General features: G+C 42.3%; 5 protein-coding genes across 20 annotated transcripts; 4 read left to right on the top strand and 1 right to left on the bottom strand.

Moving 5' to 3' along the window:
• Positions 1-2863: 2863 nt before the first annotated feature.
• Positions 2864-35134, top strand: myo15b (myosin XVB). The gene is made up of 66 exons (XM_029246988.1): positions 2864-4996; positions 5419-5483; positions 6039-6102; positions 6306-6415; positions 7251-7325; positions 7495-7588; positions 7693-7796; positions 8025-8088; positions 8184-8297; positions 8914-9075; positions 9356-9469; positions 9560-9618; positions 9747-9870; positions 10163-10258; positions 11079-11210; positions 11568-11693; positions 12039-12116; positions 12950-13098; positions 13462-13507; positions 14020-14144; positions 14601-14718; positions 15351-15526; positions 15742-15832; positions 19286-19345; positions 19935-20006; positions 20124-20181; positions 20451-20575; positions 20718-20813; positions 21527-21762; positions 21879-22048; positions 22150-22222; positions 22521-22694; positions 22815-22927; positions 23207-23277; positions 23445-23499; positions 23632-23670; positions 24100-24201; positions 24405-24493; positions 24585-24845; positions 24943-25012; positions 25122-25268; positions 25556-25703; positions 26089-26179; positions 26672-26910; positions 28011-28113; positions 28266-28325; positions 28614-28689; positions 29033-29151; positions 29241-29359; positions 29591-29732; positions 29841-29952; positions 30366-30681; positions 30804-30867; positions 30962-31034; positions 31220-31296; positions 31399-31475; positions 31558-31688; positions 32085-32179; positions 32503-32580; positions 32728-32824; positions 33153-33301; positions 33410-33531; positions 33771-33904; positions 34011-34144; positions 34279-34416; positions 34842-35134. The coding sequence occupies exons 1-66, from the start codon at positions 2864-2866 to the stop codon at positions 34965-34967; spliced, it is 9450 nt and encodes a 3149-aa protein (XP_029102821.1). The 3' UTR covers positions 34968-35134.
• A 2683-nt stretch (positions 35135-37817) lies between these two features.
• On the top strand, positions 37818-61752 carry tmem94 (transmembrane protein 94). 7 transcript variants are annotated; one of them, XM_029246744.1, is made up of 34 exons: positions 37818-38064; positions 38966-39217; positions 43181-43303; positions 43474-43601; positions 43721-43857; positions 43984-44192; positions 44746-44897; positions 45665-45767; positions 45920-46012; positions 46262-46378; positions 46638-46694; positions 49724-49828; positions 50278-50451; positions 50913-51131; positions 52289-52601; positions 52770-52943; positions 53071-53173; positions 53426-53634; positions 54017-54198; positions 54310-54445; positions 55117-55232; positions 55322-55421; positions 55573-55681; positions 55879-56068; positions 56197-56274; positions 56590-56675; positions 56841-56922; positions 57087-57229; positions 57329-57423; positions 57749-57842; positions 58165-58335; positions 58602-58863; positions 59170-59246; positions 61528-61752. In XM_029246744.1, the coding sequence occupies exons 2-32, from the start codon at positions 39194-39196 to the stop codon at positions 58672-58674; spliced, it is 4095 nt and encodes a 1364-aa protein (XP_029102577.1). In that variant the 5' UTR covers positions 37818-38064; positions 38966-39193; the 3' UTR covers positions 58675-58863; positions 59170-59246; positions 61528-61752. The 7 variants fall into 7 exon arrangements, with proteins under 7 accessions (XP_029102577.1, XP_029102579.1, XP_029102578.1 ...); XM_029246746.1 differs by lacking the exon at positions 61528-61752 and having other exon boundaries at positions 38999-39217; positions 59170-59372; XM_029246745.1 differs by lacking the exon at positions 61528-61752 and having other exon boundaries at positions 38973-39217; positions 59170-59372.
• Positions 61753-62378: 626 nt separating this feature from the next.
• Positions 62379-71617, top strand: tdrkh (tudor and KH domain containing). 4 transcript variants are annotated; one of them, XR_001966549.2, is made up of 15 exons: positions 62379-62598; positions 64137-64294; positions 64540-64631; positions 64971-65163; positions 65300-65439; positions 65616-65922; positions 66086-66252; positions 66387-66562; positions 67373-67437; positions 67585-67736; positions 68044-68163; positions 68248-68302; positions 70472-70539; positions 70883-70980; positions 71256-71617. XR_001966549.2 is itself a non-coding variant. In XM_018761987.2 (14 exons), the coding sequence occupies exons 2-13, from the start codon at positions 64168-64170 to the stop codon at positions 70525-70527; spliced, it is 1650 nt and encodes a 549-aa protein (XP_018617503.1). In that variant the 5' UTR covers positions 62379-62598; positions 64137-64167; the 3' UTR covers positions 70528-70539; positions 71256-71617. The 4 variants fall into 4 exon arrangements, 2 of the variants coding, with proteins under 2 accessions (XP_018617503.1, XP_018617502.1); XR_003797168.1 differs by having other exon boundaries at positions 70883-71071; XM_018761987.2 differs by lacking the exon at positions 70883-70980.
• Positions 71618-75193: 3576 nt separating this feature from the next.
• mbtd1 (mbt domain containing 1) lies at positions 75194-87274 on the top strand. 4 transcript variants are annotated; one of them, XM_018761563.2, is made up of 18 exons: positions 75194-75334; positions 76924-76977; positions 78063-78264; positions 78523-78656; positions 78857-78971; positions 79126-79208; positions 79597-79714; positions 79886-80020; positions 80297-80385; positions 80530-80764; positions 80885-80940; positions 81075-81179; positions 81351-81498; positions 81607-81689; positions 82447-82681; positions 83046-83117; positions 83788-83976; positions 87004-87274. In XM_018761563.2, the coding sequence occupies exons 2-18, from the start codon at positions 76954-76956 to the stop codon at positions 87120-87122; spliced, it is 2142 nt and encodes a 713-aa protein (XP_018617079.1). In that variant the 5' UTR covers positions 75194-75334; positions 76924-76953; the 3' UTR covers positions 87123-87274. The 4 variants fall into 4 exon arrangements, with proteins under 4 accessions (XP_018617079.1, XP_018617078.1, XP_018617080.1 ...); XM_018761562.2 differs by having other exon boundaries at positions 76872-76977; XM_018761564.2 differs by lacking the exon at positions 76924-76977.
• Positions 87275-91978: 4704 nt separating this feature from the next.
• On the bottom strand, positions 91979-95146 carry nme2a (NME/NM23 nucleoside diphosphate kinase 2a). 4 transcript variants are annotated; one of them, XM_018761560.2, is made up of 5 exons: positions 95053-95146; positions 93447-93579; positions 92659-92760; positions 92426-92538; positions 91979-92212 (listed from the first exon to the last, which is right to left on the bottom strand). In XM_018761560.2, the coding sequence occupies exons 2-5, from the start codon at positions 93573-93575 to the stop codon at positions 92095-92097; spliced, it is 462 nt and encodes a 153-aa protein (XP_018617076.1). In that variant the 5' UTR covers positions 93576-93579; positions 95053-95146; the 3' UTR covers positions 91979-92094. The 4 variants fall into 4 exon arrangements, with proteins under 4 accessions (XP_018617076.1, XP_018617075.1, XP_018617077.1 ...); XM_018761559.1 differs by lacking the exon at positions 95053-95146 and adding an exon at positions 94734-94790; XM_018761561.1 differs by lacking the exon at positions 95053-95146 and adding an exon at positions 93910-94393.
• Between the last annotated feature and the right edge of the window lie 26750 nt (positions 95147-121896).

Genomic DNA, 121896 nt, shown 5'->3' with positions numbered 1-121896 from the left:
ATATGCCAGCTATGAAAGGTCCAACAAGGTATTGTTTCAAGAGCAACATGACAAACTACTAGAATATGAAAGTGGCCAGAATTTTCAGTGTACTGTCAATATAGACATGCTCTGTAACATAAAATAAACTTATGATTTACACACCTGATTCTACTTACCTTCTTAGTTTGAAACTAGTAGTGTCTAGATTTCTCTTCAGTTCTGTTTTATGACCTTTGTAAATTCATTTTCTGTGTTGTCTTTCAAGTGTTATGTGTGGTTGATCACTAATAATATGTTAAACCATCAAGTAGGAGACACTGGATGTGTCTTCCTTATATAGCAGCAAAGGCATTTCTAGGAAATGAGGAGGAGGAGGAGCCTATTGTAGAAATTTCTCACAGGAAATGAGGAGGAGCCTATTGTAGAAATTTCTCATGCTTTCATTATCCAAGATGAAAACACTTCAATGTTCAGAGGTACATAGCTTCAGAAATAGTTTCATGGACACCTGGATGAAATGAAATATGCCCTGCACAGCCTTCAGATCATCATATGTAAATATTATTGTGGCTCTGCTCCTTGTGAATTATTGCCACATGAATAGTCGCAGTAATAGACTCCTATGTACTGCTACCGAAGGAGTACCCATCATCTCAAAGAGGAAAAATATTTTCTCAACAGAAGTCACTGAATCAACGAACACAGGAAATAAATGTTTTGGCCGTTTTGAAGCGTCTTGTAGTGTTTAGGGCCTAGATGGAGTGAGAATAGCACTCCATTTGGTCTTCTTTCCACGTTCCTTCTTCTTCTAATGTCCTCCTGCCTTTTCTTGGTTCTCTCTCTGAGTCCCAGTCTATCAAATGTCATCACCTATTGTCAATCAATCAGTAAAGGTTCTCACCTTTCGGGGACCTGTTCGCCAGCTGCTAATATGAAAGGCTCCAGAATTTACGGCCCGTCAAGCAATGCTGAATTATTCACAAACAAGGGACGGAGCATGCCTGGGATTCTTAGAGTTCTTAATGCATGCCCATGTAGGTGTTTACGTCCCTCTTGGATCTCAGGTCCCAGTGTTTCAGACACCCCATGGTTCAGAAAAAGGCAGAAACACAGCACTATGCAAGGCTCTCAACATGCTACTGTTTCATCTGAGAACACAGGTAAGCAGGGTTGGAAGGACACACTCTTTAACCATGTATGTGTTTCTTCCATACAGGTCTGCAAGTGCTTCTGTGGAGATCTTTTGAAATGATGCTTCACTGAATTATATTCAAGGCACATTTTTGTATTTCTCCTTTTCATTGTGTTTTGTGTTTTAAGTAAAGTTTCACATGTTCATCTAATTACAATGGCATAAAGTACAACGAAACAAGATTTCATGAGAGGTGCATTTAGCTAATGTCATATTGGTTTGAATATAAACTTTATTGGAATGGTTGTGTACTTGGAAGCCCAAGAATATGATGAAATATCTGAATTATTGCATGTTAGTCCAACATAAAAACAGGTACTTTAGCATAGCTATAGGGACCTTTAGCTTTGGATCACTTTGTTTTGCTGGAAGCTGCAGTAATTGCAAGGGCAGGCATATGAGATTTTGGTCACATGCATAAATTCTAGGATGATATGCAACATATATTGTAAATAAAATTATGCATCTGTAAATGTAATTTCTTTTCATATAGAACTCAGGTAAATAGCTGCAAATGCAAAAAAACTGATTCCTGTAAATGACTATTTCTCTTATATGAGTTTACAGCAATGCATAAACTAACTAGACGGATGTTCCACTGAGTGGAGGCTGACTCATAGAAGGCAAGCAATGAAAAGAAATGGTTTTCCAGTGTCTTCCATGAATGTGTGGGGTGTACAATCATAGGAAGAAACACACAAATCCGACACCTAATGAGCAGCGCAGGAGTCGTGAAGCACTTGCTTAACCATTGTACCACCATGTCCCTGCAAGCTAACTATAGAATAGATTAATTATTCTAGAAGTCTGGAATTAAGCCCAATGATATTAAGTACCCACCCATTTAACAGTTTTAATTAGTTTAAAATTTTGTACCAATTGCAGTTATAATTACCCCCTTACTGTGTTAAAGTTCCTTGACACCAAGAGATAATGGAGAGAGGAGAGCATGAGTTTAACACTTAATTTTAACCATGCCTAGATGGTAGAGTACTTTCCAATTCTATTTTCAGCAAGCCCTTTTTGCTTCTTCAAAGTCATGTTCCCTCTTTTAGAGCACTGCTTACTAGAAAGGCTTTTATCAGCTTAAATTTATTATATTTAGCTGACTTGTCTTTGTTTTTAGTGATTGCTGGTAGTGTACAGTGTTTATACATTTTTCAGATTTCAGTGATTAAAAATCAATCCACTCTACAGGTAAATGTGGCTCCTATTTTTACCATGATGGATGCTAGAAAAAAATAAAAAGAGGGTGCAAATCAATCTAAGGGCATGGCTCCTAAATCTCAAAAGAACATTGGTGGGAAACATAAAGTGGAGAGAGGCAAGAAGGAAAAGTTAGAGGAAAAGCAACAAAATAGTAAAGGTGCAAATGTCAACCAAGATTCTAGTGACACTAAGGATGGAAAGAATAAGAAAAAGAGTGAGCCCAGCAAGCAAGAAAAGAATGCATCATCTGCCAAATCCAAACTGTTCAACTTAAACAAGGGCAAGAAAGATGAGGTAGATACGGAAGAGGATGAAAACAGAAAAGGAAAAACAGCGAAGAAAGCAAAGGCAATACAGAAGAAGGAGCAAAAAGTTCTTCCTTCAAAAGAAGTACGTAAAGGCACGGGAAATAACGAGGGGATAAATAAGGCTGTCAAATCCAAGCCTGTTTCAAAGAATGTTCAAGCTATTACAGATAAAATGTCCATAACTGTCACGACAGATGCAAAACAGAGAAAAAGCAAGATATTGGAGACAGATGAGGAATCTGACAAATCTGATAGTGAGGAGGAGAACTCAGAGCATGATAGTGAGAACACTGAGGGGAGTGAGGATGCAAAAAAGGAGGCAGAATGTACTGAGGAATCCGGACACTCTGAGTCTGGTGAGTCCAGCAACGAAGTTGAGACGTGTGACACAGAAAATGAAGTTGAGGGCATGGGTCAAGAAAACAGACCCTCAGATGTTTTAAGAAGGAAAGGTGAGCCTGAAGAAGAACATGTGACTAGTGAGGAAGACACTCAGTCAAATGAAGTAAACAGTGACTCAGTAGAGGATGATCAAGTTCCAACCAATACGATTACTGCACCAAAGAAGACTGGACCACTCAAACTGTCATCGCAGCTACTCGGTAAAGGTGGAAAGATGAAGTCTAAGGTTCTCCAGCAAAAGGAACCTTTTCAGGAAGAGAAAACAAAACAAGGACCTTTGGCAACCAAAGTGTTTCCTATGAAGGGATTTATTTTCAACAAAAATGCCCAAAGCAAAGGCATGTCCCAAATACAGCAGTTAGCTAACACGACACAAACAAAAGAAAAAGAGCCATGTAGCATGAATGAAGAAGCGAAAGGCTCATCCTCAAAACCTCAAAAAAGTCTGCTATCTGGTAAGTCTTATTTGATGCTAAACATCAAGGCAAAGAAGAAAGAGGGTAAAGACAATCAGAATAGAAAAGATAAACAGAAACAAGGAACAGAACAGGAACAATCTGACAAGGTAATCAAAGAACAGGAAGGTACAGGTCATCCACAAAATATTGGGCTGGTCCTTGGAAGGGTGAAAATGGCTTCTGTCAGGTATCAGACCAGGAGGAAGCAAAGGAAGTCAGAAGAAGTGGCAGAAGAATCTACAGAAGCAGCTCCTCAAGTCACACACTCCTTAGTAGCGCAAAGGAAAAGCATCAATACTCTGCGCCGAGTTTCTGGATGGATACAGAAGAAGATTCCCAGGAGTGTCAGCTTGCAGGCTAGGTTATCCAATGTTTCTAGAGCTATCAGCATCTCCAGGTGGCTCTCTGCTCAAGCTAAAAAGCAGCAGAGATGCACCAAAAGCTCTAAGCAGAGCATTTTTCAAGGTAAGTTGCCTAAGGGCATTGCTAGCACTGCAACATTAGCTAGGAGAAAGGTTCAGGCATCAGCAAAAGGCCCTGAGGAGCATAGAGTTGAGGTGGAGGAAGAACAGGTAGATTTCACTTATGATCGCAGCTCATCACCTAAGACTTCTGAGAGTCAAAGTGAACCGGAAGAGAAGGTGAATCCTGTTGATCCTAAATATGCCATTGTCTTCCCAAGGATGAATAAACTTGGCAAAAGTAAAGGAACTTCACCAGCTTCTACCAGTGTTAGTAGTGCCAGTGCCACTGCAGAACCCAAGCGCATTCCCCCAAAACCTGGTGCTCGCCTTGTTCTACCTGTACAGCCTGACCTTACGCTGCTTAAGTCTGTAAAGAAGAACTTTCCTAAGGGAGGTTTGAGTAATGATGGTGAAAGAGACAAGAGTTCTGAGAAGAATGCATTAAAGGAAAACGTGGAAAATAAACAAACGCTGTTTTCTGGGAAAGATGGACTCAGCGCAATTGAAGCAGCCAAGGCAAATCTGGGGACATCAGGGCTGAACTTATCTAAGATAACTTTATCAAAGCCTTTGTCTACAACAGGATTTAAGTCCAGAGAAGGATTATATGGAAATGATAACAAAAAATCGTTAAGTCTTGGGGGGACACCAATGGAGAAAGAAGATCACAGGAAAGATGTAATATCCTCCTTCTATGAGGAGGAAGCAGACCGAGAAGTAGCACGATTAATGGGTGGGGATGCTTTCCCCTCTGCAATGGAGGTGCACTGGGCCCAGGATCACCCATTGAGGAGCGACCCCAAGGACTGGCTGCGAGCAGAGACATTGCTCCCTCATCAAACTGTGGAGAAGCTCAGTAAATGGTCTACAAACCAGGAGATCGAACGGCCACAGATCATCCCAACCAATAATGGAAGAGGCCCTTGGGAGGCAGAAGACTCTGTTCAGAATATGCTAGAGAGCCGTCTCACCAGCACACAGGTATTACAAATAATGTTCTTTACATAACTGTGGGTAACAGTATTTGCAAAATACAACCTATTTTTTGCAGTTGAAATAAAATTGTTTTTTTTTTCTCCCCATTTAATATCTGTTAATTTAATCACTCTGGTTTGAATCTGAAGAATCAAATATTTTATATTAAATATACATTATGTAGACTTATACATTTCACTGTATTTTTTTTGCAAATCTTCCTGGAATCACCTTTCATTTAATCAATGCATATTCATCTATCAGAAAAGGAGCTGAAAATTTGTAGCGCAGTACTGATTTCCTACAGTAGGTGTATATACAGTGAAAAGGAAAGGAAGTGGTCAGAGTGGAGAGATTCAGGACTACACTGTGTCTGAGGGCCTTGGGTCTCGCCTTGATTCCTACCTGCGGTTTGTTCCTTTCCCCAGGTACATGTGAAAGGAAGCGCACGGCTCTTGGAAGTAGATGAAGTGGAGGACTTGTCCCAATTGGAGTGAGTGATGGGGTGAAAAGGGCTCTGAGCTGCCTGTGAATCATGCCTATAGAATGAAAATTTCATTATTCATGCCATATATACATTTTAAATATATTGGTGAAGTAGATTAAAGAAATGACATGATAAATGAACACAAGCATCCACACCTAGCAATTAAAAATAAAACATAGAGAATGTATGTAGAAGAGGAGTGTGATGGTGCTGTGGGTTTGGCTGGGTCCCGCTGTGTGGCGGGTCTGGGGTTCGAGTCCTGCTTGGGATGCCTTGCAACGGACTGGCGTCCAGGGTGTGTCCCCTCCCCCTCCGGCCCTTTGCCCTGTGTTGCCGGGTTGGGCTCCGGTTCTCCGCAACCCTGCTCGGGACAAGTGGTTTCAGACTGTGTGTGTGAATATATGTAGACCAACTAAAGTTCTATTATTAACACAGCTTGGAAATCATGGTAAGAGTCCGATGGGTTTTGCATTTGCACCTGCAGCATTTTTTCTGTACATGTTGGTATTGTGAAAGATTCCTGCTGCAACAGTAGCTTGTTGGACTTATTTGTGCTTACAGAGAGGTGTGTGAGAGTTCAGTGCTGCTCAGTCTGAAGAAGAGATTTCATCGTGACTCAATTTACGTACGTGACTGAAACTTTTGTACTTGCCCAATTGCTTTTTTCTTTCGACTGAGTAGAATGATTCGATTAATTTGTAATCCTCCAACATTCATAAGTAAGCTTTATGTGTGTGGAAGTCATATTGGCAATGTTTTTTTTTTTACTCTGAAAAGGTGTTCTTCTCTTGTTAACAATCAGTTTCGTTCCCTTCTCGTTTTGCCCAGACGTACATTGGAAACATGCTTCTATCAGTGAACCCATTTAAGCCTCTCAGTATATATTCAGAAGAGCTGGGTCAAAAGTATCAGGGCAAATCACAGCAGCGCAACCCACCGTGAGTAAACCTCTAAAGTATACATTTTAAAAGCCTAATGTGTCCCTGCAGTATTTGTATAGAACTTTGTTGGTTACGATCACTAATATTTGTTGGTTACCTGATCCATAACTTCTTAAATCACTGCACTGTAGAAATCCAAGAACTGTGTAATTTTGGTAGTCTACCACTTGAGTGTGTGAGCAGAACCAAATACTGATACATTGGTTTATTGTGTTACAAACATTTGTGTTCCAATTTTTTTGAGATTCAAATGTTTTCAGGTTATTTATTTTTAGATACATTTTTTCATAATTCTGATATCTAAAATATCTCTCTGCTACAGCGCAAAAACAACCTGCACACAGTCAATACCAGTAAAAAAACAATTTATATCCCTCCTTTTATTCACAAAACAGGTTCTTTGAAAAAAATCAGATAGAACTATGATAAATAAAAAAAAATAATACCCTGCACCATTCTGTTGGACAGGAGGTTACTGATGATGCATGGAGGGATGTATCTGTATTATGTAGCTTTCATTGATTACTATATTGATTATGCCTTGGTGGTGAAAGTGACTTTGGTGTTACAAACAAATCAAGGTATGAACAGACTTCTGATCCCAACTGTATTCATAAGTGGAGGAGGCAGCGCAAATGTCAAGAAACACCTAAATGGCTTTCGAGCTTGAGTTCAGACAGTCAATGACAATGAACCCATAGCTCCTTAGTTACTTTTGTTATATGTGAGGTTATACATGATGATTCCTCACATAATCAGTAGTAAGCAGGGTATTTAATTCTTTCATGAGCTACCACAGCCATGAATGATAGTTTGGCCCTTTTACCTTCAGTCATGTTTACGCCATCGCAGAGGCAGCCTACTTCCAGTCCCAGAACTCAACTCAAGAACAGTGCATTGTCATCAGGTTGGTCTCTTGTCAGCATTTTCCTTCACTACCACCATCACCTTTATGTTTGTCAGTCTTTCTGTCTTCCTCTTGTCCATCTTCCCATAATACTGGACTCTCATGCAGTCTTCCTTGTGCACAGTGAAATAACAGGATTGACCTATTCCTTCCTTTCCATCCTACACAGTGGACAGAGTGGCTCTGGGAAAACGGAGGCAGCCAAACGTATCATGCAGTACCTGAGTGGCATGTACCAGGGCAGGGCTGAGGGTCTGCGGCAGGTTGGAGGCATCCTCCTACACATGCCTGTGTTTGTTAATTTTTGTAGCTATGAATAGTAGAAGCACATTTAAGAAACCTAAAATTATCTTCACACATGCTGCAGCCCATGGATGTCTTGCCCATTTTGGAGAGCTTTGGCAACGCCAAGACGATCCTCAACGACAATTCAAGTCGCTTTGGCAAGTACCTGCACATCCATATCAGGCAGTGAGTCTTTGTTTTTATTGTTCTGATCATTTCTGTTGTTGAGTAGTTGTTGCAATGTTTACACTTTTCATTTGTTACCAGATAAATTTCATATTTTTATAGAGAATATGATTTAAAAAAAAAAAAAAAAAAAACATCATCTTGGAGGGGATCAAATGACACCATTGTATCTTGAAACCTCGCTGAGGTCTATGGGCTGCTGAATCTGTATCTGTTATTGCTTTGTAGTGGTGTTGTGGTGGGGACCTCGTTGTCACAGTACCTCCTTGAAAAATCTCGAATTGTCTTTCAGGTAAGACTAAATGTCATCATTTGTTCAACGCTCTTTCTATCAGCAAATAGCCATCCTCCTCCGTGTCTGTGGTGTTCCACCTTATTTTCCTTTAGGCACACGGAGAGAGAAACTACCATGTTTTCTATGAGATGCTGGCTGGGCTCAATGACTGGGACAAGCAAGAGCTCTACTTACAGGGAGCAGAAACATATTTCTATCTCAATCAGGTAAGGTTTCAGTGGTCTACAATGTGTTAAGGTATCTGGCCATCAGCAGTTGCAAGCCATAAAAATATAATAATGACGCTGTAGGTAGAGTAGTACTGTAGATGGGGTCACCACCAGGTTCAAGTTCAGGTCCCACCTTCTGCTATTGTACTCCTGAGGTACTTATGCTAAATTACTGCAGTAAAAGTTACCAGCTGTACAAATGAGCAAATCATTACATGTAGACTGCTGGACGAACCTTACATTCTACATCATTTTGGAGAAATAAAAAAATAATTAGAATACAGAAGACACAAAATTGACTATTGAATTACTGACTGATTTATTTAAATACAGCTTAACAACTTTACAATTTTGTTTCTGTTTCATTTTGTTAATGACCATAAGCTAAAGGTGTGCAAATATCATATATCAAAAATTTAATTATTATATAACTCATGTAAAATATTTGATTTTAACGGGTTAAATATACACATTAAACAAAGAATAAAGGATCGCCTTGCCGTATTTTTTCTTATTTGTCAGGGCACCTTTCACCTTGCTAACACTTGTTTCGTTATTGCTCATATAAGTGAGCCATTCACATTTCGCTGCCGTTTCACCTCTGCACGGACAGGGCGGCACCTGTGAGCTAGAGGGGAAGTGGGACAAGCAGGACTTTCTGATATTAGTCCGGTGCATGGAGACTATTAATCTGCATGCAGATCAACTGTCAACCATTTGGGCTATGCTGTCTTCCATACTGCAGCTGGGGAACATCTGTTTCAGCTCCTATGAGGTACTTGTATTTCTGGGCTGATTCATCTGTATTCGCTCAAGTGTAGACGTTGTACCGTGTGTGTCGTAACAGTAAATTACATGCAGTCTTGTGGCAGAGTAGCATATGTTTTGCTTTTGTGTAGACATCCCACGGTAGAAGTTTTCATTCTGGGTTCTGCAAAAGTCCTCTGAAGGCTGTTTCTCATGACGGCTGGTTCAATCACTGCCGCGTAACTGGACTAGTTAGACACAGCTCTAGACCCTTTCTACCTGTTCTTGTACGATGCATCCACACGCAGAGTGAGTCACACGAGGTCGCTCGAATCTTCAGCGAGGCCGAGGCAAGGCGCGTGGGCAGCTTGCTACACGTGTCAGCGGAGGCGCTGCAGACGATCATCACGCACCGTGTCACGGTGAGCACCTCTCTGCTCTCTTCCTTGTGCTTTCTTTGGTTCATAGCGTGCAGTTATAACCCCCGTGAGTGTCTTGTCTACCCTGTGCAGGAAACAACCTACGACAGGATCTACTCTCCCCTGTCAGTGGAAAGTGCCATTGAGTCCAGGTACACCTGCACTACAACCTCATTTACCACATGGAATGGTGCTTGTGCCCTGATTTCGGCATTCAGGGCTATGAAGCCACCCTTTTGTGTCTGATTTGTACTCTTCCTACTTCCATCACCTCTCTCAGAGATGCTATCGCCAAGGCTCTGTACTCGGTGTTGTTTGACTGGCTGTTGGAGCGCATCAACGAATGGCTGATTCCCACAGAGATGGACAGCACCGTTGGCATTGTGGACATATATGGGTTCGAGGTGCTGCTTGTATTACAGTACTTTGGGTGTTGAATTTTATCCCACTGTGTTCAATTTTGTTACAGTTTTTTTTTTTCCGCCCCCCAAAAAGGCATTAGTTGGAAGACCTAAAATCAATACTTCACAAATAATTGTATATTTATTTATAATATGTTAAATCTTTAAAATAAGATGATATGTGTCTGATATTTTATATTATAGCCGTTTCATTACGGAGGCCGGTGCTTGAAGTTTTTGACTTTGATAACAATTGTTAGAATTAAAACCTATTAATAGTGTTTTTTTTTGGCAGGACTTGGGGGTGAACAGCTTTGAGCAACTGTGTATTAATTTTGCCAATGAACAGCTGCAACAGTTTGTCAACAAGGCAGTGGTATCCCAGGAGCAGGCAAGTGTGTTACGGAAGAAGTTCAACTTCAGAGGGTCAGAAAGTACTGATACCGAACTAAATCCATCCATCCATTGTAAATAATCGTTTTTCCAGGGTACGTCTGTGGTGTTCAAGACCCTCCCCGAGGAAGCATAGGCCATGAGGCAGGGTGCATCCTGGATGGGCTGTCACACACCCTCATTCATTTCATTCACACATACACACACTAAAGCCAGTTTAAATTTCCCAGTTTGCTTGAGAAAAACCTCCTTGGACTGTGGAAGAAGAACACGGAAACTCGGCACAAGCTGAACCACATTGAAACCCAGGTTCAAACCCACAGCCCCCAGACCTGGGAGGCGCCACCACTGCACAAAGCAGTACTGTGTCACCTCTCTTGTATGTTACCTCATAGCTAAATTAGTGAATCTTGCTTTTCCCAGACTGATGTAACTTATAAATACCCTGAATACCTTATAAGGCCATAAACAAAATACAGACATTTATTACAGCTCAGTCCAAAATCAGTTTTGCTAAATGAGCTATATGTGAATTAAGCAAAAGCAGTTTATTTAAGTTTCAGCAGGAAAAAAAATGTCACATTTTTATTTTATTTACTTAAAAAATTCTTTTATATGAATCATTTTTACTCATAGCTGAACTTCCAGTGCGTACGGATGAAAACAAGTGACGATTTCCTATATACTGTCTTATATTTTATATGAGCGGCTGGGAGTTACGGGTGAGCGTTAGTTATAAAAAATGTTAGAGCTCCCATTTCCTTGTCAACCACGCTGTTATACCGGCTTCCTGCTGAGCCCCATCTCACCTCCTGCAGGAAGAGTACAGCGCAGAGCAAATCCAGTGGTACCCTGTAACCCTCCAGGATTTCCACTCCTGCTTGGAGCTCATCTCCGCCCGTCCCCATGGCATCCTTCGCATCCTGGATGACCAGACCTGCCTCCCCCAGGTATCAACATGCACCAGCCTCACAGTCTCGGCACTTGTTTACCTGTACTGAGAGTTTATTTTGAACCTGTAGCCTAACAGAAAAAGACAGGACCCTCTCCCAGTTTCTAATAGATGTCTCCCGGCTTCTCGCTTTGAACCGTCTCGGGCACGATATAAATTTTTAACGCTTTAGTTTATATTTAGCTCTACCATCGTTACTATAAATTGTTTTGAGGTGTGGAAAAACCATAAATTGTTTATGTTTTCCTCAGGAGATCAGGTTGAGATATCGGGTTTCCCGAGTGTTTGGTTGACTCGATTTTCCCTGCTCTTTGTTCCACCCACTTCCGTCTGTCTTACCTTTCTCTTTCCCCAGGCTACGGACCACACCTTCCTGCAGAAGTGCCACTATCACCACGGAGGCAACCCCTACTACACCAAGCCCAAGATTCCCTTACCTGTGTTCACAATATACCACTATGCCGGACCCGTCACTTACCAGGCATGCGAGTAAAACCGTTTACTCACAGATGGGCAGGGTTATGGAGCGGATGGGTGGGTGTGTTACACCTGTAGCACACGCAGTACAATTTCGGACAGTGTTTCTGCATTACCAGAAGCGTGTTGTGACATGCTCTCAGCGATCATTCACGTTTTTGCATACAACGCCGAGCCTTCCACTTTGAGCTCACAGGTACATTACATTGCAGTGAAATGAATTTTGAAAGCGGTCGCAACAGTTGCTACTTAGTCATAGTGTCGCCCGTCATTCACACATACCCAGTGTAACTCCCACAGCTGTGCCAAGGGTTCAGTTGTAACTGAATTTAGGTCTCTTTCTTGCAAGGTCCACAATTTCCTCAACAAGAATCGTGACCAGTTTCGTCCGGAGGTGCTTGAGCTGTTTGCACGGAGTCGACTGAAGGTACTGAAACACAAAATGACAGTTTTAAAATACTGTATTAAAAAGCAAGATATAACAACACACACACACACACACACACACACACACTGTCTGAAACCGCTTCTCCCAAGAGGGGTCGTGGCGAGCCAGAGCCCAACTCGGCAACACAGGGCATAAGGCTGGAGAGGGAGGGGACACACCCAGGACGGGGCGCCAGTCTGTCACAAGGCACCCCAAGTGGGACTCAAACCCCAGACCCGCCAGAGAGCAGGCCCCGGCCAAACCTGCTGCGCCAAAACAAATGCATTTTAATATATTCAAAAAAGTCATATATTAAGCACAGCAGTGTGTCATGAAATCTGCAGAAGTTGTGCATCAGGGATGGGCAGGAAGGTGAGTACAGTGGTCTTTCTTATATGGTTCAAATGGAAGCAGGTGCAGCTAAACACTGAAAAGGCAAAAGAGAGGGTGATTGGATTTAGGGACTCCAAGGTTCCGCTGTGTTTGCTGGCCAGTGACGGAGTGGAAATGGAGTTGTGGACGTACAAGTACTTGGTGGGGAGTCTAACAACACTGAGGTTCTGTACAATAAAGGATACCTTTCCTTGCTGTGGAGCCTCAGAAAGGAATCATCTATCTATCTATCTATCTATCTATCTATCTATCTATATTTGATGATTCCAGCATGCTTTACGTTATGTATAATATATAATGACTTATTGTAATAAATATGATCTATTTATGGAGTTACATTGATGCCGAAGAGCCTCGCACAACAGTCCAACGTGTTTTGTCCTGCCACGTGAGTTGAAACAACACAAGGTGTGTAAGTGTTATTAATTCTTCATGACCAGATGGTGTCTGACCTGTTCCGTAAAGTTCAGGAGGGCTACCTGCAGCAGAAGGAGCTCGGCCTCAGGGCCCGTGGTCCCCGACAGCAGGCTGCTACTGTGGCATCTCACTTTCAGCAGTCACTCTCCGAGCTTGTAGCACGACTTGAGAGGTCAGCCCTGCTCCGACAATTTGCTGCACTTTACAACATATTGAACAGCAGTATTTTCAGATTTTCCCTTAAGTACAATTTTAAGGGCTGTCATGTGGATGTACTGCACATGCTTTTAGAGCATTATCTAACATCTGACACATGCACCTTCACTCATAAACATTCCCAAAGATCAGTTCTGTCCACAGTCTGAGCATTCGTATAATGCATGAAACACATGTAATATAGTTTATTAATAGCAGTTAATATCCAAATTTAAACATCACTTTTTAGAGACTGAAGCAGATCATTCTAATCATCTCTAAAGCAGACAATTCTAACCATCTAGTCTACGCTAACCTTAAATGTCTATCCTCACCCTAGGTGTAAAACGACCTTTGTTCGCTGCTTTAAACCCAACTATATGAAGGTAAGTCATCACCTGTGGTCCTGTTAGCCTATTTGATCAATGCCAATTTATGCATTAAAACACATGGAATGAGCAATATATATAGGGAACTGTTTTGTCTTATTTCTGGTAGTGATTTTTCCCAGTTTAAAAAAGCAAAGCAGTCAGGGAAGATAGCTACTTTATTTTTAGCTAGGTTTAATATAGTATTACTTATCCTAATCTCAGATTGAATATTTAAAAAGGGTAGTATTCACCAGAAGTCATATATACAATCTCAAATTCAGTCCCAAGGGCAGACTTTGTATTATGAGCAAAAGTAACTTTTACTGTGGCCTGAATTCAAAACTAATTTAAAACTCAGTGTTCAAAGGAGTTTCCAGTTCTGAACTACATTAATTCTGCTGTATCAAGAGTGTTTTTTTTTGAATAAGTGGAAAAAGACATAACCAAAGTGGGCCAGTTATATTTTTATGCCTTAACGGTATGCTAATTATAATAAGATTTTTACGTCCTTTCTTTACGCATTCCAGCTACCTGGAGTATTTGATGTGGATTATATGACGCTGCAGCTGCGGCATGCTGGGATACTGGAGGCTATCCACATCAGGAAAGAAGGGTTCCCAGTTCGCATTCCTTTCTGTTTGTTCATGGAAAGGTATTTACTGTGCATCTAGTTACAATTTCAAAGAAATATAGCCTTGAAAGTTTCCATATGAGTGATGTTCTTTGGAAATAATTGTTAGTTAATATTCATGTGAAACATGAACTGTATTTACAAAGAAGATGAGGGAATACCTTCACTAAGGTACTCTTAAGTTTTAGGATTTACAGTTAAATACCTCCCTCTTGGGGCACGGTGGCGCAGTGGGTTGGACCGGATCTTGCTCTCCAGTGGGTCTGGGGTTCAAGTCCTGCTTGGGGTGCCTTGTGACTGACTGGCGTCCCGTCCTGGGTGTGTCCCCTCCCCCTCCAGCCTTACGCCCTGAGTTACTGGGTTAGGCTCCGGTTCCCCGCGACCCTGTATGGGACAAGCGGTTCGGATAGTGTGTGTGTGTACTTCCCTCCTCTTTAACTTGCTTGTATATTTCATTGTTGTGTGTTTTTGCTTGAGATATGGGGTCCTCCTGCCTCAGCATCAGCTGGAGCTGTCAGAGAAGGATCAGGTTGTTGCACTGCTGGACACTATTCCAGACGTGGAGGCTGGGGAATATCAGTTAGGGCTCACAAAGGTAGGCAGGCTGAGTCCCACCTGGTTGGCCCAGACTCCACTTTCTCATGTTGGTCCACAATATTCCTCATTCTCTCAACTTGTATTTACTTCTGGGTGGCACAGTCTTGCAGCACGTATTGCTGGTGCATCGTAGCTGAGAGTTTGGACATGGGTTTGATCACTGTTTGGTGTGTGCAGAATTTGCATGTTCTCCTCATGTTTATACGGGCCTCTTCTCAGCAGTCTGGTTTCCTCCCACAGTCCAAAGACACGATTCAGGTGAAATGGTGACTCTTAAATGCCCGTAGTGTGTGTATCTGTGAGTGAATGACTGGGTGTGAGTGATCTCCCTGCGATGGACTAGCGTCCCCTCCAGGGTGTGCTGGGCCTTATATCCTGTGTCTCAAGGATAGGCTCTGGTCTGCTACAGCTCTGCATTGGACAAGCGGTTACTCATAATAAATGGGTGGATTTATTTTTAAACATACACATGAGGATTGTAGTTACAGTTAACAGCAGTCAGTGTCATCTGTTATAGAATATCTATGTAAACTTCATAGTGGAATATATAGCAGAAATCAAACAATCAAAGCTTGGCCAGTTCTACTTCTAGCCTGTTCACTAGGACTTAAGCTTCTCTGTACCCCCCAGGTATTCCTGAAGGAGATGCTCTACAGGAAGGTGGAAGACCGTTGGAAAAGTACACAGACTTGGGCTGCCGTCACAATACAGCGCAACATCCGTGGCTTCATCTGCCGTCGCAACTTCCGCTTCTTCAAGCAGAAGGCCATCGTCCTTCAGGCACATATCCGTGGCCACCAAACCAGGTGGGACGGCAGAGGAGACTGTCCTCATCGTGGGAGAAATTTGTTGCTTGGCACAGTTAGATGGTGAAACAAAGGGGAATTCAAAACAGAGCAGCAAGGTTAGGGTTCTTCTGAGGTCTCATGGGGATGAAGGCAATGAGAACATTCACTTCTCCATTATGTGTACAGTAGGAGCATGTCTGTTAATGACTAGCATCGCATTCTGTGTGAGACAGGAAGTACTACAAGAGGCTGAAGCAATCCTTAACCCAATTTTGGGCGACCATGATGATCACCAGAAACACTATCAAAAGACAACAATGGCGGGTAAGTGTGTGGGGGAAATGCGTCAAAGGACTGCGCACATACACACCAAAAAAAACAGGCCTAACTGCTCAAGTCAAGGGCAAAAATACTAAAACTTAAAAAAAAACACTGAAACACACCAAAACTTTTTCCACCACTGTCAGGGGTAACTTGTGACAGACTCACTTAACAGAATTCCAAAGTGATTACTTCTAGAAGATATCTTTCAGTGTTAGTTATCCATAGCCTGTTGCCATGACAACAATGAGTTTATAGCGATATAGAAATGGTGTTATAAATTCCTTCCCTGTTCCACCTAGTCTTAATACACGTGTCAACTGATTCGAGTGGGCGTGTGTTGTCCTCCCTAATTCTTTATGGATACGTGTGTTAAAGGTCAAAGTGCTTATGTTTGTGCAATAAATTCGCAGCCTACCTTTAGTACTAGATGCGGTCACAAACGGAAGCATTATGTCCTCAAAAGTTTCGGGGACTGGTACATAAATTAAGGGTCTTTATATCTTTAACATATAATGAGGATAGTTAGCGTATATATTCCCTTGAATGAACCAGAGGCATTCATGAAAAATCACTTATTTGAAACGAGTTGCAGTGTAAACATCAACCAAATGTAAAGAAACAGAAACTGAACTTCTCAGCTATTAAATACATTAATACATTTAGTTGTCACCCAGGACACTACAAAAATTACCAAGCGGTGTATTTTGCGCTGGTCAACTTGCAGGTGAATATTACTGGGAAAATAAGTAGGTTTCATACTTGTACGCCGGCAATCAATAAACGATTTTGGTTCACAGTACATATGGTGAGCTTTTTATGAGTCAGTGATGTCATGTATTTAATACTGTTTGCCTTTTATTCCGCAATGGTGAGCAAGTGAGAAAACAAACTGAAAATTACGCATGGACATTTTCCAGCTACCTTCTGATTTATTGGTTATGATCCTGTGGTTGTCTCTACCCTTGTATAAATAGCTGTATGTATGAGGATGGCAAAACTTTGCCCAATAAAGACTGCAAGCTGGAGAATCTATTGTCTATACACATCTTTCAGCGCACATTCTGAAAGGACCCCGTGTATACCTCTCCATCTGCGTAATGGGGTTTTCATGCATTCACTTTTATTTTCACGTTTTACTGCAACTGCTACGCTGGAATATTGCTAGCATCTACAGATCTGCAACAAAATAAGGAAGTTTTTTACTCTAGAAGTATCTGGTGGTAAATGAGTTTTACCACTTAATATTATGCTCTTTTTTTTAACTTGCCCTGGCTCAGATTTGTCATTTGCCTGCGGCTTACTGAGAATGTGTGGTGTGCTTTGTAAATATTTCCTCAAGGAAAATAATTTTGCTGAAGCAATTTCCCCACCCGACTTCTTCCGTCTTGGACTTCAACCTCTTGTTCTGAGGGAACATACCTCAGCGCACGTCTACTCAGAAGAACACTCAATTCCTTTCTGTTTTGCACTTTGACAGGTAGGCCCACTTTTTCATTTTTCAGTACTTGGGGTATAACTGAAAAAAGAGAAGACAATCAGAAAAAAGAGAAAGGAGTACTGAATGATAAAAACATAAGAGAGGAAAGCAGATGTTGAGTAGCTCAAATATGCGGAACATGCGTCTAGATTTCAGACGAATCCCAAGGCAGGGCCTGCTCTCTTTCTTAAAGTATATACCGGTTTTTTTTTCTTTTAAATTTAATTTTAGTATAGATTTCACTGAAAAATCTTTCCCTGCTTTTTCACTGTTGCTTATGATTTGTATGCCTGTAATTTATTGTATTTTATAAGTTTTTATTTTGCAAGTTATTTTTATAGTCTGAGAATGTAAATGCGAGCGTAACCACTGCTTCATGTGTAAGAGACGTAAAGGCAAATGATTTGTTCTCGGGAAACTAAGAATCGGTTCTTCGAACAAATCTACACAATAAAATTAACTGCTGAATGGAGAGCATTTATGACGATAAAAGCCAAGGCTAGGTAATTTAATTTACCTGAGTCGCAAATAGCACAAAATTAAAATTGTAAGCACTAGGGCTTATCTGTGATTATCTTTAATAAAATTATTCAACTGTTACAGAAGAAGGTGTGTGTGTGTGTGTGTCAATGACTTCTTTGAAAAGGCTGGAAAAGTGTATCTTGCCTCAGCAAAAACGGACCATACGTCTCCGGTCAAGTACGACAGCAGATAAATCCTAGTAATTTCTGTTGCATAACTGAATCGAAATAGCATAGTGAGAAATATTTATTAACATTTATGTGTTTTCGAATTAAATTCAACTCATGGTGCCGACTTGTGCGGTTTCATGAAAAGGGAGGGTACAGAGGTGGTTTACCATTGCCTCCTTACATAAGTCTTTGGGTTGGAAACCCAGGGAACACATTTAAACTCCATCCACCCTGAGCCAGGGTTGAACCTATATCTGGACACACATTTCAGGCATTCTACCATCATACCTGCTTCATGTTAAATGTGCATTTTTATGGCTTGACTGTCATTAGATTACAAAATACACACACACTAACAGAAATGTGTCTTCGGTGAGGGGAATTGAATTTTTATTGCAAGTTTTTCGGCAGCGTTGATGTACTCGATGTGGAACAGCAGTTCTTTGGGGATTTTATTTCAAATTTGAATACGGTTGACAGCTTCATAGGCATGAGGAGATCAAAATGTGTAGAAACACATTTGCGACGCAGCGAGCGTCTCTGCAAATGTCACAATATGCCGCCAGGGCTTGAAGCCTTCAAAGTGAGTGTGACGTTGTGACAGCGGTAAACCCAGTAGTTTCTGTTCTCTACCGTTTTGTACGGTGTTTACGGAGTGTGTATGTGTTCAGAGTGGGGGATTGCACGTTGAGTCTTAAAACAGCTTTAGTCCTTTGGTGGAGCGATGGAGAAAATTTCTGAAAAGACCACTGCTCTCTGTTTGCTTTTCTGACATTTGAGTTCTTTTGTGCAGTTTCTTTTGTCTGTACACATTTCCTTCATTATCAGCATGTAATAAAATATTGACTTAATACACCTGATTGAGAGCGCTGATTATGGAGAATATGAGCACCTGTAAAAGTAATGATCTTCAGACCTAATCTTGTAGCGCAGTGACTATGGCTCCTTATGATGGTGACACCTGTGTGTGTGTGTGTGTGTGTGTGTCTCATGTTAGCAGTTCTTTAGCAGTGGTAAACAGTGATGTAACACCTTGATCTCTGCCCTGGGATTGGTAGTGCCCTCTCTCTTTGGGGTGGAGCAAAAGAAACTTTTATTGTTCCTGGTGTATAAAAGCTGGTGCTACCCAGAATAGTACAATAAAAGGCTCCTTCGGGTTTGCTTGTTTCTTTTTCAAACTTGGAGGGATCCATACCACCGAACCAGGAATGGTGGCGCAAACAGACTGAAGTCAGATCCAAAGAGAATGGCAAAAAGATTTTAAAAAAAAAAAAAAACAGAATAAAGGAGAAAACACAAAAAGAAGCCATACCTGGAGCAGGGAGAGAAGATAAAGTGGTGAAAGTATGTTACTGGACTCTAAAGCTATTGTATGTTGTCGTTGCTATTGCTACTGCTATATACACAGGCTAACATCAGCTGCATTACCATATTTATCTCTTATTATTCTTCATTTAGCTCATGCCTTTATCCAAAGTGGCTTATGGAAATGTGTTTATTACCTTCATATAATCACTTGCTTTTTACTGTTGGGCAGTGTAATATATAACTGGCTGTTGGTACTATTATATGTCTACTTTTTATCTGATTAAAAACTTAATGTTGGAAAAGGATTAATTGTTAAAGCTGTTTATCCAACAGAAAATAAACATCTGGCTGAGTCGAAAACAGCACTTCTCCTTGCTCCTGCACCCCGAAGTTGAACCTTCATTATCTTTCGCTGCTGTTGTTTCTGCGGCCGAGAGCCACCCTTTTATCTGTTGCGTGTCAACATGCCTCGGTTCAGCAGCACTTCCCATTTTCAACCTTTATATAGCCATTACCATTAGCAAAGAAAGGCAGACAACATCCATTATCCTTTTATTTCCTAAAAAGTTCTTTTCTAGTTAGTGTAACTGTCTAACGCGGTGTATTTTTTTTTTTTTTTGGCTAGGAACACAGAGTGAAGAAGAGAGCGAGCATAAATCCAGTGAAGAGCACAGCCCATTCAGACACCCCTGGAATGGTGAGTTAACGCCAGTGTTCCCTACTGGATGGGCCTGCTGTTCTTCAGCATTTGGCCCCGAGATGCTTCCTTCTCGTATGCAGGCCTTTTGGTCAGTCTGTGTCTTTGTGTTTGAAGGACGTGGGAATGCTGGAGATCCCGGCAGAGCTCTCTGCCAGGCTGCGTGGGCTCAACGGTGCGTATGTCTTGCCAGGGAGGGCAGGGGCTCGGATGGCCATAAATGCCAAACCGGTTTCAACTAAATGTAGGTGTGCATTCATTCCCAGCTTCACGCGGTTGCCCTTGTGCCAGTTTATTGACATCCTGGGCTGAGGCAAACCTAACAGTCTGATCAGTCGACTGATCTTTGTTTAGCGTAGGTGTACATTTCTGCGGAACTGGTTGTGCTGTCCAGTCACCAGTGTTGGTTGAATGCCAGTGATTGTGCCTCTCATCAACCTCTAGGGCAGCAGCACAGCTCCAGCGTCAGAGAAGTGGCCCCTCCACAGGTCAAGGCAGAACATGACTTGTCTCTACCGTTGGATATCAACAACTTTCCCTTCTCCCGATACGTCAGCACTTTCTTGAAGGTAGAGCAACCCAACATACTACGAGCCATGCGGCCATGACAAACATCTGTGCCTTGTGATGTAAAGATTGTGGGAAACTTGTGTAAATAGAAAAAGCGGAGACATTTTTGGTTACACTGCCCTTCTTAATTCCCTGTGCCAGAATGGATGGTGCCAGGCCCACGGATATCCTCTGCAGCGACCTCTTACGTCCTTGGAACCCGAGGATGCCCGGACGGCACTGGAAATCAATAAACTGGTCAGTGTGCTGACTGTGGAACTTCACATAGGACACATTATTTTCTGTTTCATCTGAATTCATTAGGTTCCTAGTGGGACACATCTAACATAATCCATAATAACTATTTTTACTCACCAAAGGCATGTACGTGTAAAGAAAAGCAGCTCACAAATAAATAAATACAAATGTGTCACTTTCCATCCATTATAATACGAAATAATGCAAAAGAACATCTGTAACAGCACTCATTTCTATTTGTTCTTTAAACCAAGAATTTTGCTTTGCAAGTTTGCCAATTTAGGCTTTTAATAGCGGTATCATCTTCGGGCTCAGCTGTTAAAATGTAACAGCAACAAATTTATATCTTCAGTTTGTGATAGAGTGTAGAAATAAAGAGATACAAATCTCAGTTATCAGCATAAATATGATAACCAATTCCCTGACTTGATTAAAATTCCCAAGAGGAAGTATATGCAGAGCAAAGAGCAATGGGCCCAGAAAAGAGCCTTGTGGACCTGGACAGGCAATGTAATTTTTTCATAATTCCTGTTCTCCCAGGGTCCTGTAAGACTTTAATTATTTAGATGTAACTTGAAATTATTTAGATATTACTGAAACCAATCCAGCCTTGTCGTGGTTCATCCAAAGCAGCAATCACTTGAAGTAAGATAAGAACAAAGGTGTTGCTTGACTCGGTTTTTCGGTTTCATGCGGATTCTTCCCTCCTGTAGATTCTGCGCTTCTCTGGGGACTCTGACCTTGTCAGCTGGCAGGAGCAGATGCTGGGAAACTACATTATAGAAAAGGGACAGGCGCGGCCCTCACTAAGGGATGAGATCCTGGCTCAGTTAGCCTTTCACACCTGGGGCCAGGAGGACAGGGAGGTGGCCCTACGGGGCTGGCTGCTTACGGCCTGCTGTCTGAGCTCCTTCACTCCCTCCCCAACCATGGACAAGCCACTGCTCAAGTAGGCGCTATGTTCTCTTGACACCCAACCAGCGCTTTCCTTGAATACGCTCCTCCGATTGCAGCAGCGGTCCCAAAGCTCTGCTCACACATGACTCTCTTGGTTGCATCGATCAGATATGTGTCGGACCGGGGCCCTGGAGAATATCGAGCACTGTGCCAGCACAAGCTGCTCACCGCTTTACAGCAGCCAGCACCAGCCTGTAGGGTACAACCCACCACCCAGTTGGAGTGGACTGCCAACCAGAGAAGAGGGAAGATGGTGCTGGATGTCCATACCTTCATTGGTAAAAAGTACCAATGGACAGTTTGATGTAGCATCACAGCTCCTCATCAACACTTTGGCATCTCTTTAACCAACTGCCGTCCTTATTTCTCTTGACAACAGAAGAGAAGTTGACAGCAGAGGTGGAGTCCTGGACTACAGGAGAACAGCTGGCTTCATGGCTGCTCAAATTCAGGTGAAACATAAGCGGAATACCTCTTGTTTCACGACTGCTTTTCCAAAGCGCACAGTCTGAAGAGCATCTCCAAGGTCACAGTGTAAAATTACTCTTTGTGTTTTGACGATCGCATTAACAGTAGCACAGCAACATTTTGTCTTTGTTATCTACATAGTTACGTCTGTCTAGTTTTAAACTTTATACATTATGCAAATAACTTTGGATAGAAAGAAGAAGAAGTAACTATATATGGTGTGACCAGAGGTTTTAAACAGCTGCAATGTGTTCGCTCACACGGTGCTGTGCTGTGTTACAGGGGCTTGCCAGACGCTCCGCGGGGCTGGTCTGTGTCCCTTCTTGCCGGGGAAGGTTGGACAGACCTGGCCGGCTGTGACTATGTCATGGACTTGCTGGCTGGTGCTGAGGCCGACGTCCCACATAGCCAGCCTCCCACATCCACTAAGTACCTGTTTAGCAGCCAAGGGGATGGGTGGGTACCAAGTAACATCACATCACGTAGCATAAGAACAGTCCTCAGATACGGAATGTGAAGGTCTTGACCAAACATCTTGAAATCAGTGTGTTGTTATGATGTTTTCCACTCTGCTAGGATGTTGAGTCCAGATGTTGATGACATCATCCCCCCTGCTCCCTCAGTGCAAGCCCCAACGCTGCCTTCCACCGAGCCATCCAGGAACACCAACAGCTACTCCTCCACGGAAGGTGAGGGCCAGGACTGGATAGGTAGTGTAGTGGGTAAATAACTGGACTTCTCACTGAGCTGTTGTGAGTTCCAGTCCCAGTAGACACTCTGCTGATATTTCACCTTCTTCAGCAAATATTTCTTCTGTAAACATTCAGCTGTACTAATGGGGGACGTGTACGATATATGAAATGTCTGCTAAACAAATGAATTCAATTAGTAAATTGCACATCTTTCACATCAATTCCAGTATATTTAACATGACTTCTGTTTTCATAATTCTTCTTGTGCCTTTTCAGGCTCCAGGAGTCGACAGATTGACACCTTCGTGGACGACCTCTTCGAGCCTGTGCTGGACCAAGATGTTCCGGTCAGTTCTAGGGAGCAGTTACGCATCTTTTCCATGCTCTTTTGGCTTTTCCTGTGATTTTTGTAGCGATTTACCACAGCTCTTTCCTCGTTCATATTTATTCTTTGCGTGATTCATTATGGTTTGTTATTTTGACTTTTTATGAAGAGTGCTGTCTGTATTTTCAGGATGCCGAACGAATGGCCATGCTGAACCGCCGTATGAGAGGAGGAGGTGGAATAGGCCCAATGCATCCTGGGATGTTTCCTACTACAGGTATTCAGGCACAAGCTCTTCTGTCTTTATTTAATATCACTGACACATTTTGGGCACATCCAGATGGTACATGCTGAACATTAAAATATGATTTTCCAGGTGTACCAATGTCAATGCCAACAGCAGGCTATCCTATGGGTAAGTTACATCCTGGTGATCCTTTGGACACAATGTGTTCTGTGTTATTTAAAGTCAACCCCAGTGTTTATATGGTGCATGAAATTAGACCAGGTAAATTGGAGGCTCTTTATTCAACTGGATATTGTGTACTAAGCAATTCTTCTAATTGCATGTGTGAAGGGAGCAAAATTGCATGCATCCAAGGTCTAACTGGGTTCTTTCTGTTTCTGTGGTTGTTGAATCATCTCAAATGCAGCAATAAAACTTTGTTATTAAAGGGCTGTATTCATTACAATAAACCTCAGTCTGATCCTGCAGGAAAATTTCTCAATCTCGAGTTTATTCTTTCAGTCAGCAATATGCCCACTGCTGGGATCCGAAAACATCTGAGGTTAAATGTCTTTTTAATGCTGGTGAACATTTAATATTGTTCTGCCTCTCTGCCAGGAATGCCTGCAAATCCTGTGATGTCCAGCTACCAGACTATGCCTATGATGTCTGGAATGATGCCACAGGCATCCTCAATGCCAGTGATGCCATCCATGCCTTGTAAGGCTCATCCCCTACTAACAGAGCATCTGTTTAGAGGACCACCCTTCTTTATGCTCCTAGAGTTCTCACGATTATTCCTTTTTAAATCTGTCATGTCTAATGGATTTTACCTGAGGTATTATTGCATATTATATTTTTTGTTTATCTTCCTTATGTCAGGATGCATCTCTTTGCTTGTTGTACAGCATCCCTGATGCCAGCTGCCATGCCCCAGCCTCTACCAGCAGCTGATCCCCAGCAGGTGGCAGCACAGCAACAAGCCTTTATCAACCAGCAAGCTTTGCTCATGGCAAGTACATCGCTGTAATAGAATATGGGCAGCTTGGATAAGTGCTAAACCATCAGTTGTACTTTATTTGTTTTTTTTTTTCTTCTTACAGGCCCAGCAGATGACTCTCCAGGCTATGACGCTTTCCCAGCAACAACATCAGGAGCAGATGCAGAAGCGTCAACGTCAAGAGCAGGCGTCAAAGCGAGAACGTCAGCGTCAGGAAACTTCTCCTGCACCCGCCCCTGAGGCATCAAGAGCACCTGAAAGGACTATGCCCAAAACTACCCCCAAAACAGCTCCCAAACTAGCCCCCAAAATTACCCCATCTGAAATGACCTCAAGTTCTCCCCCAGCATGTAGTGTCCTTGAGGTAGGAGCCCTGCTGAAAAGCTAAGTTACAACAAGCAAATGGTTTTGCAGTTTGTGACCATATCTCATCAATGTCTTCACTATGTCTCCCTTAACAGCCGGAGGCGGATGAGGACATTTCCTGCCCGGAATCCTTTAAAGAGAAAAGAGACTTCTTCCAGAAAATTGGTGAGTGCAATCCAAAAGTCAAGCAGAGCTAAGGATGCCCTGGTCATATGTGCGCACTCCTCTCCTATTGTTGTGGTATAATCCTTCTGTCTGCCCATTACCTTCCCAGGATCAGGAAATGCAACCAAAGCTCCAAATCCAAAGTCAACTCCAGCAAAGAAAGAGGAAAGAAAAAAGTCACAAGAACGGTCCAAATCCCCAGAACGTCCCAAACCCTCAGAACATCGCAAGTCTCCATCCCCAGAAAGGCCAAAAGGTCAGCCCCTTTCTCACAGTTAGACCTCTGAGAAATAAAGGTTGGTAAATTGCAGTGGAGAAACCGCTGTTGCTCCTCTGAAACAGGAAACTAAACCTGGAATTACTATGTATCAAGCTGTGCAAACCAGTAAACCTGTAAAGGTAAGCTGTAAAAGTCACTTTGACAGCTTCTCTAATAAAACCATTTCTCTGAACCCTTCAAAACAGTAATGCACATAGGAAGTGTTTAACCAATGTGGGTTGCCTTCAGTGTCTAGCCTTCATGGTGCTTTCCTTCTATTTCAGCCCCACCACCTCCTGAGAAAGCCAGGGTTAATAGGGCCCTAGTGAAAACCCAAGCCCCCAAACCAGAACCCAGCAGCCACATCCGAGAAATCATCAAGCAGTACAATAAAAGGCCCCTGCCAAATCCTGAACCGTTGGAGCCAGTCAGGTCTGTACACTTTCAGGCATTTTGAACCAACTTTCCTTGGTTCCTTGTGTTTTTCTCATGAGGAGAAAAAAATAACGTAAGAATGATATAGGAGTAGGGGGTGTGGTGGCGCAGCGGGTTGGACCACAGTCCTGCTCTCCGGTGGGTCTGGGGTTCGAGTCCTGCTTGGGGTGCCTTGCGACGGACTGGCGTCCCGTTCTGGGTGTGTCCCCTCCCCCTCCGGCCTTACGCCCTGAGTTGCCGGGTAGGCTCCGGTTCCCCGCGACCCCGTATGGGACAAGCGGTTCTGAAAATGTGTGTGTGTGTGTGTATAGGAGTAGATTTTGGGGCTGCAGGTGTAATGTTTGGAATCAAGCACAGTTATTTTTTTTTTTTTTTACTCAAGGATTCCTATCAGATCTTTCGTGAAAAAAACTGACCCCAAAGAGGAGGCCCTGGCAATTCTGAGAGCGAATGGACCCCCCGTGCCTGTTAATGTGAGATCAAGTACATTTTGCTCAAATGATTAAGTTTAAAGAACATGGTATATATAGCATTGCTTCAACATATGTGAACCCTAAAGGGATGGTCATTATCCTTGCATTAAAATAATACAAAAACCTATTAAATCTAAATCTTAAAATAAACTTATAAGAAGAATAAATGAAAATGACTTACACATCTGATTCTACTCACCTACTGGGTTTAACTAATGCAACTTAGGGTTCACTTATTTTTGCACCTGCACTACTTAGATTTTTAAACTACACGGATGATTTCTTCTAAACTAACATCTGAAATTGATAGTTACACACCTATTAAGTCAGATGAGAAACACTAGTTCTGATTAATTAATGATTCTGTGATAAAAGTACGGGACACAAAGGGTTCACATTCTCTGAAGCAGCACTGTATACCATTTGACATAAGCAGAACTAATTGTTTGACTTCTGGCTGCTGTGTGTAAACAGTTGCTCTTCTTAAATTAGAAAGAAAAGGTTCCTCCTCCTGTTCAACCAAAGCAGAAGTCAATCCCACCTCCAGTGAAATCCCAGGGTCCACGTTTCATCTCAAATAACATGAGGCAGAAGCAACAATCGCTGGCTGATCTCTTTGGCTCGACCCGTTCCCATAATGCACCTGTCCCTGAAACCCCGCCCCCTCTTCCAGAATCCTTCCCTCCCTTCATCCCAGACCCACCGCCAATGGCAGCCCCAGGACTCAGTGAGTGCCCTTTCTGCTCTAATCCTGCCATTGCTGTTAGCACATTTGAATGAACTAGACATTTAAAAGGCACTGAGAAGGATGTCGATGTCTTCAGACATCTCATGCCCATTGGACTCGGTGGGTTAAAATGTTTTCACCGAAGGGTGCATTGTATGTAGCCCAAGAACCATTTTGTCGCAGTGCATCCTTCCCATACCTTAGTTCCACTTTTCCACAAGGATCAGCTGCCTCGTTCATTCAGCCAGGTACCATTCATGTTGCAAGTGAGCACATTTACACCACTCAGCCTTGTGTGACATCACCTTAACCTTGCTTTAGCATCGCTTGAACAATGCAGCCGCCTAAAAGTCACTGATCATGATGCACCAGAATCATTCTCACTTGAGTCAGATGAGGAAGAGGATGAAACTTCTGATCCTGAACCACCAATGTCACATGACCCAGATTTTGTCCCATCCTCCTCCTCTGAACCACACCTCATAACACAAGGTGCACTGAACGACCTTGTCAGGCATTTGGAGCTACCCAAGAGTAAGGCAGAGCTGTTGAGCTCTACACTACAGCAGTGGCATCTGCACTTGACAAACCTTCCCCGACTGGGAAAAGACAAGAGGCATACAGGCTTTCTTAACAATAGTAGTTATACTGTGCTTTTGTGATGCACTTCATCCATATCATGTATAATGCAATACCAAATTTAGATCATAGATCCTGTGAAAGATGTCCATGTATTTTAGTTGAGATCCAAGTCCCTTTTTAACTCACTTACCATATGCTATTTCCATACGTGTACACACGTACATGTAGATACTGACACAGTACCATATCTTGAATACTAGATCCAATCAACAATTTTAAGCCTCATTTCCATTCTCAGTGACCCAGAATTAGTGAAGTCTGACTTCATTTGTTTCAAAAGCATTTTGGCTGTAAACCAGTGAAAGCTGCTATTTACACCACATACGTAGTACATAAAGTGTAATTGTCATATTTGTATTCAGCACATGAAAGTCTATAATAAATACCACATTTTATCTCTGAAGCAGACAACTTTAAAAAAAAATTGTTGACCAGTGTCATCTTTGTAGATCAGTCAAAAAGTCTCCCTGAAGAGGAACATGTCCAGTCAGCACTTCACAAATTCTCAGCCAGCGTATACTTCTCCTACACCAACATGCCTGGGAAAGTCTTCCTGCGCAAAGAGGTATGCACACACTTTTCAAACTGCGAGCAACTTGGACTTTATTTTCTTTCAATTATTACAAACAAACAGAAAGCAAAACAAGCCAAAGCAAGACTGTCATTTTTACAGAACTTGTGTTCATTCTGCCCTCTCTAATGTGTCTTGTGTTTCAGGTGTTCTACCCAAGAGAAAAGTTTAACCATCCATATGTCCTCAATCTCCTATGTGAGCAGGTGAGTAAAAGTTTATTATGAGGGCTATTTGGAACTCAACCCTGATGGCTGTGAATCATTTCATGCCCAGTATTCTAATTGACCCTATCGTGAAATCCCAATCTTTGACACTGTCTTAAAACAAAAAAGAAGAACCGCCATTATATGTGATGTCATTTTAAAAGCAGATAACAAATTAATGATTAAGTTTCCTAAAAAATCAAAGTGAATTGCTAGTTATCATAAGGTTTGCAACATTTTAATTAAAATTGAGTTTGATTTGGATTCTGTTCTGTTCTCTCATGTCAGATCATGAGGGACACCTACTCTGACTCCTGTGTACGCATCTCCAAAGAGGAACGCCGGAAGATGAAGGATCTGTTAGGTAAACATTTCCACTGCAGTAGGAAAACCATACAAAAATAATGTTCATCGACATGAAGATGGACATGGTCTTAAATTTTTACGTATACTTACAGTACTAGTCAAAAGGTTGAGTCCACCTAGTGGAAATTACATCTTTTCAGCTTGTGCATGCAGGATATCAGCCAACATGTATTGATCAGGTTGTATTCAAACTTTTGACTTGTACTTTATGTTCATGTATTTTTCTTATAATTAAATGATTGACCCATATATAGTACTGAGTACTTTGCAGTAGACCACAGAGTGAGAAACCTTTCACTCCTCATTGTCTGATTCATCTGCTTGATCCCCTTCTCCTCCAGCTGGGTTCCATGTGGGCATCAGCATCAGTTCAGTGCATGATGACACAACAAAGAAGAGGATTGTAATGGCAGCTCGTGACAACTGGACCAACTACTTCTCACGCCTTTTCCCTGCAACGGTGGGCTGCTCACGAAGCACACACACACGCACATAAACACATTGTGTAGACTAATTAATTCCACCCCTTCTGATCTGTGCTTCTGTTAGGGAGGGGACTGGGGAGACACTGAGGTACTTGGCATCTCTCACCGTGCGATTCGGCTGCTCAAAGTTATCAGGGCATCAGGAATCAACCCAAAACATCTCAAGGTGCTGCGCAGCTACAGGTGAGACATCCCTCCTCCTCATTCTGATGTCAGTCTGCAATCTGTTTCTCCTCTTGACAGCCTCATGCTTCTCCCTTCAGTCCAACTAAAGCTGCTCAGTGAAATTCAGAGCTGCTAGTCCTAATAGGTTTGTACAAAACTCAGTGCATGCTCCTCATCAGTCAGTGATAAGATGGCAGCAGTGGTCCTGCAACACATGCGAATTTGTATGTAATTTCTTCCATTGTGCAGCTATGCGGAGGTGTTGTCTGTGGAGCAGAAAGGCCCAGGGTTGGTGGAGTTCTCACTAACGAATGAGCAGTTAGAGCTGCGATCCCCCCAGGCACCCCAGATTGTTGCTATGGTGCTTTTCTTCATCAGTGAATTGCTCAAGGTAAATCATGCTGATGCAATGCATCACCGCAGACATAGTGGCAACCATGCCAGCAAAAGAAAAAAATAAGGATCTGGAACTGAGTGCTCATTTTTCGTGGTTCTCAAGGACTCAGGTCATGTGATCGCCTTGAAGAGCTATATGACAGATGACAAAAGCCTCCTGAGCTTCCAGAAGGGAGACATCATTAAACTCTTGCCCATGGAGAAGGCCCAGGAAGGTAAGGTGCTGAGCTACAAATTCTTCCTGTGCAAAAAAAAAAAAAAAACGACCTCCATTAAGTTGTTTGGCCAGAACGACCCCAAAGCTACTTTTGCACCTGAGTCCAGAATGCTTCACTCTGCCTTTTCCATTTATTTGAGCTTATTTGTTTCTGCAAAGTGCCTTACTATATTAAACTATTCAGAATGATTTATCCATTTATACAGCTGAGTTGTTTTTATAGAAATAGTTTTTATGGAAAGTATCTTGCTCAAGGGTAGTACAAGATGTGGGATTGAAACCTACAAGTTTCGCATCCAAAGGCTCCAGATCTAACTACTACACCAGCCTCTGCCCCCTTTTCTTTTAAGCACGGCTGGCTAGGTTTAGGACCCTATGAGGTTTCTCTTACTGTGTCTCATTTGTGATCAGGTTGGAAGTTTGGATCAATAGGAGGACGCTGTGGCCTGTTCCCCTCCGAGCTGACGCAGCCCACGGCGCCCCCGGACTATCATTGCTTCCAAATAGACCGACGTGAAGAGCTCCGGAAAAGCTTCAGAGGGGCTGCATCTCCTGCCCTGTCCCAGAGTCCATCGGGGAAACACCACCAAGAGAGCATCAACCCAACATACCCAGTAGGCAAGTTTGAGGGGTCAGCACCAAGCTCAGTGCGAGGACCCAATATTGATGGCCAGGAGTTCGCTATGGTGGAATTTGCCATGAAATACTTCAGAGAGTCAGCCACTAGGTATGAATGATCCTCACCTCTCTCTGGTGGATTTGCAGACATGAGTAGATGAATGTGAGACTGCGTAAAGATGTATGAAACTTTAATATACTCTTTGTGTTCCTCTCTTTCTCCTTTGGAAGGTTGGGCTGGAAGGGAGTAACAGCTGAGGGAAAAAGCTGCTCTGAGTTGGTTCAGCACACAAAGGTAGGAAAGAATCCTTCTGATCAAACACAACAGAGAATAAAACCCTCAGTATTCAAAGAAAAGGCATTACATTAACGATGCTTTTGTCCATTAGGTTCCCATACAGGAATCCTTGATCTACTATGCTGACAATGAGCTGAATGAGCTGTCTGCCCAGTGCTTCATGAGTGAGTGTTCACATGCATTGTCAGAAAGCCACACAGAAATACCTGACCACTTAACCATGTCATCTATATTTACATATCTGGGCTTTTGGCTTATGACAACATTCCCAAACCACTTCTGCCTCGCACTCCTGTGGTTTAGCCTACAATCTCAGCTAATTTGTTCTTTCTCCACTCTTGCGCCTCAGATGTGATGTGGTTCATGGGAGACCAGCCACTGACAAAGCATCTCACAGAGGGTGACTGTCTTAACAGCATCCTGCAGGTCTGTTTCCTCATACAAATGTTGCATAAAAGCGCGGGCTGCTGGTGATAGCAAGGGTCTCTGCAACTTTCAGCCATTGAGAAAGACAATCTGTGTCTTTAGCTGGGGAAAGAGAAGGAGTTCCTGAGGGACGAGATCTACTGCCAGGTCATTAAGCAGACGACCATGAACTCGCGCAGGTTAGTTGCATTGGCCTGCAGGCCTAAATGTTCATGACGCTTTGCCATCCGCTGCATTGAAACACAGTATGCCTCTGTGCAGAGAAAGCTGCATCCTTGGGTGGCGTCTGCTGAGTCTCGTGATGGGTTTCTTCCCCTGCTCAAACACCTTGAAGCCCTATGTCATGCAACATCTACAGTACTGCACACAGGACTCCACAAACCCCTACCAAGGTAGGTAGCAGTGGATTGTATTCATCAGCCAGCTCCATAATCATCCGTGTAATATTATTACAGTTTTTCAATTAGCTCACCCTTTTGTCCAAAGCAACTTATAGTGTTGGGTTTATGTACAAAACCACTGAGGGTGGCTTAAGAATCTATATAGCTGGGTAATGTGTACTACATGAATTAAGGGTTGGTTCTATGATTAAAGGTAGAACAGCAGAAGAGGGACTCAAACCTAGAACCTCCCCACTACTACACTACCTGCCTACCCATATACATTAGGACTATATTTGATGTGTTTACACAACACCCCTGTCTGTCTGTATTTAAAATCTTTGTTTTAAATTGTTGGAGATCTTAGGCCCGCTGTCCTTACTGTGTGTGTATGTGTGCCTCTTTCAGAGTTGTCTCGCATCTGCCAGGAGAACTTGATGCGCTCCCTCATATACGGTGGCCGCAGATATGTTCCTTCCCATGTAGAAATAAGAGCCATACTGGTAAGTGAAATCAGTACTTGGAGAAATTCAGAAATGCCATACACGCACACATAAAAAACTCAGTGTAACAGTATAATAGTTCAGTGTAAGAACGCAGGAAAAACCCTGCGTAATAGTTCATAAACAGCACAGTTACAGTTACCTGAACAGGCTATAAATGTCTGACACAGCACTCCTGAAACATACTGTGAAAGTTATGCATCTTCGAAGTAGCCCTGTAGCAGTATGTTGTTGTATCACTGAGTAAACATCTGTAACACCATGATTTTATACACCTTTGGAGCAGGACTGTAGGAGTTACTGGGTTTTTACCCTTTCTACAGGCTAGCAGAAACTCTCGCCGTGTCCCCGTCATTCTGCCGGGAGGTGTGGAGTTTCCTTGCAAGATCCGTAGTTTCAGTGTGAGTTCGGCTGCTTTTTCCACGAGAGCATTTCGCTTTGGTGTCATGACCCAACATCCAGTGGATCAGGGTGGAGACAGAAGTGGGCCCTGTTTTGCATGTTGGTGTGTGTCTTTGTGTGGTTTCATGTGCTGCGTGTTTGTCCAGGTGGCGCTGGATGTGATGACTGACTTATGTGCAGAGATGGGAGTGTTGAACCCAAGGGAGATTAAAGAGTTCTCTGTTCAGGCCAACCAGGACCAAGGTGAGAGAGCACATGGAAAACAAAAATCTTATTAGTGTGCCTTTGATAAAGCTTCTGAACTTATTGCCTCCATCAAAAAATAAACATGGAAACTGATTATTCCTTTTGTGAGTCTTTGAAAAGTTTCATATTTGTAACTATGTAATTAATATGTTATTGCCCAGTTTCTTCCATTATTAATTTAGCTGCTGGTGGAAATTTGTTGCGATTTTTTTTTTTTTTTTGTCCAGTGGGGACAATGTTATGCATTAATCTCCATGAGAAGTAGTGTGATGACACTAAGTATACTGTCTGTTGCACCCGCCTTTCCCCCACCAATCTGTACCAGGTGAGACGGTGCGCCCCATTCACCCGGATGAGTACCTCTTTGACTTTCTGCTGGATGACAGCTCCATCATTCTCTCCTTCCGCCGCATCATTTGGACGACACCGCTGCACTTTGAGAATGACCTCTTTTTGGAGTTCCACTACCAGCAGGTACTTCCCCTGAGCCTGTGGAAGACTCGTGATGAGTTAACCGTGCTCCTGCATGTGTGCACACATACAGTCTGACACGACACCCTTTACCTCCCTTCTGCCCCCAAGGTTCTAGCTGACTACTTAGATGGGAAGCTTCTTCCACGCAACGGCTCCTCTGGACAGCAGCAGATATTAGAGCTGGCTGTTATACAACACCAGATGCTGGGATTTAACAGCGAGCCAACACAGTGAGCCAATCGTTTCCGCTCAAAAAGATTCCAGCCAGAGATGAATAAATTGATATTAGAAAACTATGTATAAATGATTGTCGACAGAACAATTACAAGCAGTTGTTTTTCACTGTAAACTGACTATACGCTGCAGTAACCTTCCTAGAAAATTTTTAAAACTCTTTATAAACAAGAAGTGAAATAATCTGGATATTTTGGCCTAAGAAAAATCTACATTCCCATATTCTCCTACACAGACGTGAGTTAAGGGGGTACCTCCCACAACCAGAGAGAAGCAGTACTGACCTTCAGCAACTGCATGCTGCAATGGTCAGACAGCTGGCCAGCATACCTCTGCTCAGCCCCCGTGATGCCAAAATACGCTTCCTCGGTAAGTCTGCCGCATACAGTGAGGTTAGGTAACACATACCGACAAAATTACATTTTCCCTGAATTTCTGACAGTTGTGTTGATCTTCTCATCCTTCTCTTTCTCAGAGATCCTCAGCACACTGCCACTCTTTGCCAGTAACATGTACCTGGCCCAGAAAGTCAGCCACCACAACTGCCCCTCCCCTTGTCTGGTTGCTGTCAATGACAATGCTATTTCATTTTTACATCCTAAAACACAGGTATGATGCCACAAAATTTCTCAGTATACATACTAAGTGAGAAGAGCAGTGCACATCAACTACTTGTGAATAAAAGGGGTTAGGTGAGTCCACATGCCATCCTGAATACGTTTTTTAATGCGGTATCATTGCAGGAGGTTGCTATGAAGATCCCCCTGTCTGAAGTGCAGACACTCCATTCACTCAGCCTCAAAAAAGAAAAGTCACCCAAAATAGAAATCAAATACGGAAATGCCACCAATCCAAAAACAGTTGTCACCCACCTCAAACAGGTATGACTGACTTATTTACAGAACCATGTGATGGAAAGTGTGGAAAGTTCTTCTTGTTAAATGTAGCAGCAGTGGAGTAGTGGTTACAGCAATTGCCTTACATTTATTTATTTAGCTGACTTTTTTTTTCCCCCAAAGTGACTTACAATGTTAAAGTAATTACAATTATCTACCCATTTATACACCTGGGTAGTTTTACTGGAGCAATTCAAGGTATGTACCTTGCTCAGGGGTACCGCAACTGGAGGTCGGAATTGAAACCATGACCTTTGGGTCCCAAGGCAGTAGCTTTAATCACTATGCTACCAGTCCCTTATAAACAGCAACTAACACCCGTAGTTACACCCTTCAGAAATTACCCAGGAAAAGCTAAATGAATAAAAAAATCATGATTACATCATCTTCACACATTGTGTGCACTGCAGGCTAAGGAGCTGTGCCACACCATCGCAATCATCATGGAAGAGCTGGTGCGCCCAGCTGCCAGCAGCACCCGGTCAAGGCCCCCTACTCGCACACCGTCCCCCCGGCAGCAAATGGCTATGCAATAACAGGGAAAGAGCACAACCCCAAGCCTCTCTGTGGGCCTGGAGGGTGAAAACATCATGTTTAATTTACAAAAGACAAAAGGCATGGATAATGCAAATCACATGTACCAAAATTCCACCCAGTTCTCATACTGTGGTCAACTAAGCCTATGCTGCTCAAAAACTTTTGCCACTATTTTGATATTAGTAAAATGTTTGTATTCAATCCCCTCATTAATGAGATACATTTTGTTGATTCATATGTATATGGTCTATTTATAATGGTAAATATTAGTTTGATATTTATCTCAGTTTATACATTAAATCAGCAATAACCTTTGAATTTTCAATTAACACTCTATACTTTGAATATTTCTTTGTATGTCAGAAATAGTTTTACATTAATCAACATAAAAACACTTTTTCTCCTCAATACTGTTGTAATCTGTATATTTCTTTTGACTTTACTGTAAAATAAAGGAGGAGCTCCTAAAGTTCTGTATCTTTTTAAATGAAAGGCATGAAAAGTGAATTGCAAGGGCAATCTGGACTGTCCAAAATACAGTTCCAGTCCAGGACCATAGTTCCACACACTTACCTTTCCATGATTTGGACCTTAGAGTGTGTGAGTGTGTAATTCTGCTACAGTTGCTACAGTCGTATGCTAGCTGAGCTGTCATTTCTCTGATCTGTACATTCACATTTATTCATTTAGCAGACACTTTTCTCTAAACCGACGTACACCTCAGGGAAAAAGTACAATGAGTGCATTACATCAACAAATGGAGAGATTTAGATTTGGATACAGATGTGATTCTAGAGTAGAGTCAATTTCTCACATTCCGCCACATCTACTGTACATTACAAGAGTAACTGCATGTAGGTAGGTTTATCTATTATTCAACAAAAAAATTATTAAACATACACTCTTACATGTTTATCATGTACTTACGAGATCAGGGGAGAAGTGAGTCCAAAAGAGATGAGTTTTGAGACCCTTCTTATATGTAGATAGATTCTGCAGTTCTGGGTGAGGTCATTCCACCACATCGAAGCCAGAACTGAAAATCTTTGTGCTTTTGATTTTGGACCTTTGTGCATGGGACCACCAAAAGGGCAGAGGTGGAGGAGCATAGCAGTCTGGTTGAGATGTTGCAAGTGATCAGGTCTTGTTTATATTTAGGGAGCAGATCCACTGATGGTTTTGTAGGCTGTAACCTGAGTCTTGAATTTGATCCAGTCAGCTATAGGAAGCCAATGCAGAGAGACAAGGAGAGGGATACATTAGAATGCTTCAGCAGGTCAAACATGAATCGTGCAGCAGCATTCTGTATCAACTGTAGAGGTTTGATGGCAGTAGTCAGAAGGCCAGACAGGTGAGATTTGCAGTAGTCCAGGTGGGATATCACCATCACCTGAACCAGGGGTTGCGCAGAGTTTGTTGTGAGATAAGGGCAGATCCTGCAGATGTTATGCAAGATGCATCTGCAAGACTGGGTTGTAGCTTTGATATGTTGAGAAAAAGACAGACATGAGTCCATCATTACTCCCAGATTCTTAGTGGATGAAGTAAGCAAAAATGAGCAACTTGTCCAGTTTTATAGAGAGTTCTTGATTAGAAGAGGCAGGTGGTGATGCACGAGGAAATATATGTCGCTCCAGGTAGAAGGGAGAGGAAGAGTTAGGTATTGTCAGCATAACAGTGGTAGGAGAATCTGTGGGAGGTGAAGACAGGGCTAAGGAAAGAGATGTAGATTGACAAGAGTAGGGGGCCCAGTACTGAGCCCCGGTGGACCACTTAGTAGGATCTACCTGATAGATAGGACTCAAACATCTATCTTGAATCCTTTCTCAAGTACAATTTTTGACAGCCCCAAGCCACTGGAACCTAAACAGTTACTGTAACAACAAGGATAACTTTGGCCATAACCCTTTTTCATTAAAGCCCAGCTCTTCAGTCCTCAGTATCATATTTTGTACGAATATAAGTCGGACTTTATGGTTATTGCTAACCCTATCTCTAATATGATATTTGAGTGAAAGCCCTTTCAGAACCCTAGCAGTTACCATTTTCCTAGCCTTCACATAAGATTTCTGAAGCATACACACACAACAGTTTCAACACACTTATCTGTCTTCTTTATTGTACATGTGCATAAATACATTTTCTGTATATTTTTGAAAAAAATAGTCTAAGAAGAAATAATATACTGTAGCTGGTCTCAGTCTGAGAATCCTTTTCCCTAAAGAATAGATTACTAGTGCACCAATAAGACCCCTTTCCTTCAAAAAAATCTGTGCCTTACATAAGTCATATCAGCTTGCTTAGCATCCATAGCCTTCTTGCTTCGTTCCCAAACACGGTCACCCCTTTATTTTGTCCGTAAGTCCCCCCAGTGGTTGCACACTTTATTTACATTTTCCCATAATGCAACTCTTTTCACATGAAACGGGTTTCGCGTTCAACCTCGCGGTAACGCGGGTCGTTACATTATGGGAAACTGTCTTTAAGAAAGGTGACTTCTAACTACACGAACCTACTAAACCTAACATCGCCAACAGACACTTAGTATGCGATACATACACTCTGACTGTTCATAGATCAGATCTCAGATGTTAAATGATTTTTTGGAGAACCTCGACTAACCACTAAAGACCGATTAGACCACGCCTACTAGTTACATAGATACGTCCTCAGTTCTCAGACGTACTGTACAGTAGACCCTAAGGGACGTTCAACGTACGTAAGACTAACTGGTCTCAGATCAGATTTCAGACATTAAGTATTCTCTTTCCAAAGCATTCTGACCAATCACCACTTATGTACTAGACCACATTCAATCTCTCTTTAGCGCCGCCTTCGTTCTTCGGAAGTAGTTAGGAACATGGCGGATGGGAGATGTATCGCCGGTTACTTCAGAAGAAACTCACTGTGCGTTATGGAGGAGTGTTAGTTTTTTTCGGCGAGAGACACTCTGACTCCACCATCGTGTGAATTTGGCCGAATTTGCTGACGAAGTCACAGTGTATGCAATGCAAAGAGACTCAGAGCGGACAACTTTGGGCTTGCGGGCGAAGCGGGCACCGGCAGCGGTGCGGACGGACTCACAGCGCACAGGAGGTTAGCTTCTCTTCCGCCGCGCGCGGGGCTCATTTCAGGCCTTTTCGGCCGCTAACTCGTGTTGCGCGACGTCAGTTTAGTACCTGGACGTTAACAACGCAGCACATACTATAGCAGCTGGCAACGTGCCTTGACTTGCCTATGATGAGTACGGTAGCCGGCGACGTGCTGCTAGCTGTGCGGGAGAGACAGGGGAGGGAGGCGCTCGGTCGCACGCGCACACACTCGGTCAGCGCGCTCGGCTCGCTCCGTGGGCGCGTGCAGAGTGTCAGCGGCGCCTCGTCGACTCGACTCTCGGCAACAAGCGTCTGTCTGTGTGTGAATCTACTAGATATCTAGTCTCCTCCTGCTGCTCACTGGTTATTAGTGACAGCAGATGGCGTACTGCTGGTTTAGAGCTGACGCCTTGCAAATTTTAGGACCCAGGTTTAAAATATATGGTTATCATCGAAGAACAAGAAGCCCCACTCCTGCTTAAGTTAAGCCAGTGGAATAATAGCTCTGTTGAGTTTTGACCTAACAACCGTCTGTCTTCAACCTTTTTTGCCACCTGCTGGCTCTGACAATGAGTATATCTGATGATGTGGTTTACCTTTAGTTAATTCTTTGAAATATGTAGGGTGTCATACACATGCCGTGGCCCCCAGCAGCTGATGAAACTCTTAGTTTCTAGTTTTCAATGTGTATTCTTCATTGTGTTCTGTACTGCCACATGGTGTTTTATATGTGTGTGCTTTGCATTAATTTTCTTGTATTGAAATCCATCCATCAGTTTTCTTGACCGCTGACTTGTACTGAAAAGTGCAACATTTCATCTTTTAAATCTATGAATATGAACTGAAAGGGGAAAAATATCTCATCTGACAGTTTTTGATTTATTTATTTTTGACCTATTTGACAGCATTTAGGCATATCACAGCATCTGTCTCCATAGCATTGAGTTTTGGGGCTTGAAGGGGCTGAAGGACCCCCTGAAGACCAAGCCGAAGACTGGCCCATCACGCTGGGAGCACTGGGAGGGCCGGGGAGGCAGCTCACCTCCTCCAGCTACGGTGGGACGGACGCAGTGAACTCGTCTGCTGCCCATCGTTGAGTTCCCGTGGTGGCATGTTCAGATCCTGCGGAGGCCATGGAACTGCAGGATAGGAAACGGGTAAGTGCCTGCTTACCTGATTAGTCACTTCATATTAAAAAAAAAAAACAAAAACTTATGCATTATGGAAAGTAACGTATATATATTTCAGCATACATCCTTCTACTTCTGAATTGATTAAATATAGCTTGTACCTACAGTTCTTTAAAATTCTTGGTTTGAGGCCTTTATCACCGGGACTTGTGTTAAAAATGACTTGCAGTGTAGGGCAGAGAGCTTTATGAATTAAAGTAATGGCTCATTGTGATGATCATTACTGAACTGCAGGGAAAGCTGGTAAGGAAATAAAGCTGGCAGAGGAAGCATTTCTAAGGACATCTGGTAGTGTAGTGGTTAGAGTTGCTGCCATTGGTCCCAAGGGTCACTTGTTAGAATCACACCACTAGCTGTGGCACCCTTGAGCAAGGTACATACGTTGAATTGCTCCAGTAAAATTATTTGGCTGTATATATGGGTAAATATCTGTAGGTACCTTAACGTCGTAAATCGCTTTGGAGAAAAATGTCAGTTAAATGAATAAATGTAAATGTAAAGATGGTGCCCAGGAAAGGATTTCAATTCCTGAGTGTTGAGAAGGTATTAGTGTCAGAAGCAGGTCATGTGACAGATGCTTGGTGAAGGCACAGAGGCATTAAGGCATATGCTAAGTCTTCTGAGACACTGTCAGATGCTGACTGTGTTAGCAGTTCACAGGTACTGGAAGATGGAAAAACAAGATGTTTGTCGCTAGTGTTCAATCAGCTGTACATAACTGTTGCGCAGAAGGAAGCTGAAGATGAGTTATTTTGGTTTCGCTTTTACAGGAAGAAATCATAAGTGCACGATAAAACTGCATCTTTCGAGTACAGGACAGGTCCTAACTGACTGTTGACTTAAAAATTGTGAATGAAATGCAAAATCGAGAACATTGTAATACTATGTCATTTAGAAGTGCGTTATCTTGTGTGCTTTGCCTATATTTTAGGTCTGAAATGTTGCTGGGCAAGTACAGAGTGCTTGTAGTCAGATATAAATGTAGGGTCAGGTCATAGTCATGGGATTTGCACAATGTCATTTGTACACAATTTTATAGTCTTCACCAAAGAGCTTTTCTGTTCTATGCTGCCCTATGAATATCATATTATTCCAAGTTTTACAATATTGTGGGTCACCCAAGTGCCTTAGCAGGTGCCTCAAGTGCAGATTTGTGTATATGTGATCCCTGTTCCGTCTGTGTCTGTATTGGAGTCTCATGTGTTTTTGGTTCCTTCTGCAGTCAAAGACAGGTGAATTAGTGTGTGTATGATGTCCATGCCATGGATTAGCACCCCGTCCGGAGTGTTCTCTGCCTCACATTCTGCCACCGTGATCCGGCACTGAACAAGTTCTTTTTTTTAAATATAGCTAAGAGGGGAAAAAAACTATTGGAACAGTAATGTGAAAATTACCACTTGAATAATTACTTTTTTATGACTCATGTTAGTCATAGTTGGGGTTGGAAATTTCTAAAATAGTCGTAATCATTTTCATAATATTCCTTCGGAGGAGTTCGGAGGACACTTAAGAGACAGTTGGTGAGACGATGCCAAACCAGATGGTCAGTCGTGCCATGTTCACCCAAGCTTGCAGGTGTGGATGTGACACTACCTGATGCTTGGTACCCTGACCGGACTCATGGCTGCCTTCTCTTCCTCTCTGTGCGTGAGGTGAAATCCTGCATGGAGGTGTTTGGCTATACAAATGCAGAGGAGCAAAAATCCTCTCCTTCCGTTCCATCGTTTTTTAGAAGTGTTCTGTACCTTGTAGGATCAACCAGGTCTGTTCTGATCTTTGCACTCTGAAAGCAAGTAAGCTCGCACTGGCCATTTTGCCTCACTCCGTGGACGCCTGTGTTTGCCACTATGCCAAAGTGCAGCTTCTGGCAGGACGTGTACTTTTCAGTGGAGCCTGAGACTGCATCGGACCTGCGGCTGTGCCAAGATCAGGGAGGAGTGACCAGAGAGGGCTGAATAAGCAGCCTGTGATGAGAGGATGACATACTGCCGTTTCTCCTCTTTCCCTCACCTCCTTCCTTTCATAGTTACCTTCTTGCTGCTGTTACTAAGCAGTACTGCTGCAGTAAAGATTAATCAAAGACATAACTGAAGTAATGATCTTGATGGACAGTGTACTCTGGAAGAAGGTCGTAAGTGGCTTTTGCCTTTCCTCTTGAGAGGAATGTTATCTTTACATTTTGTGTGAATCTAGAGATACTGTCATGGCTGTGCTTTCTCTGGGTTGGTGTGGGCTGGTCATCATTGTACTGCATGAGCTGTCTGCTTTGTATGCATTCTTTGCAGACAGATGCCTATGAGTCATTCGTGGGTATATGATCACTTAGAACGGTTTAGATGAATGGTTATGTGTGTCAGTTACCTGATGATGAGTGTGGGCGCTCTGTACTCGACAGCCTACCAGAGACTGTTGCGGCACATGAATCTCTGTGGGAAACTGGGTAGCTATTTTTACTTGGAACTTCTCTGTAGCAACATGGGTTACAGCGCAGTGCTGAATTGTGCGAGTGGGAGTTTGCAGAGAAGGTCAGATGTTTTTAAGGAAGGGCACAGAGTATGGGAAAAGCGGGCATTCCCACTAAGACGGTTTGTTCTGTTCTGTCTCTGCCTTAGTTTCTTTGCAGCTTATTTTACTAATATGGCTGCTTTTGTTGACAGGCTGCATGACACGTTACTGTGAGCTGTGCACGTTAACCATGTTTCAGCATACGGCCTAGGTAATTTAAAAAATTGAGCCAAAGCACGAAAATATGGCTGGAAGTCCACTGTATAAACTGATGGTGGTGCATCAACGGATAAAGATTTCACTTAGTGCAGCTAAAGTTTTGGCTAAGGAGGTGTCTTTTTCAGTTGAGTAAAATGGTATGGTTTTACTGTTTTTATTAAAGCAGTTTATTTTTTTTTTATTTTTTTAAGTCTTATGCATTTTTTGATTCAGAATATCTACAAACTGGAAAGCTAAATAGGTATACTCAAAGTTCTAACACCACCTGGGAAAGGAAGGGATATTTCTTTACCCATATTACTAAACTAAGTTTTTAATTTAGCAGATGCTTTTTTCCAAGGTGATTTCCAATATTAGTTTTGTGCTAAGATTCTAACAAATGATTTACCAATTTATTTATATAGCTGAGTGACTTTTACTGTAGCAGTTCATGGTACATACAGTACCTTGCTTAGGGTTACAGAAGAAAATCACACGGCAAGATCAGGTAAGTACATAGTATTTTTTAATACGGCATTTTTTTTCCACCTACTGTGAGCTGTTGGAAGAAGGTATCTGTGCAATAACGCTCCTTCACAAAATACTCTTTCTTTGTCTCTCTTTCACTCACTTGCTTGTCCAAGTCAGGTTTGCACTAGTTCAGGTCTTATCCCATAAGCACAGGGTGCAAGGCTAAGTAGGATACTACTGCATCTGTTTAACATTTTTTAGTGGAAAAAAGTCAAAATGTAGCTGAAAAGTGGCTGTGATTTCAAGCTTAAATAATAATGTGAAGGAGTATGAAGAAAGTAAGAACTTATATGTTACAGTTGATGAGTTCCAGCATTGCTTCTTGACAGGATTAATTACTGAATATTTCTGTTAATGTCATTAAAAGCTGCTGGAGGAAAACAAAATCTGTAACTTTGCAACAGTGGTTTTGACAGTTCATGTGTTTATAAATTCATCCATCCACACAAACATAAGCATCACACAGATCAATCTTAAACCCCAACTCTCCACACCTTAGTATAGTCATTGGCTTGAGTGACTTGAGGAGCTGAACGTGTGAGATGGTGGAAAAGTCAGCCAAACATAAAACTACCAAGGTTGATTTCAGAAACCCTTTCATGTAAGCACGTGGCATGATTTTCTTAACCATTGGTTAGGGAATGGTGAGAAATGGAGCTGTTTTAATGGTGTGCTAACAAGGCCTGGTGATCTCAGGAGGAGGAGGCAGATGCCCTGGGGCTCTCTACCAGCCAAGCACTCAGCACCCTGCGCGACCAGCTCAGCGCCTTGTTGCTGCAGCAGCAGCAGAAACGGAGCCGGCGACGACCCACCCTGCAGGTTCATCCACACGCTTGTTTTCTTGTTTATAAAATGAAAATATTTGGTATTTTATACTACTTTATTTTTCTTTTGCTTGTGCCAGGAATATTATGTATTGTCTTGTAAATGGGGCCATATGTGAGGTTATCTCCAGTTTCATCCTTTATACATCCGTGTGGTGTTGACAGGAACTGTGGGCCAAGAGCTTCCTTCACCATAACAACCGCCACTCTAGCTTCCATTGGCCAGGAGTTGCCTTCACTTTGCTGGTTGTTTTTGGGCTGCTGTGTTGCCATGGCAGCCAGCCAAAGGGCAGGTATGTAACTATTTTGTATAGTGGAGCTTTATACACTACTTAATTAGCACTAGCTATAAATTACTAAGATATGTTATCTTAATTGTTTGAAATGCCTTTTCTCTTCCTTCACTGTGCAGCCAGGGGATTGAACTGGTGAATGCCTGTGCGCTTTTCCTCCTGTTGCTACTGAACCTGTTTCTCATTGGACGTCAGGAGCGGCTAAAGAAGAGTGAAATGGTGCGGCGCCTGAAGTCCATAATATCTCAGCTTGACAGTAAGTGGCAGATTGGGAGTGTAGTGTGAATGTGGATGAAGGTTATGAACTGAGGACCGAAAGTAAATGCTCAAAGGATAGAAGCACTTAGCTGAACATTTATTTCCCTTTTCAACTTTTTACCAGACACATTACAGGCAAGTGCAGGGGAGCCAATCAAGTGGTCTGCCTCACTGTACCCAGACCTGTACACTCCCTCCTCCCCCTCCTGGTCTCTGCACTGGACATACCGGGACAACCAGCTGGTCAACCTACCTGTCAGTCTGCTGGTGGAGGGGGACATCATTGCTCTCCGGCCAGGACAGGAGTCATTTGCTTCTCTGCGTGGAATAAAGGTTTTTCTTTTCTTTTTTTTTTTTTTTTTAAAAAACACACTTCCATGTGGCATTGTTGCCTCCTTGGCAGGCATTTAGATTGCATTAAAATGTCATACATCCTTCATTTACATTTACTCGTTTAGCAGAGACTTCTCTTCAAAGCTAGTAGCAATGGATACTCTAGAGTTTAGCTGACACCTTTTCATCCAAAGTGATACAATACCGGGTACCCTGCCGTACACAATCTACGTCATCCACCTGTAGACCAGAGCAATGTAATACATTCTATCACTTTTTCATTCTTTTCACATTTCTTTACATTGAGTAACCAGTTCTGAAGCATGTCTTTGGACTGTATGAAGAAATTTGAGCCTCTGTAAGAAATCCGTGTGAATACAGGGGCAACAAGCACACTCGACACTGAACGGATTAAACTAGCATCCTCTGGCACTGTGAGATGCCACCGCTATTAGTTGTTACTGTGGGTGTGTTAATGATTTCTTTTTTCTACAGTTAACTAGCAGGTATCTGCATACTGACAGTAATGTTGGCTGTCTCAATATCCTTGTAGGATGATGAGCACATTGTGCTGGAACCTGGTGATCTGTTTCCCCCATTCTCCCCTCCTCCATCTCCCCGAGTGAATGAGAAGAGGGGTCCACAGAGCCCACAGCAGTTCCGCCTCTTCAGGGTGGTCCGCACCCCCATCCTGGACAGCATCAGGTGGGCAGTATACTGCGTCTCCTGTTTCATAATCCTCCTTATGAATATATTTTAATCTTTGGTAAGGAGAATGCCTTATTCCCGATGGACCTGCGCTATGAGGAGTCAATTTTTCTGTTTGTTGCAGTTAATTCAGGTAGGCCTATGTTTTTTAGTAATTGTTGAGCTCTGAAGATATTGTGTACAGAGGTTAGTAGAGGTAGGGCAGCTGGTAGTGTTGTGGTTATAGCTGTTGTCTTTGGATCCAGAGCTTGCAGGTTCTAATCCCACATCCAATTGTATTACCCTTGAGCAAGGTACTTGCCCTTAGTAGCTCCAGAAAAAAAAAAAAATTGACCCAGCTGTAGAAATAGGTAAATACTTGTAAGTAGCTTAACATTGTATGTTGCTTTGGAAAAAAGATTTGGCTAAATGTAATGTAAATATGTGAAACTGCCAGGGTTTACAATGTTCTTAATAGAGGGGGGTCTACCTCTGGTAAATCTTGATAGTCTTGGTATGTGGTAATAGTGTCTGGAAGCAAGGCTGCCAGTGACTGTTTCTCATCTTTGCAGTGCTCAAACATTATGGTGTTTTTCTCTTTTGAGAAAGTGTGATGGAAACTACCTAACTGAAACTGTAGCCTTTTATGGATAGATGGGCTGTGTGGAAAGCATATTTGTGTTAATCTCTTCCTAGTGAACACTGTACTTGTAACAAACAGGCTCTCTGTCCTAATCTAATTTGAAACAAGTTATATATGTTTCAAGCTCCTGTCTGATTTTTAGGAACAGTCTGGACCTGGCTTTGTCTCGCCCAGTCACTGCCTTGGACAACGAGCGGTTCACAGTGCAGTCCATCATGGCCAAATTCGCCTGCCCTGTTGTGCTGGTACAGCAAAAAAAAATCCTCTATTGTCAGACAGCCCCATGCTTTTTTTTTTAAGCACACTGTACTGTCCTCTTTAGATTTCGTTATGTCTTTTGTGAGCAGTCTGATTTTTGTGCCTGAAACTACTCTCTCCTTCACCCCACCCCTCGCAGGTGGCGTTTCTCGTCGTTAACACTGCACGATACTTTTTTAGTGCCCCAAGCCTCGCTGAATCACCAGTCCGGTTTACCTTCTTCCAGCTTCAGGTACAGATATTATGATACCATTCACAGCTTAATTACCATCATCCCTCTTGGTTGGTCAGTTTTATGTTAAGTGATGTGACCTTAGTACCTTTAGGTGTTATAGTATGAGTTTCCAAATACTTAATTCTGCAGTTTTTTTTTTTTTTTTTTTTTTTTTGCATCCTAACCCACTTGTACCTCACAATTTAGTCAGATCCTGTTGTGTGTCAAGCAGAGTGGTGAGAGACCTAACACCCATTTTTATTGCAGGTGATGGGTGTGCTCCCCATTCTCCCACTCCTATTCCCTGTGATGTGGGTTGTGGTAAATGCCTATGGAGAGGCAAGGGTCCTAGCCGAGTCCAACCGAGCATCCCCAACTGGCCTGGTAAGGGCCCTGCTGATGGCCTCACTCCTCCACTCACACTATGTCCTGCTGCACTGATGTCTTAAAGCCTTTCCCTGATTATTAAAACGTTGTGTGCAAGAGGGCAGGTCGGTAAGACTTGTAACAGTGAGAAGGGAAATAACATAGAAACTGTAAAATACAGTACAAGCTCAGCATGAGGAGAAAAAAGACTGCAGTGCAACGAAGGGTCCCACCCTAGGTCCTTTTGGATTTTAATTAGCCTCTTCTCTTGCTCCAGCTTGCTAAGTTCTCTGAGGATACTCTAAGCAGCTACACGGAAGTGGTGTCTTCTCAGGTATATCTTCTGAATTGCTTCCCTCTCTCTTGCTGGTCTGCCCTCCACACCATTGCAGCCATCTAAGATCCCCCCACTCCTCTCACTTCTCACCAATTGGCAGTTTTTTCTTTTGTTTTGCAGTGCATCCTTTACTTTTTTCTGAGAGTAGAGCCTTGATTTGGCACAAAACTTTATTTCAGTTACTTACCTCTCTATACTGTCTATTACTTAAGCTCCTTTTTAAAGTTTTACCTGTTTTCTGTTTAATTGCTGATCTGCCTGCTGCCTTTTGGTCTCCCCCCCCTCAAATTTCTCCACATTCTTTATTTTTAAAGTTTAAAGTATACTTTGAGTTGCATTCAGTTTGCCATTTTTTTCCTGCATGCTTTGTAAGACCTTTATTGGCACCCATCCTGCACCCCTCCACACATGCTGAAACACCTTCCTGTTTGCTTTGAGACAATTCCTTGAGCCTGTGCCACTTCCTTTCTGCCTGAGCTTTGCATGATGGGACATTGGACTTTGTCACTTAGTTTTGACTCAGCAGGAATGACCTGGGAAAAGACAGTGCTGGCACTCCTTGTTTGTATCACCACAATGGGCTATATAACTGGTTGGTGGTGCTCAGATATTTCACTATTTTATCACATCAGTATGTAAATGTGAAGTGATATAATGAAAATGTTTGAATGCTTTCTTGACTTTGATTTCTGTGTTACCTGGGTGATGTGCTCGTGTTTGTTTTACAGTACCTGTTCTCTCCACTTCAGTCTCTGTTGCCCTACTTGCAGCTTTGCTTCCTTTATTGTAACATAATTTCAGCTGCATGTTGTTAAATTGTAAGGTTTGCTTAGTTTTGGACAGGAAACTGCAAATGCAAATTAGTGCTGTCACGGTGAGATGCCTCAGCTCTGTGCTTGTATGCCAGCAGGGTGTACCTCTTTAGTCCCCATCAGACATGCTGTCTTCTGCTTCCAAAGAACTGCAGTGTAGCACATTTTCTAGCTTTCTGTCAACAGGAATATCTCTTCACCCGAGGTCTTGAAGGGTTGTGTTGTTCGGGCTTTATAGTTTTACTAACAAGCTCAATAGTGAGATAGAACGCTCAGTTAGACACATGGCTCATTTAATCTAGGGTTTAAGTGTAATCAGATCCTCTGTTGAGGAGTTTCTGGTTTCCCTTGCATAGTGAGTGTAATTGGCCAGTCTGCTCATAGTGAATTCTTGTAAAACGAATTCTTAATTTTCATTAGTTTAAATGACAAATAATGCATTCTTTAAGTTCCAAGAGGTTCACCCACCTTTTTAAACCAAACACGCAGAGTTCCTGCCTTTTAATCACAAATTAAACTGCATTCGAAACCCAGATGATAATATCAAAACTACTTTTGGAGATCTTAGATCCAGACTAAGACCCACACATTTATATGCTCACTTTTTAACCTGTTTCCATATCATCATTTATCTTACTTTTTCCTCCTTTAATTTTGTTCTTGGGTCGCACAATGGGTTATGCTGGTGCTTCACAGCTTTGGGATGTCATTTGCTTGTTCTCTTTGTGTGGGTTTCATCAAGATGCTGCAGTTTTTCCGCAAACCCAAAGACATGTTTCAGGTAAATTGATAACTCTTAAATTGCCCTTAGTATGTGAAAGTGTGAGTGAATAAGTGTTTGTTTGTGGTTGCTTTGCAATGGACTGATGCCATGTCCTGGGTGTAACTTGCCTCACTGCCTGCTTCTGGACTGTTACAACTTTGCATCGTACAAGTGGTTATTGATAATACGTGGATTGTTTTATTTTTGTAATTTTTTACATAGTAGTGTTTATTGTACATTTCTTGGCTTTAGAATTGAAACCCATGTATCTTTGTAAATAATCTTGAGAAGAAGATTTTAAATGCATTACATAAACATCAATGAAGGAAGGTGTCCACTTGACAACCCCAGCGAAGTGCTCGCGGTGTCTCCCGGTGAGGAGGGTAGTACCTGTCCATGATGTGGGCTGATTTGTAGGTGGAGGGCGATATTCTGAGGAGGGGTGGGTGGCATATAGGGTTTGAGGAGGGATGGAGTACTGGTGGCATGGTTGGTTTGTGTCCAGCCCCCTTAATTTTAGCTCAAGGGTTTGTACATCTTTCCCTGTGTATTATTGTATAGTAGTGTGGTGGCACAGCAGATAAAGCCTCATAGCTTCTGAATTGTTTGCAGGAACAGAGAGCTGCATCTGGCTAAGTGTGTGCAGCGTTTATTTTCTGTGTTTGCAGCCCACAGGCATATGAGAAAGGCAGTAGTAATTCTGTGTCTTCCCTTGTGAAGAAACCCATGCCATTGTGTCAGATTTCATTCAGTGGAACTTACCATTACCTAATGAGGCAGTTCTCATAATTTAAATATTATCACTAGTAACCAATTGCTCGTAACTTCTGACCTATTCATAAAGTCTCATTTGTGTTAAAGGAAAGGTAAATCAGTCATTCATAACATTGGCTTTCAGGGGAATAGTTTTATCATTTCGAATTTTAAACTGATAGGTCAGGCTTTCCTTTACGTTCTCAAGTAGTCCTATCTTTTTAAAACTTTTTCACTTTAAGGCTTATGATTATTATGCATTATAATAAAGTAAGGAATCAGGTACTTGAATTATGCACAGAGGTGGTGTTGTGCACAGATGGATTTTACAGTTGATTCATACAGGGAAATTATAAATCACCCTCTGCTGCTGCACCTCCGTGCTTAACCTTAACCTGCTTGGCTTTTCAGAAACAGCATTTTCCTTTGTCTTGTTCCAGCGACTGCTTCTCTTCCCCCCCCCCCCCCCCCCCCCCCTTCCCTTTTTATATTCAAATGCTGGATTATGTAACTTTTTTGTATTTTGGCCAAACTTGAAATACAGAGCACCAGAGTGTCTGCTGAAATAGTTAGACATGAAAGTGCTTACGCTAGGTGGAAAAAGCATTTGTGGCAGTAAGTGTGCAAAGGGTGGGGCTTGAAACCAAAGGAGGAGACGAGTGGGTTTGCTGGACACTGATTCCCATGTGTCACCACAGGAGCTTCTTCGCTGTGTGTGGAGGCATTTTGTCAGTGTGCTGAGAGGGGAGTCCCAGACACTGTGCTACACCTCAAGCCTGCTGCACTCTTTGGGCTCCGTCACTGTAAGTATCCTTTTTTTCCCTCTTTGAAGCACCACTGGTGCCTCCGTGCCCTTTTTCTTTGAGAACTCTCCATACTGTTTGCTCTCTATATACTCTATGTGGTGGCACAGCAAGTAGTGCTGCTGTCTCACAGCGCCTGGGTGGTGTGACAGGATGTGGGTTTGATCCCTGCTCAGTCTGTGTGGAGCTTGCATGTTTTCCCTGTGTCTGCATGGATTTCTTCCTTTCTTTGTTTTATTCAGCTAAATATCTTTACTATTACTCAGCTGAAAGACTTGGTCTTCTGTGTTGTTCTGTACTATCTGTATTTTTCACATGTTCTCCCTCTGTGATTATTCAGGTGTTTCATTTTTGTGTTTTACATATAGATGGTACTGTTTGTGTGCAGCATCCTGTACTTGTTGCTCCCCAGTGCTGATGGCTGTGGGGTGTTTCATCTGCTCCCCCAGGTGCTATGCTGTGTAGACAAGCAAGGAGTTCTGTCCTGGCCTAACCCTAGTCCAGAGACAGTATTGTTCTTCAGTGGCCGTGTGGAGCTCCCCCACAACAGCCAGGATGACCTGCGAGATGACCTCTCTGTGGGCTCCTTCTGCAGGATGGAGGGGGATGAGGACAGGGATGAGGTGAGTGTATGGAAAAATTGGAGTTTACCACTACTAAATAAGAATAACAAAATGAGGCAGGTTCAAGTTTGTTTCCTTGCAACTTCTGTGGCACCCTTAAGGTACTTACCCTGAATTGATAATATTCTGCCATATGAACGGGTCAGAAAGTTTAGAACTTTCACTGGAAGTGTCTAAGTAACAAATGAATCATTGTAAGCAGGCGTACTAAATGCCTAAATATGAATCCAGTCCAGCTGTATATTAAATATGGATTCCTTGTGTCTCCCTGGGTTTCCTTAAGAGTGTTCTGATTTTCACCAAAAATATGCAGACATGTTTTCTGAGTGTAATCCTACTTTTGCCTCAGCATAAAGCACTGAGTGAAGGATCTGTAGTTTCAGCGAAGTGGTGATTTGACTTTGAGTCCTTCAGTGAATGCTTGTTCAAAGGAGTGATGTTGTACCTTGTTGCATCTCCAGGCCCAGGAAGGAGAGGCTCTGCTGTCTCTTCCTGCAATGGAGTCCTCCCACCATGTCGGGAATGAACATGAGCCTAGCGAAACGTCACATGACACAGCTCGTTCCTCAGACACCCTACGCCTGCAGCGGCACATCCAGCCCACCCGCACCAAGCATCCTTCAGGTTCCAATGTCAGCTTCAGCCATGACACTGAGGGTGGTGAGGAAGACCCCATACAGGTGACTGTACTATCTTTATGCAGTCATTATATTAATTATTCAGTTTTTTTTTTTTTTGGCTAAAGCAACTTTAGTTTTTTTGCTTTAAGAAGCATAATTTACTGGAGTAAATCTAGTCTAGTACAGTGATGGTGGAATTTACTTATGTAAAGTATTTGTATGTGATTATTGAGCACTACAGCACTGTTAAGCCCTACACGTTCTTATATGTAATTCTCCCTCGTGAACTATATCATGTTATCTATTAGATATGTGTGTGTGTGTGTGTACAGGCAGTCCCTGACTTATGAATGTCCGACTTAACGTAGAACCTGTAGTTACGAACCACCCCCTTACTGACCGAAAGTTGATTTTTGTCACCCTTAAGTAACAATCAAATGAGAACTTCATAAATAAGCCTGTTATATTAAAAAATTGAGTTACTGTTCATACAGTGGTTCGTAATAACAAACGGGCGCTACTTTGCACCATGCATCAAAACATTGCACATCTACAGCGACTGTCGGCTTGTGGGCAGGGCGCGTGAGCTTGAGGTAGACTTCCTTCTTTTCCAATTAACGGTGTTTTGTGTGTTATGTACAATATACTAAGACAAACATTGGACAAACTGTCATTAGATACCCACCATACATAACTGTTCCGACTTAAAGTCAAAGTCTGACTTAAAGACAGACTGAGGACGCGGAACTCATTAGTTATTTGGGAACTGCCTGTATATATTAAAATACACTGTTTACAGTATACAGTTATTCATTTTTCCATATACCCTTAATTTCATTTTCCTTCACAAATCTTAAAATTTTGTTTGTAGAAAGCTTACCTGTTTATGCACCAACACTTTGTGTTTTTTTTAGTGTATTATAGCTATATCTGAGGTTTTGGTAATACAGAAATCCATGAGTTGAAGAACATATGTATTATGTAGACTTATTAGTTGATAGAGCTAAAAGTGAGTAAAATTTATAAACAAAATATTAGTGCCAGTGGATAGTGTTGTATACAGTGTGGTGATGCTCATATCCAACTTTATTATACTGGTCATCACCCCAAGGTCTGACAAAACTGTAAATTCATCTTGTTTGGATGTATTTTGGCAGTGATGGAAAAAAAAAAAACTAGCATACTAACTAGCTTTTGTTGTATTTGCAATTCCATAGTCCTGTGGGGCAGAGGCCAGCTGTTGTGAGGCGGAGGACTTTGTGTGCGACTATCATCTAGAGATGCTGAGCCTTTCTCAGGATCAGCAGAACCCTGTCAGCATCCAGTTTGATGACTCAGGCTGGCAGGGCCATCTTCCCTCCCTCAAACCGCTGGGCCTCAACATCCTGCTGAATCTTTGCAATGCTGGAGTAACCCAGCAGCTGTGCCGCTTCTCAGACCACCTGTCCAACCTGGCGTTGCAAGAGAGCCATGGGATCGTGCAGGCCGTGCATGTGCCCTGGGGTCTCTGTGAGCTGTCCCGCCTCATAGGTGGGTGGGTGCTCACGTCCTACAGTTCATTCTGGACTTCTGCTTACCAGCTATCTCCTAATAATTATTTAATTGAACAAGCTAAAGTAATATTTCTTGTTTGCATTGACTTCACCTGATACTATTAAGTTGACTTTTCAGCTATTTTCTTTGTCGACTGGACGGCAGGTTTCACCCCTGGTGCAAGGGAGCTCTTCAAGCAGGAGAACCATCTGACCTTGTACCAGCTACCGTCTGGTGAAAAGGCTAAGGAAACTGCCCCACGTCGCTTGCACAACCTCTCTAAGCGGCAGCCACCTATCAGCCACCTCATCAGCCTTCTAGTGCGTGATAGCACAACCAGTGAGTGCCACCTTCTTTTTATATCGTGTTCTTTGTAGTCATTTTTTAAAACTCTCTTAAAGGATCTATGGATTCATCCACAACTTTTTCCTTGTCCTTTCCTCTTCCCATTTATCATTCCAAACAGACAATGTGCAAATGCTTTCCCATGGCTCAGCTGACCTCATACTGGAGGCCTGTACCGATTTCTGGGATGGTTCCGACATCTACCCCCTCTCTGGTTCTGACAGGTGGGCATTTGAACTTCTGCACCTACACCCAAAACAATGAAGTTCTAGTGGGAATCCTTCTGTACTAAACTTGAATGTTACATGTTCACTTTTCAAAATGGCTGCAGTATAAAATTCTGAACTCTCTTATGTTGGCTAAATTTCTCAGAGTGGCTGCAGTTAAATTAGTTTTGCTCTGAAGTAGAGAGATATAGGTGTTGACAAGTTGGAGCAAATGTAAAGAGTGATTACCCTTTTGTGTGTTCTGCTCAGGAAGAAGGTGCTGGATTTCTATCAACGTGCTTGCCTCTCAGGCTACTGCTCCGCCTTTGCCTACAAGCCCATGCAGGTGTCCCTCTCACCGCAGCTAAATGGGAAGTGTGTGGAGCTGGCTCCTGGCCCCACCCTGTTCTCAGGGGTGGAGCTTCCCAGCACCACTCCCATCAAACACGGTAGCCGCAGAAATAGCTGGAGCTCGGATGGTAAGGCGGGTAATGTGGGCGAATACAGGTAGTAGTGATAGTTAAGATGAGCTAGGGAAAAGGTATAGTTGGTAGCATAGTGGTTTGAGCTTCTACTTTACCGTCAAAGGGACAGGTTTCAAATCCCACCTTCAATTGTAGTACCCTTGAGCCAAGCTACTTACTCTGAATTGATATAGTAGAAATTATCAAGCTGTGTAAATGGGTTAATGATTCTACATAATTTACTGTACAAAGTTAGCACTTTAACTTTCTTTTGAGAAAAGTGTCATGTAATGAAATGATTTTAAATGATGCTTGTGATGGTTTTGTTTGTGCTTCATTTTTTTTTAACCTTATCATAATCCAGAAGTCTCTGCTTATTTTTTGGCATCTTTTGCAGAGGGCATTGGGGAAGTGGTAGAGCGGGAGGACTGTGTCCAGGCTCTGAGTGGGCAAATCTTTATGGGCATGGTGTCCTCGCAGTTCCAGGCCCGCCTGGACACCGTACGGCTCATCGATGCCCTGGTCAACGCCTGCATACGCTTTGTCTACTTCTCCATGGAGGATGAGCTGCGCAGCAAGGTGAAGCTCAGTTTGCAGAGCCATCTTAACCAATAGCTCTTAGAAGAACAGAAGTGCCACATGTTAAAGAATAATAATGAATAGTTTCCAATCTTTTTTTTTTTTGAATAGGTGTTTGCAGAGAAGATGGGATTGGAGACAGGGTGGAACTGCCACATCTCCCTTACACCCAATGGAGATGGGAATTGTGATATGCCCCCTTCCAGCCCTAGCCATGCTGGCTCCCTGCATGATGACCTGCACCAAGGTACATCAGCCACTGATCTGTGTGTATTTCTGCCTGCCACACTGTATGTCAGTTTAAGTTCCATTTGTATCATGCAGCCTGTTACCTTTGCAATAGTCTTCCCATCCTTCTGTCCATCCATTGTTTATTACCAGTTATTCTCGTGCAGAGTTACAATGGTCTGACGATTGTCCCAGAAACATATGGCACAATATTTAACAATATTAAAATGGCAAAGAGCCAAAAGATGTTACATATTTTATTATGGTTCTGGAGCTCAGTCACTCTTACCGTTTGAACCGAATCTATTCATTGCATTGTGCTTTTCTCATGACTCTGAAAAATGCTGAAGAAATAGTATTGCGTTCATGTTGTCACCTGATACTTTTTTTTTTTTTTTAAACCTGGGTTGCAGCAGTTGTCATCAGCTGACTCAGCAGTTTTACACTCTGTTCTGCAGTTCTGCTGGACTAGCCGTTTGTTCTGCTGCCATATTTATCTTTCATTTTTGCCAGGCCTTTGATGAAAGTAGCTAAGGGTCAGCATCATCCCATAACAATATGATAGTGATTACTTAACTAGTCATTCTTAAATTACATTTCCCAAATTTGTTGCTGTAGTTTGCCCCACTTTGTATACATCTCTGCACCAGTGTGTGCTTCTGTTTGACACTTAAATGTCTCCATGAGTAGATTCGCGTGATGAAGCAGAGGGGCCTTTGCTACCAGAAGACGAGGGCCACTCAGACCTTGCCAGCTTTCAGCCAACTGACAGTGACGTGCCAAGCTTTCTTGAGGACTGCAATCGGGTACTGGGCTACGCCTTTGCTATAACTGCAAATTGATAGCTTTTGCTGTTCCCATTAATCTCCTTTTTATCATGGCCCCTTCTTTCCAGGCTAAGCTGCCTCGTGGGATTCATCAGGTGCGGCCTCATTTGAAGAACATAGACAACGTTCCCCTGCTGGTTCCCCTCTTCACTGATTGCACTCCTGAAAGTAAGTCAGACGGCAACCTCGCCATTTAGCCACCTATGCTAACATTGTCACGCTCTGTGCCACTTTTAATCATACTGGTGTTCTGGGTGGCCTGGGATAATGTTTTCTGTAGCATGCAGGCTGAAGATGTTTATTTGTATGTGTGTGGCAGCTATGTGTGAAATGATGAAGATAATGCAGGAAAACAGGGAGGTCACCTGCTGCCTGGGCAGTTCAGCCAACTTCCGCAATAGCTGCCTCTTCCTGCAGAGTGACCTCAGGTCAGTCTGCTGGCACAAACACAATGAACAGGAGTGAGGACAAATCTGGCAAATTGTCTTCTGTGCTCTATGCAGATTAGACTCACTAACACATTTTGTATACTGTAGTTTGATTGTAATGCTTGTATATGGTTTTACAAGAAGGATGTTGATGTTGCTGTCTGAAGTGCATTGTGATGTTGTAATTTGTGGCTCAGCATCGCTCTGGATCCTCTCTACCCATCGCGGTGCTCATGGGAGACCTTTGGCTATGCAGCCAGCAGTGGGATGAGTGATGAAGCTGGAGGTCTCTCTCCGCTGGAACTCTCTGGAAGACTGAACACCCTGGGCTGTTCAGTTACCTTCCACCAGGGAGAGAGTGTGAGCATAGTTAAGCTCATTGAGCAGGTAGTCATTGAACCTGACTTAGTTATATCAAAATGAAAAAAAGGAGCAATGACACATTTCATAGTAATATGTGACTAACAATTCCCCCCCGCCCTCCCCCCCCCCCATCCTTCCTGTCCAACTCACAGGCGCGTCATACAACTTATGGCATTCGAAAGTGCTTCTTGTTTCTGCTGCAGTGTCAGCTGACCCTGGTGATTATCCAGGTGAGGTCAACTGAAGCATCCCAACTGGGTTCCCATTTCTGATTGATTCTTTTTTTTTTTTTTTTATTTTTTTTTTTAACCCCCCATTAAAGGATTCAGAAAGGTTACAATGGGTCATATTTATGGCCTATTTTAATAATTGTCAGAATTCCCTGAGGGATTGGATGCCTTGTGGTGTCAGTTTGCCTTAATAACTGTTAACATGACACCTACTGTCACCTACTATATGTATGCCGCTGATGGTGAATTAACTTTTTTTTTTTTTTTCTCCTCTCTCCCTTCCCCTCCTCTCTCTCTCTCTCCCCCCCCCTCTAGTTTTTGGCCTGTCTGGCCCAGCTACCCCCACCAATGAATATCACAGACATCCTGTGGTTGTCCTGTTTCTGCTACCCACTTCTCAGGTAAGAGGTGGGCTGACACCTTAACCGGGATTTCCTCCACAGAGGTGATGCAGCTGTTAGCAGGTGGACATTCTTCAGTTACAACTGCTATATGGAATAGTCACTGCCATGGCCCTGTGTGCTCACAGTCCAGCTCCTGCTTTTATCAGTCTCTCCCTTTGGCAGTGTGTCCTTACTGGGGAAGCCACCGGACAGTTCAGTTATGACGGTTGCCACAGGCAAGAACCTGGAGTCCATTCCCAGGAAGGTGAGCCTCTGGTTTAATATGATATTGTGTCATGGCCAAGAATCAGTGGTCACTGGCCAATGATTAAATAATTATTTTCATACAGTGCCCATACTAGCATTTAATTCTGTTTACCATAATTGTTGTCTGTCTGAATGTTTTTGTGCATTTACTGCCCTCTGCAGACTCAGCATTACTTCCTGGGATGCTTCCTGCTCAAGTTCAGCATTACTGTGTGCGCCTACTTGTTGGGCTTTGGCTTCAGCCTTCAGGCTGTGTGTGGAAGAAGAAATTCAACAATAAATTGTTTCAACGTCTTTGCTACCAGGTGAATTCCTGGTTTGCTTCATATTACTTTGTAGTCCCATCTGTACTGTGGGTGTTTCGCAGTGCAAACTCTGTAGTGAAGCTATTTCTGTTGCTGCAGCTCATCACCAGATGCCCCCCACTGGTTCACGGAGCTTTCAAATGGGCTGCTGCTCATCCAGAAGGTGATGGCAGGATTCTTGGCACTGCACACAGGTGTGGAAGCTGCCTACACTCCATTTCTTTTAAGTTCAGTGAATATGGAAAAGCTGGAAAGCCAGCTAGAATCTGAGTAACATTTGTTGACAAGCTGAGTAATAATTTAGTGGAAATTTGTGCAGTTGTGTTATTGCATACAACAAAAGTCTATTTGTGGGATTAACAAGTATCCCCTTCCAGACAGTGTGAAAAACTTTTGAACTTTAAGGTATTTAAAGTGCCTTAAGGCTTTTTAGAGAAGTGTATCTGGGGTTATAGCCATAGTTATGAGTGAATCCCCCCCCCCCCTTCATCTTATTGTGCCTCCTTATCTGTCCCTCAGTTGTCATTTCTCTCAGCTATGTTCATCGCTCCCAGTCGCTGTGGAGGAGGAGTCCCTTCAGTAACACTTGGTGGTGTCTCACTGTGCCTGTGGTGTAAGTCTCTGGCACACACACGTGTTTGTCTGTATGTGTAAATGTCCTGTACGTCTGCCGTCCAACACTTGTTCTCCTTTCCCTGGAGCATGTTGTATTGTGCATGGATTTCCTGGGTACTACTTTTGTTACTGTTTTATTCACATTTACCTTGTAGCATCTGTGGCTGTAGTTAAAGTCTGCATGTCTGCTTGTGGGGGAAAAAAAAAAGCCTCAAGGGTTTGTTGAGTATGTCTGGAAAAGTGGCTTTTGGGGGAAGAGTTTTTAACATATTCTGTATTTTGATATGTTATAACCTTGTGCTCTCCTTTGGTGGTGTCAGGTTGCTGGGTCAAGTGCTGCAGGCCATAGTGGACTTCCAGCTGTGGCAGGACAGGAGTGCCAGGGGGACTGTTGCACTGAAGGATATACCCATAGAGGTGTGGCTGCTGGTGTCACTGTCACCGTTACTTGTGGTGCTGGTCAACGAGGCAGTCAAACTGCATGAGATCAGGTGGGGGTTTGAGAAGGTGTCTGAATTAAATGGAGCTGAATTTTAGTTTTAATATTTACTTGCTTTAGAGTCATTGAAGTCTAAATTGATGCAGAGGTCATAGTTGCATTGGTGTGCGTGCATGTGTGTAGTCTAACTTAAAGTATAAACTTTTTTTTCTTTGTAAGGTAAAGGTACAGGAGCTGTTAATGTTGTTCTTGTATAACATACTTTTATTCATAATTACTCAGTTCAAATTAATTTAATATATTTATCATTTATTTCAGGGTACGAGTACGCTATCAGAAGAGACAAAAACTGCAGTTTGAGACCAAACTGGGCATGAACTCCCCCTTCTGAGGGACTCTTGGAAAGCATTTTCAAGATCTTAACTGCATGGCACTTCTGCACGGCCCTGACTGGGGGACCTCTGGATGCCCTCTAGAACTCAATGTCCACAGGAGTCTATGCTGCGCTATAGCCCAAACGCACTGCCAACTGTCAGAAGCAGCCACAAAGCAGAAAGTTGATATTCTACATTTTTCTTAAGTAATTTTCTTTTATATCAATGGTTTTGAATGAAAACCCAAAGTCTTTTAATTTTTATTTAAAGACGTAGCCAAAACTGAATTCTGTCAATCTGATGAATGTTCTTTTTGTTTATTTTTAATGCATGAGGAATGTTCACCTATCTTGTTGCCTGAACCTGTCAAAGTGGCCAGGGTCAGTGTGACCTCTTTCTCACCATATCTTATTCAGATTCATGCAGATGGTCAGACAGACCTGCACGGCATGACATTTGTCCTACTTTAAAACCCTCTGCTCTTGATGTGGCCCTGTGTTTGCTGTCCCCAGGTGAGCCGCTTGCTCTGCACCCTAGTCCTGTGGAAGTAATAATATAAGCACCCTGGCAGCCCTCACCTGTCCAGCAGGTATGAATGTGAACATATCCCTTTTCATCTTATGCTAGCTCTTCATCAATGCACAGTACAGAAGAGGGGTTCTACCACACAACACTGTAGGAGACATTCCCCCCCCCCCCCCCCCCAGTTGTTTCTGAAATGAAGGCATAAATAAGTTCAATGGCACATAGCAGGGAGAGCAGACAAAAAATGGACACCAGGGATGGACTCCCTTGGTACATCCAACCAGATAATCCTTTAATGCCATCTACTTTGTGTTTGCTACACCTCAGTTTCCTTGTGACATGAATTTCAGAAATGAATTTTAGGAAGCCAAATATTTTCATTTTTTATTTTTATGCTTAAACAACTGCAGGTCTTCTGTATATAAGCTGTAACTTCTAATGCAACTCATCCTGAAAGTTGATGGATGAGTATGCTATGTAAATTAATAAGGCAAGAGAAACAATACTATGAAGGGTTAGTCAACTATTTATTTGAGAATTTTAAGAATGTTATATTTACAATTTCACTTTTTAAAACATTCACAGGTTTGCTTGAGCATTATTGCTTTTTGTTTGTTTAAAAAAAAAACATTTGGTACTGTGATGAGCCAGTGTGCTGCTGCATGTCTACTAGCAGTACTGTGCAGAAATGTTATAATAAACAGACTCCTCTGCTGTTAAGGAGATACTAAAGTTGTAAATTTTAGTCTGTTTCCACCATGCTGTTAACCAACCAGCTTATTATGGTGAAAGATGAGGTTAAAAGGGAAATGGGTTTTTCTTCCCTGTGATGGTATTGGGAAGAAGCAAACCTAAAACTGATACCTTCCTGCAGCTGTATTTATGTATTTTCTTCTTGGCTGAGCTGTCAAAGCAGGAGAGAGGATGTTTTACATTTTCTGTAGTTTCTAAAGTATGCAGAAGAAGCATGGGCTTGCATGTTCACCATATACATTTGTTACCCCAGTCTGGGTTTACTGAATGCAAAAACGTTACTAAAGCTAATAAATCTCTCAAAGGGTCTTGAGTGCCTTGGAATGGCCTTATAATTCATTGAAAAGACATAAGTATTGGCAAGGAGGAGGAAATTGGTGTAATTTCTACCTCTGGTCACTGAATCAGATGTTTGTACGGCTTTCTTGCCCTTTCTGCAAGTGGTACTGAATGATCTTGTCTCTGATCTTCCATCAAGGTTGGTCTATTTTGTGGTCTCTCTGAGCTATGAGACTCATCACTGGTGTCTCAATGGACAGTGCAGGTGCCACCAACTTTATACATATTTAAACATGTGGAAAGATGGTTAAATATGTTTTAATATGTCTTTGTCTGTTGGGAATCTGTTTGCTGCAGTTGGGTTATGCCCATGTAATAACTGATTCATTATGTCCAGAAATACGGTTGATGTCTTGTGAACAAAGAACTGCTCAGCATTCAGTTCACATTCAAGCTACATAATTTCTAAAGGCCAATTGTTGGTTCTGTGGTTCAGTCATTACTATTGGGTAATTTGAAATTATGGTTTTTCCAGTCTTGGTTCAGAGAATCCCTGGTGTGTGTGATTTCTGCCCCCCCCCCCTATAACACACAACTAGTAACTGATCCTAAGTATCACATTTGAAAAAAGATAGCATTAGAAATTCAAAGGAGCATTTTTGTCAGTTACAAAATGCCTTCTCTTTATTTAATTTGTGCCTTAACAGAATAGATTTAGAAATTATCTTGCTAATCGTTGATCTTGTTTGAAATTAACCAATAGTTCCAATATAAACAAAATTGGAATATTTTCAACACTTTACAAGTAGTATTTCTTTTTTTTTTTTTTTTTTTTTTTTTTTTTTGCATTTTTATATTTGCAAATGTTTCTTTTTTTTTTTTTTTTCCTCAGGTTTCAGAGCTGTTAGTACTTAAGTCATAGAATTGAGATTTCCTGAACTGTTACTCTTAAGAGTTTCATTAGCACATTAGGATTCCAGGGTCAAGACTGGGGGAAACATTTTTCGAAGAACAAATCAGACCTGCAGTTCTTGGCAACCAGTGTCACAGAAAGGCATTACTAGTGCTGTTAAATTGTGAAGGTGCTTGAATGGAAAGCACTGACCTATAATGCACTGTAAACTGCAAAAAAAGGTAAATTCAGAAAACTGTTAAATTTATGCAATTACTAGTGTAATCCAGGTTTTTTTTTTTTTTTAAATTTTAGGTTTTATAAATACTGATTGCATGCTGAAACAGGACATGATGGCACAGTCTTTGTCACAGAAATGACTAGTTGTCTTGTTTTGTGTATGTGACATTCACCCCATCAGGCACTGTTGGGGTTTGTCGGCGCATCAGTCGCACCTACAGCTGCACTCCCTGAGCCTTGCAGAAGGGACACAGCAAGGCCCTGTACCTCTACATATCTGAACTGCATTGATTGATCTGATCAGTGAATATTTTTGTTGTCCATGACATTTATAAATGGTGTATATTTTGTATTTTTAAAGTTATGTAAAATTGCTTCTAATTTTTAAAGTGATTTATCAACTGTCGTCATAATAAATATCTTTTTAATACAGGGTCCTCTAAATTTGTCTTGTTTGTTCACAAAGGTGGTACATTCTCAGGGATCCACAACTTCAGGCTATTATTCAGGAAAACTTTACTGGAGAAGACTTTCGTTCCACTTGCCATTCAGATTTTAAAAATAGTCTGGAAATTCATAGCCTCACACGTGCTAATTATTCTACCCCTGTTGTATCACCATCATGATGATCTAAATGGATACAGCGTTGAAAATCCGTTTGAAACTGCTGCGTTGGTTTAACTTCTATTTTTTTTTTTTTTTTTTTTTTTTTTACGTTTTGTCAGGTTTATTAAGAATTGACGTTTGTTTGGCCATATCATATTGCTTGGGGATAGCATAAAGAGGTCAGTGATTTTTAAAATGTTTAGAAAAGAAAAAAAAAAAACATCATCGTGAAATTTTCTGAAGACATTGTACCTCAAAGAGGTCGCGCTCACCAAACCCAGCTCGTGTGTGATTGGCTGAGATTTAGAACCAATTATTTTATTTGTTCCGTAGCGCCGGCAGACTGGTCAAAGATGACGTTAAAATTACCTTTATGCTCATTGGTTCTCCGGAGCATCAACTGGGAAAAAATGAAGGTCTGATGTGTCTGATGTGATGGATGTTGCGCGCCAGGTTACATGGTTACTACGGGCCATGAAGCTCGGCAGCTTTCATTTTGCGTTTACAGCGAACTCTTAACTCTTCGAATATCATTGGTCTTTACGGGTCACGTGACACACGTCTGCCAATGAGCGCGCACCGCGATGTGGGAACGTTGCAATAAATTCACCTGATACGGAGAGGTGAACACTTGCAAACGTGTAAGGTGAGTTAAGGGTGACTTTGTCACAATAAAAGGTATAAATAAAAATTTTTTTCCCCCCCTTTTATTTATTAGAAGTCTGCGTCCCCAGGCTTTGCAGCAGTATGGTTCTTGTGTTGTGCTGTCGCAGGTGTCAAGGTGACTTCGGGAGAAACAGCTTTTGCCGACGATGTGTGGCTGCTCACTCACACCGGCGTCGCTTCTTTGACATTTCCGTATTTTTACATACGAAAAAAAACGTCGAGTCCGTCATGGATACTTGGTAAACATCGAAGGAAAACGTTATTACCGTTTTGAAAGCGTTTTTTTTTTTTTTTTTTTTTTTTCTGCCGCCTTGCTCAGTTGCTGCTGCTGCTGGCGCACTCCGTGAAGAGGCGTAGCCGTAGGCTGCCAAGCTCGCGAAAGGAAATGGAGCTGAGAATCATGGTTCTCTTGTGGTTATAAAAAAAAAAATAGAAGAAACGATCGACTACGAGTATTGTCACTGTAGGTTTGTATAGTATATTAGCTAAGACGTTATACGGTTATCGTTGGGGGTGACACGTGAAGGCATCGGGCACCAGGCTGGGGGGCGCGCGCGCACACACACTTACACACACACACTTACACACACACACACACACACACACACACACACACACACACGTGTTCTTCACATGTCCAGCCTCATGACACGTGTTATCCGCGGGATGCGATGTGTCCTCACACACTCAGCGCTCAGAGTTACGATTCCCAGTGTCGGAAGCAGCGCTGTGGGCTGCTGCGGTCGGACTGGTGCGCACACACCTGCTTAGTAACACACTGACTGACTGACTCATGCAGGACACTGATGGACTGTCAAGTGTTTAATCAGAGTCTCTTGTCCTCCTATTTCATGTGCTCTGGATTGAAGGACAGAGAGGGTGAAAGCTGGAAAGTCCATTTAGGCTCCAAGAGGGTTTATTTCTAACAGGGGGTGTGTTTGCTCACACACTTACGCTTCGTTGTTGTGTGCAGTTGGGTTGAGTGCTGTATGTGAATGCTGTGTAATTATTAATTTGTACTATAACTCTTGCTTGTTCGGAAATAGTGGTAGCGCAACATTTTTACGCATTGTGCTTTGCATGCATGTGCTCACATGTTAACCTCATCCCGCACCTTTGTCCAAATCGATTTACGCCTGTCAGATAACTTTTTACAGCGATTTACCCGTGTATGCTGCAGCGTATTCTTAATTTGTCAGTGCAGAGTAAGTACGTCGATCCAGGATTTCTACAGTAAGAGCGGGACTCGAAGAAACAACTTTCAGATTGCAAGGCTACAACCCTGTGCGCTAACCTACTTGCGGCCCCAACGTGGAACAGATGCTTTGCAGATGTAATGTTTTTCTTGGCTACGAAAAGAAGCATTTCTGCTGGCCTGTGCACTGTGTTTATTTTAAAAAAAAAAAATAAAAATTTCTGTTCTGCATATTCAAGTGTAGCAGTTGCACATACATGGGGAATTTTTAAAAATATGTATGCCTATACTTGTGTTATAGTGATATTAATGTCATCCTGCAGGTAGCAGCTCTTTCCTTGCTTGAAGTGAGCGATGTCATCTGCCGGGGAAGGGTCTTGGAACCGTCTGAGTACAGAGAAAAAGGTTGCCCTGGTTTTAGGGGTCCCCGTTGCGGCTACAGTTGGCTATATCCTGTACCGCCGTTTCGTCAGGCAGAATGGTGAGTAAGAGGTAGACGCTTGTCCTGGCCCAGAGGCACAGGAATTCCATGCAGGTTCTTAGAAGTGCACAAACTCAGGTGGTTTTATTCTTCTGGTGGTTTTCCTTGTGTAGTAGTTTTTCTTTCACAAAAGCCTCATGTAATAAAGATGTAAACTTGGGGGAAAAAAAATGGATTACACCAGAGTTGACTTGGAAGAAAGATAAATTAGATCACCTGCCGGTAACAACTGTCCACCCTTTTAGACCAAAGGGAGATTTTACAGGAGTCCAGAATGACTGTTCCCCTAGAAGTGTACCAGTCCATTGCCAGACACCAGGGCTCCTTCCTAGACCTGGTGAGTTTCTCGCACCTTCATCTTACTTATCTGGGGATGGTGTCCTCTTTAGGTTCTCAATGCCAAGACCTGCCTCACTGCATAATAAAGTCATTCAGGTTAAGTCAGGCAAACGTGAGTATAGGTGTTCCTCGTGGCAGGGTGTGCTTCCTCTGCTGTATAGTGCTACATCACGTTATTCACTAGGACCCATCTGAAGGTGCTGTTCGCAAGCCCTCCATATTAGTTGTTGGTTGTATAATAGAGTTTTTGAGTTAGGGTTTCATGCAGCAAGATTTCTTCTAAAGTTAATTCACTTATTACTCTCCTGGGTTTTTTCTTTCTGTTCTGCCTACGCAGGTGACTCAGCAGTCTGGTGCCCAAGTGAAAATGCAGGCACAGGCATGGGACCAGAGTACAGTGTGCTTCTGCCTGCAGGGCTCCACTCAGCAGGTGTTACGAGCTAGATGTGCTTTAGAAAAACTGGTGTCCGACTGCGAGGTCATCACTGAGTTGTTTGAGGTTCCACAAGCTGCTCTCGTACGTATAATAGGTAATTCAAGGAAACAGTTCTGATTTGCCTTCGCGCTGAATGGAGAAGAGGCCACGTGACCCTTGGAAAAAGTCCACATTTGTCATTCCTTTATGGCGACTTTGTGCGTAATGTTCAAAATGTGTTTGTACTGAAGGGCGTGGTGGAGAAAACTTGAAGCTGATAAACCGAACCTCAGGGGCTCGAGTGAGCTGTCCCAGAGGCAAGGGCAACCACCTGATGGAGAAGGGCAGCATCTTCATTACAGGAACACGGCGTGAGGTGCAGCATGCCAAGGTGAGAATTGCTACCCTGTCTTGTTTTCCTTCTCTGTGTTACTGTTAAAATGCAGAGACCTTACCCTTAATGAATGGAAATTGCACTGTGCTGTTCCCAAAAAAGTACAGGCACCCAAAGGTCTGCAGCCTTCTAATGCTGGAATACCAATGGAGAAAATAACTAATATCTTGCAGGAGCTAGTCCTTCAGAAGGTGGTTGAGAGTGAGGAGGTACGTTGCCAAATAGCCCAGTCATCTGCCCTGCGTCAAAAGAGGCGGCCTCCGGAGTTATGTGGCCGGAGAGTCAGGAAGGGCGAATCGAAGCCCACGCAGGAGATGAAGGAAGAGACAGAGGGGTCAAAATGCCAGCAACAGGTGGTATATGTTGGAGGAACTGCAGAGTCTCAACACAGTGTTGGGTCTACAGAACAGCAACAGTCCAAAGTGGAGGCTGGCGAAGAGGCCGAAGAAGTGTCACCACAGGACATCTCCAAGTTTGAAAGCAAGTGGTTTTTTTTTTCTTTTCCTCCCCGTGTGTGTGTGTGTGTGTGTGTGTGTGTGTGTGTGTGTGTGATGTCAAGAGGTATCTTTTAATAAAAAAAAAAACTTCAGGAATAAAGGCAGAATGTTAGAATTACTTTTTTATCTTCCTTTCTTCTTGACAGTTCCTAGTCCAGACTTGAGCTTCCAGCCTGATGAACACCTGGAAGTTTACGTATCAGCAGTTGAGAATCCACAGCACTTCTGGATCCAGGTCTTGGGTGTGAGATCACTGCATCTGGACAAATTGACTGCGGAGATGAGCCGTTTTTATAGCAATGGATCTTCACCAGTGAGTGAAAATATGTATAGACGGACATTCACGGTTTGCTATATACAATGAAAATGACTACTACTTTCTTATTGTACTTTTGTTCTACTGGTGACCTACTTAAGTTTAGCTGGTGACCAAATCTGTGATTCCAGGAGCAGAAAGTAGAGAAAGTGGTGGTGGGGGACATTGTGGCAGCCCCCTACCGGGACCATGGGACCTGGAACAGAGCCAAAGTGCTCGGTGTGCTGGAGTCAGGCCTGGTGGGTCTCTATTATGTTGACTATGGAGACAACGATGAGCTCACCCCGGAGAGCCTGCGAAGGATGAGGTGATGGGTTTTTTTATTCTTTAAATTAAAAATTGTGTGATGCCATTATCCAAAGAGGTCCGCAATGCTTGACCTCCTTTTACTGGAGCACTTTTGGGCAAGCACCTTAGCTCTGTGGCATACAGCTTGATCTGGTAACCTTCTGGTCTTCAGTTACTATGCTACCATGAGAATATTCATGTGGGAACATTTGCACTTTGCATAAATCAAGAAAGATACAAAGAATATATACAAAATGTCTAGATTGCTGTTGCAGGCATGGTTTTTTTTTTTTTTTTGAAGCACACAGTTTTGCACTGCATGGGTGAATGAATCAAATTTTGAATGAAGGTCCCCCTTGCTATTTTTAATACCATAGTAAACAGCAACCCCCCTGCTCCACAGTGACACTCAAACTTCTCATCATAAAGTGCTAACCTTTGGTGGTAATTTTATATTCTGCTATAAAAAAATTTTCCCTGTTAGATGAAACACTCACTGTGTGAGAAGGATGCTCTTTAAATTGGATTGAATTAAACAAAATTAACATAGAACTGGACAATGTTGGGGGGGGGGTGTGGTGGTGTAGCGGGCTTGTTATGTGAAGTGGGACAACAGAAGCCACCCTGTACATGATGTTTAAGAAAAAAAAAATTGTTAGCTCTACATGCAGAGATGATTCCTTTCAACAGTTTTGTCCTTATATAGTTTTAGGAAGTTTATGGATGTTGCTTCTTGTACCTGGTTTTAATGAATATAAATATTAAAAAAGTTTTAGTTCTTCTGTAGACAAAACATTTATGTAGCCTTTCTTTTCATTCTGCTGTTTAGGAGTGACTTTTTAAGCCTTCCCTTCCAGGCCATTGAATGTAGTTTAGCTGGAGTGTGTCCAGCAGGTAAGTGGCTAAACCTAACTAGTAAAACTTTTTTTTTATAGCTGCTTTTTTTTCTCCTTAATGTATTCAGCAAGACCCTGTACTGTTGGGTTCGGGTTAGAACACAGTTTGGCCCATCTGCCACTGTGTGGATGTGCTGCTTTTCAGGGGAGTCCTGGACAGAGGCTGCTTTGGATGACTTCAACCGCTTGACCTACTGTGCTCAGTGGATACCGCTTCTGGCAAAATTGCGTAGCTACTCCCATTCCGGCTTCTCCTCTTGGCCCAACGTTCAGCTCTTTGACAACAGCCATGGCAAGGTCAGAGATGTGCAAGGGTGGGCATGTCTTCTGGAGTGTGTGCGCACTTGTGAGAAGAGAGATGCATTATGTCTTCATTCCAGCACAGATTATTTTTCTGACTTTGTTTTTATGATGTATTTTGCTTGGAATTTAAAACAAGATTATTTCTTTTCTACAGAGATACAGTTATTGTGATAATTTAAGGGATCTGTCGTCTTGTTTGAAGTTTTTTAAATGTTGACCTGGCTGATGAACACTTTTATGAACCTTGTCTTTATGCTTCCATTATGGCTGAATGGCATGTCTTTCTACCCCTGTATGGCAGTCTCTGGACCTAGGCGATGAGCTGGTCCGACTGGGCCATGCAGCGCACTGTCAGGATTTGGGTGACGGAGGAGGACTCGGGGGCAACAGTGATGATCCTGGTTCACTGCAGAAGATGTTGGTGAGTAATGTGTAAAGAATGCTTACATGTGCATTCCATCTATGCTGGGGTAAAAACAGCTAATGTGTGTCTATCTGTCCTCAGGATGATGTAACTGGAGTCACATCAGAGCTTAGCCTCTCTTGCATCAGTTTGTCAGGTAATTTCACCCCCACTTCTATCCTAGAAGGAGCTTTAATTGTAGATTCTTTCATACTATCTCCACAGTCCCTGGGATTTAAACATTCCTTTATTCTCTAGCTCTTTAGGGCTTTACTGTTTAATGCATAAAATATATATATATATATATATATATATATATATATTTATTTTTTTTTTTGGGGGGGGGGGGGGGGCTTCTGTCAAGGGTTTGTGAGCGAACACCCAGCCAGTTGCTTTTTATTTAACTGTCATTTGACTTTGTCCTGTGACTGAGGCTTGAGACTATGGTTGGATGTTTTCCCAACTTAATGTCTTGTAATTCCTGAGTGTTTTTGATCCCATGGTCTCCTATGATGTCACCAGATCAGGGGATCTGTGAACAACAGAATAAAGACTGGATTTTATGCATAACAGTACCTGCACAATCCATTTTTCAGCTCTGAAGTTCTTGCATGGTCTCTCCTACTCGTGACATGTCCTTCTGTTGTGTTGAGGTTAACACTCCTCTTCTGAATTCAGTGTTTTTTTTATTTTTTTTAAAAAGCTTTTTCTCTCTAGAACTACTAGTACTAATGATTGGCATCAGGTAGTCACCATTTAGTCAGGCTCAATTGACAGCTTTAGGTCCTCTGAGCAAAGAGCACATCCCTGCCTGCATGCTCTCCTCATTTTGAAAGGTCATGCAGCAAATCTATTTTATTCTCCTTTCTCAGTGGTACTAACGTGAGCCTTTCTCGCAGTCTTGAAAACAGCAAAGAACTGGAGCAAGAGGTAGAGAGTTCAGATACAATGCAGGTGAAGGATGGCAGAGGTCATCAGACTGAGCAAAGGGTTTTAGCAATGAATGGGAGAGACTTGCCACTCAGCAGTAGTGCACACAGCCCTCTGGGTGTCATGTCTCTGGGTTGTGGATTTTAAGGAGTAAGTTTGAAGGCTGTCTTAAGACTGGTAAGAGACCCAAGCAATGACCAAGATTTTCAGGTCAACAAAGCTGAGAGTACATGAAGAGCATGATTACATAAAGAAAGACAACAGTATTAAGGAAGATTGATTTTTCTAGTAGGGGATGTGATGGCATAACGGGCTTGTCCGGGTCCTGCTCTCTGGCGGGTCTGGGGTTCCAGTCCTGCTTGGGGTGCCTTGTAATAGACTGGCATCCTGTCCTGGGTGTGTCCCCCTCCCGCCTTGCGTGCTGTGTTGTTGGGTTAAGCTCTGGTTTGCTGCGACCCCACTTGGGACAGGTGATTTCAGAGAGTGTGTGTGATTTTTCTAGTTCTTCTTGGACAGGAAGACAGGAGCTACTTTTTCTGAGAAGCAGAATCATTCTTTTGCGGTGCTGGATACCACAGATACTTCAAAACACTTCTGTTCTCCATCTTAAGGAAGCAAGTACCTTGTAGGAACAATACAATACAGTGCTGTACTTCAAAGGCTGTTTTGGCAACATTGCACAGAGGCTTCAGTAAAACGCTGCACCACGATATGTGAGATTGTGAACCAGGAAAGGAGTCCTGAAAAGATTGCTCCACTCCATCCTTCAAAAGATGCTGTGTTCTTCATGGCATTCCCTCAAGCTTTCAGTATGTCCAGTGTCATTGCACGTTTAAAATGTATGTTTCAGGCATCTTGTGATTACATGTACAACATGGGTTGCCCCAAGATTAAATTGTATAAATTCTTCCTTATGTCTGAGCTGAGCATGACTCTATATTGAGTACTTCTGGCAATGAGTTTTGGGAGACGAAATGTGATTTCTATTCTAATTATTTTGGATGCCCCCCCAAAAAAAAAAAAAAAAAAAACTTAAATGGAGCTCTGATAAGTTAAAGCTCATTGCCCTGAAATTTTTTTTTTTTTTTAAAACTTTACAGAAATGACAAAAATGCTTCCATCTTCATTCATTTACTGATCAAAATGGTCCAACAATAAACATCTTTGCCAGAAAAATTTGTGAACCTCTAGGATTATCATTTCAGATGGGGATAATTTTGTCAGGACTGTCAGTGAATGGAATGAGTTTGGGTTACCCTGCCTATTTCAAAAAAAAAAAAAAATAAAGAGGGGGGGGAGTCTTTTAGGTCAAATTTATGCAAAAACTATGGAAATTCTACATGTTTCACCAACTTTCTAGCAGGACTAATGTCTTGTTTAATTTTTAATGTTGCAGAAGTAGCCTCAATCTCAGGAAGCATGGATGATGTTATAGACGATGAATTGATTTGAAACCAAAACCAGGTATGTTGGGTTTTTTTTTTTTTTTTTTTTTTTTTTTGTGTGTGTGTGTATGTTTGTATGTAATTAAAAAGGAACACTAAACATGACTTCCTGCTTTTTTAAAAAAAGTGATTCGAGTTTTACCTGTAATGCTTTAGTTGTTACCTTGAGTTGACTTTAAGAGCAAGTGTGGGAAATCTGTCTTGGAGTACAGTTAAGAAACAGCCTACATACAGTATTACAATAGCTATACCATGTGCAGATACTTTGACAAAGTTTGTGCTTGCATGCATGTATAATGAAATATGGATTGATTTTTTTTTTTTTTTTAAATTTCTAACTCCATCTCTCTCTCTTTTGGCAGCATACCTGCTTTGCACTACTGCCTTGCCTTGCCTTATTCAACGTTTTTCTGCTGCTGCTGTTGCTGCTGCTGCTTTCTGGCAATGCCAACTTTGACCTGTGTGTGATCTGACCCCATTTACCTCTCACAGCTATTGCAGAGTGTGGTGAATCTGTAATACTGCCTCACATTCTGCTTACTTGAATCCAAGTGAGCTGTGAACAGTGTCTAGCACTAAGTATTAGCTTGTTGGTCATTAATTTTCATCAGTGGGGAGAAAGAATGTACTTTGGAACGTATTATTATTATTATTATTATTATTATTATTATTATTATTATTATTTTATATAATTTTTTTTTTTTTTTCCCTTCCCCCCCTTTCTTCAACTTTCAGATAAGTCTTTGGAAGGCCAAGCATGACCCCTGACCTCCCCCTTCACTTCTGAAACTTTTAAAAGTTAATTTTGTTAAACTAAACATACTTCTACATCGAGTGCAAAACTGATTTTAGATTGACATGTTTCAGTTCTGCATTGCCTTATTTTTCATTGCTACTGTTTGTTTCCAATTGTATTTGTATCTGTTTCCAACTGACTTAATTTTGACTGTGTTTAAAAGTTGTATTTTAAAGAAATAAAATTATTTACGTTTGAATGTATGCGCTGAATATGACTAACAGAAGCAGTAAACCAAAGCCGACATTACTTTTCTTCATTTAGAAGATGCTTCTTTTCAAATATTGTGGAAAAAGATCATTTCACCACTGTCCATTGTTTACATGCATTTTCTATGCATATGAAAAACCTTGTCTTAGTCACATCAATGCTTTTTGCACAGAGCTTCTTCCTTGAACACTGGAGAATGGCTCACCTCTATTAATAGGATGTACTTGCATTTAGAAAACTAAAGGAATGATTTGAAAAATATTGTATTTTTTCTTTTTTTAACCATTTTCTCATACATAAAATGTACAACTAAGGCAAGTCCATTTCAAATAAAATGCTTTTATGACACTATGAGCCACCACTAAGTGCCTGTATGTGAGCAGTATTTGAGGCTATGCATTCCCTTATAATACACTAGCTCTTCATTGTACAGCTACAATTATGAGCTGAACCCTATCCCTAACTTGTTTTGTTTGGCAAAATACAGGAGTCAGCACAATCAAGTGCTGAATAACATAGAAGTCTATGGATTCATTCGCAGGTTAGGTCCTGTGAAAGCCTCACAAAAAGGTCTAATTTAAAAAAATTACGCTTAGCGGTCATATCGATTTCCTGTACAAGGAATGACTGCCACGTAAATCCCATCTTCCATCTACAAGCTTAGTATTTAATACGATGACATTTTTCCCATTAGATAGTCATTTCACTTCCACAGCAGCTGCTGTCAGAAGATTGTATATGTTCTGGAACAAATAATGAACCAAATGTTCAGTATCACAACACATGATAGAAATAATTTTGTTACAAATATGAAGTATTGTAATGACCTGCATTACTGGGTGTTTGGGTGGGAAAATTGGTCTATTGTAAATAGTTTTATTGTGGGAAAATTGGAATTAAGTGTTCAACCACTGGGGAGACTTGGAGGGAATATAAGGGGGTGACTGCCAGTGGGAAAGAGTTTGTCTGAGGGGTATCAGAGAGGCTGAGAAGGCTGGCTTGAGCATTATTTCTTTGTGTGCCAGTGTTGCAGTAAACATTTGCTATAAATGCTGCCTGTGTGTTCTTTGCGCAATCCAAACCCAGAGCATAGCATGCCACAATATGCTCATATAAAAGACTTGGCAGGTAAAAAATGTACAACATTCTTAATCTGAAGAACTACTCTGTGATCAACCTGTGATCCACTATCCTCACTCAGAACCATGTTCTCCATGGATATCAGGCTGGATTTAAAGATGGATATTCCATGGAGACAGCATCACCAGTCTGCTAGAGCAGCCTCCCTGTCTTTGGCCCTCATCCTCCTCAACCTGTCCGCAGCATTCAACACTGTCAACCACCGGATTCTAGTCTCCTTTCTTGGTCAGCTTGGCATCAAAGGAACAGCACTTAAATGGTTTCAGTCCTACCTATGAGACAATTCCTACCAAGTGGTCTGGCAGGGTTCCCGTTCTTGTCTTCTGCCTCAGCTGGTGCTCCGCAGGGTTCTGTACTGGGCCCTCTACTCTTCACAGTCTACATCTCCTCCCTCAGCCCTGTCATCACCTCCCATGGAATCAACTACCACTGCCATGCCGATCATACCAGCTCTTTCTCTCATTTCCACCTGAAGCACCAGACATTTCTGCACGCATCGCTGCCTGCCTGTCAGACATCTCTGCCTGGATGTCTGATCACCACTTACAACTCAACCTCTCCAAAACAGAGATCCTTCACCTCCCTGCTGGCTTGTCTTGCTGTTGTGAACTTTATCAAACTGAACAACTCACTGATTTTGCCTACCTCCTTGGCTAAGAGTCTGTGAGTGATGATTGACTGAAGTCTGTCTTTCTCTCAGCACATCGAAGCCACAACCCGGACCTGCGGATACATCCTGCAAAACATCTGTAGGATTTGTCTCTATAATAACAGACTCTGCACAACTACTTGTCAGGGCCATGGTGATATCCTGCCTGGACTACTGCAACTCTTTCCTGTCTGGCCTTCCAGCTACTGCCATCAAACCTCTAGAGCTTATACTGAAGGCTTCTGCAAGAGCTGTGTTTCACTTGCCAAAGCGTTCCCACGTATCTCCCCTCCTCGTCTCTGCACTGGCTTCCTACAGCCACCCAGATCAAACTCAAGACTCTGATTATGGCCTACAAAAGCATCAATGGAACTGCTTCCAGGTGTCTACAAGACCTGATCATCCGCTACACCTCAACCAGACTGCTACGCTCCTCCACCTCTGTCTGCTTGGTGGTCCCACGCATGAAAGGTCCAAAACCAAAAGCACAAAGGTTCTCTGTTATGGCTCCGATGTGACAGAATGACCTCCCCTTCTTATTCTGAACTGCTGAATCTTTCTTTCTACATTTAAGAAGGGTCTTAAAACTCAGCTCTTCCCAACTCACTTCTCCTGTAGTCTAAGTTCATGTAATATGTGAATTTTGATCCTCTATAACTGTGAGATCATACTTGTGGAATAACGGATAAACCTTTATGCAGCTACTTGTGTTATGTACATTGGTTCATATGGTGGAGAGTAACAAACTATACTTTCGAATCACTGGTCTGCATCTCTCTGCTGATGTAATGGACACATTGTATTTTCTATGTGATGTATGTCACTTTGGAGAAAAATGTCTGCTATAAAAGGATAAATAAAAATGTAAATATAAATATAGCCTACAATGTGTTACAATGTACCAAACCGACTTCTTATTTGAATTTGGAGAAAACTTGACATCCAACAATTAAAAGCACAGGCATGACTGGAATAGGAGAATAGGATGTCCTCAGTCTAAAGCCAGGATAAAATTTAAAAATTTTCATTAGACATCCATAGTAGGATAGGGAAAAAAGACAATATTAGGAAAACGTCTAAACACACGCTCAGATGTCTGAAGACAAAACAGAATATTGTAACGACCCGCGTTACCGAGAGTTTGGGCGGGAAACGGGTCTATTGAACATAATTGCATTATGGGAGAATTGTAGATAAAGTGTTCAACCGCTGGGGGGACTTTCGGAGAAAAAGGTGTTTGCTACTAAGGAGGAAAAAAAAAAAAAAAAAAAAAAAAAAAAAAAAAAAAAAGCCTGAGAGAACTAAGCAGTCTTGGAAGACCTTCTTGAGACGCAGGTCCTTGTGGAAAAGAGGTCCTCGGCTCGAAAGCATCATTTTCTTGTGTTCCGGTGTTCTAATAAAACGTTAATAATGAACGCGGTCTGTGCGTCTTTCTTCGCCCCATCTTTTTATGATCTTAACCTAGAGCGCTGCGCGCCACAATATACATCTAAAAGATGTATCGAGGTATTTATTTTTATTTCCTTCGGGCCTTTCAGTATGTACTATAATTAATCACAAGCCAAACAACTAAGTTGAGAGACCCTGTATTTCGTGTCAAATCAACACGAGCTCAAGTATCAACAACACATATTCTGCTCTGGCTTGCTTCGCTACAGCAGCTGCGCGTGCAATTGCCTGGAATGGTATTATTCAAATTAGCTGGCCCGGAAAGACCAATCAGCGGTCTCTGAATAATACAAAGATTAGCACAGCCAATCGGTACGGGGTTTGTAACACGTCGATGACGCTTTCCTGTTGCTGACCAATCCGCAAGGGGGTAGGTGTTCCGTGCGCCTGCGTACTGCGACCGATATGCTAATTTTGTTGATATTCAGCTTGGAGTTCATTTTTGGCTTTTGCTTTGGTTTTTCTAATTAATTCCCCTTTTTTGGGGGTGTTACAATCGCACAAAGTGAGAATAAGGAAAAAAAAAAAAACAAATTGCATGAGGGGCCCATGGAAGACACCAGGGATCTGGTGAGTTTTTTTTTTTTTGAGTACTAAATATGAAGCTGTGTAGTACTGTGGTAGGAAGCCATCTAGTTAGCAGCTATGCTACTACAGTCCTGTTTATCCCCCCTTTGTTGTGGTTGTTAGCTTGCGGCAGAAACAGCAACCAAGAAGGGCCCGTAGCTTCGCGCAGGCGGCGGTATAGCACTGCGGAAGGTCCGCTCTTCGTAGCGCGGCGCACCGCGCAGCTCTCCATAGTTAGCGCAGCAGAGCGGCTGTTGCAGAGCGGTGGGACCGAGCGAGCTGGAAAGGCCCTTTTAGGGGGCAGCGGAGTAGGATCAGCGATGGCCCCGTTGCGGGGGGCAGCGCGACGGGCTCTGCTCGGGTCAGCGCAGATGCGGGGATCAGGCTACAGGAGTGAGGAGAGCTCATTGTTCGCAGACAGTGCGGCTGCCCGCTTAAGCGAGAGACTGTGTTCCGTAACGGGGAGATCATGGACAGGCAAAGTGCGTGGTGCAGTGCGGGTGCTGTGAATGCAGCCCCCGGGTTCCCACACCGATCGCCGCGCTCCTGTGTCCTCCCGCACAGCGAGTCCCTTCTCCCCGTCTTCTACTTCTAGTTCCTGTCTTCCTGCTGTGTGTGTGTGTAAGCGGAGTTATCGGCACAGTTGGCCCACGGCACTCGCTGGTGGCAAAACATTTGGAACTTCGAAACGTCAAGTTGTACTTTAAAAGTGCCTCAGGCGTTGTAGCGGCCAGGTTCGCTCCTCCACATTCACGGTAGTGTACAGTACTGTAACTGTGTGTACTGTGCAGTGACTTTGCGGAAGTGCGCTCTCGTTTCGCTCCATGAACACACACACACACACACACACACACAACTTCTAGCTTGTTAGCTTCACGTAATAACTAGCAGTTTGAAAAGAGAAAGACGATAATTTAGATATATTGAAATTATAATATTGGGTTGCCTGCCCTGCCGGCTACGCTACTACGGCGCTACACATACACAAACCCTATTATCGATGCGTTGGTTACGAGCACTGCTTTCCTGTCTTCCTCCTGTATATGTCTTAATTTCTGTATCTTTTTCCTGCCGTTTTCTGCTTATTTCAAATTTGTCCAGTTCGTTTTACATGTAACACTTAAGAAAGTGAAGCGGAGTGCCACTTAGTTCGGTAATACAGCTGGGCGCGCGCTGCCGAGGAGCAGGAAACGCAGCCGGTAACAGAACAGTGTAGTAGCGAAGCTACCCCCGCTCATATAAATACGGAATAATTATTATTAATACTAACGATAGGTTTTTCTCTTTTCTGTTTTTTCCCCCTCCCAAAATTTGACCGAAATGATTTGAGAATCTCCCTATTTCAGTCAGAGAGTTGGACTTTTTTTTTTTTTTTTTGCCGACTTTGTACCATTTCCTCATTCAGTTTCCCAGCTGAGGAGAAACTAGCTCAGTTTAAACTTAGGCTCCTCTTTCTGCCTTGAGATTTAGTTGTGGAAATTCAATTGATAGCAATGACTTTTTTTTTTTTTTTTATTTTAATTTTCTGAATATTGTTTAGAGTTCATGAAATCTGAGACCAAAAATCTGCTACCTCTGGACATTCCCAAAAGGTGTAAAAAAAGTGCTATAAAAGTAGTGCCATGGAGCAGAATGGACATAAAAGGGTATGTATTAGCTTTGTTTGGCAATTTTTTAAAAATGTTTCTTTTGCCATAAGTTGCGTGTAAACGGTATATGATGTCAATGAGTAAAATAATTGTAAAGTTACATTTTAATAAAGTGGAATACTGTTTTATTTTTGTTTCAAGTTTTTGAGTGAATTTGTATAGCTGTTTCATTGTATTTATTTATTTATTGAACTAATTCATTAATTTTTACTGTCCAGTTATCTAGAACATGGTCTCCTGTTAAATTGCACGGTGCTAACAGTGACCTGAAGGGTTAATTATCCTTTGTTACTTCCTTTATAATAAAGGGATTCAGGTTTGAGGAGACATACTGTTGTATTTTTTTGTTTACCTTGGTAACACTCTAGGGACCCCCCTCCCCCTTAATTTTACTGAAAAAATGAATGCATTGTTATAAATTTGAAAGCAGATTAACTACAACAAACAATTTTTTGCATCAGGTCTCCCCTCTCTTTGAATGAAAGGAATATTGGGCTCTGTCATCTCATCAGTGTTTTTAAAGCAATGTTTCTCTAGTTCTTTTACAGTGTTGGGTATGAATATGTGACCACTTTCAATGTCTAGAAGCAGAATTCAGATGGTATTTTGAATAGTTTGTTGTAAGTAATCTTGTAGGGTTTTATTTTATTTTAATGAAAACTGTGTGAGACATGTGGCAGGCCTCATGGATTTTGAAAGTGGAAACTTTTGAAATAATTGTTCTTTGTGGCCCAGAGTTTACACAACAAGAATAATCTGGTCTTTCCTGTAATCTTTTTTCCAATTCAGAATAAGTATAACTTTTTATTGCTTGTCCTGTTACATAATGATCAACTACTTTAGCACACAAAGAGCGGTACTGTTCAATGCTACAGATCTAGGTTTCTATTTTGAACTCGGAGTGGTGTAACAATATTGTACAGGAAAAATAGGTACACTGTATAATTCAATCCATTTTTTATTGAATAAATCCATATGGCTTGGTGTTCTGTTACTTGTGAGAACTAATTTTTACAAGCATCTCTTCTTTTTAACTTGGAAGTACTTGCTGCACATTATCTTGTACCTTTATCATTTGGCAGACTGAACACACTCCACGTCCAGACAGGAAGAGACGGGACTCTTTCGGCATGTTTGATGGATATGACAGCTGCAGTGAGGACTCCAGCAGCAGCTCCAGCTCGGAGGACAGTGAAGAAGAGGTGCCCTCCATCCCTGCCAGCCTTCCCATCATTAAGAACAATGGCCAGGTGTACACCTACCCTGATGGAAAAGCTGGAATGGGTAGGTTATTCACACTTGTCTAGGGGGTGCCAATGTACCATAGGCTTTGGAAGGTGGTTTTGGTAAAGAGACAGAACTTTAGAATTTAAAGCCAAATGCTGAGTACAGTAGCACTGACCTGGCACACAATAATTCAAAATCTTCTTTGTTAGTCCAAGATTTTCATCTGTAGATTTTCAGTATCATGTTGAAGTCTTCAGTACTTTTAGGAGATCGCAGTGATGCAATGTTATCTGTTCTTTTTTCCTTCCTTTTTAGCTACGTGTGAAATGTGCGGTATGGTGGGTGTAAGAGACGCATTTTACTCTAAAACCAAGAGATTTTGCAGTGTCTCTTGTTCCCGAAGCTACTCTTCAAATTCTAAAAAAGCCAGTATCCTGGCCAGACTCCAGGTAATACTCAATTTAATCTTGAGGTGTAATGGCAATCCATGCTTCATGTTTTTTTAATTATTCAGTTTGTTGAAATTGGGAAGTTCCAAAGCTGTAGTAGAAATAATGTGCATTTTTACTAATTTTAAGTCATGTCTCTCTTAAAGATTAATGTGCTCAAGGACTTTAATTTTTCAGTTTTTCTTTATTTTGCCTTAAAGGGTAAGCCACCAACAAAGAAGGCAAAAGTCTTACAGAAACAGCCTCTTATGGCAAAGTTGGCAGCATATGCTCAGTACCAAGCAAATCAACAGAACCAAGCAAAATCAAAAACTGGTAAGTTCCTTGCTTTAATAGCCAAACAATAGATAATGAAGTTAAGCAGCCTTATAGAACTATATGTTGACTGACTTTCCTCAAGACATGTTATAGAACAGTTTTTGAAATATCATAAATGTATTGTTAAAATAAACATGCATCCTTCCTGTAGTGGTTCCTGTCGAGGGCTTTGACTGGGGTCATTATGTCAGCAGCAATAACTTGGTTGGAGCACCGGTTAGCTGTTTCAAGCATGTGAGTCCATTTAATCTCAGTCCTATATCATTTTGCTTCATTCATCATTTTCAGAGACTCACTTTTCCAATGCAGGGTCACTGTGGTCCAGAGTCAATCCTAGGAAGCATGGGGCATAAGGCAGGGTACACCCTTGTTGATAAACCAGTCAATTTCTGGGGAATTGCGCACTTGGATATGCACACACAAAAGCAGTTTAGAATCACCAGTTCATCTGAAACTTGTCTTGGGACCGTGGGAGGAAACCAGAGCACAAAAGGGGGGGGACGGAACTTGTGCGAGCACAGGGAGAACATGAAAGCCAGTTTTGAGCCTTGGAGCTTTGATGTGCTAGCACTAACCACTGTACCACCTGTCATTTGTCTAATGGATATGGGACATTTTATAGGTCCCCATGGGAACATGCTGGGGTGACATTGCTGAAGGGGTGAGGGTCGAGGTTCCCAACACGGACAGCAGTGTCCCAACAAAAGTTTACTGGATAGCATCTATCATCAAGCTGGCAGGTAATGTCAAAACTTTATAAATAATTTAGTCATTATGCTCCTTTATTTTGTTTGTACTTAATGTAGTATTTCATCGGTCAAAAACATACCTAGTTATGAGCAAGGGCTGTGAACCAAGGGGTGGTAGGTGACAGTAATGCTTTGGTTTCAGGAAGTTTGTTTTTCTGTTAGGTTTTAAGGCACTCCTCCGGTACGAAGGCTTTGATGACGATTCCAGCCGGGACTTCTGGTGTAACCTCTGTGTCCCAGAAATCCACCCCGTAGGCTGGTGTGCGTCCAGCGGGAAGCCCCTTGTACCTCCCAAATGTAAGAATTTTTGTGGGATTCTACTCACTTCACTCTAGCTCTTCTGAAGGCCATGGGGTGACCTGCGTACATCATGTTGATTTCTTTGTTCTGTTTAGAGGTGTTATGTGAATAGTTTGTTTACATTTTTTGTTTGCTTTGAGTGTTTACATTGCAATGTAACTCCATAGTTTCATGACAGTTGTTGAAATACCCGAAGGGCATTTAGAGTGAATAACCCCTCGCTGCATGGTACTTGGTAGTGCACTTACACAAACCAATTTTCTTTTTTATTAGCCATTCAGCATAAGTGCACAAACTGGAAATCTTTCCTAGTGACTCGCCTTACTGGAGCAAAAACACTTCCACCTGACTTTTCCACAAAGGTGAGACTCCATGTATCTGAAACAAGAGTGAAAGCTCAAAACTTGCTTGTTTGTATTCATACTTAGAAGGCGATTTACTTGGTTATGGCTTTTACTTGTGGATTGATGTCTTTGATACACTGGATATTGCATTCTGCCCATAAGGTTCAGGAGAGCATGCAGTACCCAATCAAAAAGCTAATGCGTGTGGAAGTGGTGGACAAGACACACCTCTGTCGAACACGGGTGGCCCTGGTGGAGCAGGTGATTGGAGGGCGGCTACGCCTGGTGTATGAGGAAAGCGAAGATGGCACTGATGACTTCTGGTGCCACATGTACAGCCCACTTATTCACTGCATCGGTTGGTCTCGCAGCATCGGCCACCGCTTCAAGAGATCTGGTGAGCAAAGGCAGAATTTCTTAGCCTGAGTGCACCAGCAAATAGCGTTAGGCAGCTTGTACGAGTCTTTGCAAGGCCAAAGTCATGAACTAAAAAATGCTATAATATACTTTGTTTTAGATGTGTCAAAGAAAATTGAAGGTCAAGTAGATGCTGCTCCTCATCTGTTTTTGAAGGTAATGATGCGATACTATTTCCTGATCTTACTGTGCATTTTAAACATGAGCTGTTCCTCTACACTGACAAGAGGGACATCAGGGACATCAGGCTGGTAGCAATACACAGGTCAACCTCTGTCACTTCCCATCAGGTGAAGGATGTCGACCAAAGTGGAGAGTGGTTCAAAGACGGGATGAAGCTAGAGGCAATTGACCCTCTAAATCTCTCAGCTATATGTGTAGCTACTGTAAGAAAGGTAAGATATTGCCAGGGTTACGGTAGTAGGAGTGGGAATTCGAACCTAGGTGTTCCTGAAGTCTAACACTACACCACATGTTGCTGTTCATAATATGTTGAAAGCATAAGGCAGGAATTGAGGTACACAGAGTTGGGACTGCTTTCATAATCTGTCTTGTCTCCTTGTCAGGTCTTGGCAGATGGGTACCTCATGATTGGGATCGATGGCTCAGAAGCAGCGGATGGCTCAGATTGGTTCTGCTACCACGCCACATCGCCATCTATTTTCCCTGCTGGCTTCTGTGAAATTAATGACATCGAGCTCACCCCACCTCGAGGTGCCACATTGTTTCTTGCCGTTAGCAAGCATCCTAAAAAGGCTGAGCTTGGAGTCTGTTTCCTTCTGTTTTGTCAGGCTTAACTTTAACACTGCATCTGCTCAACAGGTTATACTAAACTCCAATTCAAATGGTTTGACTACCTCAGGGAAACGGGTTCAATAGCAGCTCCAGTGAAGCTCTTTAACAAGGTAATCGTGTCTCCAAAGATTTTTGTATTGATCCTATAGTTGTGTCCTGTTTTCTAGAGAATGCAGTATGCTTTGTAAGGATGGGTATCGAGAACCCGTACTAAATTGGTACTGGTTCCTGACGGGTCACTACCGAAATATTGATAAGCTCCCGGACAAACGGTGCTGCTATCGGTATTTATGTAACATTAATTCATTACCTTCTAGACACGACCACATAGCAGGCATTTTCAAATTCCTAACTGTCCCCTAATAATGACCCCACGTCAGGCAATTATGCTTGACGTTGCGTAATTGCGTGTTTACGTTCCGTGCTCTCCACTTGTGGCTGACAGAGTAAAATGTACAAAGGTGTGGGCTCACTTTATTAAATTTAATGAAAATGCAGCTAAATGCAATATATGTGTTAAAAAAAAAAAAAAAGTACTTGTGTGTAAAGGGGGTGCAAGAGAATGTGGGTTCTTCCCACGTCACTGTGGGTTTTATCTAGGTGCTCTGGCTTCCTTCCACAGTCCAAAGACATGCGGTTCATGTGTATTGGTGATGCTAAATTGCACATAGTGCACGAGTGCCCTGCCATGTTTCACTGTGACCCTGCTCATGGCAAGCGATTTTTGAACTGGTGTGTGAACGTGATTTAAGGAGCTGCCACTGCCAAAGAGTTCCTGTTTATTTTAAATAGAGAAAGATAGCTTGTCTGTACAATGGAAAGAAGGTCTCTTCCCAATAAGTTCTCCTTTTATGGTTGAACGTACAGGAGGTTCCGAACCACGGTTTCCGCCCAGGAATGAAGCTGGAAGCCGTTGACCTAATGGAGCCGCGGCTGGTGTGTGTCGCCACAGTGACGCGCATTGTGCACAGGCTGCTACGCATCCATTTCGATGGCTGGGAGGACGAGTATGACCAGTGGGTGGACTGCGAGTCTCCGGACCTCTATCCCGTAGGCTGGTGTCAGCTGACAGGGTATCAGTTGCAACCTCCAGCCGCACAGAGTAAGTGAAGGGAGCCTCAACCTGAAATGAACAGTCAAGCATTTTGTTGTTGTTGAGATTGTTTAATAGCCCTTTTCCTCCTTCCTTTCTTAGTTTTGTCTTTCATTATAACCCAGATGTCTATAAGAAGCACATGGTCAGCTGCTTGCTACTGTGTTTACCTTGTGAATATTTTTTGTGGGTAATAAAACATATTAAACAAGCTGATCACTTCAGCTCTTGGTATGTATTCTGTTTCAGTTTAACACTTAAGACAAAGATCCAAGTTTTTGCAAACATTTGCAAACATTTTTGAGATCTTGTTGATTGTATTGGGAGAGAAAATGGGATGTGTCTTTAGAACCTACTTGTTCTCCTCTTTCAGCTGCCAGAGAGGTTACAACCAATGTGACAAAACAGAAAAAGAAGACACCACAGTATAAAGGACAAAAGAAAAGTGGGTCACTTCTCTTGTACTTCATGTTTTAATTACTGTCCCTCTCTGATTGGCCTCTTTGACAGCCTGGGCCATCTTGTATTTCCTGTTGGGTTTTTGGTCTTGGTGTTGATCTGGAATGTCGGGAGGTGGAATGCTTGGCGTGTGTCACGGCGACAGCGTACTCATGGTCTTTGCATCGTGCATTGGCAGAGTAAAAACATAATGAACAAAATAGCATGCTCTTGCCCTGCAGGGCCCCACTGATAATGTTCCGATGTTTTTGCTGCTTGTCACACTAACTTGCCCAGATCAGATTAGAGTAGCGGGGAGCTGGACAGTGAAGCCACTGCAAAGCCTAAAACATTTGATTCGGCGCTATGTACGAACCCACCAAGGGCTGGTTTTTTAATTAATTTATTTTATTTTTTTTTTTTGTGCTTCTTTGGCTGAATTTCCAAAATGAGGGAGAAGAGTGCCTTACAAATCTGCTCAGTTATCCTGCATAGAATTGTGTATTAGAAATCTGAGGATTCTTTCTGTGCTGTTAGCTTTCAGTGGGTAGCCGCCTTGTCTGTGGATAGAAACTGTATTTTATACGGGGAAAAGGAAACCAGTTACCTGGGGTGGGGGAAGGGAGGCAGAGCAACAGGAGACTCGGTAGCTTACTCCAGTCTGACTTGGTGTTTAGAGAGGAAGATTCCAGTTGGGAGGCGCCCGATGAGTTTGTCGAGCGTGGCAGGCATGATGAGGAGGAGCTTCTCGGGTGATGAAGAGCTGACTCCACCCCTTTACCCGTCCCATCCCGCACAGGCGGCAGCCCCGGGGCCCACACCACCCCCCACCACTAGTGGGGAGCTCTGCCCCAGCCTCAAATCAGGTAATCCACCACTCCTCCCGGTCTGTCTCACTCAGGGGTGAGGCGTTGATATCGGGGCACATGGCACAGTAATCTCACGGTGGCAGAGGGGGCCGTGCAGGCGAGCCCCAAGTTGAAGACAAAGATCTCATTTCAAAGAGGGTGTTTTTTCTTTAAAGAATTTACTCATCACTTTATGTGAAGTAAAATGTCAGTTTTGTGGGGAGGCTATTTACCATTACTTTTTCTGATTCACAAATTTAAAACAAAGAAAGCCAATGTGTTTAAAAATAACAGAAAAGAGTATATCTATGCTGAAACTATGTATGAAGTGAAACCCACTCTGAAATGCTGCCCAGCTCCCTTGGAATCTAAGTAAAGTGCTTGAATATTTCAGTGAGGATGCATTGCATGCATGTGGCAATTTATTTTATTATTTATTCCCCCCCCTTTTCTGCTACCATTTTCTTGCTAGTATTGTAACTGTACATTTTAACATGCTTGGGAGAATATTGTATATATCTTGTCACCTGACTCCTGTCATGTTTCATAGTAATGAAAGACACCACTGGTTTTGACTTTGAAAAAATAAGTTTATTTTTGTGATAAATATGCTAACAACACATCTTATTTTTGCTTTTTATTTAAGCTTTGACGGCAATTAAAAGTAAGGTTGTGTTCAGCTGGGGAAAAAAAAAATTAACTGCTGAACATACATGAAGTTTTGGTCTGTATAGTCTGTAAAAGCTTGATTTGTCTGTGGGCTCAGGCAGTATTTTACCCCATGTAGCTGCCAAAAGGCTAACCTTCTGTTTAAGCTGATTTCTGATCCACTTTGTGGCATTTAGATACTGCACCTTATCTAATACCAGCTGTACTTTAATACCAACTACAGGCACTCCCCAGGATACAAACATTCGCATTTGCGTACAACCCTTAGTTATGACTCCCCCCCCCAAAGTAAAGTCTACTATATTAAAAATTGCAGTTACATACTATGAGCCGTAATAACAAACGGGCGCTACTTTGCAACATGCATCAAAACATTGTGTGTCTATAGTAGCCCGTTGGCTCATGGGCGCGTGAGCCTCTGAGGTAGGGCAAAGACTTTGTTCTTTCCAGTTGGACTGCCACGCCCGCAACCTCTCCCTGAAATCAGAGCAGCAGGGTCTATAGAAGCCACACTTCCACACCCTGGTTGTGGAATCTCATTTGAAGAACACGTCTCTCAAGTGTTCTCGAGCGAACCCACAACAACCTACCCCTTCTTCCAAGTCCCTCATTCCCGCTCCTGACGTCCACGGCTCCACTTGCATCGCCTCCCTGACTGCAACATCGGATTCTCCCCACACCCTACGTTTGTGCATTACCTGACCCGCGCCTGTCCCCAACAACGAATCTCGCCTGCTCCCTTGTGTACCGACAAAGATCCCACAATTGGGTCTACACCTACCTCAGACTCCTCCCCGCTCAGTATGACATAGGTCACATTGCTGTAAAATGTCTAGTGTGTGTTACTGTATGTGGCTTTAATTTTTGGTTTTACCCTTGTAACCATGGCACCAGTGCATAAATGTGATGGTGATCCATCAAAGAAGAGGAAGACTATCACGATTGTAACTAAAGTGGAAATAAAGCAATTGGGGGAAAAAGGTGAAACACCAACAAGCATTGGAAAAGCGTTAGGCTGCAGTCAGGACAATTTTAAAGGACAAAGTGAAAATAATGGAGCATGTCAAAGGCTCTGTCCCAGTGTGTGTGTCTCTCTCTCTCTCTCTTTATATTATAAATACTTTAGTTATCATTACATGCTAGTAGTACTACTGCATTATGTTTTAGTGTATCCGAAAGTGTTGCTTTAATGCTTTTTATGCATAGAAAGGTACACGATATACTCATAACCATCTGAATACCTGACATTAGACATGAACCATACCTAACTGTTCTGAATGAAAGACAGATATAGGAAAGGAACTCCTTTGTAATCTGGGGACTGCCTGTATGCTGAGTGTCTCACTTTGTGCACAATATTAGCTGTAGGTCATGGCATGGATGGCTATATTGCAACCTACCTCTGAGCTGAGAACATTCAGACTTCGATACTGTGTTCCATGGCCAAATTTGATGCTTTCTTAGAATTTGAAAAAGAAGGAATATGTTAATGGTATAAGGGAGAGGAGGGCATTTAACTTAACCAAATTAAAACCTTTAAGGCCTTAAGAATATAACTTTTTGTTTTTATTTTCAGTTTGAGGTTTAACTTTTCCTGCACATTTCTTTATAAATGTATGGCTTTAATGACATTTTTTCTATATTAGAAGAAAAGCGCACTCATTTTGTTGATTAATTTGATCCTTGAGTTTACTGTCTGAAATGATGTTTGGTATACATAATTTTGTGTGCTCCATCTTTCTAGTCAGTATTAAATCATGGTGAGCTCTATGTACATTTCAGTGTCCTGTCATACAACATTGGTGTGCATGCCCCTTTCTTGAATATTTCTCAAATTTCTTTAACATTTTGAGAAAAAAGGTCAGTTTCCTTAGTGTTGTAACATTAGAGGAAAATGTCACAACTTATTCATGTTCTACTAATGGAAGATGCCGATAAAGAATTGTAGACTTGTATCTGTTTTGGATAATTTGCGGCTGATCTTAAGCGTTAGCATTAGTTGATGTGGACAATATTTGTTTATTCGGTATATTGAATTGTGTGACTGTAAGTCTTACTTTGTCCTTATCTCCAGACAACTTTGTGTGAACTTGGCTTTTGTGGAGGTTCTTTGAGGCACCTTGTTTTGGGTCCTGCGCCAGGGTCTTTTGTGCATGTTATTGGTTATGGGTAGCATTCTTGAGACTGGTTAATTGAAATACAAATTTCACGTTACATTAGCAGAATGTAATGACTCGATTTTAGCACACGGATGTTTTCTATGATGTGCTCATGTGTAGGAGCTTACAAAGACCTTTCGTTTGATTCTCTTAGAAGTTTTGGCAGTGTCTGTAGCCTTTTCCTTTCTCCTTCTTACGTACTTTTCTCCTCTTCAAGTGGCTTCGCTACAGCTGAAGGAGGAAGCGGCCGAGCCAGAAGAGCTCACAGGTTTGCAAGGCATCTCGGATCAGGAGAGCAACGGCCCTGGCAGCTACTACGTCAAACAAGAACCGTGAGACAGCAAGTGGGGACTTTTGACAAAAGCGAAAGCCTTAAACACTGTCTAGTCTGACCAGCACTTGGAAATCAGTTAAGGGAGGGAGGGATGCACAGCGGGTTCTTACGCAGTTGTTTATTCAGTAAGAAAAGACACAAACAGCAACATTTAGAGGAGAGTAATATTTTACAAGATTATTTTTCTTTTGCTTTTTTTTTTTTCCAACAATTTTTGCCAGATGGACTTTCAATGTTCATTGTACTTGAAGTTTTCAAAGATGTTTTTTGTAAGATTTTTCAAAGTTGAGAACTGTTGTGCATCTTATGCTGATTTAGTTTTGGTTACTTTGGGGAGGTGGGGGGTTGGGATCGCTAGCTGTTTTGTGAGAATTTTTAAGTTGAAGGTGAAGAATCCTTAAGTATATATACACATTTTTTGTGAGCTAAAAGTGGGTTTTGAAAAAGTTAATTCATAGACCTTACTGGTATGATCACACCTTCAGATTCAATGAATAACACTGTCACAGATTGCACTGCGGGAATGTACATTTCTATTCGCCTGTTGCAGTCACATTTGCCACATACGTGCAGCTTTACTATATGAGTAACAAGCAAATCAATACGTCAATCATATTTTGTAATATTTAACAAACTCTGTGAGAATTTTAAATAAATTAGATATGTCGCAGTTGACAGATATGCAAACTTTTATTTTAAGTCGCTTTTTACTAAGAGATAATGTCTGTAATATATGTCCAATTATCTAAAATTCCATATTTTAGAGCCATATTGTTGCAAAAGGGTAAAGTATTCAGCTGAGCCTCAGAATAAATTAAATTTTCGTGTTACTAAAGATTGTCATCAATTTACAGATTTATATGTTTTAAAACTATAAACCTTCCATAATTTTTGAAGATCCATTGGAATACAGAATATGGTAGAAACTGCACAGAATGCCCCCAGGCGTACGTACACACACACACACACACACACACACACACACACACACACACACACACACACACACACACACACACACACACACACACACACATTTTCAGAACCGCTTGTCCCATATGGGGTCACGGGGAACCGGAGCCTACCCGGCAACACAGGGCGTAAGGCCGGAGGGGGAGGGGACACACCCAGGACGGGACGCCAGTCCGTCGCAAGGTACCCCAAACGGGACTCGAACCCCAGACCCACCGGACGGTAGGACTGTGGTCCAACCCACTGCGCCACCGCACCCCCTATCCCAGGTGTACATTTGAGCATTAAATAAATAACTTCTGTGCATTTTTTTTTTTGGGGGGGAGGGGAGCAAAAATTATTTAAATAATCAGTTGGCTAAATATTGTTAAAGGTTCATAGTTCATAAATCTTCACTAACAAGCTAGGTGCAGTGTAAATAATTTTTGCTTATTCGCTGATCTTCACATTTGGTCTGTGCATGAAATTTCCTACTTTCTTTCATCCTCTGTCTTCTTAGTATTGTGAGCTACCATGAAACCAATGACTTGTCACCAATTTGATTCCATCACATAAATCTTTGTACTACCTCATTAAGAACCGGCATTTGAACACTTGAGCAGTTTACTATCCTCGAGGTAGTGGAACTCTGGGAAATAAAATGTGATAGGGTTTTTTTTTTTCCTCTCATTAAAAAAAAAATCCCTCCAATTGGTTAAAAAAAATACTTATTTAATCAATCCAGTGGATTGATTTGTGGAATGCCACAGAGGAAACTGCAGAGTCAGTCTACCTTATGCAAAGGAAAAGTATATAACCTGTTTTTCACCAGGCATTAACTGTATATTACACCTTCGTGCAAATAAGGGGTGCATCGTCCTGGGATTCTGGAAACTTGTGGTTTACTCAGATGAAATTGCAGTTACCCTCCACCCAAAAACTCAGTTGTTCCTGCTCTCCTCATCCAACAGTAATACATGTCCTGCCAAGTTGCGGCAGCCCAGGTTTGGAATTATGCACCCCTGATTGAAGGCTTAGAATCGCACACGTGCATCTTAATATCTAAATATTTTAAATATAGCTTATTCAAGTGGGAGACATTTAAGTGGAAACAATATGCAATTATAACTTTTAAATAAAACTGGCGCTTTCATATATTGCAAGATTTACAAAAGGAAGATATTAGATATATACTATAAATAAATATATACATGAGTTCATACATACAAAAAATTTAATTACGTTTAAATCTATTGCATAAATGTGACAATTTGTTTCAGTGTAGTCTGATCAGCTGTGATCTTTCTCCATAGCATGTATTGTTTATATATTTGTTAGTGTGGACAAAAACATTTTATATTCATCTATAAAATGTATGCTCACTAATCAAATATAAGTAGTCTACCTGGTGCAGTGATTTGTCACAAAAGGTGTAAATATTATATTACTATATACACTATAGACTCACTTCATATACCAGTAAGGTTCATAATTAATTCTCAGGAAACATTTGCATCTTGTTTTATAGACTTGTATGTTGATGAGTCAAGGTTAACTGCTTTCAAAGTGGTCCGTATTGAGGATATACATTAAATCAGAAGTAAACTACAAACTAATACTTTTGCTTATGTTATGAATTATTTGATCAAACAGATATTATTGAGGGGTGTAATGCTTCATAGTATTAGCTTTTTAAGGTCACTTGGTAACATTGTCGGGAAATAATGTTTTAGCATAATAATAAGTTGACAAAATTACCCCAGTGTGTGTATATACTGATTTAAGTCAGAGACCATTAAAGTCTGATAACTGCTTTTTTTTTCCTCCAGTGAAATAGTTTTTTGATACTTTCGTTTTCTTTAAAAAATAAATAAAAATTAAAAAAAAACAAATGGAGGTGCACTTGGGGTGGAAATTAGTAAAGGGTCTTAATTACCCACGTTACTGCTCACATTTTAGATTAAAAATTAAGACAATGAAAAGGTGTATTAGGTTGAATGCTGGTTTTTCAGATGCTTTTGATTGATTTCAGAAAAGGGGTGATATGGTTCTTGTGTGCAATGTATTTTCCTTTAATGTGGAGTTGGAAGTTGAAATGGCTTTGTGGCCAAAATTTAAAATGATTTACAAAATAGTATTCAGACAAAAACTTTGTCTGAGGGGGCAGGGCATAGGGCACAACACTCATAACAAATATGCATTTCATGTGTTGGCTGGAAAAGTAAAAACCCACTCAGTTCACCCAAGGTTATAATGTGTCCAGCAAAGCAATAAAGTCTTGTGTAGTATACCACCAAATTTGTTCATATGAAAAGGTTTTATATTCTAATTGGGATCACAAGTGTGACATTACTGAAGTAAAACAATTTTAAAAAAGTTTGCTTTAGTTGGACTGGTTTCCAGTCATCATGACTATTGGGTTCATAGTGTAATTGTAGTTGTGATGAGCTCTAATGGTGCTTAGTGCACTGATTGTGAAACATGTTCAGTTATATGAAATCGCGTTCGCCTTTGTTATTTCCGACTTGAGACCAAACAATGGAGTTCTATTTTTAGATTAATTTTAAGACGTGACTGTTGAAAGACAAATTTAGCTGCTACCCTCTTCCTATGACGTAAAAGTTAGGTGCCATTTCTCTTCACAAATGACATCATCCTACATGAATAAAAAAAACGCACAATTTACAGTGCAAATCTTTCCTGTCAATGAGATGATGGAGGCCTTATCTGTTTTGTTATGCTCATAGTTTTCTTGATAGCAAAAAAGTTAAAATCGTAACATGTTTCATAAACCAAATATCAGTGCATGCAGCATTGTGAACATCATGTAGAGGCCCATGGTCCGCAACTGACCTCTTTACTTTGTGCTATGGTCTAAAGTTATGTGCAACTTCCTAGTTTTTTTGGATACTAACACGGGTCTCTTTTTTTATGTGAATCCCCTTTTTCCTCAGTCTTTGTATTATGGTGCTATATATTTGATAAACTGTTAATCCTTTTAATGGGGAATGATTTTGAGAAAATGTACTTATGGTTGGAATTGAGTTGTCTTCTGTATTGTATTTTGGATACAAATGTAAAGAATTTGTAGAGAAAATATTAAAACATTTTACCCTCATGTTACCTCTGGGGGTACAGTAAGGTATGGGATTTGTACACCTTTTTCCTCTAAGTTTTGATAGTGTCTGTATATGTTTTTTTTTTTTTTTTTTTTTTTTCCTTTCGTTGTCATGGTTATTTGTGCCGTGAACAAGAGGTTTAATAGTCTTTCTATGAATTTGTAAATAATTAAAGCGTGAACTGTTATTTTACAAATCTTGCAAAACATTTCCAGCATGGATGTGAAAAAGCATTAATTCACTGAAGACCTTTTTACACTGAATAAAAAGTATATATATAAAGTGTATCCTCATCAATGCTTCTTTCCTTCCATCATCATCATCTGTTTTAACTTATTTCAGGCACTGCCACTCAGACTGTTGAAAGTGTATAAAGTATTGGATGAAAGGACAATTCTTACGGGAAAGTGCTTTTTGAAATTTTGTTTGTCCTAAATTTTATCTGGCCTGAAAGCAGGCTGCAGAACAGTGATCCATGACCATTTATAGTGTATTAAAAAAGCTGCAGAGATGAATACTGCTCTAGTTCTAAATCTTGTGACATTCAACAGCATGTGAAATGTTAAATGCCACCAATTTACTATAGCTAATCCACCCGATTTCAGGGATTAAGCCTCTAATCTTCTCCAGTGACCAATCCAAGGCTACAGCAACTGTCTGTCAAAGGAGCATAAAGTCCCTGCAATGGAGCATTAAATAAATCCATCAACCCATTTAAACCCAAAGTCAGCAAGTGTGCTGCTTTTAAAATGCATGGGGGGAAAAAAAAAGCAAATGCAAATTTGGGGTTTATGTGTTTATTGACAAATTCTCAGCATTCACAGACAGCATAAATAATGTCTACATTCACAACAAGGGTTCATTTGACACAAGAAGGTGGAGTTTTGGGGGAGGGGCTAATCTGTTAATCGTAGATCCAGCTGTGTGCACAACTCTTATAGGATACCAGCTCCTCCGGTGCAAACCACAGGTTTATTTCTGTGTTGGCGCTCTCCACAGAATCACTACCGTGGATGATGTTTCTGCAAACAACAAGCAGGAAGTGGTAAGATCTGTATTTTTGGTTGAAAGGGCAACATTAAATTTATTCATTTAGCAGACGCTTTTTTCCAAAGCGACGTACATCTCATAGAACATTCATAGGTACTTCCCTGACAAAGCCAAAAATAGACATTCTGTTGGTAAAAACCGGTAACTGTATTTTGGATACAGATGTGCAGAAAAGCTCGCCTCACCTGCCAACCTGGACACAAAAATCACCACGTATGGTGCCTGGTTTAGAATCCGCGGGGTTCGTCTCACCCAACATGACCCTGCCAGTCCTCACAACGTTAAGGCCTTCCCAAACCTGAAAGTGTGCAAGTTCACATCCCTAAATAAAACAGTTCATAGAACACAATACAAATCGTAAACGAAGACACGCCTTTCATCAACTGTGTTCATATTCCTATAAACGCAGGTACAGTACCATGGCAACAATAGGACCGGAGTGCATATATTTCACTAGCCCGGGAAAAAATGGTCGGTCCTTCAGATCATCGTAGTGATCCTTCAGGAGCTCTTCGGATGCCTGCAGTGAAACACAGCGTACAAGTTGGCCCACAGAATTAACGTTGCAAACATAAGGTCAGTTTTACACCAGTATCAGCAGAGTTTAGGAAATAGAAACAGAAACTGCCCCTTGGGCAGTTATGTGTACTTCTGCTCAGTTGTTTCATGGTGTCAATGCTTCTGATGGCCATCAGATGATGATGTAAATCCAGCATTCAAGTACATTTCCTCTGAACAGTGGACAGTTTAACTAACTGTATTATTATTATTATTATTATATGTAAATATTGCTTTTACGCAAAGCAATTATTGTGACATCCCCCTATAACTGTGTTCTCACCTGCTTCATTAATATGGATTATCACTGCATTCATACTGTACTCAGCTAGCAGGTTTTAAAGTAGCTGAGACAGGACAGTGGTTCCCTTAGGCTTGAGGGCACAGCAAGGTGGCAGATACACGTGGATAATCTGTACAGCAACCAAGAATAGACTGCCAAACGGGAAGCGACACGGTTTACAAAGTGGCCACTGCTACTGTGAAACCCTGGCATATTTCTGCAAGTGAGAGAACAGCTAAAGGAAAGCCTTCTTTCAGAAGACTTCAGAGCAAAATGATAGAAATACACCCGCATGAATATGAAACGTGTTAAAAAAATTGACTAAAAATGTACTTTGAGAATGGTGAAATACGACTTCGACTTACATGCAGCATTTTCATGCCGACCAGTTTAAATCCTTTCTGCTCAAAGCGTTTGATGATCTCTCCGACAAGTCCTCTCTGAACACCATCTGGCTTGATGGCAATGAAGGTGCGTTCCTCAATCGAAGCCATTGCCCTGCAATCACACAAATGGGAAGAACACTTGTACATCTAGAAGAACAAGGACTGTTTCTCCGCGACCGACGGAAGACTTACGGCTTGCAGCTTTGGACACCTCCTCTCTGAGGGGCACCGGGGGCCGGTGAGGCGGACGCCCCCATCCCCATCTCCAGTCACCCGTCACATTCACTAATTGCCCCTGGCAAAGATCCGTTCTACGGGGAGCCCTCTATCTTCGGACTCCGCAGCCAAGGAGGAGACGGCCAGCCCGTTACGCAACCCAGGATCTGCACATGTCCAGTTCAACTTCCTCTGCAATTTACCTAATCACTGCTCCTGGGCTCACCCTGATCAAGTGGGTCCAATGAGCCTCCCGTGAGGTGGGACATCCTGGGGCCAACAGGAATTGCTACCATCGATGACTTTTCTTTATCCGATGCTTTGTCCAAGCTAGATGATCAACTTTACAGTAATACACCCATATAGCCAACAACAGGGTACTCTGTATCGGGCAGGTGAATCACTTGCTTGAGGATGCTAGAGCAGGAGACGGGATTCGAACCCAGCATTCTGACTGCAGCAGAATGAGAGAAAAGGGAGAGCAGGGACGGAGCGGAGAGATGCTCAGAGAGGACACACGGTGTCCACGGAAGGCGCTGGACGGATCGATAACTCGTCCACAGCGGATCATGGAGCTTCACTTCCCAACGAGGCTTCTGTTCAAAATACAGGTGGATTCGAATCGCAAACGCAGACATCATCTGTCCAGAAGTGTGCCGTCCGGTGTCTCATTTCTACATGCAAAACACACATCATCAGCATCGGCCGGGTCCGGCGACACACACACACACACACACACACACACACACACAGACACACACACACACACACACACACACACACACTGACTCGAGACACTCCGCTCTGCGACGAGCACCACCTCGACCTCACGGGTAGAATGTGGACACACACTTTATATTTCAGCGCCATCGTGCTGCTGCTGCTGCCCCGGCAGGTTCACCTCGCAGAGCAGGTAAAATCATCGGTTAATAGTGTAAAAAATCGTGTGAGGATGATGATGCACTGACTGCGGCGGCCCGCTGATCGATGCGTTCCGGGAAACCGGACACAACCGGCCGGCGCCGCAGAGCCACGGCCCTCGCTCCTTACCACAGTAAAACACACACCATCGGCATCGGCATCGCATCGGATCATCGGTCACGTAATTATACACATCATGTGACATGTCAGTAACGCAGCGAAACGACGCACGCACGGGGCAGAAAACAGAAGCACACTCGACGTCGTTAGGCACTGGAATTATTTATTCTCATGCACGGAAGGAGAGGAGACAAAGAAAGAAGGCAAAACACAGAACGGGGTGAAAACACAAGAAGCGCACTTCTTTCCAGCTATAAACTGGTACAGCAACCAGTCTCTCGGTCACCTCTGTTCAAAGGAGCACGTCGTAGCGCGGTTTACACGTTACCTTGGCGACGAGTCGCGAGACGGAAGGTGCGGCGGGGCGCGCGCCGGCGATGCAAAGCAACGAAATGAGCGAGAAGAAAGGCGGACGGAGCGGAGCGGAGGCGCGGCGCTGGGGGGTGGGGGTGGGGGTGGGAGTGTGTGTGCGCGCTCGTCCTCCACCAATCCAGTCCCAGGCGAACGGGGCGGTGTGTGTGTGTGTGTGTGTGTGTGTGTGTGTGGGTGGCCCGGGGGTCAGTGGAGGTGCTCACACTGCACAGCTCGACCTAAGATGCGGGCCGAAGGTTCGAGACCTTTTTCTAGGCCACTTAGAGTCCGCTGAGAACTGAGGACCCTCCTAAAAAAATGTTCATTCATAAAATCGGGCAAAAATACTGCTCTCAGTGTACACACACACATTTTCAGAACCACTTGTCCCATACGGGGTCACAGGGAACCAGAGCCTACCCGGTAACACAGGGCGGAAGGCCAGAGGGGGAGGGGACACACCCAGGATGGGACACCAGTCCATCGCAAGGCACCCCAAGCGAGACTCAAACCCCAGACACACCGGAGAGCAGGACGGAGGTCCAACCCACTGCGCCACCGCACCCCCTGCTCTCAGTGTATCCGCCGGGAATTCGGTTCATTTCAGTTATAACTATAGTAATACCATAGATTTATTTTTTCAGTTAGTTACAAGGAAAGCTGTGATTCACAAGCAGTCCCTGGCCTGCAGGTTAGCAACTCCTGCTCTACACACTTGACACTGACACGGTGTTATTGACCCGCCTGCACACGGCAGCTGTATTGCAGCCTTTCGAAAGGAGAAGGAGGCCTCGTGAGATCATCCTGGCAACATTTTTGCGGGGTATGCAAAACACACACCACACGCTGGCTGAAACTGCTTGTCCCAAGCAGGGGTCACGGCAAACCGGTTGCCAAACCCAGCAACACAGGGCGGAAGGCTGGAGGAGGAGGGGACACACCCAGGACGGGACAGCAGTCCATTACAAGGTACCCCAAGCAGGACTTGAACCCCAGACCCACCAGAGAGCAGGACCCAACCAAACCCACTGCACCACCACACTCCCCCTCAAAGCACAGTTTTGCAAATATTACAAATTATTATTATTATTATTATTGAATGGTGTCCAGTCCAGGGTGTCCCCTACTTAATGTGTCCTGTGCTTTTGGGTTGGCTCCAGACCACTGGGACTCCAACTGGACAAGGAGTTAACAGAAAGTAAGTGATTATTATTATTATTACGGCATGCAGCACTTTGGGTTAGGATGGATGCATGGACAGCCTTCATTATGAACATTTTATTAGAACACTGACCCACAGGGAAATGATGTTTTCGGTCCGAGAACCTCTTTTCCACAAGGACCAGCGTCTCAAGCACGTTTTCCCAGCCTGCTTAGCTCTCTCAGGCTTTTTTCCTTCCCACTGGCAAACACAGTCACCCCATTATATTCACCGTACATCACCCAAATTCAACCAATCACACAGTAACGCTACATCATTATTATTATTATTATTATTACTACCCAAAACACCCCACTCTTCAACTCATTTGCTCCTTCACACACAGTCAGAACAATTTATTCTCACCAGTTCACCTGAAACATGTCTTTGGACCGTGGGAGGAAACAGGACACCTGGATTAAAACTGTGTGAACACAGGGAGAACGTGTAAACTACACAGATTGAGTGGGATTCATTCCCACATCTGAACACATCGCAGCAACTTGTGTACCTGTAGTTTCACATTAATACGTTTAACTCCAGACGTCTGAGGTGTAGCCAGGTGATCCAGTTTGACCCCTGTCTTGTACATGAGGCCATTGTCTTATTGTACAAGTCGATTACAAGACAGCAGCAAGATGAGGTGACGCCGTCACTTCTTTGTCCTTGTGGTCGAGGGGCCTTTCCCTGTTTCTAGGGCACCCAGATTTTAGTTTAAAAATTTTCTGGTGAATTGGGTTAAGTCTGTGGAATTAGATGACGTTATTTGATTTAGGGCTTTAAATAAATTATTATCTGGGCTTAAGGTTGGTTTTTGAGACCTTTTACCATCATTTGATGAATATTTAACTCTGTGTTTTGATAAATGAATATTTAAAAAAAAAACAGACACAAAGGAAAAATATTTGTTAAATGAGTAAATAAGTAAGTAAATAAATACAATGTCCATTTTCAAAAAATTCAGGAACTTTGAGAAGTGTGTGCAGGCATGATGAACAGCGGGTTTATCGTGGCTCCCTTTTATGTTATTTCAATTAAAATGCGTTTTTTGCCTGTATATGGAAGCGCTGATTAAAATGTTTTGTTTACACATTATTATACAGATTTCCTATTTTCCTATATATAAAACAGCATTTCTGTTGTACTTGTAGCTCTAACTTTACCTTCTGCTGCTATGGGAGAAGTGCTTGTATTTCAAAAATAGGGGAAATGAACTTCCTATAATCAAGAGCAGAGAGTCAGAAGGTGGGAGCAGATAACTACCTGTTTCTGTGAAATAAGAGTCACAAAATACTGGCTTTAACCAACAGACCGACTCAAAAATGGCATCTAACCCCTGCACTTCTTCTGGTAAACACATCACGGGGTGTGTTTTTTCTCTATTGTTTTGGCACCTGGCCGACTGGCCACTTTCAGCAGCTTTATTTAGAACTTCGCTGCTCGTCTTCATCCTCAGCGCGTAGGCAGAGGGAGGGATCGGCTCGGAGCTCAAGGCACATTTGCCTTTTCAGGTCTAACCTGCCACCAGCAGATACCATTGAGAAAGGGGAATGGCAGGATTACATTCTCGTAATCTCCCCGCTAGCCATTAGATCGTCTCAATTCCAAGTTCTATTTTTGCCATGGCTTACAGTTTGGATTAGGTGTTTTTCATTTGAGCTTGTCATGGATTTTTGAGTATGGCGGTGCGAGATACCTACAGGTAAATGTACTTTGCCTGCTTTGAAAATAAGGACTTACCAGAGTACTTTTCTTTTACCCACAGGTTAAAGCTGGATGAAATGGAGCATTAATTTTGTGATTATATTTTGAGCATTGGTGTCGACCCAGTTGCTCTTAAGTGAAACTTACTGCAGTTGGGGTAAAGTGCTTAGCTGACAGTACTTTCTATGATCGTTCGGGGTGGAGAGAGATAGAGGACAGAATCGTTCCATCAGTCCCTGGGAAATGGCTTCAGTAGCTGGTGGGAATAGAAATGGCAAATTCCCTTTAACATTGGTGTTTTCTCTTTTTTTCTTTTTTAAAAAAGAAGTAAATATTAAAAAAAAAAAACCAAAGTGGAAGTGGGGAAATTAGGGTTTGATCTACAATATTATCAGAATTCCTGACTTGACATGACCTCAGAAGCTATAGCCAAAGAACATATTTTTCGTTGCTGTGGATGGAAAAACTCAATGTTTGCAGTGGCCAACCGGACTGAACTAAACACATGAGAATCTCCTGGGGGTGGAGGGGTGGGCAGTTACTGGTATTTGGACCCCAAGCTGTTTACTTTAACTTGGTATGAGATTTTTTTTTTTTTTTTTTTTTTTTAAATTCTGTGTCCTCAGGAAAACTGAGAGAAATAAAACAAGCAAGCCCCGAGACTTCTCCACGACTGACTGTGATAAGGACGTTTACCCAGACATTGCTGTGAAATAAAACCATTCGATTGAGGAAGTGCTCTTTTAGCGCCATGAGATTAAACATGCTTGTTTCTCAGGCGCAGATTTAGATGTTTGATAAAGCTCCTCAGCATCATGAACGCTCGAGCTCCACCGCATTTTTGCTACTTTAGTTCCTTGCTATTGTATTCTGTATTTTTATTTATTTATCACAGCATTTTTGGAAGCCAGTATGCTGTTTGTGTCCCACTGTCATATCAGTTACAAAATGTCAGTGTATATATTGCTAGACTTACATTTCCAAGTCAAGAGTAACAAATGAATGCAGTGCTGCACCAAAGACACCTCATAAAATAATACACACGCACACACACAGAGACCATGGAATAAAGTAATGTGGAAAAAAGTGAATAGATCATTAGATGAGCAGTTGCTATTTTGTGATCACAGCAACTTGAATAATTTTTTAAAATTACATTTACATTTACATTTATTCATTTAGCAGATACTTTTATCCAGAGCGATGGACATCTGAGCAGAAGTACAATTTATGCATTGCATTGAGAGAAGGAGACATAGCTGCAGACATGAAAGTCTCAAGCAAAGCTAGTTTGTTCCCTACCGCTTGCTACACCGAGGTTCATCGTTCAAGTAGGTGCATAAGACACAGACAAATCCCGATACCCACACCAATTTTTTTTTCTTAAATATTATAAGATACACAAATGAGCAGTACAATACCAGAGTAATGGCTGAAATAAAGGTTGTATCTGGGGATGCTTCTGGAGTTACGATGCGTGAACAGTTACTCCATAGATGGTCTGAAGAGATCTTGGGCGAAGTGGATCTGGAAAAGGTGGGTTTTCAGACCCTTCTTGAAAACAGACAGAGTTTCCGCAGTTCTGAGTGACAGGGGAAGGTCATTTCACCACAACGGACCCAGAACCGAGAACCTCCGAGCTTTGCCTTTCATTACCATTGTGCTAAGGACTATTTCATCAGTTGCTCTAGTTACATTATATTCATTCAGCAGATGCTTTTCTCCAAGATCACAAGCAATGATTGCAGTGTAGTACTTTTGCCCAAGGGAACAGGTTAGAGTTACTAACTCACCTGAAACACATTGCTGGACTGTGGGAGGGAACTAGCAGAGAACATGCAAAGTCCATACAGACTGAGCAGGAATCAAACCCACATCCACTTATGCAGCCCTGCTACTGTAGGACACAAGCACTATTCACCACACCACCATGCAGCCCTTGAGTATTCACCTATTGTACTACATGGAATACTGATGGATATTGACTACAGGACATTACAGGGCTTTCATTTACATTTGTTCACTTAGCAGACACTTTTTTCCAAAGCAGCTTAGAACAGATGCTATGTAGTGTATCAGCCCACACGCCTTATTCACCAAGGTGACTACACCACTAGATACACTACTTACAATGGGTCACTTATCCATACATCAGTGGAACACACACTCTCTTTCTCTCGCTCTCTCTCTCTGTCACTCACACACAATGGGTGAACCTGAACGGTATGTCTTTCGACTGCAAGAGGAAACCAGAGCACCCAGAGGAAACCCACACAGACACAGGGAGAACACGCAAACGCCACACAGACTGAGCAGGGATCAAACCCACATTCTCTCACACCACCCAGGCACTGTGAGACAGCAACGCTACTCGCTGAGCCACCGTGCCACCGTGCCACCCCGTTTCTTTTAACTCATTGCAACTCACCCTTAAGGTATGAACAAATAATGTGGAACAATGGTCACTAGCCGCAATCTGGACTGGACCAGTAATCAATGTGACAGTCAGATCCTATAGCAGAGGACTGTTACAAAGTGATGTGGTCACTCCTTTATCCAACGCTTTATGACTACTTTTATCGGTGAAAAGAATGGGCAGTTTCCCGAAAGGTCTGCGATCTGGCTGGGTGTCCATAAATCATGTGAAAAAGGCTCAGTTCATTTTGACTTTGAGCTCATTCTTGGCCAAAGTTTGGTAATGATGTGGTAGCCACCCACACGAATCTGTTGCAATAACTGTAAGTAATCATCTTTTGCATGAGTCTGGCAATCATAATCAAATGTGATGCTGAAATAGTGCCTGGAGTGGTGTGCTGTTTGCCACGGTACTGCTCCATCTGTCTTCTAGCACATGGTCGCCTGGTGGCAGTGCAACAAAGCAATAGGACCAGCAGTACCGCAGCATCACAGCTGAGCAACATTCTAATAACACTGGTGTGTGGGAAGTGGCACGCCAATATGGCTTGTGTGCTATCGCTCTGCAGCGCTTTGCACACACTAATTACAGTTTAATTATAAAGAAATTGCTCTGCATAATAAGCCGTCATTTGTCCTATCCATTTTATCAGGCATTCAGCAGTATTTCTTTCACACATAGGACAATTCGCTTTCACATTTAAACTTATTTATTTAGCCAGTGGGGGTGCGGTGGCGCAGTGGGTTGGACCACAGTCCTGCTCTCTAGTGGGTCTGGGGTTCGAATCCTGCTTGGGGTGCCTTGCGGCGGACTGGCGTCCTGGCGTCCCGTCCTGGGTGTGTCCCCTTCCCCCTCCGGCCTTACGCCCTGTGTTACCGGGTAGGCTCTGGTTCCCTGTGACCCTGTATGGTGTGTGTGTGTGTGTGTGTGTGTGTGCGCGCGCGTGTGTATTTAGCCAGTGCTTTGTGCCAAAGTGACTTAAAGCAATTTATCCTTTCATACAGCTGGGTAATTTTTACTGCAGCAATTCAGGCTAAGTACCTTGAGCAAGGGTACTATAGCAGGAGGTGTGATTTGAACCTGGGTCCCTGAAGGGCACGATGGCAGATATAACCACTTCATCATCAGCAGCTCTTTTGTAAATTTCTGAATTTGTTCTATTGGTAAAGTCAAAAAGTTAGACTCTAACTCACGTGATAACATCTATCTATCTATCTATCTATCTATCTATCTATCTATCTATCTATCTATCTATCTATCCAATTTCAATCACTACAGAGTCCCTGTGAACTCAAGTCCTATCCCTTAAGCACTGGACACAAGGCTAAGGGGGAGTACACCGTGGACAGGACACCAGTCCATCACAGGGTAGCCACTCACACAGAAAGTCACTCACCTGTTCACTCACTGACAATGCACAAGCAATGTAGAGCCACCAGTCCACCTAAACTGCATGTCTCTGGACTGTGGGAGGAAACCAGAGCACCCAGAGGAACCCCACAGTGACTCAGGGAAAACATATACAGTCCGCACCAACTGAGTGTGGCACAAGCACATGTTCTCTTGCACCACCCAGGCACTGTGAGGCGGCAGCCCTTCCGGTGCACCACCATGCTACATCATCATTATTATTATTATTATTATTATTATTATTATTATTATATACCACCTTTTTATGTTTTTACATCATTTAAGACACACTGATACAAAGAAAAATTGTGACATTTTTATATGTGTTGGTTCAGCACCTCCTGCTTTGAAAGACATGCAGTGCTCTCGCCCTCATCCGTCTTTGGCGGAAACTGTTTTACCAGGGAACAAGCTGACCTTTTCAATGATACTGAAAAAAAGCACCTTTCCCCTTTTGTGTTGATCTTCTTCTGAGATTCATCAAATACTTCTGAATATACATTCTTTCTAGTACAAGGGTCACTTTCAGGTGGATTGCTAAAATCCACTTGTCATGTTTGTTATTTTTCAGTTATTTAAGCAATATGCTCATGATTCCTAAAGTGCTTTCACGTCCACCAGAGAACGGATTCGGTGGAATTTGCTCCATCTGCTCAGGTGAAGATGTCAGCGAAAACCCGAGTCGCAGGTGATTATGCTGCTAAACTTTTTCAGTTTCAATTGTGAACCGCTTGATAAACAGTGTGTATCATAGTACAGAGGCAGCGTGTATCAGAGTGCAGACACGGTGTGTATCAATATTGATACAGTGTATATTGGAGTGTGTATCACGGTACAGACACAGCGTGTATCGGAGTACGGATACGATGTGTATCGGAGAGCGGAGACGGTGCAGACACACTATTTGTACTTTGTACTGGCCTGTAATACGAAAGAGAGCAAATACAAATGATGTTGCACATGACTGAAAACACATGTTTCGGGTGTATTCATCCCCGGAAAATTATAATGCTCTGTGGCTTTTTGTGCAAGCAGATAAGGAAACTCAAATATTATGATCGATTTGAACGGCGTGACGGGAACACGGGGAGCGAAAGCGGCGACGGCGTGCCGACTGTCCGAACGCGCTCCGCAATGGGCGGCTAATGACAGCTCGGCTCACTTTCCTCCCATGCGTCCCAAAGGCCCGTTGCGAAGCGTCGTAGAAACAATCGTCCCGCGCTTTGTGACCTAACTGTAGCACGGCACACGCAAACCGCGGCATTTTACACACTCCGAAGTGCGTCTCGGTGACAGAGGCCTTGACGGGACACCTCTCCAAAGAGAGAAAACGAGGTTACCCCTCGCTTACAGACGCTCGTTGCAAAAGGGAGCGTGATTGATGACGTCTCGCCTGACAGCGAGCGCCAAGGAATCGCAGCCCGATCTTTATAAGTTTGCCAAGAGCTGGGTGGGTGACAAGGCTGCGAAGCTGTCGATGGGGCTAACGGCGAGGACGTTCGCGGCCCTCTCTCGCTGTGGACGGCTGGACGAACGGCTTCATCTCACTTTTGTCTGTGCGCCTTTGGGTTTCTGTCTGTCTGTCGTGTCTGCGTGTCAGAAGTGGCTGAAAGGCACAGCGAGATGCTCTACAGGCGCGAGAACCTCGGCCTCCAGGCAGCCGACTGGTCGTTACACTGTCAAAACTCGGTGAGCAATCCCACAAAACATTATTTATAAGGCAGAGAAGCAAACATAAGAGCCAGGCGCCGAGGAGAAAGCATCGCCACTTGGGCGCAAAGGCCTTACGCTGCCTGAAGATAATCTAATCAATAAACGTTCGCTTTACGTGATCCGATGTTGGGCTTAATCCTCATTAAATATTATGCTTTTTCAGGTGGCTCAAAAATATTAAACGAATGCAGAACACCTTCTTATGTTTTTTTTTTTTTCCCTTTTGCCGTTTTTAAATTTAATAATTAATGGTCGGCGGAATGAATCATCCGTTTCACCTTTGGTCGCGTGCAATTCAGGGCTGCAATGCTTCAAGTTTATATCGATGCTTTGGAGAGTTTGAGAGCTTCTGCGGAATTTTCATGCCATTTAGCAGGATCAAAGGCCACGGCTACGATCAGCGCAGTAATTGAGTGGGAGATGGAATAATGTCCAATTTTACCCTTCTCCTGCTTTATCCTCCGTAAGATTTGGTGCAAAGCTTTTCCGCTCATAAGTTTTTGAGATAATAACTATGATGTTCAGTGTACAGACAAGTAAAGTCTGCCGTCTGGTCTGAAAGTGGGTGGAAACACGAGCCCCTTTATCATTTATATTCTGGCAAGCGATAGTTCTGCATTTATTTCGGTGGAAACAACAGTATTTTCGTGAAGGTCTGCCAGGGTTGCCTTGGTGATGGTAAGAGCGAAGCTGCTGTGGGCTGCTAAGACAGTAGGGGCACAGATGGGGCCCAGAAGAGACAGGCTATTCAAAACACAGTGTGCTTCATTAAGCAGCGAGCGAGAGCGCGGGATATGCGCTGTTCCCAGGGTGCAGGCGACTAACAGCAGAGGGCACTCTCTCGATTTCTCTCCTTCCCGGAGCCAGGGAGACCCCCATCGTCCCTGCTGCAGTCAGGCAGAAGTACGACTAAATCGAACCCCCCCGGTACTGTTTTTAAATACAAATTACGGAAAGAAGGCTTTCTTCCAGGGTTTAACAGCAGCATTGAGAAAAAAAAAAAAAAAAAAAACAAACTGTTTCTGTGGCTGAAACGCACACAATACACTGGTACATTATTCCAAACGTCCAATGAGTGTGAGGGGTGGTATATGGAGTACTGCTGTTTTCAGGTGCAGATTTTCGGGGCCGTAGAGAGGTGAGGATTTACTGTCACATCAGGCCGAGTGAACCGGGATGGAAAGACCCAAGTGCGGAGTCGTTCGTCTGGAGTCAGAAGATCAAGCGAGTTCTCGGTATCGGGGACAGGCGGCGGGTCGGTCGATCGATCGGCGGTCGGGGTCAGAGCGGGAATCCATGGGCGAGGTCAGGAGACGAAGCGAGAGCTGGTCGAATGGCGATCAGAGTTGAAACAAAGATCTGTGGACGTGGTCGAGAAACAAAGCTGGGGTCAAAACCGGAGAACGTGAACTGAGAACTGGAGATGCGTATGAGCGAGGAGTCACAAGGAAGGGCGGTTGTCCCTGACGAGATTCCGCAAAGGTATGGGAGCTGAGGAGGGTCTTTTAAAGGGTGAGAGGTTAATCAGGTGCGGGAGCAGAGTCAGGTGTTGTTGGTTGAGTTGTGGGTGTGGACGTGACATTTACTGAGTTGTGGCAAAAAACATTTGCAAGGAACTTTTTTCCCTGTTGTGAGGCCGTACTTGCGATTCCAAGAATTGGAACGGCTGCTCGAACACAGCGGTCTTGCCGGGATACAAGCTCTGTTGGTGGAGATACTTCCAGAAAGTCCCAAGATGTTGTCAGTGATTTGGTATTGCTGGTATATCTGGTGTGCGATGGGCACAAATATTTGAAGTTAGCAGGAAATGTATAGTAGCACTGGTAGCTGTGATGACTCTGGCAATGGAATAATCAGGTCTTGGTTCAGGAGCTGAACAGAGACGGTTGACCCTCAAGGAATAGATGGCTTCTGTTGTCTGAGTGATGCACAGAAAACAGCCGGGTAGCAGGCACCATAGTGGTTAGAGTTCCGTTTTGCAATCGAAAGAGCCAGGTTTGAATCCCACCCCTTGCTTTAGTACTGCTGATCAAGGTACTTACTCTGATCTAATCCAAGGAAGTATTGCCCCGCTGTATAAATGGTAAAATTACTGTAAATACCTTAGTGTCTGGGAACTTTACGTTGTTAATCGCTTCGGAGGAAAGCATCCCTAATGAATAAACAATATAAACACTGTGTTATTACATTGTGCTGTTCTTGGTGAACCCTTGTTTTTAGTAAAGTTAGGAAAGGGATTAGAAGCTGCTGAAAGGCCCCATATAGCATGTGAAAAACCGAAGAGCAGAGAACAGAAATGCGAGGAGTACAAGGACGTATTCCAGAAAGAGCAGAGATGACTTTTAGAAGTGAACACACTATGAAGTCATACAGAAGCTGGGTTTTTTTTTTTTTTATACTGAGATTAGATTCTGTTTTAAGAGGTTACAAAATCTCTCATTAAATGCAGTCTAAAATAGTTCACATTTTATGCTGTGAAAAAAAAAAAAAAAAGTGGCGGTGGCGCTGCTGTAGATAAAGTGTTGTGTCCCAGCTGGTACGTGGGCAGCGCTCGTACTAACAAGGAGCCAGTGAGAGTGCATGGGCTGGTCTCTCTGTGATTTGTCAAGGACAGTGGAGGTCCCTATTAGTACAACATTAACTTCTCGTCACCCACAACTTCCCTCCTAGAACCTCCGCCTTTGTCTTCATTAAACCGTCCTGACAGGCCTCCTCAACGGCTCCAAGTGCTCCGCTCCACATCTCCCAGTATGGAAGTCCTGCTGTAAACCGCTTATTCTGCCTAGGCTGCCCATAGCGGAGTGGTAATGCAAGGTTTTTTTTCAGCAGCTGCCCTTGTAAAACCCCGCTCATATGTTGCTGTGAGCTCTGCAATTAAATGATTCATTAAATGTGATTTCATGTTGCATGATGGAATGTTGTTTGCTCTTCAATCATACTGCTGCATGCAGTAAATCGCGGTGAAGCAAATGTTCGTCGGCTGACAGTAAATAGTAACAATTGAAAAGAGAATTATGTATAGCACAACACTAAGAATACACACACACACACATTTTCAGAACCGCTTGTCCCTTACGGGGTCACGGGGAACCGGAGCCTACCCGGTAACACAGGGCGTAAGGCCGGAGGGGGAGGGGACACACCCAGGACGGGACGCCAGTCCGTCGCAAGGCACCCCCAGCGGGACTCGAACCCCAGACCCACCGGAGAGGAGGACTGCGGTCCAACCCACTGCGCCACCGCACCCCCTCACACTAAGAATAATATAATGAAAACAACAACAACAACAATAATAATAATAAGAATAATATATTCTATCTAGAATTACCAATGCAGGTTGCATTACAGATATATTTCTTCCAAAAAGGGAATATATAAAATGATGTGCTTCCTGCTTACCAGAGTTACTCTTAGCTGGACCTTTCAACAGAACTTCAGCCGAACTTAACAGCAATTTTGGAGCAATGTAAGCTAAAACAAAGCCATTACCCTGAGCAAACAAACAGCTGTGCCGCATTTGTATACAGAGCTGTAGTTGAGATAGGTGAGCTGTGTTACTGAAGCTCTCAAGAATAATACAGTATTAATGCAAAGAGGTGCCCAGCATGATCTTGTTCCAAACCGTATGAAAGTATCTGGCCATCCTTAGTATTCACAGCACTCCCGTCCTTGTGAGTGTGGAATTCTAGTGTTATCCCATTGGAGGAGCTCATCCATTATTTAAAAACTAGCTGCAGTCTTCAATAATTCCTGAAGAATCCTCTCCATGTTACTTTTTCCTCCTACTGTTTCAACTGACCAGCTGGTTCTCGGAAGATCCAAAACACATGCATGGGCAGCTTGATTTTCTTGCACGAAACACGCAGAGTAATTAAAATTCATGTTGGAAAAGGACTTAAAGAGTGGAGGGCCCCTGGATCTTGAAAATTTCATCTGTGTGTGTTTTAAGAAAGAAACCCACACACACACACACACATTTTCAGAACCGCTTGTCCCATACGGGGTCACGGGGAACCGGAGCCTACCCGGCAACACAGGGCGTAAGGCCAGAGGGGGAGGGGACACACCCAGGACGGGACGCCAGTCCGTCGCAAGGTACCCCAAGCGGGACTCGAACCCCAGGACTGCGGCCCAACCCACTGCGCCAAGGAAAGAAACCCTTTATTAAAATTTTTATTATTAGTTAGCTATTGCCATTCTATAAATGAATTGAAAATATATATAGTAAGCTACTTATAATGTTTTACCAACTTATGATGATAGATGTGCCATCAAGTTGATTCGAGTCCAACTCATAGCGGCCACTTGCGGGGTTTTGAAGGCCGGGGAGGAACGGAAGTGGTTTTCCAGTGCCTTCTTCCATGAATGTCTGTGGGATGCAAACATACGGAGAAACTCACAATTTGTATACTCCCAGAGCTGGACTCCAACCCCACATCCACTGAGCAGCTCAGGAGCTATGAGGAACCTACTTAACCTGCTGCACCACTGTGTCCCTCAACCATTTACACAGATGGGCAGTTTTTACAGCATTCGTTGAGGGTACCTTCCTCAAGGGTAGTACAGCAGAGATGGGATTCAAGCATGGGTCTTACAATGGGTTTTTCGATCGCAAAACAGGGCTCTAACCCTTTCTGTACTGGCTGCTCTGTTGGGACTGTGCGTTTTGCTGCCCTTTAAGTTCTGATTTCTGATTCTAGATGAACGTGTATGATTTTCTCTCTGGGGTTACTTATTCGTTTCCACTGCTTTGTTCTTATTTTATTATGAAAATTAATATACTGTGCCATTCCGTTATGTTGATAGGGAGGCCAGTGGTCTGTGCTGAGTGACAGCGACAGTGCTGTTACATGTGTACACATGAGCGGACTGCGCCGGGGGTGTTTTTACCGAGAGGTTGGTTTGTTCTGTGATATGAGCAGCAGATGGCAACATTAGTCAACAGAGGAGTCCTCTCCTGTCCTCTCCTTGCAGTACAATGCATTAGCCTGATAGTCTCTCTATAATTTATAATCAGGTCGTGTGTCATTTCATTTCAATCAGGACACTACAACTGATGAACATAGATGGGAGAAGAATCTGTGTGATTCAGCAATGCTCTTAATCTCTTTCTTTTGGGCTGTCTTCTCACTCTTTTTGTTTCTTTTCACCTGTATGACTGTTTATGTCTACAGCAAAGTATTAGTGAAACGGATGAATAGAAGACACCTTTTGAAAAGCAGGACTTCCTTAGGGAACTAAAGGACATTGGAGAAAGTGGTGTTTTTTTTTATGCTTTTTTGTTCATAGAAAGTGGGAAAAAAGATATTTTATGTTTATTAAAATTCCACACATCTCAGGTGGTTTTGTACTCATCCTGCCACCGCAGGTATTGATACTGAAAACTTCAGGGTTGCCGGGGAAACCACTGCAGAGATGTTATTTCACACAACTCTCTTCGTCTGCAGGTACAGGTGGATGGCTGAGGATCTGAGAAAACGTGCTGCGGAAATGGTGCCGGTGGAATCTCCGCACACACTCGGACGTCCCTGCACGGCCACGGCAAGCCTCTTCATCATGCTCTAATGAGCAAGCGAGGCCCATATAGATTAGGCTTTAAACTCCAAGTATGCAGTAGCACATTCTATTTTTCTAAATTGGAAGGCAACAGACGGCGTGTCACTGGAAATCTCAAGGGAGTTTCAGCCAGTTTTCACCTGTACAAGAGTTACTTTAGTCATCACCGCAGTGCACTTTATGCTCTAGTAAAATGTACCCACACAGCACAGAGAGGAGGCAGCTGTAGCACCAGATAGCTCGCATGAGTTATGACTTTATTTTACATCCTGCAGCCAATCATTCTAAAAGCCTACGTGACTGGAAGGAAAAAAAAAACAAAAAAAAAACTTTTGGACCATTCTTTCCATTTTCCTTTAAATCGCAATGGGAGAGTTTTGATGGGATACTCATTATTCTCTAAACACAACAGTGTATCGGAACAATATTATTAAACGTTTCTCTTTTTCAGAACCCGTGTCTGGTGAGCCAATTAAAGATTGCGCAGTTGTGATGTCTGAGGTAATTACTGAAGTACCCAAGAGCATTTATTATCAGGATTCCCATGGTGCCGCCTGCACGGGGAGGTAGAGCAATGTTTGCACGCGTCTCATTGTGTTGTGCCAAACAATAGATACAACCAAATTAGAATGTACTTCTTATCAGCTAATTATAGATTGGATGGTATAGGCCGGCTTCTTTCAGGATGCAGCTAGACTATGAGAGAGGCATACAGGGATCACTTCAGGTTGGGCCTCTCCTGGCTCGTGTATCGGATATACTTTCCAGATGTCAGTGTTTCTTTGCTGTAGAGCTCACGGTGGACCCAACGCTTCTTTGGTAAAATTCCCCATTTACACGTCATGGCAATAAGAGTTTGACAGGTGATCGGGCTCTTATACGCACAAGTACGTACATACAGAGCGGTGTTCTCCCACCTTACAAAGGTAAAGTGTTCCTGAAAAACCCTTTGTAAGATTGAGTCTAACTCCAAGGTGTAGTTGCCGTTAGTTTCAATGGGGAAAAAATTGTCAGGTACATAGCTTTACTGTGCCGTATAATCTTTACGTAGAACTACGTGTGGGTGGTGCGAGAAATGAAAGGAGGTTTTGCGTGCAATCATCGTTTACTGGGCGACAAATCACGGCACTCTACAGATTCAGTGGAATCAGACTTGGTAAGAATAGGGCGATGATGTGAGGAGTATGATGTCGCCACAGAAGATGACGTTCATGCCGCCGAAAGAATCGTCGAAGTTGATGTCGCCACGTCACACGCGCAAGAGTGGATGGTGCCTAGCACGCTGGCGCCGATCGTGCTGACTTCGTCGATGATCGCTCGGTCTCGGTGTCGGCGTCTTCGGCGCCCTGCTGCCCCGACCCACTAGGCCCAGCTATCAGCCTGGTGGGTCGCTGATACATGCACGTCCGTGGGCTCGTGCTGCACGGTGATGTCGGGTGCGCGAGAAGTCGACGGTTGTGGCTCCGAGGCCGCCTGAGGCGATTTTGCAGTGTCCCGCGCCTCCTTGTCCCGAGCACGCTGCTCACGCTTTCCCTGAGCCGGTGTCTTTTCCGCCTTCGGGCCCCCTACCTCAGTCTAAATTAAGGTTTTCCTGCCAGCGTGATACGTGTTCTATAGCGCGGCTCTCTAGCGACGAACCGAGGCGCTGACGTCAACGCTATGACGTGGTTCGAACGTAATGACAGTAGCGCAACGCGCGGCAACTCCATAAGGAGACAAATGTGGGACATTTTCGCAACGTTGCCAGCTCGCTCGGGCTGAATCGGCAGCGGCCGTTCATATGTCGTTTGATGCGATGTCCCTTCCTCTGTCCAACGGTATATGCAGTATCTCTCTGTCTTTTCATTTGCGAGCAGTAGCAACGAGAGGGGTTGCATTTTTTCACGACGGTCACTTCCCAAGTTACGCCCCCCCCCCCATCCAGTGCGTAGAAAGACGTAGTTCTACGTCAAAAAATGTATCTATTCCGAAGCCCCCAAACTATCTGCCTTCCTTCATCTCTATCACAGCTCTTACATTCCTTACTCTGAGCAAACACAAAAAACATACTTACACAATATGATGCACAGTGTTCATGTAGCGGAGGAAGATGGATGGATGGATGGAATGTTCATGTATTTACTTAACCTTTAATGCAAAAACAAAAAAGAGAATACACACACACACACACACACACACACACACACACACATTTTCAGAACCGCTTGTCCCATACAGGGTCACGGGGAACCGGAGCCTACCCGGCAACACAGGGCGTAAGGCCGGAGAGGGAGGGGACACACCCAGGACGGGAAAGAGAATAGTAAAGACAAAAGAAATCAGTGAAAACATTTAAAATGAATTCACACTCACCGAACGAGTTGGTATGGTGTTTCAAAGCGCTTGGGCTGTAGCATTCTCCATGGGTTTGATCCCAGCCCAGTTTGTGTGGAGTTTGCAGGTTCTTCCTGTGCTTGTGTGGGTTTCCTTAAGGCGCTCTGGTTTCGTCCCACAATCCAAAGACATGCTGTTCAGGTTCACCCACCCCCATGATTCTAAGTGGCTTGAATTACATTTACATTTGTTTATTTAGCAGACACTTTTCTCCAAAACAGCTTCCAATGAACTCTATGTAGTGTTATCAGCCCACACACCTTATTCACCAAGGTGACTTACACTGCTGGATACACTACTTACCATGGGTCACCCATCCATACATCAGTGGAACACACTCTCTGTGACACTCACACACTAAGGGTGACCTGAACAGCATGTCTTTGGACTGTGGGAGGAAACCGGAGCACCCGGAGGAAACCCACCTGACACGGGGAGAACATGCAAACTCCATACAGACTGAGGGGGGGATCAATCCCACATCCTCTCACAGCACTCACAGTGCCACTGTGCCACCGAATTGTGTGAATTTGTGTTACATTGTTTTCCTGTGTAAATGTGTAAATCATTCATAATTGCTTTGGAAAAGCATCTGGTAAATGAATAAAGGTAAATATACAATAAATGTCTTGTGCAGCTCCATTGTCAGGGTGCAAGCAAAATCCAAATTTGGTCGTCACAAACGTAAAGAATCCTTCATAAGCCGAAGTAGGAGTTTTAAATTAAACTCCTCATAAAGTCAAATTCTCATTGCTCATGTGGGCATATTTCTTTTTCCTTCTCTTTGTTCTGTTTAAAATTTATCAGATATATCATAAAGTGGCAAAGGGGATGAAACCGGATCTTCTGGAAAAATTCTGACATTGTGTGGGATGTGAAAGACAAGGTGCTTAGGTTGGGTGCACTGAATGGTGTAGCATGAGAAACTAGACTTAATTCACAGGTTGGGGTTTGAAGGTTTTCCTTTGAGAAAGACACTCACTGTAACCAAATCTGCGTCATAAAAATCCAGCTGTACAAATGGGAAAACCTAAGAAATTTACACCCATTCTGTTGATTTTGAAAAGGTGCAGCATGTTGTTGTGTGTAAACAGCACAACAAGTCTTGTCTTCTTTCAGACTGGCTGTTTTTACCAGGTGACCACGATCTTCTGCTTCCTTGTCAAATTCTTTACAAACACCCCTAATTGACCATCATTGAAAAATACTGAGTCCAGTGCTTCTGGTCTGTGATTCATTCATTTATTCCAAAGGCAAGCCTTTCAAAGGTGTTATGGGACTAGCGAAACAGCATGCCTTTTGATTGTGGGAGGAAACCAGAGCACTTGGAGGAAACCCACACAGACATAGGAAGAACATGCAAACTCCACACAGACAGAGCAAGAATCAAACCCACATTCTTTCACACCACCTAGGTGCTGTGAGACAGCAGCACTGCTCGCTGTGCTGCTGTGCCCCCATGCCCCACTGTGCCACCCATGTAACAGTGCTGATTAATAGTAGCAAAGAGACACCAATGTTTTCAAAATGAGATTTATACTACCCAAGCAAATGGTTCAAGAGACTCCTGGTTTAATACTTAAATAAATATTTTGCTGCATGTATGCTGAAATGAACTACAAGTAAGCAAATGTTCTGGAAAATAAGGCTAATGGGCTGCTAAGTAAGCTATAAGTAGTGTTGAATTAGATGCATTTCACGCAAAGAAACGTGAGCAGGAATCGTTGCATTGTCTTCATGCTGAAATCAAGACCAGATGCTTACCAGTATTATTAAAAATTACTTAGTTTTAAAGGGACTAGGACAAGGGGGTGTGGTGGCGCAGTGGGTTGGACCACAGTCCTGCTCTCTGGTGGGTCTGGGGTTCAAGTCCTGCTTGGGGTGCCTTGCGATGGTCTGGTGTCCCGTCCTGGGTGTGTCCCCTCCCCCTCCGGCCTTACGCCCTGTGTTGCCTGGTAGGCTCCATGACCCCGTATGGGACAAGCGGTTCCGAAAATGTGTGTGTGGACTAGGACGGGCAAAAAAAACATCATATTGACGCAGTCCAGATATTACTCCTTTGCATGGGAAACACACTCAAAGTCCTTATTCATTTTCAAACAAACATAAATGCTTGAATGAATTCATCATCATTCCGTGTCTCCTCTGGTCAAAAAAAAACGCCGATTTTGATCGATAATAATTTTCAATGACCTAACCCTGTGTTCAGTACATTTTGTTGCCTGCCAAAAAATCAACTTAAAATGCTAGATAGTGATGGCAGACATTCTCTCCCAGATCATGCACACGGCATGCGGGGAAGTCAAAGGTCAGGAAGAGGTAGATAAGCTATTCTACCAGTCATACGTCCCCATGGCTGACTCGACTTGGGATGAAACTGGCAGAAGAACAAGCTGCTCCCTGTTTAGAGACCAGCATGAATAAGTAATGAAATGTTAATACACAGCAGCAAAGAACATTTTTCCCTGAGACAGCTCTGCAGGAGACCAGGGACTTGATGGTATTAAAATGCTATAACAGTAAATCAGGTCAGGCCCCTGCTGCCTGTATTTTTCACAACTAAGCGAGAAGCAAGTGGTTTCTAACGGTCCAGTGAGTGACGGGTGTGAAGGAAGGGATGGATGGGGAAAAGGTGGCTGGAGTTTGCAATGTGTGCCCATGTGCAGGATCACCCCTTGAGGAAAAGGGAGGCTGGGGTCTGGGGGTTGCGGGGTCGGGGGGTGGGGGGGAAAGTGGTCTTTATGACAGGCAGTCTCTTCCAGATCATGCACGCACATATCTTTTTAATGCAGAATTAATTTTAATGTTCACTTACACTACATTCCTCAGTGTATATTTTTGATCTTCCCTCATAAACATTGTCTAAAGGAGAACATAAAAATATTCCCGTTGGGTATGAGCTCGAAGTGCTCTCTGTTTACATTTCAGTCAGCTGCTGACTGCTTTGTGACTTTGAGGCGTTTGCGTTATTTCGCTGAAAACTGTGCGGTGTTTTCAGCAAGGAATGAGCCGCATATTGACCTACTGCGTCCATTTTTACTTTACTTTGGAGACGTTGAGTCATGTTTCCAATTAAGAATGAAATTCCAAATGAATTTACTGTTAGTTTACGTTTAGTATACAACAATCGATGTCTGACTTTTTGTAAATGGCGGTAAATTTTGGTTAAAACAAGCACCTACAACCAAATGTGAGTTGTGATGTAGAGCACTGAGATATTCTGCAGGTAACTAAGTTCTGGCCCATTTATAGCTGTGCATAACTGCAGCAATAACTTGTAGTCATCTTGAGCCTTAATATGTAGTCAGCAAAGCAACGGGGGATTGTTATGCATAAATACCCATTTAAATTTAGCACTGAGAGTATAGTTTTGTGTAACTTTTAAAGTGTAGTTACTTGCTTAGTTTAATGTGAACGCCAAAGGCAAATTGAACGAACCCTTTGCTGAAGCGCTGTTTCTCCAGGGAGATACAATATATAGATGTAGCTCTACAGCTGGTCCTTGTTTAGCCCAATCACTTACCGATATTAGAGAACAGCTCCAATAATATTACTTGCTTAAGTGGACGCTAGTATGCTGTCTTAAATGATAATTAGCTAATTCAGAAATGTTGAGTTCTTATTTTCTTATTTGTCTGGAATACAAGAGGCTGCCCTTCAATTTTAATCACTGTAAATATTCTAAATTAATGGAGACTTGTAACATCGTTTAAGATCAAGTGTAGTAAGGGAATTGTGGTTCAAGTTTTTTCGTTTTGTTAGTTTTTTTTTCTGTACAACAACACTATACAGGGTATGATGCAATGTTTTTTGAAGACTTCTAAGTTGCCCTCTGCTAAAGACGGGCTTTAACTCTTGTTTTCTTTAAGTGATACTTTAAGGATGACAGATTTTCAAAAAGTAGGATAATATATGACAGCTAGGAAAATGTGTCCAGTCTTGATTTTCCAGATATGTATTTTAACTTTAAAGTTCTCAAATGAAATACCCAAACACCAGTGGATTATGTGGTTACATGTTCAGTGTCCATACCAATTCTTATTAGCCGAGTTAATCTGTGATTTAAGAATGTGCAGACTTGGCTTCTATGAAAATTGAGAGGCACGAAAAGCTAGCAGAAAACTGGTTTGAATCATCACCACGTGACTAATAATCTCTTGCAAGAATGGCTAAACTACTGGAGAATATAGCAGATTAGCATCAAAAAAACGTCACCGGGCCTGAATGTCTAGAGCTAGTAAGAGCCAGAGAGGAATGTGATTTTGAGAACTGTGAACACTTTTTCAGTTTTACTGGACTAAAATAAAAAAAGAACTCGATATTTAAAATAGCTTTTAATGTGGGTGATAACGCAGCTACTGCTCTGCTTCTGCTTACGCTCTTCTCCTTTGGCCCTCGACTTAGCATCTTACAAATCTTTGCTTTGATACTGACCTGCTTCGAGCTGTTGTGAAGATGAAAAGGAACATGTTTGAGGTCTGTTGTGAGGACCTGGAGTGAGAACATCTGAGTGGGTATGTTGGGAATCCACCGCCAATTATTAGACCAATCGGTTTGGAAGGTAATTCGGATGACTGCACTGTGCCTTTACGGAAGCAATCCACTCAGACTCCATTGTTATAGCATAATGATTAAACTGGATTTTATGCCCTTCAGTGTAGTAATAATAGTCCTGCCACCTGTGATAGATCTGGGAAACAGTAGCCAATGTTAAACTGTCTCTCTATCTATATAAGCTCTAGAAAGATAGTGAGATAGTTTAGCATTGGTTACTGACTGTTTCCCAGGGGTATGTGGTGGTGCAGGTCCTGTTCTCTGCTGTGGCTGGGGTTCGAGTGCTGCTTGGGGTGCCTTGTGATGGAGTGGCATCCTGTCCTGGGTGTGTCCCCTCCCCCTCTGGCCTTGTGCCCTGTGTTGCCGGGTTAGGCTCCGGTTCGCCACGACCCTGCTTGGGACCAGCAGTTTCAGTCAACGTGTGTGTGTGTGTGTACTGTTTCCCGGATCTGTCATTGCTGCTTTTAATAAATCACGTCTTGTATTTTCTATAATGCTGATACACATTTAGAAAAGGTTTTTTTTTTTTTTTTTAAATTAAGATAACACCATACTTAAAACACATCCTGGATGGGGTACCAGCCCATCACATGACAATCAAATACAGATAGTGTAGATATTGACAAAATACAAAATTTAAAATATCATCACGTAGCTTTGGAAAAAAGTGCCAGTAATTTATCTCGTTAGTCAGATTACACGAAAACATTTCTGTTCAGAATCAGGATCTCTGGTTTAAAATGAGTTTTCAGCCTTGCTTACACTGAAGAAGTCTGATAATAGTGTTTTGTTTTACTATTACTTTTCCTAAAAGCAAAATAATGTGAAACCAAGAAACAATTTATACTCTATACCAGCTGAGTTATTAGTTATTTTACTCTCATTAAATCATGCCCGTGAGAGCACAGATCTTGTTTAGCCTGTTTTCATAGATCACTTTTTATTTTGCATATGTTATGGAAATTCATATTTTAAAAGTAAATGATGCAATCTGCCAAGCCTAATTATGCTGTAAAAGTACCATAAATCTTGTTGACACAAAGTGTAGTTATGAGAACCAGAAGGGCCAAATGTAAAAACGTAAATGCAACAGTTTGATTTATATATAAATATGGGATTAATAAATTTCTAAACAATGAGTTTAAATGAACCCTTGACTTCAGAGAAAGCCACTCGTACTTTGTAGCGGCAAGCCAGTATGGATGGATATGTAGTTCTGATGCTTACTCCATGTTATTCAATTAACCCTCAATCCATACAAAACTAAAAGCATAATTTTGGTGAGACATTAAGTTGTAATTATTCAGAAGGATGTTTTTTAGCAGGCTGACACATATTTGCTGAGTTCTTGTACCCCGAAACCGTATATTCGAACATATTATAATAAGTCTCTTTGGCTGCTTACAAGCTAAAAACACTGTAAATCCACCACACTTTTTCTTAGCTTCTTGAATCACAACTCGTTCTTAAAAGTCCTTGTCTTGTTTTCCTTTTTCGAGTGTTTTATGTCCTCTGGCAGAACAACCTCCTGCCTCTTTTCATGCTTTCAAAACCGACTGTGATGATCTTCCTTGGCCAGGTATCAAGGTACATCGAGTGGGCGAAAGCTGTGATACTTTATGCATTGCTGGGTTTTCCAAGAGCAGAAGTACCCCTCCAGATAAAATTTACATTGCATCATTTCGAATATAATCTCCGTGACCTCCAAATAAACCGTTCCATTGTATTCGTTAAAATAATAATAATTATAATTATTTCCATAACAAAATGATATGTAAATACCAGTGACCTGCTGAAACAGAATGAACTCAAATGTAAATGTTAGGCTCAATTAATAAAGTCCTCCAGTTCCTGGCCGTTTTCCACAGACAGCACTGGGTTAGCTTACCTTTAAATGATGCCTCATTTAATGTAGTCAATAATGACCTGCAGCCCTTGACAGCCCTGGTTGTCACAGTGAGATTAAACAGAATCTACTTAATCTCTGCCTGAGAGCATCTTTTTTTTTTTTACTGTATTTATCTCATATTGGAGTATTCATGAAGATGCACATTCCCGTGCATTCTCGTGTTGTGCTCTTTGGAAGTTAATCGTAAAAAGCGATTTTGTAAATGTATTTACATTTTTTGAGATACAGTTTTGTGTTATTTGTCCTAATTTTAACAAGTTTCACAAATAACCAGCAAGTGAGAATGATTAAAGGTCATTGTCATATGTCTAAAATTTAAGTGAAATTTTATTTTTGTAAACATGACATTCAGAAAGGTCATGTCGCCATCAAATACTGCTGTGAGGTGGACTTTAGAATCAATGGAACTCAATTGTTTGTTTCAGCTCAATAATTATTTTGAGAATTCAATTGTTCTGAAAATACCCTTTGACCAATTCCATTTTTATTCATCACAAACCCATATACAAGCACATAACTTTTATGATAAACTCTGAATACCATTAAATGTACTTTCTCACATAAAGCTATTTTTGGGGTAAGGTTTTAGAGGATTATATTTAAATCTGAGGAATACTATATATCGATCAAAGCTGAGTTTAGAAAAGCATCTACAGATTTAATACGATGAAACAATGTTCATAACATATATTACACCCTTGTGGCTGCGTGTTGCTATTTGAGTTGCTAGCACTGCCATATCTAGTCACATGACATCCCTTTCTGCCACCTATAAGTAATGTTTTAATCTCAACCGTCATATTATTTACAGTTATATAGATAGCTAAATATGTAAATTGCTACGAACAGTATCTGCAAAGCAATGCATTTACATTTATTCATTTAGCAGATGCTTTTCTCCAAAGTGATGTACATCTCAAAGAAGAAGATAATAATAATAATAATAATATAGCAACTTTGTGAACATCATGGTGTGACTTGGTTACAGAGTGGTTGACTTAATTCTGCAATAGTTTTTGTGTTTTTAGTGGTTTTGTGTTTTTAGTAACTTTCCTCATAAGTGTCCATCTACCGTTCATCTTTTGACCACTGTTTCTGATTTCATAAGCAGTTTTTTTCATATGCTGCACTTTTTTAATAATGTTTCTCTTGCTCCAATAAATTATTCTGCTGTTTCTCTAGCCATTGCATTAGCAGTTTGTTTTCTGGCTGTTTGCCCCCATTGAAACTCTGTTTGCTGTTTCATCTACCCTTAGAAACTTATGTACTGTAGTGCTGACTGTCAGACCTCATTTGTATCTGACACATGTTGATAATTGCTTTTCAGTTTAATATGAGTCACCTGTGTAGCACCTGGGAGCATTTCTACAGGCAAAAATAATGGAAAAATAAAAAAGATTTAACTCTAAAGCAAAAAAAATTACAAAGAGAGCTCTAAAACAAACCATTACACAGAAAGAGAAAAGAGAGTATATTTATTCTGCCTCAGCATCACATGCCTCGGCAGGGTTAGGCCAGAGGACTTATCTACATCACAGGCACTGTTTTCCTTGGCCAGGCAGCATGGGAAATACCCCCAGGTGTGTTGAATCCACCCTTGGCACACTCCAAAGCTATCTCTCACCAGATTGCTCCATAGCCTAGAGAAGGTTTTCCCTATCATCGTGATTTCTGTTATAGGCCTTCCATTTCCATGTAGAGGAAAATTCCTCTACGGGTTTGAGTAATGAGGGGAATGGTGGAAAGAAGAGATCCAAAATCATGGGTAGTCACTGACCCGTTCTGAGCTGACTAGTACCTGGTACACTTGTTGAGCTCAAGGACACAGTAAATACTAGAAATGCTGAAAATAGCAATTTCTTGAAAAATTATGTTGTTTCTTGAAGTCAAATAGCATAGTTAGCAATAACCATGTTACAAAGGCAAGTCCTTGCTCTCGTGGAAACATACTTGTCTTACTATCACCAGCCAACGGTCTTTCAATTCTTTAAAACAGTATACGGTTGTTTATCATCTCCCATTTTTACAAAATATGATTACTCTCAAATTTATTTATTTTCCAGTCCCACTTGAATAGATGCAGCGGCATAATGCCAATATACTAGAACAAACTACAGACGGCTGTACTAATTTGAATAATCTGAACAGAGAGGTAGCTGAGAAGCAGCTCGTTTGTGGTTGGACTCCATTTTTGGGCTCCATTTTTGGCTTTCTTTTTTTCCAAAAATAGCAATCTCATCCTCTTTATACATGTATTTATCTTGCAGTTCTGGTTGCTTATTGGATTGGTCGCATCGCTGAAACTATGTGTAAACAAATACGCTTGTTAAAGTTTGAATGATGACGATTGTATGTTAGCTGATTTTCTATAAAGTATTTAATGTTCTGAAACGCTCATTGTATTTAGTTAATAAAATGTGTAATTTTGTCCATGTTTCATTTTGGAGCTGTGTGTTGTTTTGAACAAATGTGCTCAAGAAATCAGAAAATCGATAATTTTTTGTCAGCACTTGATCTGAGTGATTTGGGTGCCAAAATTCAATTTCAAACAAAACAATTCAAGAAGAAAATGTAGCCAGGGCATTAATGTTTCAATGATTGTAGGGGGTTTAGTGTAGTGTATCTAGCACTGTAATTCTCCTTGAATAAAGGGGTAAGCTACAGTAAATGCTAAATAATAATTATTGTAAGTTTCTTTGGCAATAGGCATCTGATATCTGCGCAGCTCAACTGTTGGGAGGTATACCAAATACAAACGTGGTCCTTGTAAATGCAAATAAATACCTCATAAGATGAAGCAGGGGTTTTAAATGAAACTCCTCATAAAGTCGAATTATCATAACTCTGTCTAGTGTATCGCTGGGTATGACTTTTATTTTTTTTTCCTGATACAAAACAGAATCTAGAGGAATATTTGAGGACCACTTAGCCATGGAACTAGCTTTTAATGTTCTCCAAACATAATTAAATAATTATATAGAGGTACATCTCAGTTACAGAACATTTTAAGTCATGAAAAAGTGTATGAAGTTTTAAGAAAACCTGCTATTCTGGTTGATAGGTGATGCATGATTTGTCAACATATTGAGAAATGTGTAAATCTAGTGTTGTTTGGTTAAACAATAACCTTTTCAAAGTATTTGTGTCACTTACGGAAAGATGTATTTATATTCTAAATTTTTATCAATAATCCATTTCTACAGTCTTTTCAATGAGGCCTTCTACATCTGCACAAGTCTATGAGCTCTCATCATATGTAACATTTTTCTGAGTGTGATATGAGAATGCTCCATTGTATATTACTGAGAAAGTAAACCTTTTCAGTTCACTGGAATAAAACATGCTCCAAGTTTTCTTTTTAGAAAAAAACAACAAAAAACTCTTTGTTTACACTTGTAATCACAACTACCCTGGGGACATCACTGTACTATTATTAAACCAGCTAACATCTTTCTGGCATGCTGAAGGTTTCAGGTAGGGGGCAAATTTACTAAAAATATAATTATTTTATAAAATAATAAAAACAGCAAGAAAGATGGTGCCTAGACAGTTTTATTCTGCATGTTGATGTATTTATTTCTCTGTATAAGCCACTTCTTTACAAGTAATATGGGCACTTGAAGGGTTGTCACTCCAAGTAATTGTTATGATTTAGCTTTTTTGGGGTATTTCATTGCTAAGATTAATTGTACACACAACTCTTCAAAGGATATTTAGCACATTTTTTGTCCAAGGTTACTTATAATTCTATGTACTGTATATGATATTAAAACACCTGCTGTCACAACCTCTGGGAAACAATACTCCAGGTGACCACAAGAGACACCACACTATACAAGTCTCAGTTACATTCCACTCACCTGTACCTCATGAAACACTCTTTAAAAGAAAAACTTTCCACTGAAATAGCTGCAGAATCCCCTTTGAGACAACACGCCCGTCCTCGCAATCTTGCTAGTCCATGGATCTTGACCGTGGCTTTTTG

Source organism: Scleropages formosus, chromosome 20 (genome assembly GCF_900964775.1).
Source record: "Scleropages formosus chromosome 20, fSclFor1.1, whole genome shotgun sequence".
In the NCBI taxonomy this organism is placed as follows: domain Eukaryota; kingdom Metazoa; phylum Chordata; class Actinopteri; order Osteoglossiformes; family Osteoglossidae; genus Scleropages; species Scleropages formosus.
This window is presented reverse-complemented; position numbering and strand designations above follow the sequence as displayed.

Bases quoted from the DNA above. Each gene is read 5' to 3' on its own strand.
- tmem94 (XM_029246744.1), top strand. From the start codon at position 39,194: ATGGAACTGCAGGATAGGAAACGG. The intron at 43,602-43,720 runs GTATGTAACTAT...TTCACTGTGCAG, and splicing joins GGCAGCCAGCCAAAGGGCAG to CCAGGGGATTGAACTGGTGA. The intron at 53,635-54,016 runs GTAAGGCGGGTA...CATCTTTTGCAG, and splicing joins AAATAGCTGGAGCTCGGATG to AGGGCATTGGGGAAGTGGTA.
- mbtd1 (XM_018761563.2), top strand. From the start codon at position 76,954: ATGGAGCAGAATGGACATAAAAGG. The intron at 80,765-80,884 runs GTGAGCAAAGGC...ACTTTGTTTTAG, and splicing joins CCACCGCTTCAAGAGATCTG to ATGTGTCAAAGAAAATTGAA. The intron at 80,941-81,074 runs GTAATGATGCGA...ACTTCCCATCAG, and splicing joins CTCCTCATCTGTTTTTGAAG to GTGAAGGATGTCGACCAAAG.
- myo15b (XM_029246988.1), top strand. From the start codon at position 2,864: ATGTCCATAACTGTCACGACAGATGCAAAACAGAGAAAAAGCAAGATA. The intron at 28,690-29,032 runs GTAAACATTTCC...CTTCTCCTCCAG, and splicing joins GAAGATGAAGGATCTGTTAG to CTGGGTTCCATGTGGGCATC. The intron at 32,180-32,502 runs GTAAGTGAAATC...CCCTTTCTACAG, and splicing joins TAGAAATAAGAGCCATACTG to GCTAGCAGAAACTCTCGCCG.
- tdrkh (XM_018761987.2), top strand. From the start codon at position 64,168: ATGTCATCTGCCGGGGAAGGGTCTTGGAACCGTCTGAGTACAGAGAAA. The intron at 67,438-67,584 runs GTAAGTGGCTAA...GCTGCTTTTCAG, and splicing joins AGCTGGAGTGTGTCCAGCAG to GGGAGTCCTGGACAGAGGCT. The intron at 68,164-68,247 runs GTGAGTAATGTG...ATCTGTCCTCAG, and splicing joins GTTCACTGCAGAAGATGTTG to GATGATGTAACTGGAGTCAC.
- nme2a (XM_018761558.1), bottom strand. From the start codon at position 93,730: ATGGGGATGGGGGCGTCCGCCTCACCGGCCCCCGGTGCCCCTCAGAGA. The intron at 92,761-93,446 runs GTAAGTCGAAGT...GTTTCACTGCAG, and splicing joins TCGGCATGAAAATGCTGCAT to GCATCCGAAGAGCTCCTGAA. The intron at 92,213-92,425 runs GTGAGGCGAGCT...TGTTGTTTGCAG, and splicing joins TTTTGTGTCCAGGTTGGCAG to AAACATCATCCACGGTAGTG.